The sequence below is a fragment of the Buteo buteo genome, chromosome 16 (genome assembly GCF_964188355.1).
Source record: "Buteo buteo chromosome 16, bButBut1.hap1.1, whole genome shotgun sequence".
Taxonomy (NCBI): Eukaryota; Metazoa; Chordata; class Aves; order Accipitriformes; family Accipitridae; genus Buteo; species Buteo buteo.
Window position 1 is genome coordinate 30,658,408 of NC_134186.1, and position 122,294 is coordinate 30,780,701.

The 122,294-nt window shown below is 46.0% G+C and overlaps 6 protein-coding genes, 1 long non-coding RNA gene and 1 other non-coding gene across 16 annotated transcripts; 4 read left to right on the forward strand and 4 right to left on the reverse strand.

The window, feature by feature from the left end:
* Window positions 1–8,421: 8,421 nt before the first annotated feature.
* Window positions 8,422–14,145, reverse strand: LOC142039996 (uncharacterized). The gene is made up of 3 exons (XR_012653098.1): window positions 13,927–14,145; window positions 11,991–12,186; window positions 8,422–8,692 (listed from the first exon to the last, which is right to left on the reverse strand). It is a non-coding gene; the product is annotated as an uncharacterized LOC142039996 (long non-coding RNA).
* A 79-nt stretch (window positions 14,146–14,224) lies between these two features.
* On the forward strand, window positions 14,225–16,595 carry CHST14 (carbohydrate sulfotransferase 14). Its single transcript, XM_075048516.1, has one exon. It carries the CDS (start codon window positions 14,353–14,355, stop codon window positions 15,451–15,453), a length of 1,101 nt encoding a protein of 366 aa, XP_074904617.1. The 5' UTR covers window positions 14,225–14,352; the 3' UTR covers window positions 15,454–16,595.
* Window positions 16,596–53,750: 37,155 nt separating this feature from the next.
* LOC142039997 (prolactin-releasing peptide receptor-like) lies at window positions 53,751–54,842 on the reverse strand. Its single transcript, XM_075047163.1, has one exon. It carries the CDS (start codon window positions 54,840–54,842, stop codon window positions 53,751–53,753), a length of 1,092 nt encoding a protein of 363 aa, XP_074903264.1.
* A 10,325-nt stretch (window positions 54,843–65,167) lies between these two features.
* On the reverse strand, window positions 65,168–71,516 carry CCDC32 (coiled-coil domain containing 32). 3 transcript variants are annotated; one of them, XM_075048527.1, is made up of 4 exons: window positions 71,435–71,516; window positions 70,770–71,019; window positions 68,341–68,497; window positions 65,168–66,481 (listed from the first exon to the last, which is right to left on the reverse strand). In XM_075048527.1, the coding sequence occupies exons 2-4, from the start codon at window positions 71,008–71,010 to the stop codon at window positions 66,343–66,345; spliced, it is 537 nt and encodes a 178-aa protein (XP_074904628.1). In that variant the 5' UTR covers window positions 71,011–71,019; window positions 71,435–71,516; the 3' UTR covers window positions 65,168–66,342. The 3 variants fall into 3 exon arrangements, with proteins under 3 accessions (XP_074904628.1, XP_074904626.1, XP_074904629.1); XM_075048525.1 differs by having other exon boundaries at window positions 71,408–71,480; XM_075048528.1 differs by lacking the exon at window positions 71,435–71,516 and adding an exon at window positions 71,313–71,332.
* A 43-nt stretch (window positions 71,517–71,559) lies between these two features.
* LOC142040514 (protein-L-isoaspartate(D-aspartate) O-methyltransferase-like) lies at window positions 71,560–77,158 on the forward strand. Of its 6 annotated transcripts, none has more exons than XM_075048519.1 (9): window positions 71,560–71,697; window positions 72,271–72,410; window positions 73,318–73,422; window positions 73,962–73,993; window positions 74,487–74,591; window positions 75,269–75,389; window positions 76,018–76,103; window positions 76,315–76,484; window positions 76,811–77,158. In XM_075048519.1, exons 2-9 carry the CDS (start codon window positions 72,296–72,298, stop codon window positions 76,821–76,823), a joined length of 747 nt encoding a protein of 248 aa, XP_074904620.1. In that variant the 5' UTR covers window positions 71,560–71,697; window positions 72,271–72,295; the 3' UTR covers window positions 76,824–77,158. The 6 variants fall into 6 exon arrangements, with proteins under 6 accessions (XP_074904620.1, XP_074904623.1, XP_074904624.1 ...); XM_075048522.1 differs by having other exon boundaries at window positions 71,581–71,697; window positions 72,275–72,410; XM_075048523.1 differs by lacking the exon at window positions 71,560–71,697 and adding an exon at window positions 71,722–71,737.
* A 224-nt stretch (window positions 77,159–77,382) lies between these two features.
* RPUSD2 (RNA pseudouridine synthase domain containing 2) lies at window positions 77,383–83,938 on the forward strand. The gene is made up of 3 exons (XM_075048518.1): window positions 77,383–78,118; window positions 79,187–79,483; window positions 80,219–83,938. The coding sequence occupies exons 1-3, from the start codon at window positions 77,501–77,503 to the stop codon at window positions 81,029–81,031; spliced, it is 1,728 nt and encodes a 575-aa protein (XP_074904619.1). The 5' UTR covers window positions 77,383–77,500; the 3' UTR covers window positions 81,032–83,938.
* A 1,118-nt stretch (window positions 83,939–85,056) lies between these two features.
* Window positions 85,057–85,138, reverse strand: TRNAS-GCU (transfer RNA serine (anticodon GCU)). The gene has a single exon. It is a non-coding gene; the product is annotated as a tRNA-Ser (tRNA).
* A 370-nt stretch (window positions 85,139–85,508) lies between these two features.
* KNL1 (kinetochore scaffold 1) lies at window positions 85,509–117,739 on the forward strand. Of its 2 annotated transcripts, none has more exons than XM_075048529.1 (26): window positions 85,509–85,647; window positions 88,483–88,558; window positions 88,977–89,016; window positions 89,261–89,320; window positions 90,916–90,977; window positions 91,497–91,552; window positions 92,022–92,061; window positions 93,201–93,238; window positions 93,586–93,638; window positions 95,151–100,400; window positions 101,160–101,304; window positions 102,302–102,369; window positions 102,493–102,591; window positions 107,071–107,186; window positions 108,697–108,787; window positions 110,311–110,427; window positions 111,067–111,154; window positions 111,897–111,965; window positions 112,387–112,426; window positions 112,544–112,645; window positions 113,102–113,202; window positions 113,495–113,563; window positions 113,710–113,819; window positions 114,409–114,527; window positions 115,853–115,975; window positions 116,087–117,739. In XM_075048529.1, exons 2-26 carry the CDS (start codon window positions 88,518–88,520, stop codon window positions 116,190–116,192), a joined length of 7,203 nt encoding a protein of 2,400 aa, XP_074904630.1. In that variant the 5' UTR covers window positions 85,509–85,647; window positions 88,483–88,517; the 3' UTR covers window positions 116,193–117,739. The 2 variants fall into 2 exon arrangements, with proteins under 2 accessions (XP_074904630.1, XP_074904631.1); XM_075048530.1 differs by lacking the exon at window positions 85,509–85,647 and adding an exon at window positions 85,798–86,759.
* The last annotated feature ends 4,555 nt before the right edge of the window (window positions 117,740–122,294 follow it).

A 122,294-nucleotide genomic window follows, 5' to 3' on the forward strand; every position in this document is an offset into this window, starting at 1 on the left:
CACACTCGTCCTCGGTGAGAACAGCTTCTGTGGTCCCTGGATGGTGGCACAGCTGTTTCCCAGGCAGTCCCTAGCAGTTGCTCCTCTGGAGCTGTCTCGTGGGCTGTGCGCTACTGCTTGATAAGCAAAATGGCTTTTTCAAGGTTTCCTTAGTGGCCCTGAGTGAACCCGGGGAGTTCACCACCCACAAGGGAATCTCTCCTAACAAAACAAGTTCTGTAAGGCTCCCTGCGTATCTGGGAACTGTCTGGTCCAGCCTTGCTCGCTTGGCTGTAGTTAACTTTGTGTTTTGACTGCCTTATCTGTTTTCTGCAGCCCTAACTGAACACTTAATTTCTAGCTGCCTCCCAGTTTCCCGGAAAGGCTCCTCTTGGGCTTTCATGATTTTTCACTCCCTGCTGAGACGGTGTTTGCAGCTTCCTGGGGCTGTGGCCCCTCTCCTGGTGTTGCCTGTGCTTGCGCTGGGAACGCTCGGCACGGGCAGGGAAGGGTCCCGTTGCAGGCGTTGGGGAATTCACCCTGAAACCGCAGTGACCTCGGTAAGGGCTCGGTGCCCTTCCTACGACCAGGCTGTGCTGAACATCCGCACGCGGGTGGGCGCCGAGGGGTGGGGAGGCGACGTGGTTTCGTGCTTGGCTGGGCGGCTGGCCCTTGGAATCGGCTATTTCTATAAATAATCCTGCGTATTAATTAGAGCTGGACCCTTGCACGCCTGGGGAGGGAGAGAATGAGTTCTGGGAACAAAACGAGCAGGAAGAAAAAGTAATGTCTGTTAACAACACTGAATTAGCTCCTAATTATAGAGAGGGGAGCGAGTGGCAAGTGTGGCTTGTGGGATGAATGCAGATGGGCTGGGCACGGTCACCGCATCCTTAACACAGGCCTCGGATCCCAGGCTGCTGTCTCACCGACCCGGGGAGCGGTGCGGCAGCAGAACTGGGTTTTGCAGCGTCTTTCAGTCCTGGGTTGTCTTGAACAGGAGATTTTGAGATTGTCCCGTCAGGGGTGCAGGGAGCTGGGCCTGCTGCTCCCAAGCTGCTTTAGTCGCTGTCCCCTTACAGCCCTGCCAGCATCGTAGCCTGTTTTTATTAAGTTCCCGGTTGGACTTCATGGGATTAGGGTTTTTGCTAGAGGATCCCTGCCTTTTGCTTGTGATGTGCCCATCACATTTAATGAGGAGCCTTGTTAGAGCACAGCTCCTCTCAGGGAACTGCGGGCAGGTTAGGCGCAAACCTGGAGAAGCGGATAAAAATGAGAAACTTCAGGCTGAAAAAGGAAACTGTCTTGGTAATGAAGTGTATTAAGCTGTGAATTACCTTCCCAAAGAGAGCAAGGAGCTCATCCTCTGACATTTAAATTTGCAAGCCGGTGTGGGGTCAGCAGGCATGATATTCCTGACCCTGCGGCCTTGGATTTTTGCTGAAGAACCAATTTGAGATTTTCCAGTTGTATTTAATGTGACTGGGCTGCCCAGAGGCATCAGTAATGTGGGTGCCAGAAATGGAGCGGAAACCTCCGCCCCACGCGTGCCCCACGCCTCTGGCCAGCTCCGGCGCTTTGCCAGGCAGGGACAGTCTCTCGTAGGGGTCAATTAAAAAGAGAACCGAGAAAAAGCTTTTCTGTCCCAGCTCTTCCCGCGTGGCAAGCCGTCGTCAAAAGGATAATCTGTGGCGGACTGAAAAGTTGGGATTAATGTCAAACAAAATTGGATTTACTGTTGAAATCTGCTACCCGAGGGAGCCACGCTGAGTTGTATCCAGCTCTCCTCTATCTGACGTTCAGCAAACTGCTGCTCTTGTACCGTGTCTGATGCTGCCAGGGACTTTTCTGCTGCCACCTCGGCAGAGTCCCGCTGGCCGCAGGGTCATCCTTGGAGGCGATGCTGTGCGTCGGCAGAGGTGGGCTGTGAAGTAGAGAGGTGTATTGCCACCCGAATCCTGCCCTGCTTTGGCCAGCTAAGGATCTTGTGGTGTGGCTCCATGTCTGGTTTTGATGACCCAACAGTAATTAAGGTAACTAACTGGTAGAGCCAGCCTGCTGCGTTGCACCTCCCCTCATTTCCACATGCAATGTCTGGAGGTGAGGGAGCATCGCCGGAATTGTGGGGGGAAGGTGGCACTTGGGGTGCTGGGAAGGAGCAGATGGGGCTGCAGGCACCTGCAGAGGCTTCGGGTAAGGTTTGGGCACTGGGACAAGCACGCTGGATGGGTGGGAGATGTTCAGAAGTGCACCCTGAGCTTTGGGAATTCAGTCCTTTGAGAAGCACGGGACGGTTGGTCTGCATTATTGCTGTGGTTTCCCGCAGCCTCGGAGATGCTGGTGCGGCTCTTCGCTCCGTGGCTTGGCGCTTTGTTTTGGAGGAGCTCCTTTTGCCAGGGAAGATGTCAGCTGGGCTCCTGGCACGTACTGCTGGGGAGGGCTTTCCCGGGGACTTTACCACCATGCGCCTCGCTCCCCACATCTCCCAGCCAAGCAAACACGAAGCAGCGTTCAGGACTTGCTCCGGTTGCCAAAGTGTCTTCCCACCCGGAGCAAAAGCCACGAGCTCCTGGTTACATTTAACTGCTGCTTTAATGCCGCTAATTATAATTGACTGTAATTGTGCCAAAATTCATCTCAGCCAAGAGACGGGAGCAATTTGGACCGTCATATTAACGTGACGGAGCACTCAGTCACTCTCCCAGCTCGGTCCCTTTAAAGCGGCTGCTGATAAATGAGCTGTGCCGGAGCAGCAGCGCGCGTGTCTGCGTGAGGTTTGCCACATCGCCGGCGGCAGGATCAGCCCCTGGCAGAGTTGGTGCCACCCGGGGAGAAGGGATGCACATCCCCACATTAACCTGGTGTCCCCAGGGACCTGAAGCCTGGGCGATTCCCCAATTCTACTGCGCCCTTCTCACCCCATTGATACAGGAAAAAAGCTCAGCTGACTGAGTTGGGGGTTTTGGGGGAAGATAGCAGACCAAACGCTCTCTAATCCCTACGTGCTGATGTTGGCTCTGCCCACTGCCAGGTAAGTGCTGCTATGAATACTTCAGCTGTGTACCAGCAGCAAAAGCGAGACGCCAGCTCCGCTTGGTGCAGGCTCCATGGGAAAGCATTCGTAGCCTCTCAAAGCCACTTCTTGTATTGCTCCTGGACTGGCTGTTTCATTTGAAGCTGAATAAAAATGAGGTTAGGCTTTTAATGTTCATCTCTAGCTGCTGCTTCTGCAAGTTGCTACATCCCTGTGCGCTGCTGGGACCAGAGGCTGAAACGTTTCCTTGCTGCGGCCTCGGGGTCTGGGAGGAGCAGAAAGCCGCAGGTCACCCTGCACAGCACCATTTTTCCAGAAACATCAAGATATAAGTTCCTGGAGGCTGTCTCCTGGGATAAAAGCCATCAGCAGAAAGGTAATTCCCATCCAGCCCCAGGGAAGGGAGCTGTGCTGGGAGCAGCCTGCGTGGTGGGGACCGGCCGGGACCACACCACTCCAGTCTCCTGCAAACCCCAGAAATTCAGCTCAATCAGCCTTTTATACGTGAATTCTCCCTATGATGTTACGAGGGTGTTTAACCGCAGGGTTGAAGGTACATTCTTCCAAATGCCAGCCTGAAACGTGGGTCGAGAGCTCTGCAGGGCCCCTTGCTTTAAACTCCCCCAGCGCAAAGCTTTGGGGACGGCCACCGCATCGCTTGCCAAGGCGAGCGGCTGCTGGGCAGCATGAAAAAATTGAGGATAGTTGTTGAGAAAAAGGAAAGCAATGAGCCTAAAATCAGGGGAATGGAGGAGAAATCAGGCTAGCGCTGCCTGCCTCTCTGGGAAACGCGTACATCCGCTATTCGTGTGTTCAATACGGGACGGGATCCGCAAGCCTTTGCAAAGGAACCACCGGTGCAATGTGAAGTCACGGTGCTGCGCTCAGGACTGGCCTCAGGGAGGTAATTAATAACGGGAAATGCTGTAATGGTGATATTTGAAATGGGACGATGTACCGGCTCCTACGAAGGCAAGTAACTGGTGTGGAAGCGAGAGGTGCGTTTGTGTGACTTGTTGCTATAGAGATGAGATGGCTTTTCTGACAGAGCCTCCAGTGAGAGCGGTTAATCCATTTTTAAGAGGAAAGGATATTTAATAAAGGAAACAATTTAAACTGGATTTACAAGATACGCTGAATGGAAGCACCATTTATTCTGTGGCTTTGTATTTAATTTTAATATCTCTATAAACCTCTCCAGAGTGTTCTGCAAAAACAAGCTGGAGTTGGAGCAGGTTCGACCGCCCAGTAATTCTTAAAAGCAAATCAATTTAACAATGCTGAAAAAAAAGCCTGCATCTCGATGAATATTCTTCCGCTCTCCATAGCGGCAGGAGCACTGGAATATGTGTATTAGAAAACAGACAAACAAGCTGCTCTAATGGAGAGGTATTTTTGAAAGGATATTGAGCAAAAGCTCAGCAAAACAGGGTTGGGAGTGCCCGGTTTCAGCGGCAGCCGGTGCCTGCATGCCTGCAAACTTCGTCCTCTGTTAGATGTGCAAGATTTCGGAGGAGGTTTATGATGAAGGAAGAATGAGAGAGATGATGCTTTGCACGCCACAGCCAGGATAGCTGCCGGGCCGTGCCTTCCCCAGGGTCTCTGCAAATCCCCGTGCGACTGCATCCCCCGGCAAAGGGCTGCCGGCATCTCCCGGCACCTGCCTGGTTTCTGGCATAGCGCTGAGGACGCAGCATGCTCCCATCAAAAAGCGTCCGAGTGCCAGGCGGGGAGGGATTTTTTTCATGCTCTTCGTTTGTTAATTTGCATTTACCCAACAGGGGAAGCATGTGCATACAGTACTTAATAAGTGAGCCAGGAACACCAGGGTGAAATAGCTGTTATCTGGGTCCCAGTCAAATCTTGTGTGAAATTAATTCGGTCTCTCGGACGTCAGAGACGTGTGTCGCAAACCCCAGCACAGGTGATGCTGTGCTTTTCTGCATGGCTGGTAGAGCAAAGCTGAAAAGAAATTGGCCCCTCTGCAAACATCTCTTAAACACCAGCCAGTCTATTAGAAGGAGTTTTCTTCGTTGCTCCGAGTTTTCTCTGCACCCATAAATAATATGGTTCATAATATAATAATTTCATCAATAATCCAGCTTTTCTTCATAGCTGTGCTTACTGCTATTCCCATGCTGCTGTTTGAGCAGGGATGTGGGGATCGTGCTGGTTCTCTGCCAGGATGAGGGCAGGCACCTGCATGGAGAAGCCCCTAGGAAAGCCAGAACGGGAACATTTAGCACTTGATAAATGAGAAGGTTACAGAAACTCAGCAGGATTTCCCGCTGGGAAGCAGTTTGTGACTCTTCCCCCGGTGTTATTGCTTCACGTGCTGGGAATGTCGTGGTTCTGAAAGCATTAAGTGCTCCGGGAAGAGCTCTAAGAAACCTTTCCTCCCTTCCTCTCCAGAAGGTAAATTCTCCCTACTCCTTAATGCCATGGCTCAGGGCACAAGAGCAAAGTCTCTGGGTTTTCCCCTGTCCCTTGCACACACTGATTTTTATTTCTTTTTTAATATGTAGAGGTTAAACTGCACAAAGCCAGCTGCAGTTTCTCTCTGTAAGCAGCACTAGGCATCTTTTCGGCAAACCTTGAACCCTGATTTAAAAAGCAGAGCGCGGTCTCCTTTGCAACCTCGTGCTGGCCAGCAAGAGCAGCGGCGAGAGGGTGAGGGAGCAGCGGTTTGCGCTTTCCCATGTCCCCTTGCCTTAAGAACTCCTCTTTTTTTCCTATTTTTCCCTCGTATGTAGGCATATGACACACACGCTCCCACCCCCGGCAGGGGAGCCAGCCATCCTCTGCTATCAGTGGGGCTGAGGATATTAATTTCTGGAGGTGGGGAGCTCGAAATTGCTCGAGAGTGAGGGTGATGTGGCAATTAAATGTTTTTGCTCTGTCCCGGGCTGGGAGACGTTTCTCCGTTACCAAGCGCAGCCCCCTTCTGTATTGCAGCCGAAGTGCAGGGAGTAAGTAGGGCTGGATTCATACCACGTTGTATAATTACAGCCTATAAAAAGGGAATTATATGGCATATTAGTGCCATTTATTTTACCGTATTAGCCGTTTTCATGCACGCAAACCAGCATGGTTGGGTTTTGTTCTCGCCTCCCTGCAAGATGAAAGCTGGGATACCCCGTGGGAATTGATTTCCCAAAGGGATCTCCCTGCCTCAGGAATACCAGGAATCGCTTTAACGCCCAGTGAGAGCAACGCCGCAGATGTGTGTGGGTCTGGAAAACCGGGATCCAGAAAAGCAATAGGGCTTGCCTGCATGCCCACCCCATTTCTAGGGACTTCATCCAGCTACAAGAGGAGACCGCTTCCTCCCAACTGATTTTTTTTTTTTCCCCCCTAATATTTGAGAAAGTTTACTTGTAATCTTACTTTCTTTCTTCGTGAGGGGTTTCATTAGAAATTGTGATCTAAGGGGGATGATTGTGGGCCTGGCTGGAGAATAAACCACTTTTCCGCTACCTTAAGATGCTAGTGAAGGTGGTGCTGAGGATTACTGCACACCGACGGAACCGCTGGGGCTGGCTCTGCCCCGGCTGTCCTGGGCAAGACGTCCCCGCCGGGCGCAGTCCCTGGGAGGACCGTTGCCGCTGGGAAGGTAGGCATGGCTATAATGGCATAACAAACTGGGGGGGGAGAGGATTTCTTTGTTAAAGGGTCAAAACCGCAGTCCTGAATCATCTAGTGTGAGAATTGCAACACCTGGGGCAGATTCCTGATTGGTTTTCTTCTAAAATTTGGAAAGAATGTGACATTACTTATAGATGGGGGTGGGGGGGAACCTTTTCCAGTGGTTTTCTGCAGAAAGACCCATTCCTCCAATAAGTGATGACTTGCCTATCTTGTTGTTCTTGACGTTTATTTTAAATTGATCCTTTTGGGACAGATGTCAGTCTGGAATTCTTGCTTGAGTCACTTCCATTCCTTGATCTAATTAACAATGGCTCATGTTTTATACGAATGCATTTTTCATGAGGGATGGAATTTGCTTACTCTTTTCTGTTTCCCTTTACCAAGATCCTGAGTTTCCTCCCCAATTTCCTTCTCTTTAATGCTCATTTTCAAAACCACCTTTACGCTGATACGTTTAAGGCTTGAAAACATTGGAAACATCTTTCCAAATATGCTGTACTTATAGAAACATTAAGATTAATCATACATGTTTATTCATTTTAAAAAAAACAAAACAACAAAACCAAAACCCACCAAAAACCACAACAATCAACCTTTGCTCGCAGCATCTCGGTTTTGGATCGAGACTTGCCCACTGTCTCTTCCCAGGGCAGCGGTTTGTGTTTGACCCTGTGTGGTGTGGCTCTTCCCAGCACACCGAGGACGTAACCGCGATGCCGCAGCCCCTGGACGGCCCAGGGCTTACTCGGTCCTCCGGGTCCGGCGGTAGGGATCGCTGCGGTGGAGACGGGGATCCGCACTGCGAATATCCAGCTGTGGCTGCCATCTGGTGCTGGTTTTCTTCCTCACTTCAACTGCAACCCTCCCCATCACCCCAAATAATACCCGTAACGCACCCATCACGTGTAAAATCTCGGGCTTTATTTTAGCAAGCGCAATTCTGGCCTCGCTGACGCTGGTCGTTATCCAAGCGCTCGGTAGAAGCGCCGATTAATCAGCAGCGTGAGGCTGTTAAGGAGATAACCCTGCGTCTGCAAGGCGCGCAGAGACCCGCACGGCGCAGGAGGAGCGCAGCGTGCCCGTCGCCAGCCTTCACCGCACAAGGACCTCCCGCCTGTTCGGTGGCGGGTACCTATGGAGACCTGCCCACCTCGCTCCATCCCTGCCCGTCCCCGGCGATCTCCTGGGGTGCAATGGGGGAAAGGATGTGTTTATTCCCTTACCCGAATCCAGCCCTTTCCCCCCATGTCTAAAGGCCAGGTCTGAAAAGAAACACGTCCGAGAGGTGAACAAGGTGCCGTGTTCGCCATCGCGGCCTGTGACCTTTGTGAGTTAACAGCATTAGGAAATACTGCATTTAATGGAAACGAGTCTTGGTGAAACAGGTGGGCTGGGGGCTCGTTTTGTTTTTCCCTTTGTTTTTCAGGCAGGTGAGTGGGCTCCTGCACGGGCAGCGTGCCTCCCGCTGCGCGCGGGGATCATTCGCACGGTGTCCGGGGGGGCTGCGCTCTTCCCCATCAGCTAATGATTAGCTCCTCTTCGAAGGCTCGGTTGGGGCCATGAAAGGTTGCAAGGGGACGGTTGAATAACGCTTGTGATGTGATGCCCTGCCAAGGTGACACTATTATTTTGGAGTTTGCCAGCCTAGACTCCACGCAGATGGCACTGCTTCTCCAGGGAAGCCCCTCTGATGCCTGACTGTCCTCTCGAGGACAAGTTCCTCCTTATTTCCAGTCGGAGCCTTTCTCTTTCAGCTTAGACCCATAATCTTCCAGCAGCCGTCCTCTGCCAGTCTCCAACCTCCCCCTCAAACAAATTTCCTGGGACAAAGCATGCAGTTTGCAGGCTATTTATTGCTCCTGACACATGGAAGGATATTGCAAATCTTAAACAGGGCTGAGTCAAATGGTTAATTATCAGTCCCTTTCCACACACCATTTTTTTTTGCCTTGTGACGATGAATTCTGGTGCAGAGACAAGATGCTGCAGGTTTTGGAGGCGTTGGAGCAGATTCAGTCCTCATTCTACTGCCTGTGAAATTAAGTGGGTCACAAAAATGTTAGTCAGACAAATTCAAGGAGGAAACAGCAAAAAACTTGTTGGTGCTGCGGAGAGGTCACACTGGCAACCCACCCAGGGCATGGTACAGTGACCTGGGCTTTGACTTGGTCCATTTTGCTGGGAAAAAGTTGCTGTTTATTACCCTGATGTTTGATTTTGTTTTATTAAGGAATGTAAATAATTTATTTCTGCTCAGAGACATCAGACACAGCAAAGCATTATTAGGAGACGTGCAGTATTGCCCTTCCTTAACAGATATTTCTGCTGCTTAGTTGAGGCTTGGGAGGAATACTCGTAATGAAGGAGGAGTATTTCTAACCACGCACCACACCTGCATCAGTGAGAACAGCATGTCTTCATGAGTCTGTCAACCCTTCTGAAATTATTTTCTTACGGGAAACAATGTCTTGTCCAGCACACTTATACTGGATCGCTAATCCAGCCCACTCAACTATTTAGGATGTGGCAAAGCATAAACCCTGCAGCAATTTCCATTTTCATGGATCAGCCCTGGCACTGCAGCATCCCTGCCATGCATGGGAAGTCGGTTACTGCTGCTGCTCCCGCAGATCACTGTGACTGCCCTGAACTTTCTGCGTTATTTAAACGTGCGAGGAGGTAATGAGGCTGGTGAGGATTCCTGGAAAGGACCTGCGGGACTCGCAACTTCATTAAAGCCCTGCAAGAGCTGTTTGGGAGCCTCGGGCGACTGCTTGTTGTAAAAAGCAGCAGATATACCTCGAATGTGTTAAGAGACTTTGAGACTCTCTTGCAACAGAGGTTTCATAGCGGCGTTGGATTTAACATGTGTTCGTGTTGAAAACTGATGGCAAAACCACAGCTGGCTGCTGACACCCACGATGTTTGATGTCTGCGAATCCAGTAGCCAGAGGTAGCCCTGGTCTGAAAGGGTTGAGAGGGATTAGAGACTGGTCAGTGGGTTTGTGGAGGGTAAAGGGTAGAAAAACGGAGTTGTGCTTGTTACTGACTTTTAAAATTGAATATGCTCAGCCTGGGCATGGTTTCTGCGCGTTGACCTGGTCTTTTTGGGAAGACCTGGGAGCAGCTGCCCGTGGCAGCACCAGGAAAGCTCTGACTCACGGAGACAGAGTTGCCGAAACGCCGTCCCGGTTGTGCTGGCGCCTGTGGGATTTCTGAACTTTCTCTGACCTCCTGCCCAGCTGGAGCATATTTCAGTGTGCAACGCTGGCTCCTATATGGTGTGTGTGTACCCCCTGGGGGGGGAATGTATAGCCGTGCAGCTTCTGGCTGCCTTCCCCGCAGGCTCCTGGCAGCCTCCGCGTCTTGTCCCACAGACTCGTTGTCCTTGCGATCCCCAGGGACCCGGACACGCTCCTTTCTCCCTCCGTGCATCAGCATCCTGCCCCTGTGCCGGGAAGCCGGGTAAAGCTAAGGTGGGATGAGCTCTTATGGCTTCTACTGACCGTGTAGGTGCATGGCAGTTTTCTTTGCATGGAGGGACTAAAACTCCTGAAATGGCTCAGTTCAAAAGCAATTTCATAGTTATGCACAACGGAGCAGGGAAAAATGGAACTAAGCACAGCGTAAGGTCTTTGCAAGTTCAGCCAGCGGCACATCAATTAATTTGCGGTTGCAAGATAAGCAAATCCTTCAGCACTACATTTTCCTTGAAAGTAGTGATTTTTGTTATGAGGGAGATGGACCGAGCCTATCATAACAATCTCCTCTGAATTATTTAGCATATTCATCCAGCACGTTTGACTGCTTAAAAGGACTTTTTTCCTAGAGATAAGAAACTCTGCCTTACATAGTGAGCTGATTGTGAAATGGCTTCTAAGCTTATCCACTTGGCTAAGAGGCTTTATTATACTAAATTACTGGATAATCTCTGGACACGCAGCCACAACATCAGATCTCTTCTTCCTTTGTTTGTTTTACTTTTTGATCTGGAGCTGCTCAGATCCATCCAAGGGGTCTCGTTTGCCTACGTTAGGAGTCACTGTCCCGTGGCTCATTTGGAAAGTTGGCATCAGCTCAGAGTGTTGTTCTTTAAAGAAACCTCCTTTCTCTTGCTAAGCTTTTCAAGGGGCCTCATGCATTCTTCCCTTGTGCAGTTTCTCAGACCAAAATAAATATCTGATCTTACCCAAATGGCCAGCAGAGCCTTGGCAGGGCACGTGGCAGTGCTTGTGATGACAATCAGTGTCCAACCTCACTCCGAGCTGGAAGGACAGGGGTGCCCCGCACTCTTTCTCTCCATGCCCTCTAGGAATTGACACTTTCCTTCTTAGACCACCATTTCTGATAGCCAAGGCTGAGTTCTGCAGCCTGCTTTAAACCTGAGTGTGCCCCACATAAATGATGCTGGGAGGCTAGGCCAGTGTAATGCATATAATATTTTAATGCACATAATAATAATGCGTTTTAATGTTGCTTTTCTGCTCATGTGAGTTAGGAGGGAGAAAAAGGCCTAGGGGATTATTTGACACCAGCTGGCAGTTACCTGGGGGTGGAGGTCTGCTGCCACTGTGGTGCTCTTAAGGCAAAGGCAAATGTTGGGGTTTGAAAGCATCTTGAAAAGTGCTGGGAGTTACAAAAAATCCTCCTTACATCCCTGTAAGTAGTAACTGTGGGGAAGAGGCTGCTGCTACAGCCCCAGGGAGATGAGGATCGCTCCGAGATCTGGCAGAGCATCTGCACGGGCAGAGCTCCGCAGGTTTCCCTTGTCCCATGGAGCTGTGGATGCCCATGGGACATGAACAATTTACTGGGACTTGGGGTTGGTGAATGGGTCTCTCTTCTGCACCATTTATAGGGACTTTAGGATTCCTATGGATGAAAGGCGCGCAGGCCACGATTTACCCATATATAGTAATGACAGCTGGCTTTGGTTAATCTATTGGGCATGCTGCAAAGCCTGCCTGTTTTCCCAGGCACTCGCAGTGGGGGTGGACCGAGAAGGCTGCTCCGTGCAGTTACAAGTGCTGCTGGTGTGGGGGGCAAACAGCAATGTGCAACACATGCACTGTCCAAGTGACAGGAGGCACGGATTTTTTGCAGCTGCTGTGGATGTCTTTAAATGTGGAAAAGCAAAGGGACAGACACTTAAATTTTACATTTGTGTAAGCTGGTACACTTTATTTTAGACCATGTCAAAGGTAGTTTTTTAGCACAATGCTCTGCATGCTCTGTCAAGCTCCAGTGATAACATCAGTTTGCTGTGGCTAGTCATTACGTGCCAGTCTGGGCTAGGCAGCCGGATGATGACTACTGCAGAAATACTTACCTGCAGTAGAGAAACAAGCATCAAAGTTTGTCCAGAGTGCACCAGCACCATGCGTCAGCAAATCAGTTAGATGAAACAGCACATCTGCGAGCCTCTTCCTTCCCAGGCTCACAGTTTCTCATTAGGATCAATGAGACTCTCGCAGATGCTGTCATCGCCGGGCCTTCTGTTTCCACGTGCATCTCCTATGCGGTTCCTGCAATTGGGCAGAGCCAGAATACATATTTACTCAGCCAAAACAAGGGGATTTTGCCTCTAGCTATTTGGAATAAAGCGACAAAGGTAAATGGTGGGGTTTGAAAGCACCTTGAAAGGGGCTGTGAATTATAAAAATCCTCCTTGTGTATCTGTAAGAAAGAACTAAGCGCTTCCACCACTTGTGGTTTGTAGTACAAACTTGTAGGCAAACCACAGTAGCCTAAAGTTGGGTTTCCTCAGTGACATTTTATTTTCTAAATGTACCTTTTCTGAAGAAATGGATCTGCTTGTGAAATATATTCCCATAGTTTTGCACACTTTGAATACTGAGGCTTCTTTTAACTGCTTTGAAAATCAAATTAATTAACATCCAGAGTGAGCAATACCCACGTTCAGTATAACCACAGTTAATTTTCTTCAGTGACGTGGGGTTTAGCCTTGCAAATGAACGAAACAGCTCCCTGACCCCGTGTATTTGCTTGGCTGTGTTGTTTCTGTAGAGACTTTGCATACTACCAGATACCTGTGCTATTCAGACCCAGTCCTTAAATCAAAGTTCCCTTGAGTACCTAGGAGAAAAATAAACCTGCTGACATCGTGCAGTCTTCTATTTCTAGCAGTCTGGAGTATATTTTCAGAACCACTCTGTTATGATCTGTAACTACTCTAGACCTATAGATGTTAGGAGTGAATAGAAACAGAAGAGGACAAACGATGCCAGACTAATGTGCCTTCTAAGAAATGAAAATTTCCCTTGGCTGCTTTGGCACTAGTATTAGTGCCTGTACTGTAGTTTACTGTAATCAGACTCTTTTTCTCTGGGATGAGGGCTTTCCAAGGAGGCCTGGTTCTTGTCTCAGTGCCACAGGTTTATGCTGCTGTCGAGATCAAGATCAGATCCTTGGACCTGCCCTCTGAAATCAGAGCAGAAACCTGGTAATGCTACAGAGTGTGCGGATTTACGGCTGTGCTGCTGGTGGCAGGGTAGAAAATACCATCTCTTCCTAGAGCTAATGCTGTATTGCCATCAAAATAAAACTGTAAAATAATCTAGCTTCAGGCTCTCGCACTTCACTACAACTGCTTTATCTGCCTTGGCTGACAAAATGCTCTTGGCTTTTGATCAAAGAAAACTAAGTGGAAGCTCTTTCTCTCTTGATGTTAAGAAAGCTTTTGACAGAGAGAGTCCCTGCAAGACTAGTTAAGATGCAGAAGCCCCGTGGTACTCTCTGAAAACGCACTGAAGAAAAATATGCAGAACAATGCCAGTATGAAACGATTTCTGCTCTGGAAAGGGCTGTATGCAGTCGACGGCATCCGTAGGGCTGGCTTGACGCTACAGGCTGCCCCGTCTGCCGACCCGGCTCTAACGACAAGCTGCCGGCTACAGCTCGCGGCTGTTTTGGGGGAAATACCTACAAACTTTTCGAACTCTCGCCCTTTGGCTTTCGGGTGGCGGCACAGCCGCCCTCGGCCCGTCCGCCGCTGCGCGGCTCGGCCGGGAACCTGCGTCTCCTCCTCCCCCGGGCTGCTGAAACCGCGCGGGAACGAAGCACGGCCCAACTGCTCGGTAGGGCTAGTTGGGCCGAGCCTCGCAGAAAACCCGGCAGCCCTTTAATTAAAGCCGGTACCACGGCCCACAGCCCCCGCCGGGCTCCACGGCAGCTGGGGAAGCGCAGCGGGCTCGTAAACCGCGCTCCCCCGCACAACTCGGAGCCGACCCCGGCGGGACGTTTACCCTCAGTTCCATTCCGAGCGCCTTTCGGGGAGAGGGGAGCGCGGGCCGCCCGCCCCTCAGCCCCCCTGCCGAAGGCCGCCGTGCCCGACGGCGGGCGGCTCGACGTCCCTCCGGCTGCCGGAGCGCTGCCTGCAAAGCCGGCGGCGGGCGGCCGCGGCCCCGCTCCCCCCCCTCCTCGGCCCTCCGCCGCCCTCGGCCCTTCCCCGTCAGCGACGCGAGCGGCGGGGGCGGAACCGCCGCGAAATGGCCGCCGCCCCCCCCGGCCCGCGGCCCGCCCTCCGCGGCCGTCACTGCCGGCCGCCGCCCCGCCTCGCTCGGGCCGCCGGCAGCCGGGCGAGCCGCCCTCCTTCTGCCCCGTCTCCCCTCCGTCCCCGGCATGCGGCGCGGCGGCTGAGAGGCGGCGGCCGGCTCCCCCCCTGCGAGGCCATGTTCCCCCGTCCCGCCTTCCCCGGGGAGGTGAGGCGGGCGGCCGCCTCGGGCCGCAGCCGGTCCCGGCCTCGGGTGGTCGGCGGCGGCACGGTGCTGCTGCCCTCCATGCTGATGTTCGGCGTGATCCTGGCCTCCAGCGGGCTGCTCCTCATGATCGAGAAGGGCATCCTGGCCGAGGTGAAGCCGCCGCCGCTGCACCCGGCGGCGGGGGAGCTCTCCCGGCGAGGCGGCGTGGCGGGCGGCGAGGAGGAGGAGGCCGGCGGCGAGCTGGAGCGCGAGGTGCTGCGGGACATCCGCAACCGCACCATCCGCGCCGTCTGCGGGCAGCGGGCCATGCCCCGCAGCGTCTGGGAGCTGCCGGCCGGTCAGCGCCGGACGGTCCTCCGGCACCTCCTGGTCAGCGACAAGTACCGCTTCTTGTACTGCTACGTGCCCAAGGTGGCCTGCTCCAACTGGAAGCGCATCCTGAAGGTGCTGGACGGGGCGCTGGAGAGCGTCGACGTCAAGCTGAAGATGGACCACAAGAGCGACCTGGTGTTCCTGGGCGACATGAAGCCGGACGAGATCAGCTACCGCCTGAAGAACTACTACAAGTTCGTCTTCGTGCGCAACCCCATGGAGAGGCTGCTGTCGGCCTACAGGAATAAATTTGGGGAGATCAAGGAGTACCAGCAGAAGTACGGGGTGGAGATCGTCAGGCGGTACCGGAAGAACGGGGGGAACTCGGCGGGCGACGACGTGACCTTCTCCGAGTTTCTCCGGTACCTGCTGGACGAGGAGGCGGAGCGGATGAACGAGCACTGGATGCCCATCTACAACCTGTGCCAGCCCTGCGCCGTCAGGTACGACTTCATCGGCTCCTACGAGCGGCTGAACGCGGACGCCAACTACGTCCTCGAGCGAGTCCGGTCGCCCTCCTTCGTCCGCTTCCCCGAGCGGCAGTCGTGGTACAAGCCCGTGACGGCGGAAACGCTCCATTACTACCTGTGCAACACCCAACGCCGCCTGATAAAAGAGCTGTTGCCAAAATACATCCTGGATTTCTCCCTCTTTGCCTACCCCCTTCCCAACGTAACCAGCGAATTCTGCAGGCAGTGAGTTGTTCATTCCGGGATCCGGTGTAAATCCTGCCTTCGCTGCACGGATTTGCTAACGCAGCCGTCGCTGCGAATAACACGTTGCCGCAGGGCCTGTGAAACACGCTCTTCTATGCATTATTTCCTAATTTTATACTTTTCAAACACTGTTTATATAAAATATTACACATTGCCTTTGCTACTAGAATACTTTTTGTATTGTTCTGATTTTAACGTGTACATACGCCGCTGACTTGAGCACAATAGCTTTTGTATATCTCTTTCGCTTTAAATTCTTTTTTATGACAGGACATGAAAAACGCCTGTAAGGAAGTTGAGAAATGGATATATTTTAAGTATTTTTTCCTCCTTTTTTGTGTTTTGTACTAAATAGCGTGCGGCTGAATTGCAATCATAACGTAGTGGTTGATGCGCTAATAAAAATATAGTGGTTGATGCGCTAAAAATTAGCGCTGTTAAAGCTGGTCCTGGATTAGATGGGAGATGATAGTTCTTTGGGTATGAGTAGAAGAAAAGGCTTTTATAAACTAGGCCCTATTTATCCTTTATTTTCTTATCTGTAGATGGTGGTTAAATGAGGCTGGTCTTTTTTTCTGTGACAGTAGTACCTCTGGTTTTTTATTATCATTATTATTATTATCATTATTATTATTAATTATTTACCATTGAAATAAAACTAGTGATAGGATAATAGTCACTTTTGTGCGATTTTAAGATTTGAAAGTACCAACTATTTACCCAGCATAACACATGAGGTGCAATATCAAGCCATAACAATTTTCTCTTCTCTCCTTCTCTTTGAATTAAAGCAATACAGACTTCTGATAACATCAAACCCCATCCTGGTTCCTAGGACAAAAAGCAACAAAAACCCCCACCCACAGCGTGCCAGCTCACAGCCTCGGTGGGTGTCTGCATGCCCACGTGCGTGCAAACCACCGTGGAAAAACACTTTCTCTGGCCATGTTTGAAACAATGGCGATTTGAGGATTAGTTCTCCCTTCTTTTATAGAGGTGCGCACCATTTTTGTAGCTACTTGTATTTAATTATGGCTGTTAAACTGTAAAAGTTTGGGAGATAATGTAGAGTGTTGTTCCTGGGAGGCTGTGTCCTCATTTCTAATAAAGTTTTTATATGAATTAGTCTGTTGCTTAGTGCTTTTCCTTAGAGGTGTTTATTTGCATTCTTGGAGAGGCCTTCTGCCCCTCGTGCTAAGCCACGGCGTGCAAGTATGATGAATAGGCGGTTCTTGCCTTGATGAATTTGTGCCAGAGCAGCGGTAACAAGTGGAGAAAGAAACGCATCCGAGCCAAACGACGAGATGATTATGCGACACGGGCAATTGGATGAAAAGCAGCAGTCGGCAGCAAAATAGGTGCCTAATTGCTGTGGAGTTGATACAAAGCAGTAGGGGTGGATTATAGATACTGCGGGGAGCTGGTGGTTTCCTGGGATTAATCTCTCAAAAAGGGGGAAGGAAAATTAAGGTGTTTTCTTTAGGATTTGTGAAATTGTCAGTAAGAAGGGCAGGGAGCCACATCCACGCAAACTCAAAGCGGTAGGTTGAAAAATCCTGCCTAGGGCACAACTTAATAGTAACTTAATGGATTCACTGTATCTATGAACTCCCGGCAAAATCCCTGTCTCCCTCTGTTGAAGTGGGTAGCCAAGCACAGTTAGAGTCGAGTAATTTTTACCGTTGATAATGGGATCGTGGCTGAGCGTGAGAGCAACGACTGGCGCGCTCATGGGCTTCAGCTCCTGGCTGCGTCCTTGCCTCTGCAGCCACCTGCCCTGTACAAAAAAATGGGTTAGGAATTGGCTATGATCTGCTCGTGCCCGATCTGAAGCCTGCAAAAATTTGTGTCCTCAGTGATTTTGGTGACAAGGCAGGAATATTTGGTGCCCCGTGCTGGAAGAGCTGGAGATCTGTCTTTTTCTCCAGCCAAAGGCACCAGATACCAGCTGGGAATCTGATTTTATTTTGTAAAACAGATGCCAATGGCGGGGTGGTCTGAGTTTTAATTAAGCCTGACCTTCAGGTCTCTCTAACTAGGAGTAAGCTGGTTAGGCTTTACTATCTTTGTCTGCTCCTGTGAAGCTGAGGGACCGTTTCCTGCTTGCTTAGCGATTGGCTTTTTAATTAAATGTTTATTTCTCAGTAGTCTTAAAGGTTTGTGCCGCTTGTTTGTTTGTCTGCTGCAGCTTCTGTTCTCTATATTACATTTTTTGTCTTTTGTCCCCTTAATCCAATTTACTGCACACAGAAGGATTTTGCTTTTCTTTGACTGTCTCTTAGTCCTTCACTGGATATCATTGATCACCTTTTTCTCTTTAAATAAAAGCAAAAGGCCTCCCACGTCCTGGTACCCTCCCACCAGGAGGGGTTTAATGCAGGCAAAACCTGCAGAACCTCGTAGCTTGGGCAGAAGTTTGTCCTATAGCTGGCAAAAATGTTTGGAGTGTGGAAAAGTCTCCCAAAAGCTGAAGCGGGGGGCATTTTGTCATCTACCTCTAAACCTCATTTCTCTTACTTGATCAAGGTTACGGACTATCTCTGACTTTCTAATGTCTTTGTTGCAAGTCAGCAAATATGAAAAATCAATTAGGTTTCCATTAGCGGTACTTCATTTTATCCATGGCCGATAATACAATTTCCTGAGAAAGCTTTTGGCCAAGTAGGAAGAAAAAGAAGTACTTTCCCTCAAGAGCTGTATCATTTCTTTCTTTTGTCAGGTGCTTCTCCGGTGTGGAATAAATCAGGAGCAAATTCCACAGCTGACAGCAACTGCTGGAGGTGAGAGACGCCGAGCAGGATCCAGCCCTCCTCTGCGGGAACCTGGAGAGCAGGGAGAGGGGTAACATCTGCGACAGGAGGGAGGAGGGGGTTTCACAGCAGCTCAAGTACAAATGAAGAGGAAACCATAAAGTTATAAACTGTTTAACATTTCTGCTTTCTGATCTGTTCCAGTCTGGCAGCTCCTTTTTCCACCTTTCCATCTCCACACTTGCCGTCACCCAGCAGAATAAAAAGGTGATCTTTTCTCTTTTGAATTATTATATTTTATTAAGCCTCAACGCTGTACTGAATGCCCCAAACTTCCCCAAGTGAACAACTTGAGGGTTTGGGCATTGGGGTTTTGTCACTGCATTTCCCTCACTTGCTTTTTCTAATTTTGTGTTGGTAAATCCTGGCCCTGACCCTATCGTTCTCATGTTTTCTCCCTAGAAGCATGCGTGGATATGTGGAGACGCTCCAGCAGTTTAATTCCACCTTGTTATATGAAGAACTTCTGACTCCCTCTAAATTACCACGGTGTTATTTTATTTTAATTTGTCATTAGTCCCTCCTTAGCCTGCTTACCTAAAAAGAAACAAACAAAAAAGAAGCGGTTTACGTGCCCATGAATTTTGCCATTTATGTGCATGCGTTTATTCCTCCTTTCCTGGTAGCTTTTGGACCTGCTAACCCATTTCCACCCAAGTTGAGAGGAGAATTTATTTTACTGCATCCTTTCATTGCTCGCAGCTCTCGTGGTTTTAACGCGGTGTTGCAGAAAGGAATCGAGTGCTTTACTCTTGTTGTGTGAGTGCTGGTGATGAATGGGGACCTAATGATTTCTCTTTCCCTTGAATCAGCACCTGCACAACCTCCAGAGCCGTGTGCCCTTCCCTGCTGTGATACGGAGCAATGCTTTTTGCACAGAAGTCCCTTTAGTCCCGCAGATGCAGAGGCTGTCTTCTGTCTTCTGCCAGAAGAAATCAGCCCTTTCCACCTCATGGCCATTTGTATCACCCTAAGGTGACTAAGGCACTTTAACGGTTGTTTTTGTCCTAGCGCTTGGCTGCTAATTGCAGGGAAACTTCCGAGGTGTTTTACAGATGCTTTAATCCCTTGTTTAGGAAATGCTATGATTGGAGAAGGCAACGGATGAAGAGTCCGGCAGGGAAAAATCTCTCTCATAAGGTCAAGTTCCCCAAGTTCACGTAGCCAAATACCTCGCCCATGACGTGGTTATTTTGCAGGTGGAGAGTCACGCTTGGTGCCCGTTCAGTCCTGGGCTACTTGTTGCCAACTGTTGTGCTTAACTCCAGGCAGGAATATGTTTCTATATTTTATTATATTATTATATATATTATGAGGAATACATAGATTTAACAATGTGAGGTTTTGTGCTAGAGAGAGGACAGGGGCATAAAATTGTTTTTCTCAGGGATTTAATGATTAAAGATAACCGTCCATCACCGCTCGGTGTAGTCTTCCACCCTGTCTTGTGTATCCGTGTCTGTCCAGTTCACTGACATTTCTTTTTGCTGAAAGGAAAAAAGACCCAACAGCAAGCAAGCAACATTTCCCAAAGCCAATTGCCAGCTTCCTACATTGTTGTAACTCACTGTTACAGGATGCAAACGCAAAGAATTCCCCGTTTATACAGGTATGCATTTATGCCGTGCTAATTTCTGTGATGTCTCTTTGCTTTAGAAGTTCATTACAGTCAGGTGCTTTATCTACATACAAACATAAACCAGCATATTCTTGCCTCGCACAAAGAACTAAAAACAGGCAATTGTAACCTGTCATGATTATTTTTCTTAATTCATTTCCTGGGTTATTTCCCATAGTTCACCTGTTGTACCTGATATTGATTTACTTGCTCATGGAAAAGTCTGGCTAAGGTAATCCTCCTGTGAAATGAGACCCATGGATTCAGTTGCTTAATGATCTCAATTTCTGCAGTGCTGGGAGAACTGTAGCTCTGAGCAATTCCATCAGGAATGATCACTGGCATGCGGGAAAACCTCTGCATGCGGGAGGGAAGGTCCCTGTTTCCCAGTGATTAACCAGCGTGTAGGGTGTTTTCTGAGAGGCGTGCAAAATTGATCCCTTTCTGTCCTTATGTTGTTTAAATAATTGCAGTGAACATGTTTAATACCTTCAGCATTGTGCTTGGACTACAACGGTGGAGAAGAAGAGAGCCATTTGATTTTTGGCATTCGGAGCTGCTGGTTTGGTATTCCCCTTTGGATGAGGGAGCGGGACAGGTTAGGATCCTTTGCTGTTCCAAAAATCTCGTTTTATGTGTCATCTTTTTTACCGATTCCTGTGTTATGCCTGCAAAGCCTCATTTCAATGTACCTAAAACCCAGGCAGGTGGCTGTTTGCAGTGCAACGTCAGGAATGGGTATTGAAGCTCAGTCGTTTCACAGCACACAGGAGAAATTACTTTAACCTGGATGATTCGGGAGGGTGCATCAGCCACCAGCAGCAGAGACAGCTCTGGTGACGAGGAGCACTCGCTGAGCTAAAATTTGGCATCCACAACCTGGTATCTTTGAATTTCTAAACCAGGGTCATTGCAGTCAGCCACTCGCAGAAAGAGAAGGGTTTTAAACATGTTCCCTCTGCTCTCCACACCGAGTTCCAGGGCGTATGTCAGATTTTTCCTCTTTCCTCTGGGGCTTTTCCTATTGCTTTTGCAGAAATAACTAACATCCTTGCCAGGCACTGGTGCTGAAGTAAATGCATTAACGCTGCCAGTCGCCTTGCTGGCTGGTAGCCACGACCCTGTATCTAACGGGAATAAAGCCTTCCGAAACTGGGCAGGAGTAAGCAGTGCCATGGACGGCTGCTTTAATGTCAGCACAAGGCATAAAACCAGCTTTGCTTCCGCTCCTCTTTGTTTTCAGCCTTCTCTATGATGGAGGAGAATCACTGCAGACTGTTCTTTTGCTTTTAGCTGCATTTCTTTTTCATGCAGAAGCATGAGCGTCCTTGGGACGTTTCTTTCATCACAGGCAGGATTTTGAAAGAGCCAAAAGAAAATGTCTCCAATGGATCTGTTGCGTATAACAAGGCTGAGATATTTTGGTGGAGTCGGTATTCCACACATACCTGCTCAGGACTTATCAATAGTGTCATCTTATTGAGGCCCTGAGCTGTACTGAAAAAACACCTTATAATCAGAGACTCCCACGTTGTTTTTGAGGACTCACACCTATACTCTCTTGGTGGGGGCTGCTTGTGGTTTTAGAGGTGCTTACTCCGTTGCACACACTGTTTGGGAGCAGGGACTGGAGCCCAGGTCAAACTGAGCAGGGTGGTTTTCCCAAGATTTTGGTGCCAGGTGGAAGAAACTTCATGAGGTGGGTCCTTCAATGGGTTTTCTTGCCTTTGGGGTGCTTCTGAGTGGACCACAGAAACAGTTCTTGGATCAAAACCTAGCCAAAACCCCATGGCCAAGGACTGAGAGGTAAATAGAGTGAGTTTGTAAAATCTTTTGAAAGCCTTGAACTATAAAAATGCAACGAGCTATTAAAACAAAACAGTAGCTTCCCCCTTACCTGTTTCCCACAGTTAAAATGCTCAGCCCTCTGCATAACAGGGTGTGCGTGAGCAGTGTGCTTTTTTTTTATCCTGCAGTGGCAAGAAAGTTTATCTTGGTTTTTTTGGGCAGAGTTTATTTGTGGATGAAGCCAAATCAATACCAGCTTGCTTTCCTAAGAACTTTTTATTAAAAGACCAAAAGAAATAAGGGCATGAACCTCTCAGCTGTAATGTTAATCAGTGATGGAGCTCAGCGGTACAGCAAGGAGTAGTCTCCTGGGATGGATGGGATGAAGGTCCCAGATGTCCTCAAGGTAGGACAGATCCCGCTGCAGACACGTTTAGGTCTGGACTCCCCTCCTGTAGCTCCCAGGTAGAGGCTGAGTGGTCCTGGATCCCTCTGCCTAGTGCAGGATTAGGGGTCTCCAAGGGCTGCATTGCACCCGGGGGTGCCCCATCAGACCAGATGAGGATGTAGGATGGGGCAGTGTCTGCGTTCCCTCTCCTTGCTCACAGCCTGGCTCAGTTCTTCAACATCTTTTGCAGATCAACCCAAGACTGTGAACTCCCTGGCATCAAACAAGGCTTTCCCCAATGAATCTGGTGGGGCAGGATTTTGGTGTGAATCCTGTCAGCGCATTTGGTTTGTCTGGAGCGTGTCTACCCTTTCTACTGTTTTCTTTCTGCAGGTGGATGTAAAACTTTTAGCTTTTATGTGCAAGGCTTAGATAGTGTCTGCGTGCAACAGCAAGATGAAAATCTGGAGAAAACCACAGTGGTTTTTTGTTTGTGTGCTTCAGGCATGACGTTGCCTTTTAACAGAGCTGCCTCCTGTGCTTTCTGTTGGAGAAAATGCACCCCAAAAGGCTGGTCCCGTGTCCAGGAGATGTCTGCCCTGCAAATGAGGTAAACACCCCTGCCTAGTTTTTTGGTTAACTCATGCAGAGCATGCCCTGCCTTGCCTTCTTGCAATGCAGGACCAAAGGGTAGCAAAGCAGGTAAAGATAAAAACGTTGAGTTAAAAAGGGGCTGGGATAGCACTCTGACGTCAGACTGCTATCGTCTCAAAGACCAGGCATCTTTCCTCTTTTGCTTTTGCTGAGATTGGGGTGCTTAGGAGAAAAAGAGAGCAAGCTGGAGATGGATTTGAAAAATCAGCTGGAGCTGACCCAAGTGCCCGGCGGGGCAGCCTGCGAAAGCCTCCGGGCTGGAGCTGGGGTTTCCTCGCGGCTCAGTGTACACACACACACCCCAGCAACCCCGTGAGTCCTGGAAGGGTTTATTCAGGGAAGGGAAAAAAAATACATTCATCGACTGAAAACATCACAGAAGCTTTTAGAGCCCTTTTGTGGGTAATGATATCAGCAAAGATTTGCCAAGACGGCGGGGCTCCGACATCACCGTCAGGCCCACAAAGGTCCCAGAAAAGCACAGCGAAGCCATTGTCGAAGGCATTATGAAAGGTTGCGGGGAAGGGTGGGATTATTCAAAGCTCTCCTTTTGGGAGTCTGCATTTCCCAGGTCTTTTTTTTTTTTTCTTTGCAGGATTACAATTTAAAAGATGCTTCACCTAATTGCCCAGGCAGGCAGCGAGGCGGGTAACACGGACCTGAGCCCGCTGCACCAGAGCCTGCTGCTGCTGGAGCTGGGGAAGCCAGGCCATGCTCAGAGCAGAACTGGTTTTCATGGTTGCCCTCAGGTTTTCAATGAGATTTTACGAAAGAGATTGAAGTTTCTCTGGCCACCAGGAGACAGCTTCCTTTTGGGGAGCCCCTGGAAAGGCTGCTTTTCCAGCTGGCAGCCCTGCTTCCTTGCCCCCTCATTGCCGTCGAGGTTGTCTCCAGTCCCAGTTCTGTACTGGTTTGTGTTGGGAGATGACAGGAGAAGGGCTTCAATGAAAAGAGGTCGGCTCAAAGGGCTGCTGCTGGCCCTAGGCCACTGCAAAAGTAAGCGGTAACAAAAAAAGTGAATGCACAAGCACGAAATGCTTCTTACTTAGTTTGCTACTTTTTCTAATGAACAGCCAAATTATTTGGCAGGAGGCTGACTTCGATGAAGTTAGTTGTCTTCTGGGAGAAGCAATACCCTAGGAAGCAGGGCAAAGCTGTTTTGGGTGAGACCTCTGGGGCAAAAATTAGGGATGAGGCCAATGGATCCTCCAGGCTGAGATTTTGGAGGGGCTTGTAAGACTTCCATGACCCCGATTTGCAAATGAGCCAGGTATGAGCTGGTGTCCCTATATCCCAGCAAGGAGCTAGGGAAGGCAGGACGGCAGACTTGCACAAAATATTTATCATTTCACAGCAGTGACAGCCCCGTGCGCTGGTAGGTGGGAAGAAGCGATGAGCCCCGTCCCCTCGGGCCGGGGTTTTGCTCAGCAGCAGCACTGGCATCTCAGGCGTCTTCTCCTGGTGTGATGACACACAAGCCCATGCATAGCACAATTCAGACATTAATTTTAGGCTTGTCAAGAGCTGAGATGCAATGTGATGGAAGCTGATGCTTCTTGCAAGAAGTGGACAGAGGGCAGAGGACCTCTTTGGCCTAGGAAGGGGCTGGGGGCTAGGAGGCCTCAAGCGCATTCCCAAGAGACCCCAGGGTGGTTTTGACAGAACCAGATCAAAGCTCCCATTGAAGAAAAGAAATAACTTTTCATTGAGGAGAGGGAAATCTCATTCAGGCCCATGCCAGCTGGGCTTGGCATTGTCTGAGTGCCCCAACGCACGTCGTGGCTTCCAGTGTCAGAAGTGTCGCTGGATGAGGCTCTTTCACACTGCGTAAACCAAGCAAAGAAGGAACAGTTGGATGAAAAGCAACGTGCCCAAGCGATGGGCCCCCCCGCACCCCTCAGCTATTATTGCAGCTATTTTGCATTTGAATGAGAACTTTCTCCTTTTGCAGCCCACTTCCTTCTGGGGCTTGAATTGGCAAATGGAGTTGTTAAAAATCTCCAGTCTTGAGACCTGACAAAAGATGGTTGCTATGGAAATAATGGAAGTTGCATCGTGAGCAAAATATCTTCAGGCCCAGAGCCAGTGGGAAGGAGGAGGGGACACCTTGTCGGTCACGCAACTTCTGCGGGAGCCCACGTGCCTCCATGCGGTTTTCCTCAGATACCCTTATTCTTGGCAGTTTGTTCTTTGGCTTAAAGGAGCCACAAATGGAGAAATCAGAAACGTCATAACTGCATGGAAAAGGCTTGTACAATCCTCATCTGCTCTTCCTCCAGTGCTAGCACCACCAAATTAAGCAGAGTTGCCCTACATGCAGATTTATTCCTCTGCACAGGGTTTGAATCAGCTGAGTTACTGAAAAGCAGCCTTCTTCAGGTTAATGAAAAATCTGTCCAGCAATACTCCCATTCTTTGAGAAATTATATGAAGAAATTGGAAAATGAGCACAAATTCACGGCTAGAACTCTTGCCTGCTGTTGTATGGTGTCTACCCGTTGAGCTTGGCAGTAGACCAAGCCACGAGGTGTTGACCTTGCTTTCTCTTTGCATCAGTGCAATGCTTAAAAATAGGCAATGAGCTCAAAAGAAGAATATATAGCTTGTCTCTGGGAGTGACTATCCAAGAAAATCACACTTGCTAAAATCAGTATAAATGCTAGGATTTCCAAGAGCAACCACTGGATGGTTGGAAAACTGGATGACAGGCTGCGGGTCCAAGGGTGACAGACGCGGGCTTCGCACTCACAGTAGCATTTACCTGTATATTTTTGGGGATTTGGAGTCAGGGTGAAAGAATTCTGGATTTTAGGATTGTGTATCTTAGAGGGAGCTTGGTCTTCCCCAGGTTGGCACTGGGAAAGAAATTAGAATCCTGGTTTCAAGTGAGGTGTAAATTTGGAATCAAACAGTGATGTGCAGCTCCTAAACCAGATCTCAGAGTCTGAGCATTTTACTCTGAAGAATTTCATCATTCAGAACCAGCACATTTGCATCGAGGCTGAATTAACTGCAAGCATCAGGTTATAGCAGCTTGGAAACCTGGGAATGTGCCATTGCCAACATGCAAAGAAAGGGGTTGGGTGGCTCTGGGATTAGTAGTGTGCTTATGGATCATTTTACTACATCAGCTCCCAAATGTGTGACACTAGGGGGGAAAAAGTTACTATCTGGTGCCCCTGATCCCTTGTAATCCCCCGCAAAAGGAATTAGAGGGTTTGGCTTTGCCGCAGGTATTTGCAAGGCAGCCCAAAAACATATCCGTGGGGATGTGGCTTTAAGGGACATGGCTCTAACTGTGATGTTTAGTTGGAGGGGTCACATCTTTCCATGGCCGCCTGGGGGTCAAGGATGGAGAAAGGCTCTTTTATCGCCTAGGATGTATTTCATGAAGGCGGAGGGAGAACAGGAATCAGGGCTCCGGCTATGATGGAAAACGCAAGGTGGCACAAAGCCATGTCTTGCCTTGATGCCAGAAGGAAGAGATCAACAAAGTACCCATGAAGATGCTAAAGGAAAGGAGAGGTCTTGAGGTCTGGAGAGAGAAACCTCCCCCAGTAAGGTTGTACAGAGGAGAGGGAATTCGCATTGCATGCACGCTTCCTACACACCCCAAGGTAGCTGCGTTAAACTGTGCTTTTTTGGCCATCTGCTAGAGGAATAGCCAACTCGCAGCAAGAAAGGGAGGGTGGTTTTGTTTTAAAAAAAAAAAAAAAATCCCACTGGTTAAAATCATGCCTGCTGTTCCTTGCAGCTGGTTTTGAATGGCTTGCTGACCATCAGCAATTAGCACTTGGGTATCAATGGCCAAATGAGGCAATTAGGAGAGAGCAGGGGTATTAAAGCTTCAGCTTTCTCCCAGCTGAGTGACAGAAGCAGAGCTGGAGCTTTTAATGGGGGTGGGTGGCTGGGTCCCTGCATGAGTGCTGCAGGGAGAGCCGGCGACCGACCACGATCAGCCACGAGCAATACCAGCCAGCTGACAGAGACCCTGGTAAGTGGTGCCTGAAGAGGTTGCCCTTAATTATCTTCTCGCTCCCAGCAGGAGAGATCAATGCAGCCCCATGGGAGATGCTTGTTGCACTGACTCCTGCATGTCCCTTGGCGAAGGGCTTTTAATCAGTGCTGGGAAGGGACCTTGGAGAACTTGGCATCGGGCAGGTCAGGCTTGATGCATCCTGGGGATCCGGGTCTGATCCAGCTCTTCAGATCAAATGAGGGTTTTTCAAATGCTGCAGATAAATTAGTAAGCCACAGAAGTGGCTTTTAAGCAATGAAACTTCTGCTTGGACTCTGGAAATGAAGGTGGACTAAAGGAGCTTCTGCAGGACAGACACCGTCTTGGCTGTCCACCGTCTGGTTGCTTCACCAGCAGCATCTGCTGGTTGTCCTCGCTGGGGACCTGCTCCCTCGGACAGCTTGTCCGTGAGGCTTCAGGGCAGATTTTGGCCAAAAGCTCAGCTGATGGCTGAGCCAAGAGGGCCACAGCTGGCTCGCTCCCAGTCAAGGCGGTTTGTTGGATTTGCTTGTGGAAAAGACCAACTTTTTCTCATTTCAGCAGATACGACCCCAGCACACACATGGAAGAGATTTTAGAGTAAAGATGTCATTTTTACGACTTGAATGGAGTCCCAGTTTTGCAGAATGAAATGATAGTCGTTTCGGGGTCTCTGGGCATGGCTCCAACCCAAAGCATGGTCTGCTTTCCCTCGATGGGAATTACCCATCACCCTGCACTTCCCAGCAGGAGTTATCATCAGCTACAGTGAAGTAGGACATGTTGCTACAGCTTCCTCCCCAAGACAGACTGATAAAGCAGTTAAAGAAAAAAAATATCCCTATATAACTGGAGAGAGGAGAGGGAGAACAGCATCCTGTTGAAAATCTGCTTTCCTGTGCTTTTCTATTAGCATCCCACAGCTGGCTGGCTGCTCCCAGCTTTTCTCCAAGTTGTGCACGAAAAAAACAAACGGGTCCCTTGGGGGACTCTGGCGTTGTGTCCCCAGCACCTGCCCGGGGTATTTAATAGTGGTCCGGGAAGCATTTTGTAGGGGTAGTCCTCTGCAAAGGGTGAGAGAGGCTCTGCCGACCTCCTTAACTGCTGGGGTTTCTCATCTCCTCAGTGCGCCTTAGAAGAATAGGCAGGAAGGTGATTTTTTCCATCCCTCCAAACTTCCTCAGCGCTGCCAGTGCATGCTTTATATTAAAGCCCCATTCAGCAAATGACTTCAGTATGCACCGATGGCGTCACAGCCTGTTAAGAAGAATAATAGAGAAGCAACCGTGGGAAAAGAGCTGTAATACTTTTGAGGCTCCCGGTGAGATTGCGGCACAGATGAGTGCCCTCAGCCGGGGGGGGTTGCTGCACCAAACAGCTCTTTTTTTTTTTTTCTTTTTTTTTTTCTTTTTTTTTTTTTTTTTTTTCCTCTCCTCCTTTCTCATTGCAACATGGGCAGGACTGCAGAGCGCCCAAGGCGCTTGGCTGTAGCTCTGCTCAGTGAAGATGCTTTGCATGCTTCAATGCTGTGGCCCAGGGTTGCAACACTGAGACATCCCTCGCTGGTGTGAATGGCCACGCGGCTCAGCACAGGGTAACTCCTGCCAAGAGCTTGGCTGAACCAGCCCGAGACCTCCCTGTGGGCTCCCAGACCCTGCCTTTCTCCCCAGAATAAAGCCCATAAATCATTGCAGATCGAGCCCAGCATCCAGCATGTCTGCCTGTTGCTGTTGGATTTTTATGCTTCATCATCGGCCGCTGGCAAGTGCTGCCTGCACCATCGCTTTGGTGATGCATGAGCCAAAAAATCTCTATTTGCCCTTAAACTGCAAGCCGGGACTGCAGAGCTTATAGGTTGGCTGTCTCTGACGGGAGCTGAAAGGGCAGCTCTGCGAAGCTGGAGTGGCACTCAAAGTTTTCACACATAGTTTTGCCAGAGCATTAGCAGAAATTTAAGGCGGCCTGGGTTATTTCAGCTGTAAATCAGATCTGCTCCAGCAAGGTCGCAGGAAGCCACGGCATTATGACACCCAGCGTTTATGTGTGTGTTTTGGTTGCAGTCTAATCGGGAAAACAAAAAAGTTGACGTAGATACCAGAAAAAATGTTTGGCAAATAAAGTAAACCAGCGCTCGGAGCTATTTGCCTCTGATTAAACGCGTGCTTCAAGCACACGAGAGCGAACCCTGCTCTCCTACGGCCTCACAGCTTTTTCTGGGGGGTCCCCGAGGGTCCCCCTTGCCAGAGGCTGGGTGCAACCTTGGTGCAGCGTTACGGGTGCGGGCGGACGGTGCTCTATAGCCCTGGAGGTGCTGTATGGGACGTAAAAACCTCCCTGCTGTGGCAGAGGTATATGGACCGGTGGACGTCAGCTTGCCGGGGATGAGGAGCTTGTTTCAGACCCCAAGAGCAGAACGATGGTTTCTGTCCTGCCTCAGCAGTGCCCATCAGGAAAATCGAGGGATTTGCACGCAAAAGGGTGATGCCTGCCCAGGCATTAGAGGTGGCTGTTCGTTAATGGCGCTCTGTGAGAAATTCAGGGTGTAGAAGATGGAAATAAGAGCAGGCTGCTTTTATGTTGTGCCATTGTATCGCATCTGTGCAGAACCTCTGGTTAAAAGCATCGTTAAGATTCTCCCAAATGGCATTTTTAACTCCAAGTTGGTGCCAATGGCTGTAGCATTTCAAGGGACATGTCAGGGGCCGGCGGGACGAGGCTCCCCAGGGGCTGTGTTGATGCCAACCCTGTTTGGGTACATACTCTTTCGTACAAATTTGTGTATTTTGTGTCATCTGCGTATTTTGCACAAATTTGTGTATTTGTGCACTTTTGCAGCCAACAGTGCAGCCCGCACCAAACGTCAGTTGGGGAATAAGCCCTGGAGCAATTTTTGCCTCGCTTCTGCAGCAGTTGAACCCCTTGTGCACACAAGTCCTGCGCGCCTTGTGATGGTCAGAGGGACCGCGGTGGGTGTTTGGGGTCTCAATGGATGTCATTAGCGGGATTGGGAACCACAACTGAAATCCCATCTCACATAATAGGCAGGAGCCTCCTCCCTCAGTTATATCCAACCTCCTCTTGGTGTCAGGGAATTTTCTAGGTCTGTTTTACACTTGCCTATAAAGACATATGAGGTGGCTTCCTTTTCTTCTGGAAAAAAAACACCTTTGGTTTTTAAAACTTACCAAACCCCTTTTCCTTTACAGATCCAAACCACAGAATTATAAATTGCATCTTCTGTTTGCTTTTAGCGCAGCTTGGCGTGGTTTTGAGCCAAGCAGCTAGATGAATTTGCTTTATACCTCTCCAAAGTGCTAACGGGAGCCACAGAAACCTTGCTGTGCTACAAGAGAGACTAAAAGTAAAGCACCAGTGGGGTTTATCCGCGAGCTGCAGAGCTCTTTGGCGAGGACTGACAACCAGCGTGGGGAACTGCACCTTTCAGCGGCTCTCGGGAGCTGTGCAGTGTCGCAGCCACGCTGGACCACTTTGGTAAGTGGGGTTTGCTGATGGGAGCTTGGGCAATGAAAGAAATGGGAAACAACAGGACATTTGGGGGCTTAAATGCATCATTCTGCTCTCCTAAAAGCACTGGGGGTGTATTCTGCCCACCCCCATCTGACACATTGGTGTCGGTGGCTTGGAAATAAGCTCACAGCAACCAGCAAAATCATATTTATTGCTGTATCTCTGTAGGGAAGCGTCAGGTGAGGAGGAAAATAAGGATGCTAAAACCAGCAACAACACACGGGTGCCTGAGGAAATCCCTGCTGAAGCTGTGACTGTCTGACAGACTTTTAAGATGCCTGAATAATAGTGAGGAGTAAAGGATAAATAGCGTGGCTGGGTACGGGCTCAGCTTTTCTGACGGCAGCGGAGCAGGATTGAGGCAATTCAGGCTCATTTGCAAAACAGCAGCTAAGCCTGGGAAAGGGCCGGGCAGGGGGAAAACAGCAAAAGCTTGAAACTTAAAACTTGAAAACATAATAAATGCACTCAAATATCTGGATCCCCACGCTCCTCGCTTATCCCACTGCCTCAGTCCTGCTTCCCGCTGCTCATTAGCAAGTCCAAGTGGGTCTTAAGCTGATTAGAGCCCCGCTAGCAGTAAGCCTGACCTTTGGGGAGAATAAAGCTGTTCTGTGTGATCGCAGGGGCTGAGAGGCGTTCGGGGTCCGCCAGGCTTTTAACGAAGCTCACGCCGTACCGAGCGGCAACCGTTGATGGCGAGGAGGTGGGGACGTTCGGGGCAGCAGAGAAAACATCTGGTTTATTGAAAAAGCCCCCTCCTCGCCAGGCAGGAGGGCATATTTTTGTTGCTCTTCCCTGCTGCGTGTTCACAAAGAGTGGCGGTGCTGCCGGGCGGCTGCCCTTGCTGCTCAATGGAGCCAGGCGGGAGCCGGGACCGGGTTTGGCAGCAAATTCCTGGTGCCGCTGGGACGATGCTGCAAAGGCACAAAGTCTCTGGAAAGCACCGCGTCCGCCCCGGGCACTCAGCATCACGCTGGATGCTTCCCCGAAGCAGCTCTACAGGAATCCACCCTGATCTTGGAAACTTCAGACAATTCCTTAAAATAATTTAAAAAAAAAAAAAGTCTTGCAATAGCAAGAACGAGCCCTGCATCTTATTTTAATGGATCTTTGAATAGTTGCAAGCAGCTTTTGGAGTGGTTTTTTGGCACCCACTAGCAGCTGCCTTCGTGGAGATGCAGCGTGGTCCCCGCGGCCCCATCCAGTGTTTTCCCATCTCTCCTGTCCCTGCGCTGGGCTGGGATGCTCCTACGACAGTCCCCGTTTGAGCCACCCAGTGAGAAGCTCTTCTCAGTCTGGAAAGTTGGCACCGAGCAGCTTTCTGGTGGGCTTTGTGCCGGTGTAACTCCTGCAGCCGAGCTGTTGCAGCAGCTCTTGGAGAGTAGAGCAGCCTCCCGGACTTTGACGTTACAGTCAAACTTTCCTTCTTTTCTCCCTTCTTTCCTTCTTTTCTCCCTTCTTTCCTTCTTTTCTCCCTTCTTTCCTTCTTTTCTCCCTTCTTTCCTTCTTTTCTCCCTTCTTTCCTTCTTTTCTCCCTTCTTTCCTTCTTTTCTCCCTTCTTTCCTTCTTTTCTCCCTTCTTTCCTTCTTTTCTCCCTTCTTTCCTTCTTTTCTCCCTTCTTTCCTTCTTTTCTCCCTTCTTTCCTTCTTTTCTCCCTTCTTTCCTTCTTTTCTCCCTTCTTTCCTTCTTTTCTCCCTTCTTTCCTTCTTTTCTCCCTTCTTTCCTTCTTTTCTCCCTTCTTTCCTTCTTTTCTCCCTTCTTTCCTTCTTTTCTCCCTTCTTTCCTTCTTTTCTCCCTTCTTTCCTTCTTTTCTCCCTTCTCCTTTTTTTTTTTTTTTTTTTTTAACCAGCAACAATCATGTCACTCCCTGCCAAACCTCCCCTCCTGCTTCACAATACAATGCCCTTCACCCTGAATCCATTTTGCAACCCGCTTTATGTGAATTAGAGAGCTGCCCAGCTCAGGGGTTGCTTTTTGCCCTATTTAAGCTCACCCCCACCATTTCCCAGCGACAGTACACCCTTGGCAGGTCCCTGTCGCGCTGCAGCATTTGAGCTGCCTCTCTCCCCTCCCGCCTCCTCGCCCCTCTGCCAGGGCCGGGGGTTAGTGGTGCTGGGATGGGGGTTAAGGGCGGTGGGAGGTTGGGACGCGGAGATGGTGAGCCGGAGCCTCACCCGACGTCGGGAGGAGCAGCAGCAGGGACAGCCCCCCAAATACAGTTTGCACGGGAAGCGAGGGAGGAAATTTGGGATATTTTAAGGCCGCTGTCTGCTTGGGAACACCCTGCTGCCGTCCCTCCTGGCGATGCTGTGGGTGATGAGTGCCTCCCCAAGCCCGCTGTTTTATGATTTGTTTATCTCAGGTTTTTTTGAGGTGATGGTGGAGGCATGAAGGGCCGTGTTGCTGGTCGCATAAACAACTTAGGTGCGATGGGTCCTGCTACCGAAAACGCCCTGCATCCAGCCCTGGCTGCTGCAAGCCTCACATGGTCATGGAATGTCGTACCAGGGTCGCCGCCTATTTTACCAGGTCATTGCAAGCGCCGCTGCATGTTTTGCCAGATCATTGCATGTTTTGCCAGGTCACTGCATGCTTCACCAGGGTCCCGGCATGTTTTTCTGGGGATGCTGTATGTTTTAGCAGGGCTATTTCATGTTTTGACAGAGTTGCTGCATGTTTTATCAAAAGTATTGCATGTTTTGCCAAGGCTGCTGTGTGTTTTACCAGGTTGCTGCATATTTTCCTGGGGCTGCTGCATGTCTTATCAGGGTTATTGCATGTCTTGCCAGAGTGGCTGCATGTTTTTCCAGGTCGGTGCATGTTTCCCTACGGCTGCTGCCTGTTTTACTTGGGGTTCCTTTGTGCTTTACCAGGTCACTGCATGTTTTACCAGGCTGCTGCATATTTTACTGGGATCCATGCATATTTTGCTGGGGCTGCTGCATGTTTTATCAGGGTTATTGTGTGTCTTGCCAGAGCTGCTACATGCTTTACCAGGGCTCTTGCATGTTTTACTGGGATTGCTTTGTGTTTTACCAGATTGCTGCATGTTTTACTGGGATCTCTGCATCTTTTGATGGGGCTGTCGTGTATTTTATCAGAGTTATTGCATGTTTTGCAAAAGCCGCAGCATGTTTTACCAAGCTGCTGCATATTTTACTGGGATCCATGCATATTTTGCTGGGGCTGCTGCATGTTTTACCAGGGTTATTGCATGTCTTGCCAGAGCCACTGTGTGTTTACTGCATGTCTTACTGGGCTTGCTTCATGTTTTACCGGCCCACTGCATGCTTTGCCAGGTTTGCTGCAGGTTTTAGCAGGACCACTGCAGATTTTTCTAGGGTCCCAGCACATTTTACCAGATCGCCGCAATTTTTTTTTACCTTCCACTGCAAGTTTTGCCAAATTGGTGCATGTTTTCCCAGGTCGGTGCATTTTTCCCATGGACGCTGTGCCCACCATCCCTGCAACCTCTCTGATCTCCCAGGGCTCGGATCTGCCTGGCCACAACTGTGTTTAAAGCAAACACGATCCCTTCCCGTTGGCTCCAAATTGCCGAACGTGAGGCTGTGTTATAGCATTAATTTCTTCCGAGTGAGAGCGGAGCGCGGCAGCCTCAGCGGGGGGGGTTCTGCCAGCTGCTCCCTCCCATACATGCGCAGCCCCGGAGGCCTCGGCAAAATTTCCCAGCCCACAGGGACTGCTGGCAGGAAGCAATCTGGCAGACAACATGTTTAGAGGAGACTAATGTCTCAGAGCCACTGAACCATTTAATTGCCAATAAATACAGCCCACGTGTAAATAATTATGGAGACCCAGAAACTGTGTCGTCTTTGGTGAAAGGAAGGAGCTGGCAGGCTGAAAACTCCCCGTGGCAAGTGTATAAATTAAGATTTCTTGTTAATACAGGAGGAATGAGCATCAATAAACCTGCCCAGATATCTCCCGGCATTGCTTCAGGCTCAGGAGGGTGACGGTCCCCACCGGGGTAAGAAGGGCCAGGCTGTGCCCTTGGCTGAGTTTGAGGGTAAATCTTAAAAATTCATCCGTTCGCCAGATCAAGCTTTGTCCAGGCTCTTGTTGCAACCCAGCGTGATTATTGCAATACCATTTTTTGCCGTGTTTTGGGGGATAAAGAGCTGCAAGGATCTTAGTTCAAAACTCTGGACCTTTATCAGCATCATGTACGCGCTGGCAGCAAATACAAACTTTCCCTTCAGAGCCCTGATGAAACTTGCAGTGACCCTTTGTCCCCCTGCCAAAATATTGATGTCTCTGTCACCCGGTTCTCTCATGCTGCAATCACATTTCTCTTTCAAATCCTCCTTTTTCAGAACATTTAAGAAAACGTTGCCAGCGCTGGGCTTGCTGGTGAGCTGACCCCACTGCCTGTCACGTCCATGCTGCTCTTGCATCCATCTTATTCATCTTCTAGTTGAAATTTGGCCTGCTTGGGGCCAGGTGCCAGCAAATAAGCTGAATTTTGGCAAGTTTGGGGGCTAGATGTTTTTTTCCCTTGTTTGTGTGTGTCAGGACAGGACTGTAAGCATTGCCTCTGGTCTGTGCCAGGACCTCTGCGTGTGTTACCAGCCTTGTGCACCCCGTGGGTATCTCCGGCCACTACCGTCCGTCTGGAGCGTGGTTTCATTAGACCTTCAGACCCCAAAAAACACACCAGGATTATGGGCTGTGTCCAGGCACTTCATCCAGTTTGTGGCATCTCATGTGCTCGAGTCCACATGCCCAGATTTCCATCATTTTTATTGCGCATCCCTCCAGCCCACTGATTTCCTAATTACAGTCACACCAGAGGTTAGGAGGGATATTTGCAGCTGGATTATATTTTTGGGGGATCAGCCATGGGAATTGGGAGAGCTGCCAAATTCTCATCCAGATTTTAGTCTCGGATCTGAGGTTCATGTAGCAGCAGGGCTCCACACCCCAAGTTTTGACCTGATCTTGTCTCTCCCCAACCTATTACAATTAACCAAACACTTCAATGCGTGGGGTTGGAGGTTTTTCCAACCTGTGCACTGCGGTAAGGCAGGATGTTGCATCCATCGCTGAGCAAAACCTTCACAAATGTTAGCACTCTCAGGGGCTTCTCAGGGCTCCTGGTCCCTGGGGTGTTTGCAGGATCAGGCTCAGTATCAGCGAGCGATGTGTGTGGGGTGGGGATGGTGCCACGTTTGCAGCTGCAAAGCTCTCACCCACGTGAAAACATCCCATGAGTGGGACCAGAGCTTTGTACACACAAAGGCTTTGTATTTTCTGGAACATCAGGTTTTCTGTAAAGGTTTTCCTTTAAAGCAGCTTTATGTTTTGTGAATTTAATTTCAGTTGAATATGTGATGATGCAGAGCTTTTTCTCTGTGAGCCCCTTTATCCTTATCTTTTCCATTAGGCTTTGACCTCGTTTATCGCGCAGCTCCAGTTTCCTTTTATTCTGGCACTGGAGCTCACAGGAAAACGCTGGCATGTTGCCAGCTGAAAAGCAGCTGGTGAGGAGTCACCATCCACCACCTAAAATTCACCCTTGGACCTATTTGTGTTCAGTAGATAAGCGTTGTATTGTACATCTGCTAAGACACATACCCCAAAACCCACATCGGCTTATTCATGCTGCAACTTTGCATGCAAGGAGTGAGGCTTAAAAGCACTTTGCAGCCAGTTGGTGGGATAACTGGGAAGGCTGGGGCTGATGCTGGGAGGTGACACAGCTCTCTGCATCCACCTGAGTGAAGGGATGGAAATCAGAGACCTGGGACAGAGAAATGGTGGATTTTTGGAGAGCTGAGCTTCACCCTGGCTCTGCCCCTCGTGTGTCTCTACCCGTGGGGATGTCTCTCTGTTTTAGATGCCTTCTCCACCCTTGGTCATCCTCACTGCTCTGTCTGGAGGTTTGCAGGGGAATGGGGACTATGCCTCCCAGAATGGGAACGGATTTTGCCAAATTTTAGGTGGTTACAAGAGACAGGTACCGCTGAATGGGCCCTCCACAGTCTTTTTATGGCCAACAGAAGAAGTGGGCACCTCCAGAGCACATCATCTGTCTGGACACGTTTAGACACCCAGAGCTGGGGCTATTTCCAATCAGGTATATGAGAGCTCAGAGCCAGGCACCTTGCCAGAGAGGCCGAATTTTGGCGAGGGATATCTCAGGCTGTGTAAGTACAAGGTCTGCAGTGTAGTTATTGCCGTGTAACGGCCGCAGGGCTCGGAGCAGCACTGGAAGACCTCCCCACTGCTGTGTTTTGCCTCCCGAAGTTGCCCTGGTTCCGTTCTTGGACAAGGAGGGGTGTCACCAGAAAGAAGCCCCCCCACCCTGCTGCCACCTCCGAAGGAGCCGCGGCAGTCCAGCAATTTGGCTTTTCCCCCGGGTTGATGGGTTCCTATAGCAACAGAGAGCCGCTCGCCGCAGCTTTTACCTTTATGACAATAAAAGAGCGCTCACCCTCATTTTCTGAAATTAGTGCCAGTCACCCTGCACGCTGCGGTGCCACTTGCGTGTCGTCAACATGATTATATTAATCAGCAGCTGATACATTGGCCGAAGCAATCCAGAGGCTGAAGCAATTACCCCCTGCCTGGCACCCCGCCTCTGTGGGACCCCATGGAGGAGTGTCTGCCCCACTGCTGCAGTGTCACCCCAAGTTCATTGCTGCCGGAGACAGCAAACCAGGGGCTGCAAGACAACCCCCTCCCTGCTGCAGCAAATGCTTGGGTCTTTCTTACACCCCCCCCCCCCCCCCCCAAAAAAAGGTGGATATTAAAATGCAGTAGAAGTGATGCTTTGGTTGTGGGAATTTTACTGGGGGGGGAGTCTCCCAGTGCAGCTCCATCCTTGGCTGGTGGTACCCAGCCGGGAGTGCTTTGGGTGATGTGGCTGTAGGTTTTTGGGGACTGGCACAAGGCACCCCACCTCTCATCACCAGCTTGGGGAAAAAAGTAGGACAAAGTATGGCAAATGCCAGTTTTTTCTCTGAGAGAGGACGTGGTGACCATGGAGTATAATTAAGGAGCGTCTTGACACCTGCTACAGGAGCTGAATAAAGGGTAAACTAACTGAATGAAAAGTAAACTGGGTTTTAAGGAATATTCATTAATTTGCTGCAGCAAGACCTTGCTATGCTTAAAGAAATTAAAATGTGAGCTTTCAAAATCATCTTGCAGCAAGCTAAGGAGGAGGAGATACCGGGGGAATACATAATGAGACAGAAACAGGTACATTCATAAATCAGCTGCATCACTTTCAATAATTCACCACTGCTAAAGTATCCAGCAGCTCGTGGAGAGGTAACATCCACGTGGAGATCTTCGGTTTGCCTGATCCAACGAGATCCAGGGCACTTCCCCACTGCCCTTTCTGTGTTGTGGAAGGAAAGTGGGATTCAGGTGGTCTGAGCTGAGCAGTAAAACAAGTGATAATGTCTGGTACCGCGTATGGACCACGTGCCCACTGGAAATTGCCACCTGCCGAGTTACCAGCAGTGATTTCAGTTTCAGCCCTCAGAGGGTTTGTCATCACAGGCTCATAGCTTTGAGTTAAACAAAACAATTTGTTCGAGTTAAGTGAAATAATTATCCTAGCTCTTTGGAAATCAGGCTTTTAAGCGCTGGTAGAGGCAGCAGGGGTGGGGAGGACAATGGGCTGGAAAAAGTCCACTTTGCAAGGCAGCAGCAGAAGTTCAAGGAATAAAAATAGGCTATTCTATATATTATTTCATATGTTATAAAACCAAGGTGAGTATTTAGAAGCTGTGATGCTGGATAGGTGTTTTGCCTGCAAATGATAGCTTGGGTTTCAAAGAGGATTATCCACAAGCCCCACGTGAGCCCTGCCAAGGGCTGAGCCTCCAGGGCTGTGACGGTGCCCAAGGTGGTTCCCAAGCCCTAAATTCACGAGGCAAAATAACGAGGAAAGAGAAGGTGGTGTGTAAAACTGCTCATTGTCAGAAGGCTGCTCTGTGTTACCTTTTGCATGTTGCGGTTTGCATTCTCTTGAAGGTGTAAGAGATGTTGAGCACGTTTCACAGAAGCTGCATTTTTAACGTTGGTATGGCAAGTCTCTCCACGTAGCATCAGCTCTCTCCTTCTGCCATCCAGCTTGCTGCTGTCAGAAAAAACAATAGTTCATCTTTACCAGCTCTTTAACCCCATTTCTTTAAAAAAAAAAAAAAGAATATCTATGGTGTGGGGTCGGGCACCGCTGGCTCAACTGTGTCCTTTGCGAGAGGTGGGGGAAAGAGATGGGGGCTGAAGGGATGTGGAGGTGAGCAGAGGGTCGTGTGGTAGTAGCAAGAAAAGCAATTGCAGTTTTAATGAGGCTGGGGAAAAGGCTTTGCTTTGAGCCAACTCTTCTTCTAGGGAGAGATTTTCTTTTTATCGCTTCTGAGTTTGTTCGAGCGCAGCTTTTAATGTTTCATGAAGCAGCAACGAGGAGGACTTCTGTATAAGGTGGTGGGAAGCTGACCTCAGGCACTGCATAAGCAGCGTTAATGGTTGGTAGAAGAAAATCCGTTTATCTGAAATGGCTGAGCTCTCTCTGGAGAAGAGGCTCCCCTTCCCCGGATCGCGGCTCGCTGGGAGAAACCCCCATGCTTTCAGGAGATGGACGCCCGAGGACTTTGGAGGATGCCAAGAGCGCTTTGCACTATGTGAGTGCTACAAAGCACATCTTTGCTCTAACTCCCTTTTTGTGGAAATGCCAAGATTGTAATTATAAGCTGTCACTGAACTATTTGGTAATATTGTACCGGCAGGTCAGCGTTACGGGGCGCAGTTAAGGCTGTCTTCGTGCATTTAGTGCAGTAACTTCAATGGGTTGAGCTGAATGTTAAGGTTTCATCTACTTGGGAAAGCCAAACTGCCTTTGGTAGATTCAATGTGCTGTATGTGCACACACTGCTTATGAAAACTGTTATTAGTTTGTTTGTTTGTTTTTCCTGGGAGATGCTTCTTGCAATAGAGCTGCACTAAGCTAAGCATTGCTGGAGCTCGTAGGACCTCTTCTTTTAAGAGGAGGTATCTCTGTACCACTAGACATCTTTCATACCTAAAAAATGTCTCTGTAGCAATTAAACCTCCTAATCTAGTCTGAATAATACCAGAGGAACAGCTTCAAAAGGGGTCTGCTACTTGACAAAGATGCATGAAAGGATGAGTTTGAAAAGAAGGAGTGGGTAAGAGCGGCTCAGACTAGGACCCCCCCAAAAAAACCCCAGCAAGAGTGAAGAGGGATCAGGGCTTGGGATCAGCCACCTGACAAGCTGGAAGCATTCCTGCTCACGTCCTGATGGATATCCTTATGGTGCTAAAACCCCTTGCGATGGCAGCCTGACCGGTGCAGCCCCAGCCCTCCCCCGTCTGGGGATGCCCGAGCAGTTTTACAAACCAGCGCTGCCTCCTGCCACCAGCCCCGGCCAGCAGCTCCTCCGAGGCCGCTGCCAACCCCACAGCGACTCAGCTGCCTTAGGTAATAAAGAATGAAATAAGGAGCCCATAATAACTGTTTGTTTTGCTCGGTCCTCAGAGTGCAATGCAAAACTCTTAGCGATAAATGAAAATAGCGGTGCTTAATGAGCGGAGCACTTCATTCTTGCTTCTCCGCCATTGAACCGCATGCTGTTGCTGCAGCCTGTGCTTTCAGGGTTGTTACCTTTTGCCAAAAATAGACTTGCCAATGGTTTCCATTAGGTCCCCTGGACAAAAGAAGGCAAGAGGTGGTGTCATTAAAGTGAAAACGTTTCCCTGCTGCTCTGTCCCATTATCTGTTCAACTTCCATATGGTATGGGGGAAAGAAAATCCCCTAAATTCCTATCTTGAGGTTGCCTGGATAAGAAATGGGAGATTTCTTGCCTGTGTCAGGTTGGCTTCAGATTCATAAATCGAGGCTAACCAGAAGGAAAAAAAACTAATTCTTTTCCTCTGTCTCTGGTGGGTGCTTTGGCTAAACTCTTCTTCCTTCAGTGGCTTCATGCTGCAGAGCCCTGTGCACCGCCTCTCCCAGCTCCAGCCGAGCCGCTCTGTCTCTGCAGGAAGATAAAGCAGGTAATAACTGCTTCTCTGAAGTACAAATATTTAAAGTTTGTCTTTCTGATTCCTCACTAAGGCAATTGCTCTCTAACTCTTCCTGCAGCAACCTCTTGGCCAAAGCTTGTCCTTCTCCCCAGTGCCGCCACCTCTCTCACCAGGCTTCACCCAAGCACCCTAAGTCACCCCCCGTCCCCACCCCCAGCCTCTCCGTCCATCACCAAGAGTACCTGGAGCACCCAGGAAGACACCGGCTCTTGTTGCCCAGAAATAGGCACCTTATAAAGCCATTGGAATAGTTTAAATTCTTATTTTCGCACCCCCAGGCCATGTGGGATGGTCTTTCCACTACAGGGAGATGCACTGTTGCCTTTTGGCTGTCCTGGAGCCAGGCTTTTTGCAGACCTCCTCCTGGTTTTTTGGAGCTGAGCAATGATGTAGTCAAATTTCCCCTTTCTTAGGTGTATCTATATTTAACTTATTCTGGAGGCAGTTTGACTTTCTCTTCCTGAGCTCTTGGAAATCTAAGATCCCTTCTTAGCAGGTCTCTTCTCTGGAGCTGAGCCATTAGCACATTATTAACCCAGTGAGGGACAAAACACTTACTCCATGTAGTTTCAGCGTGAAGCCTTTTTGTCTGTTGAATGGTACAAACCACAGTACAAACTTTAACATGAGATTAATAAATCCAGTTCCTTGCTGGCTCTTGACAGAGTTGGGATTAGTCAGTTATGAGCCATCCTGGGTGATGCTGGATTTGGTGCACCTGGTTTCTGAGCATCTCTTGGAGGTCCCTCTGGGTTAGAAAAGCAGAAATAGCTGGGCATTGAGATTTGTATGTGATGGCAACTGGTCATTCCTGAATCGCTCCACATGCTTATATGGAAGGTGTTGCCTACCCCGGGTTTTCCTGAGTCCCCTTCCCTGCCCAGCATTTAGCTCTGTCTGAAATCCCAATTGCTTCTGAAGATTTGCTGGATTACAGGGTACCAGCGGGAGATGCTATTATGTTTTAGTTTATCTGGATTTCAGAAGCAGCGCTGGCCCTTTCACAGCTCGCCCTGTCAGGGCAAGATATTGGCTTGCTGCCGAAAAGATGACACTGATAATATTGATGGGGGAAAATGAGGTTTGAGATAGGGAACAAAGATGTGTTAGCATCGATTTGCCGAGTGCGTTGCTTGGTGTGCAAGTTGTTTCTTGTCATCCTGCAGTGACCTAGGAAGTAAGGAGCTGGATTGTGCTGTGATAGCTCTGATATTTAACAGACATTTCAAGAGTACCTACATCGGTGGTTCCCAAAGGAAAAGCAATGACTCCATGGAGCACCAGGGCAGCTGCAGACGATGGGGGCAATCGCTGATCTAGTGCCTGTTGAGCACGTTCAACCCTCTGCATCCCTATTCTGCAGCCGTACACTGCATAACAGCATCCTCTCAAAGGCTTTATAATTCAATTAACCGAGAGCTCGTGCCTGGAGGGGATGAACCAGAGGACCAGGCCAGGTGGGTGAGGAACACCAACCCAACCGTGCGTGTTGTGGGGCTGGCAGCAAGCTCAGCAGCTTGCCCAGCAGCTTTTTCCAGGCAGGAGATGCGTGGTGCTGAGCAGTTGGAAGGCAGCTGGAGCTGGCAGTGGTGGGTAAGGCAGTCTGCATGCAGCCTGGCCCAGCCAGCATCCTCCACCAAAAAGAATGACTCATTTTTCCCTGGAGTAAATTACTTTTTATTTCTGTAGAAAGGGGAGCACTCCAGTTTGCCAAGTCCCACAGGGTCTGGCAGGGAACAAATTGCTGGAAGAGGAGCTTGACAGTGTGAGATGGTTCAAAGCCAATTTGGCTGATGATGTCAGCCAAGCAGAAATGGGGCCAACTGGCTTCTTTAGGGGTGATCTCCTGGAAACTACAGCCCTTTTACCGCCTGACCCTCCTGCTTAGGACCCTCACAACCCTTAGAAACTGGGGACTGTAAAGAGAAGCAAAGAGTAATTGTTTATATACGACTCTTCCCTCTTTACGAGTACTAGATGAGGAGCAATGACTCCAAGAAGCAAGTGCCAGTGGCCAAGGAGCAAGTGTCCTGGATGGCATTGCTGGTGGAGCAAAGGCAGGACCTGAGGCTGTGACCTCCCTAGGTCAGGGTAAAGACGTGCAAGGCCACAGAGACTAATTTCTGGCAGAGCAAAATGACACGTTTAAGCCTAAACGACGAGGGAACAGCCCTTCTCGTCTGGTGGAGCCCCAGTGAGAAGTCATCATTGCCATGATGGACCCTTTCCTGCACCTCTCCGACCTGCGGGCCCCTCGAGGCTCGCCGTGGCCCTGCTGCTATCCCGAAGGGGATACTATCCCAAAATCAACGTGTGGGGGACCGATGACGTCCTGCCAAAGCAGTCTGTGACTCCCAGAAAAGCGGGAGGAGGGGCCGTCGCTGAACCTGCTGGCTGTACTGGGGAGCACCAACGGGTTGCTAGGACCAGACCACTGCTAATTAAGGTCAACCACATGCATCCTTGACTATCCAGCATGCTCAGAAGGTGATTCATCTTTAGAAAGAAGACATTACTCCTTATTTCTGCAGAAATTGCTCATCGCAGCTACTGCCAGGAGCTCCGGGAGCGAGCAAACCTCTGGGAGCCTGACAGCACCATGCTCATCTGAGTGACGATTTGTGCCAGGACAAACTGGGGTCAGCTCGTGTCTGTGATGGGGCTCTTGTGGAAGCTCTTCACTTCTATTGCGTGACCGCCTTGCAACAATTCCAGTCTCTGCAACAACTTAATGGAGCAGGGATGGGTTTTATTTCTCTGCTATCGGTGTAATAGAAGCAAAAATGATGGGGCACCTCTTTAGCCCTCCCATCTCTTCCCCGTCGCTAACTGCTTCTCCTTCAAGCTGAACCTTGTCCCCAAGGGATTTTGGCCATCGGACTTTTCCACGGACTTCTGCTGAGCCCTGGGTACGTTAGCATTACTGGCAAATATTTGGCATTTGCTTCTGGGGTTGGCTGGGGCTTTGAGCTTCAGCCCAAGCTGAAGAGATGGGGGAAAAAGGGGAATTGTATTTGTCTGCATGTGGGTGGCTCTTCATCAGCACCAGCCACCGAAGGACGCTGCTAGGGCAACTCCATCACTCAAAAAAGTGCACCCCCCTGCTTCAGCTGATCCTTCACTTCACCTTTTCGGCATCCATGGGAGCATCGCAGCCCTACTCTGTGTCTTTGGACACAGCTGGCTGTGCGTCCCGCTGCCGTAATGGACAACGGGCCAAGGCAAATAGCATTTCCACCAGGAAAAGCATCATCAAAGAGCTCGACATCAAAGAAGCATTTAAATCTGCTGCCTGGCGTAGAGCTGGGGAAGCCTGGGTGTCTGCCCCGGACCTCCGCAGGGGCTCAGCTGGGTGAGGAGCCTTTGCCTCTCCCCTCACAGCGCGGAGGAGAGCACAGGAGTTATTTATTCTGCGGCGCTCGGCGCTTATGGTTAATAAGAAAGTCAAACTGGAGCGCAGAGCTAGACAGTCTTTAATGTAAGACAGCAGCTAAGCAAACAGACATCAGTGGAGAAAGCTCAGGCAGGAGGGAGAAGGATCAGCGTGTCTAACTGCTAACACTCTTGGGCAACCACCGGTTTTGTACCAAACTTCTCGGGAAGGAGAGGGCAGATATTTCAAGTCAGGCTTCAAAACGCCCAAATACCCCCAGCCGCTCTCCAGACTTGCTTCCATGTTTCTTAATTCCCATGTTATTTACTACCTCCAGCTGCAGCCAGGAGCCCTCCATAGAGGTATATATGTATTTCCCTTCTGCTGCTGCTGGTCTTAGCTATCCTTTTTAATTTCCAAATAGTTAAGCTTGTGAATAGAGACCCCTTGGAAAGGTGAATGGGGAGAAGAGCTGCCTTTCTGTCAGGAAAAAAAAATCATTACTGGAGGCCTGAGCTGTAGTAACTGTGGGTTTAGCCAAAAGAAGTGAAAATAAGCCTATTTTACTCATGTACATGTTGCAAACCTACCTCTTTAGCTTGAACCAAGACCTGAGAAGAAAGAGATGGGCACGGTTTGTACGGTCCATGAAATCTCTGCTTACAGAGAAATGTGAAAGCTATTTTGCAAGACCTGTCCAGGAAACCAGAAATGAAGGGGTCCCTGGCTAGAGTCATAATATTGCTCTTAATAAACCAGGACACAATAATAAAATAAAATAAATCAACATTTCCTAAGCATTTTTCAGCTAAGTTCCTCCACGAAAAAAATTTGTCTAATGATCCCGGTTCGGCAGAGGAGGTTCTCTTTTATTGGCTGTTTTGTCAACTGCAATCGCATTCATCACCGATGACATCAAGACAGAACAGACATAGCAAGCGGGGGGGGCTAAAACCAGTGGAAAATTACCAGGCTAATTTTGTTTGCTGTGCTTGATTGGAAGACAAAGGAGGAAATTTCCAAGAGGTGATTCAGTACACATGAAAAAAATCTGATCCTTCATGTGCATTTATAGCTAATGCTACATCTCAATTTATTCTGAAAAGCAGGACAAAGGATTTCATCATTTGCAGCTGTGGGAGAAACCTGAAGGGTAATCAAATAATGGTAATAATACCTCGCATGTATGTAAGCTCTTTCAAATGATAATCTCTCGAGTGCTTTCTAAAGAACGGCACTGTAATAAATAATACCATCTTCCTCTCAGAGCTGTAGACATCTAAACAGGCTAAGGCTGAATAGCCTGGGCCCTTGCTGTTGTTAAATCCCTCTGTAGGTTTGTCGCTAATATTTTCCCTTTTGAAATATTTTTGTCTCTGACAAGAAGAACCCTGTTGGCTGTACCCTTCCTCTTCAGAAAACTTGCCAACTTTCTTAACAGCCCAAGGCAGAGAGAGAGGAGAAACAGGCGGGTTTGGGGACGCTGCGGGGGACATGTGGTTGCTCTTCCATGCCAGACGCTAAGACGTCCCTGCCCAAAGCTGACGCTGGGGGCTGCGCTGGAGAAAAAGGGTTGCGATTCGGAGGGTGGTCCTTGGAGGTGCCCTCAAACAACTCAGTCTGGGAAGTGTCAGCATCCTGGGTACCGGGGGGTGAGGGAGAAGCCACCGAGTCACCAGAGGTGGGGGGGAGGTTGGAGGGTGGGCATGGAGGACAAAACCAGACTAGCTCGAAACAGGCAGGCTAAAGTCACATGCCTGAACTATTAAAATCACTAACTATAATCAATTTAAGGAGGATCATGTGAGCAAAAAGAAGATGGCGATCCACCAAAGTGCAGTATTACCAGCTTCCAAGTCAATGACAACTCAAACCAGATGATCTTGAATGCTCCTGGGCCATGTTCTAGCAGATGGGAGAGCTACAGGCCACCAAATCTCTTTAGAGAAGAGGATCGTGAGGTCTTTAAATACCTGTCTATAATAGAAATTAACTGTAGCTGAGACACATGCAATTGAGAATCGATTGAGCATTTGCAACGTGCAAAGACCCCCAACCCGGAGGTCTTTATCAGTTTTACCAAATCAACTGATAACAGGTTTAAGCAGGATGCGAACTGCAGAGCAAGCTGCGTACAAAGGTCATACCCTGCGTTCAAGACTCTCATGCTAATTAAAAAACCCTTTAGCTGTCTAACTTTGGGCTAATTTAGTACCTCTTCAGCTCCTGGCAACAGGCTGTCAGAAGGCTCTTTGTGGTTTGTTGCTGAGCCAAAGAGCAGGACCAAGCTGGGAAGAACCATATTTCAGCTGACAAGAGAGTTTGCAAGGAGGAAACGTGCTTAGGCAGAATATTCGGCAAAAGTCTTACTAACAGAGGATGGTTCAACAAAATTATCCCTTTTAGACCCGCTAGTTTCTGGCAGCAGAAGCTAACAGTATCTTTCTGAAGAAAGCTCTGCGGAATCAGCCTTCAAGCATGTTTTCATCACCCGTTTATCTAATTTACTTTCATTAAGTAAACAAATGATGTTCTTCTTTATATATCCGGTTTCTTTGAATCACAGACTGTGGCTAGTGGATTTCTGGAGTGGTTCTGCATTTATTCTCAGAAGACGCTCGGGTTTTAGCTCACCCTTGCAAAACAGTATTTTCCCATTTTCTGCACATAATTTGGGGAGATGAGCAAAACATCTCAACGGGGAACCTGGGCGTGGGGATTTGTTCTCCTGCTGCTCAATAATGGCAAATTCCAGTCTAGTCTGGAAACATGGAAGAGGAAACCTCGTCCTCTTTGTAGATCAGTTCTCCAGGATTGATATATGTATTTTTTTAAACAGTCCTGCAGACGCGTAAATTGTTTCAGATTATGGGAATGAACGGGTGGTGAGTCTTCTCTTTCAGAACCACCCACCTCATCGCATTAGTGCCTCTGAGCCAGAGCAGGGGGAAAATAAAGGCCAAGAAGAGCTATTTAGGGCAGTTTAAGGGGTTTTTATTAAGAGCGAAGTAATAGAGCTTGTGATGGGAGGAAATGAAGAGAGAAAGAATCGACACTGGGTAACAGTCCGTGATTTCCTCCGGTGCCGTTGGAGGACTAATAGCCTAAGGCAAGTAGTAAAACCGCCATCCCTTTAGCTCAATTATCACTAAGTGTGAGAAAATAGTAGGTAGTGTGGACAAGCCCTGTGCGAGGGAAGTGCCAGGATCCTGCCCCTATTCCTTCCATTTTCTAGACTTGGAGATATAAACCTGTATCTGCTGTCTATTCAGAGCTATAAAATTTTTATAAAACACAGAATCTGTGAACTCTGCCCATTCAGTAAATGTCTCTCATATGACATTCAATTCTCATTGAATTTAGAAGAGGCTTGATTTGACTTTGAAACTACAGGGATTTTTATCGGTGAAATTAATAAGAAAAGAAAAGGAACTTGCCGAAGAGGGACCTTTCCTTTTCATTTTATTTGTCTGATATTGAACAAACAGTGGAATATATTTTCCTGTAAGAAACTTGCAGGGAATTGGCCTGCATTTCTCAGCAGCCTTTGGGAAGAAATGGGTTTGCACCTCTGGCCACATCCTTATTCCCTGAAGATGAAGGTGAACAGTGCGTAGAATGGCAAACTTTGCATGAGTTCCAAAAAACACAAGAAAAGTTGACCCTTCATTACTCGCAAGATTCACAGGCGTGGCCATGGCTATCACACAAACCCATTCCTGGGTGAAAGAACATGACCGAGCAGGTTTTGCGCTCCAATTCTTTTCCTTTCTCGCAGTGGTTGAATCTGTCACGCTCATGGGGGACAAGACGGCGTGAGGACGGATGTCACCCCTTTGGGAAACACCACGGACACGGGGATGAGCTTCGCGCTGCAGCAGCCACCTGCGACCCCATGAACCACGACGGCTTCGTTAACGCCCCAGATCTTAAATGAGACCGTGAGCAGATCGAGTTTGGTCCGTAGACCTGCACATGGCTAAAAAAGCGTCATTCCCAGCTCCCCGCTCCCACAAACCCCACTCCATCTGAAATCCCCCTTCCTCCCGGGATTTTGCAGGTCTTTCCCCACCACAACTAGAATCTGCATCTTCTGTCGCTGCTGCTCCTGTCCCTTCTTGTGCTTCTTTTGTTTTGTGTTCAAGGAAAAAATAATTGAAACTCTTGGGGACAGCAGCAGCCCCAGCCTGTCCCAGCTGCATCTATCCCTGTTTCTTTCCAGCTGCATCCTTGTTAAACAGTAACAGTTAAATAAGGGCTGACGCTGGATTTAATTCCTTATTTAAGACTTTACATCACAAATGCTCAGACTCTTTGGTTTGTCTTCTCTGCATCTTTAGCCAAAGGTCAAAAAGATTTTGTTTTGGCTCTTGTTTGCCATGAGACTAAGCTAGAGGAGAGCCTGGCTCATGAAGCCCCAAGCGGCATTAAATACTGCGCACTGATGATGTTCTCCAGACCACTTCATCCCACGGGGGGAAGCAATCCATATAAAGTCCGGAAAAGCTTTTTCCTGCCTCGAAACTACAGCAAGGGCAGGGAAGCTTCCATCTGGCGATGGATGCTCCAACCTCATTCACCCAAGGTGACTCTGACTTGGAGGGTATGTTAGTGTTTTGGGGTGCAGCTCCCACGGCCCCAGCAGGACCCGAAACTTGTCCCCAGTGTCTTCATTTGCTTATCTTGAAAGCATAAAAATAAAAATCCCCTATCAGCAGGCATGCCCAGGCTTTGTTAGCAAGATCTTGGCATTGGGAGAAGGGGGTGGCAGGCAGAGCGTGCTGCAAGCCCAGGCTGGGCACGAAGGAGAAGATCCTCCCCCACCATTCCCACAGCGGAAAGGTTGCCAAAAGGTTTAGCTCCACTCATAGGATAAGTAAAATGGGGATTTGGGGATTTCTGTGTGGCGAGGAAAGCTTCCTCCCGGCAGCTCTGCAACCCAAAGCAGCCCAGCCAGGTGGAGTGAGTTTTGGTGGGGAGAGGAGAGCCCTGTCCTGCCCTTCCCTCTCTCCTGGGGATGGTCACCTGGCACGGAAAATTGTTCCTACTGAGGACAAGTCTCTGTTTATTATTTTTTTTAAGCTGAGCTGCTGCCGAAGACAATCTCCTGGAGATGTGTGTGGTATGTGGATGCTTTGATTTCCCTCTGGGGCAGGTCGAGGTGGGGACGGGCTTGTCTAGGTGGGAGGGGAGGTCCCAGAAGACCTGTAGGCATCAGGAGGGGATCAGGAGTGCTCCAACCTTGCGATTTGAAAGGAAAGAGGCAGGAAAAAGCTGAATTGGGGAAGGGCAAGGGAAAAGACCCCCTGGTCCTCTACCCAGGGGAATTTCCCAGGGCACCCAAGCCCCCGCGGAGCCCCTGGAGCACCCACTCACGCCGGAAACCCCGCTCTGATCACCCCACCGGTGTCCCACACCATCTTGATATTGAACCATTGGGATATTTCAAATCCAAACCACGCGCAAGCCACATAATACACTATTATAAGGTTGGATCAATATACCCCTGGCCGCTTTAGCTCCCATTTGCAGCAGCACTGTCTTTTTTTTATAGTTATTTACTTTACCACATTTTTAAGGATTTGTGTGGTTTTTCCTCGCAGGCTTTGAGCCTGATTTTTCCTTGTGTAGCAGAAAACTTTCAAGTCATGTGGCAAAATAAAGTAAACCACACAGTTGAAGAATAGAGATGCAAGGAGCTCCACGTTTATGTTTAAAACAGGAGTCAGAAAATAGAAGATGAAAAGACACGGCTGCATTCTTATTTGTGCTGTTTGAGGTTGGCTACAGAAGACAACTGGAACAAGCAATGTTTGAAGTAATCTAGAAAAAATTCTCATATATTTGGCCTTTATTTTTGCTATTGATTCATAGGCAGCAGTTGCACTTGGCAGAGAAACTGCGATTGCCACGTCCCTAAAAGCTCAACTTTGCGAAGGAGTGGAAACTGCCCAGAGAACATGAGCTTGGCAGATAATCCATCTGTCTGTCCTCTTCCCGGTGCTGGCTCTGTGCTCTCTCTCTCGCAAAGAAACGCTACCCACAGGTCTGAAATCAGAGCTGCCGGCAAGCAGGCAGCCTCGTCTCGGCCACGTGGCTTGAGAGAGTCGAAATCCCAGAGAAGAAACCTGTTCAGTTTGAAATACATTGATTTAAAAAAGCAATCATGAGCACTTTGCTGATTCCTACCCAATTCAGCCTCGTTAGAGGCTTGCTCTGTGTTTAACAGCGCAATTGCAGCTCGGTTGGGAAACACAAGCCCCGCATGATTGAAAGGGACTGGGCGACTTAATCACTTCTGCTTATCATTTTTCCAAGCTAATTAAAGGTAGAAATTATCATATCAAGCAAGAGCTGTTTGGTGCCAGCCATCGGCAGCTTGTGCTGGCTGTGTCCAGCCCTCGCTTGAGAAATTCCCGCTGGGTTTTGGCAGGCAGAGTGTCTTTGCCAGCACTTAGTCCCAGATTAGGGGGGACTTACCACCCAGGTCCATTTTCCTGCTGAAGCTGCAAGAAGCAGAAATGCTTTTAGCACCTCCAGGCAATTTTGTGCCTTCCCAGTGCCTCTATCAAAATGCTAAATGGAGAAAAAGCTCTGTTTTGCCCAGGCTGGGGGAAGATAGGATGATAGTTCCCGTCCTTTGACACTCAGAGCTCCCCTTGATGCCACAGAGCACCGGAGATTTTAAAGTGATGCCGGCTGTGGAGAAATCATCTGGAATTTGCCCTATTGAATAGGAAGCCCGCATAGTTCCACCCTGAAAATATCCAGCTTATATATACCAGCATTAAAGAATGGCTTTTAAACTTCATTACCAGTTTCTTTGCTGGGTTTTTGTGTTGCCTGCTGACATTCTGGTATCGGTTTGGGTTTTATGTCACTAATGGGCAAGTTTATTGCATGAGAATATGCCCCGAGATCTGGGTTTGTGCCTTTTCCTGTAACGCTGGCACTTCCCACGTTATAATTTGCTCTGGCTCGCTGCTGCTGCTGGCAACACCCCCACCTCGTCGCTTTTCTGGTGGGGAAGGTGGACCTTGGTATCGTCCGTCCCATTTTTTGCAAGCCAAGGCTGCGAGGTTAAAACAGCTGTTAAACAAGCCTAAGCAGGGGGGTGACCTTAAAACCCAGAGGAGAATCAGGATATCCCAATTTTCCCTTCCATCTGCAGGCGGCTTGGGGAGCTCACTCATTGAGGAGTGCTACCCCAAGTGTAGTGGAGCAATATCCGAGGCCAAAATAAGGCTAAAAAAAGATGCCATCACGGTTCAACCGGCCGTGCCCACTTGGTGAATGCCCTTCAGCTCCATCCTGAGCTTCACCTAAAGAAGAAACAATTTGGTTTGGGGGTGTACTGGTTCAGGTGAGGGTGCAACGGCCTTGCAGAAGTGAGAAGCAGATTTGCTAGCAAATATTAGGACCGAGAGGCACGTGGCTGGAGGGGAAGCTGTGGGGCCGTGAAGCCGGACTTGCCCGAGCACGGACAGTGCTGCCGGCGGCCGAGGCCCCTAACGCTGCGTGGTAGCCCCTCGCGATATCCTGGTCGTGTGCTCTCACACCAAAGCCTTCGGCCGGGCAGAGAGAAGGCAGCCAGCGGCTCCGAGGCTGCCCTCGCCCTCGAGACCAATTATTTGCTATTGCAGATTTCCGATAGACAGGTACAGGGTATTTGTAGCCTTGTGGAGAGAAGTGAAAGGGAATGAAAGCACGTCGAGTCATTACCACATTAAAAAAAAAAAAAAAAGCAAGCATGTCCAACCTTTTCTCTCCAGCCAGAGCTGCTGCTTTGCAGAGCTCTCCCAAAACCTCAGCCAGCCTCATTTCTCCAGCCCTGATCTCAGACTGACCCCAAGGGTCTGCCACTGCCAGTGACAGCGACAAACATGTCCAAGTTGGCTGTCTTCCTGGGATGTGACTAAGCTGCAGTCCAGGATAGCTTATTTTTGTTGGATTCGAATCAATACAAACACACACGCTGAGCTTTTTAAGCTTTTATTAGAAGGAAGGACAAGCAGTGCACCTCCTGGTTCGCTTTGCTCCTCCAGGACGAGCGATCCAGCCTCTGCCCCGAGCACAGCCCTGCGCGGCCACGAGAAAGCTGCGAGAAGCGAACAGAGCGAGTGCTTTGCAGGCACACAGCGGGGGTCACAAGCATCCACATCACTTTTTGCGCTTGATGGGTCCCCGTCTCTGCCGGTTGCACCACGGATGTTAACACGGTCCTTCTGGGACCACCGTAAAGGTCTTTCAGCGGGAAGGCGAGCGGGCAGCAGCTCATGCCTGGGCATCACGAGAGCGCATTAGGGATCCTCTTAGGGTCCGACCAGCTGCGTCTGCTCCGGAGGATGCCAAGCTGCTCTCTGAAAGCATGAGCCGAGTTAAAACCCGGTTGGGCATCTGGGTGCAAGGAGACGCTGCCTTCTCCGTGTGCTGCTTGCACAGACCCAGCCGACGGGCCACAGACGCACGAGGCATCTGGAGACACCAAGCAGCGTCCGACAAGCCCACGCACCCTTTATCCAGCAGTTTCTGGGTTAGAGCAGCCCATCACCAGGATTCCCACCTCCACCCAAGGAGCTTGAACATGGACGTATACAACCTTAAACGACCCTGGGACCAGAGATTGAGACATCTTCCCCAGCAAACACATCACCCGAGATTTTTCTGGGTGCCCCAACCTCTTGAGTCCTACTCAGCTACGGAGAACAGCGATAATTTCACTGATGTGCTCAGCTACATCTGCCTTGTTTGGTGGCACGCCATCAGCTGGAGAAATTGGGACCCACCGGTCTGGTTACAGAGGTGGCTTCTTTAGAAAGTCAAGCAGGTTATGAAAGTCGCCTCCATTCAAAACAAGCTGTCTGCTTTCGGTGGCCGTGTGCTCCCACACGGTCTCCGACTGAAGAGTGCACATTTCTGAATGTATGTTGTTCTTTCAACAATGAACCACGGTTTAAAAAAAAAATGCACAGCAATTTAACTGCTACCTGTGAGACCCGGTGTTCTTCCAGAGGCAGAAAGTGCTATCTGTTGCTTAGGAACAATCTTCATCCTACAAAATGAAGACGTACACTCTCCAAAGAGTTTTTTAAAGGCATGCAATGTGTGTTCGTCTTGCCCAGAAGCTGACCCAACTCCTAAATAAACTGTAGGGAGAAGTCTTCGTGCTCCAAATACAGTGCCAGCCGCCTACTATACCCAGCCATGATTTGAGATATAGTGTATATGCCCCATGCCCAGCCATGATGTGAGATACAGGGTATATACTCCATACCCAGCCATGGTGTGAGATAAGGTCTGTCAAAGCCCGATGGGGAACTTGCTCATCCCAGGCAGCCCCTGCTTTCCTGCCCCACCGCCCCGGCACTGGCTGCGGCACTGGCTGCACGACCCGGCCCTTGCAGGGCTATGGCTCAGGCATTGCTGCTCAGCATGTAGAGCGAGCACAAAACAGAGGCAGACTTTGGCCATGCCGATGCAGAGGCGTTTCTGAAAACTGAGGCTTGTAGAGAACTGCAGCAGGCTAGTTGCGTGTCCAGTCATTAATCTGGATACTCATCTGTTGTCCTGTTTCAACGAGCCAAGCAACTGTTGTTTCACTGACAGGTCTTTCCAGCTGTCTGTTGAATTGGGGAACCCAAAACATAACACTACCAACTGCTAGGAAGAAAATTAACTCTATCCTAGCTGAAACCAGGACAGGTGGAAACACCTACTGCTGCTCCAGCGTGTCTGTACGTGGACTAGCCGGTACGTCCTGCTCCGAATTACTCTGCCTTTGCCTGTCTGCGGTGTTTGTTGTTGCACTGGTTTGTTTTCCCCAAAGGACAAAAAGTCCTTGAGCTGCTCAGAAGAGCCGCTCCTCGAGGACACAAAGCCCATGGGTTTGTTCCCTGGTGCTCGCTCTCCTTGCCAGGCACGAGGGACCTTTTCTGGGAACAGCAACAAACCACCGCGACCGGCCACCAGCTCCCGCGTCCGGTCTAAAGCAAAGCGCACGCTAGGTCCAAAAGCAATACCCGTCTCTTGGGGTCCTTCAGTTAAGAGACTCTCGTTTGCAAAGCTATCTTATCCGAGACCCCGGTAGGAGCATCTGCCAGGGTGGAGCAGGTATTGAATCGAGAAGCCTTGCAGGACATAATGCTGGAGCTCTTCTTCTTACGGTAGAAATAGCTGCTGAGGTGGAACCAGAACTTGTTGTGGAGGGAGGCATAGATGAATGGGTTGTAGCAGGCAGAGCTCATGGCAATCAGGTGACACGAGACCTGGATGACGTTGACGTACCTCTTGTCCAGGATAGCGAACTCCTCGTCGATGTCTCTGATGAAGTTCACCACCTGGAGGGGCAGCCAGCAGATAGCAAAGCACACGACCGAGACGGTGAGCACCCGGAAGGTCTTCTGCTTCGTTTTGGTCCATTTGTCTTGGCAGGGATAGGCAGCGCCCGGGACATTCCTCCTCCGCAGGTGGTAGGTGATGGCACAGAAGGAGACCGATACCGCCAAAAGCGGGAGCACGTAGGACAAGAGGAGCATCAAGCACGAGTACAGCAGCCGCTCTCTCTCTTCGTGCTTCCAAAACTCTTCACAGATGATCATGTCGTGGCCGATGGTGTTGAGATCCAAGTAGTGGGTGTGCAGTGACGTGGGAACAGAGGCCATGATGGAGAGTAACCAAATGGAGGCCACGAGGCAGACGCAGGACCTGCGGCTTATCCTCCTGCGAATAGGGTACGCCACCACCACGTACCGGTCGATGGCGATGGCAGTGAGGGACAGCACCGAGACGAAGACGGTGGCGGCCTGCATCAAGGTGACGAAGTAGCACATGAACATCCCGAAGAGCCAGCCCCGCACCTCGAAGGCGTAGGAGACGGTGAGGGGGACGCAGGCGAGGCACATGATGAAGTCGGCCGCCGCCAGGTTCCCGATCAGGAAATTGGTGGTGCAGTGCAGCTTCTTGGTGAGAGCGATGAGGAGGATGAGGAAGAGGTTCCCCGTGCATGCCACCGCCACCAGCGTGGCGTAGAGCGGGATGAAGAGGGGCTTCAGCTCCAGGAGGAGGTCCAGGCCGGTGAAGAGAGGGGCTGAGTCGTTCTGCCAGGAGTTGTTGGGCAGCTGACCGTGAGCCATGCTACCGGTGCCGCTTCTCCACACCTTGAAGTCAAACTGAGAGGAGACCGTCAGCCCTGAAGGGGAAAGAAATGCGCTTTGGTTGTACTTCTGGGCAGAAGAACCCGTCCCCAGCGTCCAGGTTCCCTGGCAGAGCCCTGCCGTGGCGCGCCCGCTGACTTAAAAGATGCTGTGACTTTTTAAGAGGGAACGTGCCCCGTGGCAGCCACTGCGGAGCGTCGGTACACAGAAAATGGGGAACCTGGGTACAAAATGGTTAACCAGCCGGGCGCAGATCTGCCAGTTTGGAGCAGGGAGGACAGGGAAAGCAGCTCGGGATGCCCCATGGATGGTAACCCGGGAGCTGTGCTGACATAAAGCAGGAATCAAAGGCACTCCTGCATTTTTTGCTTTTCATCGTTCCCCCCCCAACTCCATCCCGCCCCGCCAGCCCTGCCGCTGCCCTCCAGCCCCCCGGCTCACCAGAAGGGTCTTCTCCACCTCCCTGCCCTCTGCGTCCCAGCCCACCCCACCATTCCCCTGTCCCATGGGGTTATTTTACCCCCTTGGTTATTCGTCCCCCACCCACGGAGCTGGGCTTCCCCGGGCCCGGGTGGATTTCTCCAGCCATCCCTCGCAGCGACCGCGATGGGAGGGAGCGTGTGGGTCCCCGGGCACGTCCCCAAAACTACTTACGGCAGCACAAGGAGGGGGGTGTCAAATATATTCTAGCAGAAAGTGGAAGGAAACGAAGGATTACGCTCCAGGACCCTCCTCTTGGACCCCACGCTGTCCAATTTATTGCTTCATCCCCCTCGGCAGGACCTGGACGTTCTTCTCCCGCCCAGCAGAGAGTCAAAGCAGCGGTAATTAAGTAGCCCCCGTAATTAAGTGAGAGCTATTACCGTTTTCTACTTCCGAGCTGCACAGGCAGAGCGCCCGCTGCGAGGAACGCAGCGCCGGGGTCCTGCCCGGGCCGGGAATACGAAATCCGGACCGGAGAAGCCAACGCGGTCCTTGATGGGAGGAAGAAATGTTCAGCTTCGTGCCCTCGGGGGGGTCGAGCCGCCCCCTCTGCGCATCGCGGGGGTCCTGCCGCCAGCCCCGGCTCCGGCCTGGGGGTCCGGCTGGGACCGAGCCCGGGCACTCGCTGGGACCGGGGGTCCCGGAGCGGACTTACCTGCCCGGGGGGGCCCGGGGGGGGGCCGGGGGGCTCCCGGCCTCGCCGGTGTTCCCGGGAAGATGACGAAGAGCGTTTCGTTGGCAGGGTGTTTTTCACCACCGGCGGCCGCGGTGCTCGCTTACATCTGCCTTCGCTCGGGGGGGTGTTGCTTTGTTGTTTGTTTGGGGGGGCTTGCGGGGGTTGATTTTTTTTTTTTTTTTTTTTTCCCCCGATGCCTGAGCTCTTCAGCCCGGGAGGAACAGGACGTTCCCACCCGCGGTGCTGGCTATTCCAGGTATTGCCGGGACGCGCACATCCCACCCCATCATTTCGCAGCCGCGGCCCCCCCCCCGGCCCCCCCCGCCTCCAGCCCGGCGGGAGCCCCGGTGCCTTCGGGGGAGGGCAGCGCTGCGCCAGGCGGGGGGGGTCCTGGAGGGAGGGGGGGGGGGCTCCAGGGAGCACCCGCCCGCCCTCGGGGCCAGCTCCAAGGGGACACACACACACCCCCCCCCCGGCAGGGAGGGGAGGGGAAGGGAACGGACCGGGGCGGGCGGGCGCAGGGACCGCGCGGAGCTCCCGGGCGCCGGCAGCGGCCGCCCCGTCGGGGGGTCCCGGCCCGGGGGAGGGGGCGGGGGGGGGGGAGCGGGGGGCGAGGGAATGAACGGGGGGCGAGGGAACGGGGGGCGAGGGCAACCCCGCCATGGGGGGGGGGCAGCCGTGGGGTACGGGCAGCCGTGGGGGTGCAGGCAGCCGTGGGGCGAGGGTGGTCCGGCCGTCGGGGGCCACCAGCCAGCTGCGGTGTGGGGCACGGGCGTGGGGCAGAGCGTGGGACCCACGGAGCTGAACCCCGTGTCCGCACCGGCACCGGCCTCTCTCTTTTATTCCTGGCTGGGGGAATAAAAATGCCATTTTGCATTTTATTTCCTGGGGGAGAAGAAAAAAAAAACCCACCAAGCCAGGCCAGGGTCCCAGCCTGCCGGGAGCAGAGCTGGCACCGCCAACCCGAAAGGTGCTGGGTGCTGCCCGTGTCCATCCGACCCCCCGGCCCCGCTTTCCACCGATGGGAAATTAAGCAGAATTGCCCCAAATGGAAACGGGAGCCAGGGCCAGCCATCATGTGTCTGTTTTTCTCTCCACCAAACCACCGGCTTTTCCCATTTTCCCGGGAATACCTCGGGCCATCTTTTATCACAGATGCACTCAAGAACCTCAGTGCTTGCAGGATCAGCACGGAGGCACACCAGAAATAAGTGACCTTTTCAATCAACAGGCATTTATCTTCAAGGTAACATCAATATTGACAGTTTCAAGAGCTTGGGAAAAAAGCTTCGGCACTAAAATGCTCTTTGCACAGACGCTTGAAAAAGCTTCTGCAACGCATGTTGAGTGTTTAGGGACACACAAGAATCGGGATTAGATTTTTATTTCTTGACTATTCCCTCCTCTGTGTGTTTACAAATAACGTAAGTGTCTTTAAAACCAAATAAAACCAATCTCTCCATATGCTGTTTGCTCTCAGAATGAAGCTGTTAAGATTTCAAACGGCAGGAGTAGGTTTCTTCTATTGATTTCCACCCAAGTTCACTCCCTTTGGGTTGCAAGTCTCAGTTCTGAAAAGAGCTGGCTGTACGGGCTCAGGACATCATCGAGCCATGATCAAAGGGGTTTTTCACACAAAAAAAAGTATTTTTGGATTTAGGGCAAGCATGATCCATATGGCTGAAGTCACTAAAATTATTCCTCTCTTAAATTCAGCGTATGTCTGAGTGATGTGTTATACCCATTTGAGCCCAGGTCAGCCGTATGGGCAGAGCCTCAGGAGGTGGTTGGACTTATTTTAACAAGTTTTCTCCTTTTTATCAGAGATGTTACATCCAGTCGGGGCTGTAGGAGCAGGTCTTTAAACCAGGTTTAAGGTCAGGCAGCTCCGACAATGCCCATGCAGAGCCTGGGCTATTGCTCTGCTAAAATAGTACAATTAAACCCAGTGGAGCAGCTGGGGCAGCGTGGCAGGCTTCAGCTGTGCCTAAAGCAGGCAAAGGTGCTTCAGGAGGTGAAACTAATTCCCCAATTAGATATAAAAGGTCATGGCAAGCCTTTTCTGAAAGGGATTGTTGGTGTTCAGTAGTTCTTTTTGCTCTGTTCTCTTGCTGGTGGAGCTGAAGCAATTTGCTAAACTTAGTGATTTAAGTGCTTCACAGAACTTGGGGGAAAAAAAAAATTATAGTAGGGGAAAAAAACCAAGCCAGGTTTGCTCTGCTAGTTGCAAGAGGGAAGAGCTGCCTTTGGTGGTGAGGGAGCTTCCGTCTCCTCGGTGTTATGGTATAAAGGTGCTTTTGTCCCCGTGGAAGAGCTCGATTATGCCAGTCCTGCATCTCCTGCCCCTGCACGGGGCAGAGGAGTGAGAAGGGGTTACCCAAAAATGTAAGTACCAAACAGCGGAGCTGCCGATCTGCCTGTCCTCCTGGGAGTGCCTGCCTAAAGGTGAGCTGGGGAGCATGGAGGGGAAAAAAACCCCATGAACCTTTTCCTCCCAGCCTCCTCAGTGGCTTTGCAGCTACGTAAGCATGCTGGTGGCATCGCCCACCCTCGGGCTTTTGCTCAGGATTTTTCCCTGTGGGTACGTTCCCGAGCTGTCGTATGATGGCAGAGGTGGGGTGCCCCGTGGGGTGGCTGCAGCAGAGCAGGTGGGAGGGGGTGGCTGGACCAGTGGGTCTGTCTTTTGTAAGGCTGAAAGCTTGAAATAAGAGGGGGAATAAAATAAAAGCGTGCCTGGAGTCACCCTCATGCCGGACAGCAATAAGCACAAAGCTCTTGGTAACTGTGAGCTGTTAAGGCTTCGCTGGAGAGGTATCAGGTCGCTGCCCGGGTACCCAGCTGATGCCCAACGAGTTCAGGTAATTAAATGAGCAGGAAAAGAGCGATGGCCAAGTGGAATGAGTGAGCTGGGGCTGGAGGGCGAGAAGGCAGTGTAACCAAGAGCCAGGCGTGAGCACCTACCAGCCCTTCTACCTGCTCTCTTCTTCACCTTACAAAGACCCAGGGCAGTGCGTTGGAAATCTGTTTATTTTCTGCCAAAATTGCATGTTTATAGGGGAGATGTCGTTGCATAAAGGGATTTCAGGGAATGCCTTTTTTTTGCCTGAAGTTGCTCAGGGCCCTTCCCTGTCACCCTTAAATGCGTGTCTGTGAGCTGGGGCTTTGCTCTCCCGCGGTGCAGCTGGTTAAGGGCAGCCGTGGGCTTTTCTGCCAGAGCGGGGATGAGGGATGCAATTCATAAAACATACGGAGATCAAGGGAGCGAGCAGTGTCGCTCCCGCCAGCGTGATCGGCAGCGGTGCAGGGTCACAAATCGCTTTTCCTGTGCGGGAGGCTGATGTGTCAGGGTGACTTGTGACGGTGCTGCTGTTTGCAGGTCGCATCTTTCTTTCTGTAGGATCAGCTTGGAGCACGTGTGAGCTGCGGTTTCTCTCCGATCCTCTCTCCCACCCCTCTAGCCACCTTTTCTTGCAACCTCTGCCGCATCAGAGCTGCTTTTTCTTCTCCGTTTTTTTCCTTTCACAAATGATTTCCAGCTTATTTCAAGTTAGTGAACTGCCACATGATCAATTGATACGCAGATAAGGATTTTTAGAAGCAGGGGCTTGGGAGAAATTAGCCTTAATTGGGCATTTATTACTGTAACACAGTTGTGTTGTGTGATTAAGAAGAGGAACCGAGTTGTTGCTTCAATATTGATTTCAGCGGCAAGACAATGTTAATAATGTATGACTCCTAACAAGATTTGAGTGGCAAACAATAATATCAGTGTCCAGTGACTACAGTAATTACTTGGTTTCCATTACATCATGCAAGGGTGTTATGACAAGCTTGGTAGTAACGAGAACTGAAATCAACCCCGGGGATAATTACCCTGTTGACCTGAGCAATGGGCAGATCGGGACCAATTAAAGGCTTTGTGCCCCTTGGTTTGTTGTTCAGGGAGCCCACGGCAATCAAGCTATGGAAAAACCTTTTCTTTTCTGGGCCAAAAATGCTCTGCAGTCAGCGGAGGGGCTGTTCGTTAGGCAGGCGCGAACCTCCTCTCTCCCAGCTCCGTCAGGGCAGCGATTCTGGCTGTGCCCAGGTCCCGCACCGGATGGTTTGCATCGGCAGACTCAGCCCTAGCAGCAAACTTGGCATGTCGTTTTCTGGGTCGTAATGGAATTTTCGTGACTCCCCAGGTTCAAGCGCCTTCAATTTGCCTTAGGAATGGCAGGAAGAATTGGCTGGGGATTTGTGGTTGTGGCTTCTGCGTAGGACTTGGATCCTAGTCCCAGCTGGACAGGGAAAGGGTTGATCTTGGAGATATCCCAAAGCAGATAAGGACTAAAAACAAAGCTGAAAATGTTTGGAAGGGCAAGGGAGGGGGGAAAGGCTCCCTGGCCAGCCCCTGCAGCTGAATTCCTTGTGGACTCTCTAATGGTCTTGGGCCATTTACTGTAGGGCAGCGGATTGTGAAGGCACTGGGAGGGCAACAAGCATCCAGAAATCCACCCCAGGTTTGCTAAGTTTGTCCTGGAAAAAAAATAAGCAGCCGCTTTCTCCTGACCACAAACACCATCTTTCAGCTAAAATACTGTTATGAAGTTTTTATTAGAAGTGTCAGGACAACCATTGCAATTTTAAAGCTCTTGGCTCTTCAGAAATACGCTGTCATGAAACAGCTTTGGAGCACTTATTGCCCCTTGTGAAAAGATTGGGGCTTTGTAATTTTTATCTTTTTTCTTTCTCCTGTTGAAGGAAGAACAAATCTTTGCTTCTCCACAGGCATCACTTTGAAGTCAGATGTATTAATTACTGTATGCCCCATAATAAGGGAGTGTGTTGTAACAGGGTTGCTTGTTATTTAACGTGGCTGGGGTACTTGGCTGCCAGATCCAAAGCAGGTCATTGCCCATCTGCTCCATTTTCCCTAGAAGCCTCTGATTCCACGTGCAGGATCTTTTCCTTCATAGCCTACTTAAATAAGGGAAAATTAAAAATAATCATCAACTGGAATTTTTTTGGTAACAGGAATGGAAATCGTCAGACCAGTCCTGGAAGAAGTTTGGTGAAACTCTGACTTTTGGTGAGAGAAAGCTGTTAATTTGTCTCAATCTGATGAGAGTGGGTCAGTGTTATTAAAGCTGGCTGAGAGCTGACTTCAGGGGCGAACACTCATCCCTGCCAAATAATCAGCAGGAAGAAAATTGTCTTTGTCTCCTTATCACAGTCTGGCTGAGAGCCGCTGTTAATTTTAAACAGCAGAACAATCTGATAAGGAAAGCAAAAGGCTCTTAAAAGATCATTTGAGACGAGAGATGGGAGTTTGAACATGACAGCAGAATAATGAATCGCGGGGTGGCTGGGACAGGTTACGTCCAGCCCGAGGCTTCATCCAGCTCCAGACACACCAGGGCCAGGGCAGCCCGGCAGCAGTGCTGGGAGCTTTTCCCTCTGCGTGTGCTTATCCTGGAAAAAACTTTTCTGACCTTTCTTTAGTGCTTCCAGAGACCTGGTAGGGTAAGTCACTCTTATGCCAAAGCTCGTATTGCCCCGCACCAGAAGTTTCTGTCTCCGAATGGAAACAAGCGAGGGATTCGAAAGCTGCAGCCCGCCCTGCTGGTCCCCAATCCGGGAGCTGGCGATGCTTCTTGAAGCATCAGTGCTTGAGGCATCTGCTATGGCATCCTGGTGTCCGTCCTACCCCGTACAGATGATGACCAGGAGTCAGAGCCTGCTGCGATTTCATCCTTTTCTTTGTGTGTTGGTCACCAGGTTGGCTTTTAGAAATAACCGCAGGTTCCAGCACTTGCAATACATCTCCAGAGAGCAGCGGGCGCAGGACCCCCCCAAAGCTGCTCTTGAAAATGTCAGTCCTCATCACCTTTCCTGCAAAATGGCAGTCGCAGCGCAGACCTTCCTCCCACAGCAGGTTGCAGTTTTTCCTAACCTGAGATCCTAGAGAGCCTGTCAATTAAAAAGCAGGACGGAATATTCTCAGCATCATTATCCGGTGCTGCCAGCTCACGCTTCAATCGGATTGATTTTGTCGGTTCAAGTACATGGCAAGCAATCTTTTTGTGCCCTGTATGGGCGCGGGGAGGATCAGACTGCCATGAGCGCGTTTATCAGCGTCTGTCAAGTGTGGATAAACGGAGCCGACCCTGATGCGTGCGGTCGTGTCACTGGAGGCAGCTGCCCGTGCCCATTTTCCCACGGATACATGTGAATCCTAGCAATGGGCTAAATTTGTGCACCGGCTTGTGCTTGATGGGTATGGTTAATGAATGTTTATGGCCAATTATATTCCACAGAGACACTAACCAGCCTCAGCCATTGCCTGATTATTTTTTTTCTCTTAGTCCCTCACTGTTTTAGGTGCTGCTTTCAACAAAAAGGTGCTGTGAGGCACCTGTTCTCCAGCTCCCTTTCCCTCCTCCCATGCCTTTCCTTGCTGCCCGACGTGCTCCGTTAGCCCAGCCGTTGTTTTGGCTGGCAATATCCGCAGCAATGGCCCTCACGTTGCTCTGATGAGGCAGCAGTCGGATTGTCTTAGATTTCACTTTATTCTGCCTTATCTTGAAAACAAATTGCTGGCAGCTTAATGGTGGTGATGTGTTACAATACCACTGTGATCCATCTCTCTGTTTAAGGGGTAGAGAAATGCTGTTTCATGCAGAGAAAAGGCTAGTGTTTTCTTTAAAAGGTACAAACCAGAGGGGGGCTAACACTTCCTTTGTGATTACTAGTTTCTCACACCTGAAAAATCATCTTCCGTATTTGATAGCAGGTCTTTGCTTGTGCATAACAATCTAGACACGATGCTTTCAGACACGGCTACTGTGGACCCATCTGCACCTACTGATAGTTTGCGTTTTCTGTATTGCTATGCTGCTATCAAGGGCTCATCTTTTTGTTTGGATTGGCGCAACTCCTGGCATGTGAATTAGTTCCACCTATAGGAAGGCTGGTGTTGCTGTATAAGCGGGAAAAAAAAAAATCCCTAGTGAAAATGCTGCTTGTACCAGCAAGAGTTTGTTTGATTGATAGGAGCTAAACAGTTTGCTTTTCCTAGAATAAACCTTAATAGCTTAAAGTCCTTGCGCAACACCACTGCCCAGACGCATCATGCTTTTTCACGTATTCACGGTTTAGGCGATCTTGTAAAGGAGTTTGTAAGGTCTCAACAGAGGAGTTCTTGCTGTCCTTAAGGTGATTTAAGTATAGGCCCATCCCAAGTCTGCTTTTTTCTGGGTCAGTGTCCAAAGGATGGACCACGTGAAAGCTCCCAGCTTGTTCTTCTGAACCGCCTCTGTACTGCAGTGCCTTCACTAGATGGTGTCCCTTTCCTTGAGCAACGGAGGGTTAGACTACTCAAGTGTAAGTGTTTCTATATGGTAAAAGTGTGGTTAGGTTAAAACTAGATAAAAAATAGCATGTGTGTTTATAAAATAGCTTTTTTTTTTAATCTTTTCCTTGTTCTTATGCGGATAGATCAGGTCTTTGAGTCCTACTGTTTACATCCCAGCCAAGTCAGACAGCCTTTGGAGCAAGCCTGCAAATTGATAGGGCGGGATCTATTGCTTGATCTGAAGGCAGTCTCCAATTAAATGCCAATCTATAAGCGCTTTGGCAGGTTTAATTCTCTGCTGAAAAGATGATGCTGCAGTGCTTCAGGACCTAATTTACTGTCTTGTGCTGACATTACCAATCAACAGCCACAAACAGAGGAAACTGGTATTTCTTCCCAACTTGTGTCCAGCATGACAACTGAGCAAAACCATGCTATTCTGTCCTGCGCTCCTTCAGCTTTCTTGGCCATACCAGAGCCGGTAGAGCTGACGTTACACCACTGGAAGCCAACCGACCCTTTGACAACACAAGGTGTTGCTTGGAGCAGGAGCTGGTATGCCTGGCGGGGACGGAGACTCCCTGACGGAACTGGATGTGGCTGCTTGCCAGGGTCGCTTCAATTACCCCTTGAAGTGACCAGCACTAGTTCTTTTCTCCTCCTCCCTCACAAAGCATTTGACCTTCTGGTCTCCATCCTGCTTGGTATTGATTTGTTCTGGTCTTTTTAATTTTATTTTTTTTACTGAGAGTCCCTGGGTCCGATGAAAATGATCAGTGCCTGCTCTCCATGCGTGGTCATAGGACTTAGTCCCTGCCATCCCGGCAGAGCATGCTTTACAAATGCAAAGGGGTGAAAGAGCTGGTCTTCCCTGCTGGGTTTGAACAGCTCCTCCCGCACAAAAAGCTACTCAGAATAGCTGCTATTTTGGAGAAATCGAGGCAGATGACCTTCCTGTTCTTCAGTCATCTGTACAGAAAAATACACGTAACTACCCAGCAAAGGACTTGTGTATGTCTTGTCAGAGTATCAATGCAAATTCAAAGACCTTGGCTAATTCTTTATTTGGACAACAGTTCTGCCCCAGGCCCTTTCCTTGGGCTTCTGAGCTATTTTTAAAAATGAAATAGTGAAAGCTACTCTCTCTAAGGTCCCTTCTCTAGAGGAAATGCTAGGTTATGTGGTCCTGGAACCATAAGTGGTTTACTACAGTTATTCTGAATACATTTCTTTCTCAGATTGCTTTAATAGGAATAGACAAAATAACATAAAGCATTTTCACAGTCATTGCCGATCACAAGAAGGAAATGTTTTGACTACAAAATAGCCTAGGTACAGACAGAGAAATTGCATCTTTCTCTCTTTGTACATACCATTCTGGTAAATACTCAGAAGCATCTTTGTTATAGTTTGACATCACACGTGAGAGATACTTACAGCACTGTATCTGTACAGGAAAGCAGACTTATTTTTGGAGATAAATAAAAGGGACATTTAAAAGATGACAAAAACCACCCTCCAACAAGGCACAAGACTTGCAAGTCTTGTATCACTGACATTCAGGTGATTCACCATATTTCTCAAGTCTTAAAAAAAAAAAAAGTGTTTGTTCTAATGGAGAATTGAGTGTGACTTTTCTGTGAACAGTGAGTCTGGGGTGGGGGGTTATGCTGATAATGCTAATTGTGGCAACAACCACTGAGTCATGACACTGAAGGAGAAGCACCAACAGAGTAACAGCTGTCAGTGAGTGAGATAATAGCACCATTTATAATTGTAGAGACAGGAAACAAGGATGGTCTAAGAAGCTTCTTTTAAAAATGTATTTTTTTACAGATACATAATGAACATGGTATGAATCTCGTGTGCATAAACAACTAGAACTGCCCGTACAATTTCAAGTCTTAACAAGCTTTATCTGACAGAAGATGTATGCTGCTTCCCTCTATCGACCTTTAGTGTCAATGCCAAGACAGAAAGCACAGGCTAAAGAAGAATCTCTCACAAGTACATGATTACAGGTTTTTTTGATTAGTAATGGGAAATTAACCAGGAAATTAACCCTCTGCAGAGTTAAACAGGATGAAAAACATTTAAGTACTAGAACACATTTAAAGTCAGATAATTCTATGCAAGTCTGTGATGAAAACAAAGTTATTTGTAGCCTCCCTGGTTATTGCTCTTGGATTCCCAATACAGGATCTCATCTGGCCCTCTTTTGGAGAGGCTGAAGGAGATAAAGAACAGGTACAAAATGACCAACAAGCGGAAAAAAAAATACTCCCCCTCCAGTCACATCTATAATAGAGAGTTTGGTCAATAAAGTGGGATATTGTAGGAGGGTATGTTACATAGGAATGTCAAATAGTAACAATGTCAACAATACCATCAATGTAATGATTGCAATGTAGCTTCCTTTAAGTTTCCAAATTCATGTAGGTGAAAAATATGTCTTCCTCCAGGCACACCTCAGGGCCAACTCAGGCTGAAATAGTGAAGATCTATAGAAAACACCACAGTGGACTTTGCAGGAAAGAAAAATAAATGCCCAATTGAGTAATAAAAAAGGTATAAGACAAGAAGAAAAACCTGATTCAGTAGTTTTATCTGTTCTATTCTACACCGTTTTCTGATGCTTCTGAAGAACTGCTTTTTTTTGCTTAATATGTCTCCTGATGAATTACAAACAATTCACATTCAGACTGGAATGATTAGGATTCTACAGGCTGGGAGAAGATCAAAGTAAGATTTCAGTTCAGCATACACTGTGTCACAGGTGCTTTGCTCTTGTCCATAACAAATGCCAGTCACTATCTCTGGAGGTCCAGAGCTGGGTTTTTTTGTGTGTTGGGGTTGGTTCTGGTTTTTAAATGACTGATAATTAGCACTTTTATCCCCCCCTGCCCCCCAATATTACTGTTGTTGGGTACAACTTCATCAGGGCTCAGACAAGAGGCAGCTCTGTGGCACGGCTGGCATGTATCTCACTGCTCTGCAGCTGGAGGTTCTTCCTCAGTCTCCTGCTTCTCTGGCTGAGATTCTGGAGGGATGAGGTACTGTACCTCCTCAGTATTGATTGCCACTTTATCAGGTTGCAGCCATCGCTTTAGATGTTCTAGCGTGCTGAGGGAAAGCAAAGACACAAAGTGAAACAAGAGAGCAACAAAGCCTCACAGGAATGTATGAAATAATGTGTCAGGAAAATCCTCCATATATACTTCTTGCACCTCTGTAGGCATTCCTGTTGCCACAGATAAGGTCCACCATGAGACTGATCGGTGTGCCAGAGGAGCAAGCAGAATCTTTCATTCTACAAAGACATTCTGCTGTAGCTGGGCTTTTTAAACTACGGTTAGAAAGGTTTTATGCTCCAATTTTTCTTGATGAAAAGAATCCTTAGCAGGTAGATCAACCTTTACACTCTTGAAGTACTGGTCTGTCTGTAGCCAAAGACTACAATTTAATTTCCAGCTTTCTGGGCTAGAAGTAAAATACCTAGTGTTAAACCAACACACACAACCCACAACTGCCTATTTGTGATGAAGATTAGGAAATATAGGGGGGGAAGGGAGGGGGACAAAATGAAAACAGGAAGCACATATAAAAACGTGTGACTGTTAAAAACACCAGAAGATTAAAGAAGAAAAAGGCAGTATGTGTAAATTCTAGAATGCTAACCATACTATGGATCCTATAGATTTTTATAAAAATATACTAGCATAATTACAGCCTATCTCACAATAACTGGTCTGACCAGACAGATCTACCTTGTCTTTGTTTAAATGCTGGCTATAATCCTAAATGTTTAATATTATAATTCTTAAATGTATGTGTGTGTGCGTATGCTCATCTTCTAGAAGTGTCATTCAAGTTATTCAATACTGCCACAACAAAATTAACTTGCTCTTGCTCTTTTACAAGAGCAGAATTTCACTTAGTAATGTCCTTGAAATTATCTGTATGCTTAAAAGTTAAGGCTTGTTTAATTACATTGATGGGTGAGAATCAAATACTTCAGCACCATTTGGGAGTGACTTCTAAGTTCTTAGTCAAATTCTAGGGAGGAAAATTCTTTCATGGGTAACATCCTCAGCCTTTAAAAAACAGTAGAGAGCACATATGTCTACAAAAGCTTGGTTTTAAATAGAAATCACACTAAAGTTAACTGGTCAAAGAAAGAGTCTAAAAACTCCTTGTAAACATGGATTATTTTTCATACTTAAACTCCCAAACTAGTTTAAGTAGATTTTCTTCAAGGGAGAAAAATAATCTTCTTTCCAGCTAGGAGCAATCATGGAAAATGTCAGCTCAGAAAGGAGAAATATGGAGAGCATTATAAGTGATTGGGATGTGAGATTACTAAAGAAAAGGACTCTCATCTTAATTCATACATCATCTGTAAAAGGGTAACGGGTGAGAGAGCAGAAGCATAGTAAGAGTGGCATGGAAGGGAGAGCCGCTCGGGAAATCTAATCTCAGGACTGGTACCAACCCTGTGAAGAACATCAAATCCCACTTGTGTCTGAAGCAGTGCTTAAGTGGGCCCTTACAAGGATGTAGGAAATGGCCTAGGGTTCACTTTTAATGCTAAGCCTTAAAAAAAAACCAGTCTGAGACACATTAGACATCCCCTCCTCCACTCCATTCCTTCCCTACCCCAAATGTGACAAAGGAAATTATCAACTACATTCCAGTTGTTTCCATGCTGGATCGCTCCAGTCTGAGGGATGCAACAATCGGTGAACAGCATTGAAAGTTCAAACCCTACATGCCCCATGTGTTCCCCTCTAGTACGATGTAAATGGTCATTATCAAACTGTTTCATCAAGGCTGTGACAGCCTTACCAAGTTGCAATGAGATGCTATTTTTGTCCTAATGCCATATCACAAGTCCTGACAAAACCTTATTTTAGTTTTTAAGAAATATAGTCTGTCTGCCAACACAGTAAGTGGTAATCCCTTCTCATTGACTTGCTTATTACCTCTCATCAGAGTCATGTCCCTCTACATAAAATTCTGAGTCAAACTTCTCCTGCAGGAACCTGTCCCAGCATTCCTTCTTAGCCTGGGAGAGAGTGCGCAGCATATCCTTGGAGGTCACCTCTTGAGACAAGCCTTTAATTCTTCTCAGTCTTCTCTCTGTGAAGAGACAAAGGAGGGGTCTTCATTACCTTTACTATGTTTGTCTGAAAGGAAAATAAAACAAACCAAAATGTACCTGGACTCCTATATCAAAAAACTTAATTTAAGTTTTCAAGACAGTCATATTTTAAGTCATTTTCCCCCTGTATTTCAAGTCTGCATGACTGTATTTCTTGTATGTATACAAGATGATATTTTTTAGGTGATGCTTCTGAAGGAAATAAGGTTTATGCAATCGGTCAACTCTGCCCATTTTTTAGTTTTAATAACTTTCACGTTTACTGTTCAGTTTCCATGAAATCACGCAGGAGAGTTCAGATCTCACAGGCATTAAGTTCCCACAATTTCCATGCAAATTGGCAGGGAATATAAATCACACTAATTGTAGCATGAATCCAAATAATGCCCAAGCTGAGGAAAAAAACGAATGTGAGTGCAACAGTACTATTAGTTGGGTATCTCATAACAGAATGTGATATTGTGAGTTTCTCAGCCACCAGGGATGATGAAAAGCACTTCCTTACCAGGCGCAGGGTAATCGAACTACAATACACAAAGCTACAAGAAAGCAAATTTCATTAATTCCTCTGGTCACAAAATCTCATTATAATTGTTTCCCACTTAAATTGGGGCAGGTATTGACTTGTAATCACATTTTTTTACTGAAAAGCGTATCATCATTAGTCAAAGTGGGCTAGTTCATAAGACTGTGGCCCATCTGTTAAGTTTCCTGGAGGTTGTCTTGTGTCACAGAATTGAGCTGTCACCAAAAGTCTCTATACCTAGCAATTCAGAAGATTTGAATTATTGTATCTGTCCAAACATCCAGCCAGGCTGATGCTATGATTTTGCAATCACTAATCCTGGCCAGGTACAAACATAGAACAGGTTTATTTCTGTTGACTTAGCCAGAATATACAAGAGAAACTTTGTGCTGGTGTTATGCTTTCATCCTAGCTATGAAAAACCAGACCAGATCTAGTCTGAAGCCTGCTTGTAAAAGTTAATCCACTGGCATTTTCTGAACAAGCTGGAACTGCAGCAGGAATTAATACCAGAAGAGCAATTTATGTTCTGCTGCTGTGGCACCCCTGATCTGACGCTAAGAACTCTACTTCGTGTACTGTGAAATAATACTTTAAAACAGCAACTAAGGCAAGACAGAAGCTCTAGCAGAAACAAAAGCTTATAAAGCTGCTTTTGCCACCCATTCCTCCTGGCCTGTTTCTGTATGTGGCCTCCTACACAAGCCAAGACAACCATGTGTGTGGCTGCACTGCAAACCAGGTTACAAACTGACCCAAGATAAAAATAACTCCACAGGAGGGAAAGAAGTGGAAAAGCCATAAAGATGGAATATTTTGCTACAAGTGGAGGGAGTAGCGGTCCAACTGCTGGAGAGCAGGGGAACCGCAAAGCTTCCTCCTAACAGGCAACAGGAGCATCCGTCCTGGGGTTGAATGCTGTTGTACAATGAGGCCTCTGAAGGGAGTAGGAAATATGCAAAACAGGGTGACAAATTCCATGGCCTTAGAGCTAAAGACTGCAGCGCTTAGCTGTGCTAGGATGTTAACTCCGCTACCGGCAACCTCATCATCCCTCGTATCAAGTGTTTCTATCAGCTGTTACGCTGTTCACAATCAATTTATGGCTTTGTAGATTATGCAGGAATTAAGAGAAGCAATTGCACAAAGATGATCTGCATGATCTGTCATCTTAAAATACAGATTCTAGCAGGCATGATCTGGGAAAGCATCACAGCTTTCTTTCCCATACCTGTCCCCCTCCTCTCCAACCAGAAAACAGGTCACAAAAAAAATTCACTTTTCTCTTTCCACTCAGAAGTGTCTCCAAAGGACAGACTCCATAAAAAGAATGAGACAAATACTGGTAACACAAAAATACATAGGCTCTGTAATGATTTCAGAATGCATTTTCCCTCCCCAGGTCAACTAGAGTGGAATTACATGCTCTTCAGAGAAGAAACAGCAGAGTCCCCACCCTGCTTATCTGGAGGGAGAACCCCAAATTCTTTGGTTTGTACTGGATAAAAAGTTACTTTCTGTGGTATAGCTGAAGAAGCTATGACTGTGCCTCTCAGTTCCACTGATGCCCTTGCAGTAAATGAGTCCGATGTCCTATTAAATAGTTGCAAGACACTTTTCCAACCAGAGCTGTGAGCACCATCACCTCAGCTGCATAAACAGAGCCATAGCTGTCATCAGGCACCTAAGTAAATGGAGAAATTGAAGCCTTACCAGACACTCACCTAGGGATGCTAAATACACCTCTGAATCATTCAGGGGTGCCCAGGGCTTCAGCTGTGTTTGGGAAGAGCCATCTGATCCACTGCCCTGGCTTCCTCCATCGGCATAGGAATCCATGAAGGAGTCTGTAAAAGCATCGCTAGCGTCCTTCTGGTCAGGATGTGGCAGACACGAACAGATCTCAGCCCAGAGGTCTTCACTGGACCTGGTGACCACGGAGTCAACGCTCTCAATCATTCTCATCGTGAAGTCCTGAGGCGGAGAGAATAAATGATGAACACCGAGCGGAAAACCCTCTCTCCCAGGCCTCCCCCTGCCTACCCCCCTCTGCCCAAGTCACATCGCCAGACGTTTTAGGGGCCTCTCATCCCACCGGGGAAGCGAGGTCTCCCTCCAGAGAGCGATGATAAACTCTGGGGTGTCGCATTTACACCCAAGGGCCCGGCGAGCCCCTCAGGGCCTGAGGGACCCCGCAGGGAGGCAGGCCGCCATCCCCCTGCCGGCACGGCGCTCCCTCCGCCCCTTCCCCCGCAGGCCCCTGTCACCACCGCTCCCCGGGGCCGCCCCAGCCTCTTCCCCGGGGATACGGAGGGGACGCCCCGGTCCCGGTCCCGATCCCGATCCCGGTCCCCACACCCGCCTGTGCCACAGCTGCCGCCGCCCGCACCGTAAACACGGGAAGCCGCTACGGCTTCTCATCGCGCGTCGACTGGCGTCCGGGTCTGACCAATCGCCGCGCTCCCCCGGCGGCGAGAGGTCGCCCATTAGCCCGCCGCCCGGCGGAGGGCGGGGAATCGGTAGGATGCGTTAGGGCGACCGACTCCCCTGCGGCGCCATCTTGGTAAAGGGCGGAAGTTTTCCTGCGCGGAGGAGGCGAGCGAGCCGTTACACCTGGCAACGGGCCGTGGGGGGCTTTAGTGCGGCTGCGCGGTGAGGACCGGCACCGGGGACCGGCACCGGGACCGGCTCGGTGGGGCTGGTGTTGGCCGCTGGCGGGGGAGCGGGGCGGCCTGGGGCCCACTCCGGACCGGGGGCCGTGCCCTCTCGGCCCCAACCTTCCCCAGCAAGGCGGCGGCCGCCCGGTGCCGGCCGAGCCGGGGAGGAAGCCGCTCCACCGGGGCCGGTGGCTCCGGTGTCACCCTGACCCCCACCGTAGCGTTGCCAGCTGGGTTTAGCCGGTGACAAAACGGCTTCTTTCCCCGCCCTGCGCCCGCCGACCGGCCCCGTCATCGGGTTCGGCGTGAAGCGGCTGCTTTGGGTCGGATCCGTCGTTTTAAACGTGGAGAGCTGCAGCCGGCTGGTAACGATTTCCTAACGGGTCTTGCCCGGCACCGAGGTAGCGGCATTGATTCCGTGGGGCCGACGGTCTGCCCGGCGTACCCTGCCAACGCCGGCCGTCGCGCTCCCAATAGCCTGCGAAGCGCGGGGTTGGGTTAGGGTGAGGAGAGGTGAAAAGTTTTTGGGGCACCCGTCAAACAGCTGGTTTGAATTCCCTCTCTCCAGGCAGGCAGCTGCCCGTCTGCGTGGGATGAGCTGCCCGCTGCCCTGCGTCCTGCTTGCACTCATGGGACTGCTCTTTGCCAGAACGATGGCCTGGACTTCGAGCGGGAAAACCCACCCGGAGCTAGTCAACAACCTCTACAGTGAGTACCGGCGCGGGCTCCTGTTCGGAGCAGGTCCTAAAACTGCTGATAGAATCTGCTGGCGTTCCGGTGTAAGGCTGTTTAGTGTTATACAGCCGTACATTGCGGTGCTGTTCATTCTGAAGCACAGGAGTTGTTATTGCCTGAATTTCAGGATTTGTCCCCATCTGAACTTGTTCTATTTATAATTGGAAACAAGACGTTATGCCAGAAGTGGAAGGACTATCCACAGCCTTCCTTCTGCTTCTCTGGAGCAGTAAACGGATGACACCTTTTAAAATGCTGCACAACGTGGCATCGCTCTGAGCCTGTAGAGGCCGAGCCTCCCGGCAGTCTGTGCTTCCCCTCCAGTGAGATGCCCTGGGGTTGGGTAGTGCTTGGTGCTACCGCTCCGCTCAGGACAGCGGGCCAGAACGCACTTAAAAATAGCTTTGCATTTCATCTGCTGCTAAAGGTGATCTTTCCCCCCTGAGAGTTCCCTCAGAGATGAGGTGTGAAGGGACGTTGAATGTTTCTGCAGTCATCGCTCTTAACTTTAGTTTCGCCGTGCCAGTGCTCCTGAAACCTGAACCGGAGTCTCCCCTTTCAGGAGTGAAAGCGTGACTCTTATTTATCTTTCATTACGTTTGGCAGTCCCAGAAACATTGTGGGTGTAAGTCACAGTTCTCTGAGAGAGACTGGGCTGATGGTTAGGACCATAACGTGATTTCATTCAGTGTAGCAGAAACTGAAAAGGATATCCTTCCATCTGTGGTTTTATTTTCTGTCCTTTCTCAGGTCACTTATACAGGTTGAATTCTCCCAGTTCCACTAACTCCCTGAACTGTGCTCCCCCCTTCCAAATCTCTTCTTCCTACAGTACTGAGGATTTAAGTCCTTTCTGTCTCTGTTTTCCTCCTTCTCCCAGAAAAAGGGATAATTAAATCCCAGCGAGTCTTTGATGTGCTCTTGGCTACTGACAGAGGTCACTATATCAAATATTTCCCGTACATGGATTCCCCTCAGTCTATCGGTGAGTAACTTAAGGCAAAGTATCACCCTTTTACGGTCTGCACGCTGACTATGCTGCTCATGCTGACGGAGGGGCATGAAGTGGCTCAGCAGGTCCCACTTCTCCATGCTAGGCGCTCTCTTCCCAGAACAGCGGCCAAGTTTGACAATAGGTCAGGTAGAGCAAACCCCATCCGTATTTCAACTGTGGGATGCAGAGGAAAGAACAAGACAGCTTTTCCATGTTCAAAATGTTCGTTGACTGCCCCGAGTCCCGCTGAGGGAGCAGAAGCGAGCGCAGGCTGCGAGATCTGCAGGGCGTTTTAATGAGTGAGCTGGGGCCTGGAATGCTTGGGAACTGTGGCACTGTGCAGCCATCTTGTGCTCGTTAGTAATCCCACAGGAGGAGATTTTAAGTCAGTGAAGTGCTTTAGTGCGACAAAAGAGAAGAGCGTTTTCGTATTTTTAGGGGAAAGTGGGGGAGAATAAAGAACTGTTCACACTGGTAATTTTAATTGTCATTTCTTTATCACATAACTTTTGTCACCGGTTTCCTTTTAGGATACAAGGCTACAATCAGTGCACCGCATATGGTAAGATGAAACTTTTCACTTTTAACAGAAATGAAGGAAATTGTTTGCCATTTTTTATTTTATCTTTTTCTTAAATACTAAAGTAGAAAAGTAAAACAGATCCCAGGGACACAATTATCATGCTTGTTTCTTTAGGCACTGTATATGTGAAGCTTCTTTCTTTTTAAGATGAGTTTGCCCTATGCTCTTTCAGTTGCTTTAAAAGTATGCTTAGATAGGAATTCTGTGCAGCGGAGGCTAACCGTTAATGTTGTCCATTTTTTGCATGAGACCTTTTTTCCTGCTGCTTCACATCTTATTTCTGAACCTCTTCCTATATGCTGTTCTGCAAAAAGATGTCGCAGATCAAACACTTGAATTCAACTCTGAGTGTGTCAGACAAAATGCCGGGTGTGCTGTGTTTAAATCGGAGAAGATAATGCTTAGAACAAGAAAAAGTTTTAGGAGAGGAAACTAAAATGGGATGTTTCACACCTTCTTCTTGTCCACACAGCATGCCCATGCACTGGAATTGCTAAAGGATCAGCTTGTGGAAGGTGCAAAAGCACTGGATGTTGGATCTGGAAGTGGATATCTTACAGCTTGCTTTGCCAGGATGGTAAGCTCACAGGACTCTGTTTCTAGCTTGTAAGGTGTATCAGGATGGGTTGCTTGCCATAGCTGGCATGTGCTTTTTGTGGGGAGAGGAGGAGGAGGAGGTGGGAGGAAGGGGTAAATTCTTCCCAGACCAGCTTGTAGTAAAAACAAATACAGTCATTTTTGGAATCTAAATGGGTGCTGTATCTGCCGTGAGATGTTTTGTATGTTAACCCAGTTCAGATCAAGTGTGTTAATCTACTGTGCAAGTCCATTGTAGGTTCTTTTTTAGTTTGCTTCTTCAGCAGTCATAGTCTGTTTCTTTGTTTACTAAACTGAAATTATTTTCTGTGAAGTGCTAGAAAGCTGGTCAAGTTACTCTTCTCAGGAGGTTAGTTAGTCAAGAACTGGCCCTGCCATGGAAGTTGTTAATTCTACCAAATAATTATTTCTTTGGAAATGAAGGATTACTAGGAATCCCTGTAGGTAGCGTCTGTGTATCCCTCAAGTAGCTAATATAACTGGGACTATTCAGCCTTAAAACCAAGGGGGCAGAGTATTTGCCCCTCCTGTTCAGAAACTCTGCTCTTAAGTTTCTTCCTGGAAATTCTCCAATCCCTATAGAAACTTGCCCTATAAGATACATCTCCCTACCATATAGGAGGTATATCAGTGTGTGTCTGCTGTTTTTCTTTTCAGATGGGCCCAACAGGGAAAGCGGTGGGTGTAGAGCACATTAAAGAGCTGGTACATGAATCCATCAGAAACGTCCAAGAAGATGATCCAACTTTGCTCAGCTCTGGACGTGTAAAGCTTGTGGGTGAGCTTACTGGGATCCTGATGCTTGTTCTCTCCTGTCAGTGCATTAGCTCTAGCTGCCTGCAGAGCTCTGCTTCTTGAAGCAGTTGTTCCAGTTTGCATTGATGCTTGCCACGGCGTTGCCAGAAACTACTGGCTAAGTAAGCACCGTGCCACGCTGACCTGAACACTGTGGTGTAAACAAGTAGTATGTAATGTTGCAGGCAGTCTTACCATACACCTTACTTCCCAGTGTGTAGTAACTATCTTAATTCAGTAAGAGATGCTCTTCGGAGGAGAGTGATTATACCACATCTGGCTTTTAGTTTATTTGAATGGGTCTGCACACACTCTTGCGGGTTTTTTGGGAGGATAGCTTGAGTCAGCTCTTCCTGTAACTGCAATCTCAAGCCTGCACAAAGCCACTGTGTTACTGAAAGGCCTTCCTGGCTTTGACTGTTCCTTCTTGTAGCATGGCTCAGTTCCAGAAATCTCTTCCCCCTTTTCAAAAAGTAAACCAACAAAATTCAAATTCCCATCACAATCTTGGTACAAAGTTTTCATCATCTAGATTTCCACTGAAATGATGTAGGAAGAATTATTTTTCTGTGGAGTTGTTATCAGAACAAAAGTCTCTTTTCGTCCTGTAGTTGGAGATGGCAGGCAGGGATACCCCGAAGAGGCTCCTTATGATGCCATTCATGTTGGAGCAGCAGCAGCAACTGTACCAAAGGAGGTAAGAGTGATCACGCTGGCTGTCTGTTGCTGTGGGCTGCCTGCATCAGTAGCTGTGGAAAAACTAATAATTAGGGAAATGCTGGAAGCTGCTGCTTCTGTCATATGGAGCTGGCAAGCTTGTGCTTTGCAAGGTGTCATGACCTTCAGTGTGGCTTATTTCTGTTGTCTCTTTTTTTGCCTCTGCTGATTCTGATTTCTCTGCTTGCCAGTTGCTGAATGAATTAAAGCCAGGAGGTCGGTTAATATTGCCTGTCGGTCCCGAAGGTGCAAACCAAGTTCTGATGCAGTACGACAAAACCAGTGACGGGCAGATCATCGAAACGCAACTGATGGGCGTGATCTATGTTCCTCTGACAGATAAGGAAAAGCAGTGGCCTCGGTAAAAATTTGCTCTCCTTTGAGGAATGTTTCTTCCTCACAGCTGTCTCTGTGAGCTTGCTCTCCTTGACTGCTGGCTTTACTGACAGAGTCCTGGATTCCTAGCAGATGCTGTTTGTAAAAGAGAGAAGAAAGAGACTTGGCTGTGGTAAGGCACAGCAGGAGAGCAGGATGTATTTTCTGTTAGATAGGGCTTGAAGACTGAGGACTCCAGCTTTTTTTCTTTTTTTTTGGAGCCTGCACACTTTCATAAACACCATAGCCTTGTTGATTCTGTTGCTGAACTGAAGGCCGTGAATAGTAACTGTTGGTTTTTCTTTGCCTCAGGGATGAATTCTGACAGATGGATGGATATCTCTAAAGTGACCTCAGAAAGCTCATGAATGGGACTTATAACTGTAGATGGTCTGTATGGTTTTGCTTTTTGAATGGAAGCTTTATCAGCAGATGCGCTTGCAGAGGCAAGTTCTGCTTTAGCAGAGCTCGCTACGGAGAGATGGAGAAAAGGGTGTTTCTCCAGGAGCAGGGGCAGGCTCTTGGAGGCCGTGTCTGGTTCCGGGCAGTGAATGGATCCAGCTGTCCTCTCTGATAAGCTGTAGATAACATCTATTCACAGAGAATTCCAAAAGCAGACGGGAATACTTAAACCTTCACTAAAAACACTCTTTAATATTGCTTACTCGTCTTGTTTTCTTGAAGCATTAAGCAGCGATTACTGTTTCAGAGCAGCGATCTACCCCGATGTGTCAAAGCTTAATTCCGAGAGCGCGTTCTCTCCCTGTCTTGCATCAACTAATTTAATCTCTGGTAACAACACTGAGAACTTGGGGGTTGAGAAGCATCCTGATCTCTCGGCTTTTCCCTGGCGTGCCCTTCCTTCTGGTGCTTGGCCGCCCCGGCGGCTGCAGCGGGAGGCCTTCAGAGCGGCGGGTGGGCCGCGGTGAGACTTAAGAGGCTTTTCTGGAACAGTTCTGGGGGAGGAACTGCCCTTTCGTGCCGGTGTCGCCCCGGTAAATAATGGCGTTCCCGCCGGGCCCTGCCGCCGCCTCCTTCCCTCACCTGAGGCGATGGGGGCGGGGAGAGGCGACAGCCGCACGAGCGCGGGGGGGCGTGGCCTCGCGGCGATTGGCCGCGCCCGCGCTCTGCCTCACGCCGCGCCCCGCCCAGCGGCGCGCCGGCGCGCTGTGGGCAGCGCGGGTGCGGTGGGTGGCGGGGATCGGGGCCCGGCCGCCGCGCCCGCCCTTTCGCCGCGGCCGTATGGCGGAACCGGGCCCCGGCCAGGGGGAACCGGGCCCCGGGGACAAGGAGGAAGCGGCGCCGGCCCCTAAGAAGCGACGGCTGGCGGCCGGCGAGCGCTACGTTCCGCCACCGCGGAAGTTGAACGCGGGGGTGAGCTTCGGCGCCGAGCACTTCGCCGAGACCTCCTACTACTTCGAGGGAGGGTTGCGCAAGGTGCGGCCCTACTACTTCGATTTCCGTACCTACTGCAAGGGCCGCTGGGTGGGCCGCAGCCTCCTGCACGTCTTCAGCACCGAGTTCTGCGCCCAGCCCCTCAACTACTACCGCGCCGCCGCCCGCGCCGGCCGCCTCCGCCTCAACGAGGAGCCCGTTCGCGATCTGGAGATCGTGCTGAAGGTGGGCACCCCACCCCGGGCTTGGGGAGGGCTCCCGGTGAGGAGCGTGGCATGTCCAGCCCGGTAACCCAACGTGGGAGAGCCCAGGTGGGCTCTGGCGGTGAGCGTCGTCCCGAGCGGTGCGGTGGGATAACCCCGTGGTGGTGGTGGTAACGTCAGCGGTGTGCCAGGGGAGATCGGGTGGCCCAGGGGTTATCAATTAATACACATAATGTGATCAAAATAACCAGGGAACTGCTAAAGTTCTGTATACCCCCCCCCCATCAGTTAATATTTAAAACAGGGAAACAATAACTAGACATGATTTTGGGTTTAGGAATAAACTGTTAGACAACAGGGCTTTGTAGATAGGTGGAATGCTTGTTGCAGAAAAGGTAACGGATCGTGGTCTGATCAATAAACTGTGAAGAACCACTTGGAATTGCCAAGACAGAGTAAGAAGTAGGTAGAAGGTAATTCCTATGGGGGGAGATCGTGACCACCTACTCAAATGATACCATCTACTCAAAAGAAGGCAGTGAAGGAAGAAGACAGAGTCTGCGCACTAATTTACGTGAGAGGCGAAGAAGAAAGAACCAATCCTTAAGGGAAATAATAATGAATATGTATTACTTAAATATATAAATGTGGGAATTTTTGAGATAAAGGTGTGCTGTCTTGAGACAGGCACCCATTTATGTGCATCAATGAAATTAATTTGAAAATACCTCAGCTCTGTGTGTTATTAGCTTGCACACCAGGTAAATGAATCCGCTTTTAGGACAACACAGGGAATCCTGACCCTGGTGGGGTTGGGAGTATGTGGATCCCGCAGCCCCACACAGAGCCAGCGTACCCCACAGCTTCCTGCTCAGCATGCCAAGAGCTGGCAAGGCACAGAGATACCGCTTAAGACACGTTATCGAAATTGAATGTCAATAAGCAGAGTTGTTGTGCTAAAATACCACGTTCCAGGACAAAGGGGCTTTCATTCTGCCCCCTTCCCCTCAGTATCACAGGCCCCTGTTGTGTGTGGGCAGATGGGGTGGTTACCCAGGCTGGATTCATGCTAATTGCCTCTGTCTTGCAGAATAATGATTTTCTCAGGAATACGGTGCATCGCCATGAGCCACCGGTCACTGCCCAGCCTATCCAGATCTTGGTGGAGGACGATGAGGTGGTGGTTGTGGACAAACCCTCCTCTTTGCCGGTACATCCCTGTGGCAGGTTTCGTCACAACACAGTCATTTTCATCCTGGGCAAAGAGCATGATCTGAAGGAGTTGCATACCATTCACCGACTTGATCGCATGACCTCGGGAGTACTTATGTTTGCCAAGACCGCAGAGGTATCCAAGAGAATCGATGAGCAGGTTCGGGAGAGACAGGTGAGAGCTAAGGGCTGCAGTAGTTTTCAGAGTCTCTTGCACGGTATTTTCTTGAAACGGGTTAGGTTCAAAGTTGGCCAAATCTTTGGTATAAACGACCACAAGTTGCCAAAACAGCCTGTGGTCACCTGTACTGTTCTTATTGTATTAAGCATGAGAGGCATCGAGAGACAAAGACTGTCTAAAAATTGAACTGATTTTGGTAATATTAGATGGAAAGGGATCTCCTTCCTTAAGGGATTGCGCAAACTGACTGGGATTGTGCAGAACGGTTAGAGAGCAGTTTTATTTGTAAGTGGAAATGTGTCAGTCATCTAATACTTTTTTTCAATTTTAAAGGTTTTAGAAGTTTTTCTCATTTTTCCAGTGGCTCTGGACCCAAACAGAACTGTAGCTGTAGGGTATTAGCTTCCAGGATTTGCTTCAAGGCTGTAAACTGAAAGTGACCGAGAGATGGCTCTTGAATTTAATATGAGGAAAATAGTCCTTGCGTTCTTGATTTCCTGACTAGTTGGGGAAAGCGTGAGAGAAATTTGGCTGTAAATAGCTGATTTTAGGTTTGTTTTTTTTTTCCCTTCTCTGTTCAGTTGTAATAAAATTTTGGCAGTATGTTCCCTAAAAATGTATTTCATTGAAGAGAAAAAGAGGAGTAGCTAGGGTGGGACTTGGGTGTAATCAGGACAGAGACAGTTTTCTGTTCCGTTTTCTGAGAGTTACTCTTGTATCTCCCCATAGCTGGAAAAGGAGTATGTCTGTCGTGTGGTGGGGGAGTTTCCAGAACACGAAGTGGTCTGTGAAGAGCCCATACTGGTTGTTTCTTACAAAGTGGGAGTGTGCCGTGTGGACCCCAAAGGGAAATTCTGCAAAACCATCTTCCAGAGACTCAGTTACAATGGTAAGACCAGCGTAGTCAAGTGTCTTCCGCGTACTGGCCGCACGCACCAGATCCGAGTCCATTTGCAGTATTTGGGGCATCCTATTGTCAACGACCCCATCTATAATATGGAAGCCTGGGGCCCTGACAGGGGGAAAGGTGGCAAGATCGATAAAACGGATGAAGAACTCCTTAAGGCACTGGTAGAGGAGCATCGTTCCAAGCAAAGCCTGGATATCTTGGGTCTTTTGGAGGAGGACTTGAACTCCAGCGCTGAAAATAAAGACTCTGGTAATTCGGGTGACTGCACAAAGTCTGCGCAGGCTGATCCGATAAATGAGAACTCCTGCTCTGCCAAGGACACTAAGGATCCCGAGAGGGATGCTAAGGATCATGAGAGAAATGACATAGCAGCTTGTCCACTGAACTCTGTTGCCAGCCTGGAAACACTTGAAAAAAATAAAGAACTTGGTTCCTGTGAGAATCAGGACGGGCAAACAGGAGAAAAGCATTCAGATGAGAAGGACCCTTTGTGTGTGGAGTGTAAAATTACAAGGCGGGACCCATCTCCCAAGGAGCTGGTGATGTACCTGCATGCCTTGCGCTATAAGGGAGCAGAGTTTGAGTATTGCTCCAAGATGCCTGAGTGGGCAATGGAAGACTGGGAGGAATGACCGAGGACACCTGACACCTGCGGACATCGTTGGTCAGGAAAGCATCTTTTAAAGACCCAAGATTTGCTTTTTCAACGTGGTTGAGGTGAACAAACTGCCTGTGACTTGAGATGGGGTGGGAAGGATTGCTGGAGCTGGAGAACTGTCCTGACTGCCAATAGGCACTGTAAAAGATGAGCAGGAAGACGGGGCTACAACACTAGGTTTATGTTGCCCTTTAGTGAACTAGCACTTCAGGGCAGCAAATGGCACTCGGCACGGGCAGCTTTGCCTTTTACCTCAACATATTCTGGGTCTGCTGTTGATTATCCACACAGATAATTAAGTGCATGCACTTAAAAGTCCGCAACTGGTTTTTCTTCTGGCCTTCTGCATTCTTGTATCTGACAATAATAGCTGCTGGAATGTTGTTCAATATGCTGGATGTCATGTCATACACAAAACTCCTTTTACTGTATTTTATTGTCAGACTGATTTTAAAACTCAAACGTTATCACTGAGAATACCATGAGGTAAAGCCAGAGCACTGTGAAGTAGATCCATTTTGTGCTTACTGTTTGTCAGCAAGGTAGACTTTGCTTTGAAATTGCTCTTTCAGTATTTGTTCAACTAATTACTTAGTAACTCTAGGGACTGATCTCTTTATATTGGGCCTATTTTTGGAGGTACTGGTCCCCAGGCTTTGTCTTTATCAGATTTATAAGGAGACTGATTTAGTAGATTTTTTTTCTTGCCTTTCTGTTCTGCTACCTGCCCTGTGACCTGTCTCCTGACTTCTCTTCTGAGAGCCCATCGATCTCTATCCCTTACACCTTATTGAAAACATCTTCATACTTGAGCAAAAATCCGAAGTAGAGGCCAGTCTGCCATTTATTTGGTTTGTTTTTGTTTTTTTTTTACTAAACTGCACTATAGACAGGTAATTTCTGAGTGGTGTGGAATTGTTTTTAATATCACTTCAGTGTGACAATCAGCTTCAAAGAAAAACAAAAGCTGTTTTATGAACTAGAAGACTTTTTAAAAATATATTTTATATTAATACATTTCCAAGATGATAAATACCACTATAGTTCTTCATCAGTGTTTATATGGTTGCTTCTTGGCCTCTGGGAGGGTAATTATAATAACTCTGCTGTCTCAGGTTCTTTGTCTCCTCCCCTCCACCACCTCTTTTCTGTATGTGTTGCCAGTAGTAATGACCAGCTCCAGTGACTGCTGCAGACAATCAAAACCTTCACCTGGGCAGAGCCGTGTTGTTTCAGGACTGTTTGCAGACAGTGGTTTCTAGCCCCGTCGCTCCATGTCCACCTCTCTCCATGCCTATTCCTACATAGGGCACTTGCATAGCCTTGTACACTTCTAAATATTAAAGAAGCCTTTTTTTAAAGGTGAAGAAAGGAACCCAGAGGAGCTGATACTATTCAGCAAGTACGGCAACAGCCTTGCTGGAGTGTGGTCCACTCTCAGATGATCTCTCCTTGTCTTGCTGTGCTCTAGGGATCTCTAGCTGTTTCTCAGCCCCCCCCCCCCCCCCAAGACGTGGTTTTCATGCAGATCTTTTATTACCGGTTTGCCTGTTTCACAGAGGTTACTGGAGAACTCCCTGCTTCGCAGGTGTCTGCTGGGGACCTAAGGTTGGCCAGGCCTGCAGGAACAACTACCTTCCTCCTTGGCAAGGCTCCTAGAATTGCTTGTTGATGATGTTACCAGGATCAGGACTTGTGTACCAAAACAGAATAAACCAGTGCTTACTTCTTCCAATAGCTCAAAGTAGCAAGTGATTTCTTTCTCTCCTGGGTCATCCAGCTGCTGTGTTGAATGTCTCCATTAAAGTTCACTCAGGCTTGAGCTTTGCTCTTCTACATCCTACCAAGGGTCTCATGGTTCTAATTTAACCACAGATAATATTTTACTTTTTTCCTGCCATCATATATTAAGGCCAGGTCTAGTACTTAGCTACAGGCAGCTTGTTAAACAAAGGAGAGAAAAGGTCCCCTGTGTTTGAGAGATGACACTAAAATCTGGCATCATCCACATCTTTCATGCACCAAAATACATATTTCATGTAACTGTAAATGGAACTTGGGCACTCACAGTGTATAAATAAGGGTGTCTGCAGCTGTTACTAGCTTTAGATGCAAGGGGAAGGTAGTAGATTTAGGGGCAACAGTTTTAAATTAGACTTTTAGGTGTCCCAAGTTATATTGTCTAGGGGAGATGGGGATTGGTGTTTTGGTTTTTTTCTCTTTTCCCTCTCTGTAAGAAATAAGCATCTGAAGGGGATTTTACTGACTTGTGCCAGTAGATGGAGACTGGGCGGCTGAAGGGCCTGATGTGGAACCGGAGCTCAGTGCTGTGTTTTTCATTTTTCTGGCTATGCGTGACTGCAGTTTGCATCCTTTAATTATCACACCTTGCTGGTCAAGAAACCCCAGGGCTTCTGTTTTCAAGATACTTTGAACACTGAAAATTTAAGGTTGATTTCACAAGGAGCCTGCCACCAACTGCACCATGTTTAATTTTAGTTCAGTTCAGAGGTGGTGTCCTGCTGATACGTGCCCTACACATGCACAAGAAGTCGGTGTTTGCCATTTTGCTAATGGGGAAAGTGTTACTCTTAAGAGATCTCTTGTGATAAATTCCCATCTAAGATTAGGTCTGCGGTAAATACTGCATCCTGGTTGGGGGGGTGATTGCGGGCATAAAGTTACCTGTACAAAGTGTAGGTCCTAGAAGAAGTCCTTTCTCTAGTACAGTTTTATTTTGATACATCTTTTTATGCTACAGCAAAGGACCGGGAGAATGTGCATCTCACCAGCAGCTAAAGCACTTACCTATAAAAATAAACTCCCAGCAAACCCTGGTGGGAACTTTGCTGTGCCTTACCCACTCATTGTGTAGGATTGACTCTGAATTAACCCCAAGAACATTGCCAAGATGCCCATCTTCCACATGATAACGCTTTTGCAGCTGTGTTTTAGGTGGTCCGTTATGGGTGCCGTTTGTGAGGCTGTAGAGTCACGATCTGGCCCTTCTCTGCACAGGATTTAGTACTTTAAGTGTAGTTAAAACTGCCGCAGTGTATGCCTGCGAGCTGTTAACAGCAAATTGCGTGCGAGAGGCCCCTTCCCCAGCTGCCATGATGTGTTCAGTGGGAGCTCTGTATTCCCTTAACTTCTGCTTCCAGACTTTTAAAAAAAGTTAACTATTGATGGATTAAGCAGAGAGTAAAAGCTTTCCAGTATCTCTTCAATACAATCATTCATGCTTTTTAAATCGTCACAGCTTCATGAAAAGCAAGGCTGACGGCGGTAATTGTTTTTCTAAAGCAGACCTTGACGTATTTTCCAATGAGGCGCCCGGATCGGTTTGGCTGGAGCTCCCTCAACCCCTGATCTCGCAAATATTTACCCAAAGCTCCCGCTAAGGACCAGGCCGGTCCGAACGTGACCGCGCGTTGGGATTTGCAAGAAGGGCGTCGGAAGCGGCTTGTTCCCAGCGGCCTCACGGCTTGTGGCTCCGCAGCAGGGCTGGCTCCTGAGGAGAAGAGAGGGAATGCGGCCTAGCCGGTGGGCAGGCAGGGACCTGGCAGCTCTGCCGGCCCCACGGGGATCCAGGCACCTGGGGCCATGACACCGAAACCCCGCGGGACTTCATCCTGGCACCGCCACAGCCATGGTGGCTGCCCCGGGCAGCGGCTTTGCTCCCTCTTCTTTCTCAAAAATACCAACCCGGGGAGGTGGGAGCCGGAGGGGGTGTCCCCGCGGGACGCCGGCCCTGCGTGGAGTCTGTCCCTGAGGAGCGGCCCTGCCCGCACCCCCCCCATCCTCCGCCTCCCCTCGCGACCTTGCCCGCGCCACGGGACGCGGCCCGCGGGCTGCCGCGGGAGGGCGGGCGGGAGCTCGCCGGGGCTGAACGGGCCGCGCCCTGGGCGGGCAGCAGAGCCAGCGGCAGCCAGCGCGAAGGTCCCCTGAGAGGTGGAGGGGGGGGAAAAAAAAAAATTGGGGAGAAAAAAAGTCACTTTCCGACGAGGATGGGATTCGAACCCACGCGTGCAGAGCACAATGGATTAGCAGTCCATCGCCTTAACCACTCGGCCACCTCGTCACGACAGCTCCCTTTCTTGCCCAGCCTATAACAACGCACGGCGGCCGCTCCTGGCCTCTTCTCCCGCCCGCCGCTCCCTCTGCGAGATGGCGCCGGCTGCTCGGCCCTTCCTTGGTACAACGCAGAGCGAGGCCACCGCGCGGGGACCGAGCAACCCTGCGCGGGCCGGGCGCCACCGCGCCAGCCTCATCGCTGCCGGCTGCGGGGCGTGCCGGTGAGGGCGAATACCGAAATGGCAGGCGCCGGGCTGAGGCCGCTGAGGCCGCCATGTTGTACGGAACGGCTTGTGTATGGGGGGCGCCATTGCTGTACGGCGGCCGCCGTAGAGCGCCACTCCGCTGTCGTCACCGACGGGGATTTGGCGCGGGGCGCAGGCGCGCCAGGCGGCGGTTGGGTTTGAATAGCGAAGCGGCGGCGGTCCGGCCGCTAAAGGAGCCGGGGGGGCAACGGCGGAGACCAGCGGGGAGCGCCCCGCCGGGGGCTAGGTGTGAGGGTCCTGTCTGAGAGCGGTAGGCGAGACCGGCCGCGGATGGGTCCCGGCGGGGAGAAAGGCGAGAAGCCCGGCCGGGGGAGCGAGCGCGGGAACGCCTGAGGCGACAGCCGTTGCCTGTCGCTGGGGCGGATCCTGTGCGGTAACGACGGGTGAGGAGAGGGCGGATAAAAGGCGGGAGGAGAAGGTCGGTCCGGCTGGGAGGAGAGGTCCCCCCCCACACACCCCTGGCGCCTTTAGAGGCGAGGCGGACAGAGCGTTGCGGGGCCGGGGCCTGAGGAGATTTCACCTGGGGTGGTTGGGGTCGGGGGTGGCCTCGAAGCGTGAGAGGAATTGCCCCATAAACTGACCGATGAATGCAGTCTTGATCAATGCGAAGTAATTAACGTTTGGGAAAACACCGATATAAGCGATAAGGAGGTGTAAACTAGCGTTTGGCGGTCGTTCTGGACTGTGCTCCCAGATTGTCAGCCCTGTCAGGGCGGTAAAGCGAATAACATGGGGGATCGTGAGGGAAACAGCCTGAGAACAAAAAGGAATCGTAAAGAGAGACTAAACAGATCCTTACTCTTCAAGGGGGGAAGATCGAGGAGGGCTTGGGTGGGCATCTGTAAGATCATGAATGAACTGAAAAAAATGATGGAGTGATTCTTTGTGTTCACAGTGTGGAACTGGGATGTACTTAATTATGAAGAATAAGAATTAAAATAGATGCTTTTTCAATTTTTTTTACGTCCAATAACAAAGAATTTCAAATCGGTGCCAGATGCTTGTAGGTCAACTATATGTAAATAAGCTCAAAGAAGGATTAGAGAATGACTACTGAGCATGTTGATTGGGATATGAATTCCAGATTAATAGACCTGCTAACAGCAGGCTCCTAGCAGGCTAAACGGGGCTTTCTGTAGCCATGCACTGTTCTTCTAGACACCTGTATGCACGGCCACCTTTTATGTCACTTCTTTATTGTGTTTAGTCTGATGCAGTGCAGCAGTTTTTACGTCCAAAGCATTCAGGCTGCTGGCCAGGGAGCCACGGTGAGGATGCCTGCCTGAAAACAGCGCCTTGGTTTTGTTGCCTCAGAGCTGCAGGCCCTGAAAGCCAAAGCCTTTCCAGCTACCTTTTTGACTGGTACTAACATAAACCTGCTACATCTTTGGTGAGGGGAATTATTCTGCAGAAATAAAACAAAAATAAATTAATAAAGTCTTCTTCAGCAAATCAGCTTCTGTGTACAAGTACAATGTCATTCTGGAAAACTTTTCTGGCTCTTATTTGTTATACCTTCGCATGCAATGGGTATCTTCAAAATAATACCTTTTTTCTGTTTAAGCAAACAAATTTACTGGGGGAAAAAAATAATCTGTCAGCTAAGTTTTCTCATCATGCTTTCTTGGCCTGCCTAAACATCATCTTTGAGCAAACTGATATTTCTGAAAGGATTGTTCCTTTTCCCTTCCCCTGTAACTCAAACTCTGCTCTGCCTTGTGAGCAATATCCCAATAATATGCAATAGCATTTTATATGATTTAGCATTTTGCTAAATCTGGAGATTCCTTTTCCTACATTAGTTTTAGCTTGGAAAAATAAGACTCAATTTGTGGTTTAAAACACCAACAATGAGGTAACTGGTTTGGTGGACAAGGGAGAGCAGTGGATGTTGCTTATTGGCGGGAAGTCATCAGTATGTATGAATACCTGATGGGAGGGTTTAAAGAAGGTGAAGCCAAGCTCTTCTCAGTTGTATCTAGCGAAGGAACAAGAAACAATGGGCACAAATTGAAATACAAGAAATTCCATTTAAAAGTAAGGGCGCAAACAAATGCAGCAAAGATGGAACAGGTTGTCCAGAGAGCCTGTGCGGTTTCCTCTTTAGAGATATTCAAAACTGGAATGGACGATGTCCTGAGCAATCTGCTGCAGCTTTGAGTAGGGGTGTGGACTACATGATCTCCAGAGATCCCTGCGTACCTGAGAGCCTGTGATTCTGTGAAATGCAAAAGCTGAGCAGTTCTGCGCAGATATCTCTATTCTAATTGTAAAACTTAATTGTCAGTCTTACAAATCACTTAATCCTTGCTTAGGCAAGGGTTTCTCTTACAGTATTGCTTGCTGAGGTTTAGTTAGCAAGGGGAGAATAAAATAACGTGATAAATGCTGTCAGATTGCTTATAGCTCTCCTGTAAGTATACTTTGCGTAGCTATTGAGGGAAGGATGCATGTAGATAAAGATAATCACTGAAATCTAGGAAATAGCATGGAACATTGCATGTATTGATCTTATAGTGTTGATTCTGTGGTACATTTTTTTGGTGGTCTTTGTCAGGTCCATGGGAGACTGAAGTTATGAGGAATATTAACCTGGTATTCAAAGCCCTGAATTTTGATACAGTGTACAATAAATGTTAGGCAATATTAAGTCTGTGTTAGCACTGGCATCCTGTCAGGGTGGGTTAATTCATTCTTTCCCCTTATACAACTTTTGATAAGTTTTGTAGTTTTCTGTGCTAGTGGGAGTTATTTGCATTGACATATGATATTCTTGGGGTGAGGAAAGTATTAACTGAAAAATTTTGTATTGTATAAGGTTTGATCACATTTATCTCCCAACAGTTACCAGAATCTTAACTTTAAATAAAAGGACACCTAACCAGTAAGACTTAAACTGTTAGTACAGTTATTTTATAACATCATATATAACAGGAAAATGTGGACTTGAGAGGCCTATTGTACTTCAGTGCATTTCTGTGACTAGAGAAAGACGGAGAGAAAAATGATAGCATTTAAGGCTAGTATCTGGTTGTGGTTGTATGCAATATTATTACTGAGGTTCATTAATATTTTTGGATTTCAGTACTGTGTTTTATAAGAAAAGCACATCCTTCAGAAATGGACAAGATTTATGCAGACCCTAACGTGAATATGGAAAAGTAAGTTGAAACTTTCTAAGAATTTTATTGTGGTATAAATATTATCATTTAGAGGCAAAAGTTTTCTTAATCCCTGCAGCATCTCTTGAATGAAATGTATTTTCCATTGTGAAGAACAACAGGGAGTTTCTTTGAGTGTAGAAAAGCTCTGAGGAAATTTCACAGCAGTGGGCTGTCTGGAGACTAACTGACCATGGGGTTTGGAGGGCAATCTGCTGAATTTTCCAAAGATTATTTTGGGGAACTAGTGCTGGAATGAATGATCTATTCCAAGCAAGCTTGTTTATTTAATTTCACGCTTATAAAAATAATGGAGAAATCAATTTATTAACTTTAAAAATGTGGCAATACTGTTCAAAAAATACATCTTGTTTCAAGTTTATGTCCTAATACCTGTTTCCTTTTTTTCCCCCTCCAGTGATAATACAGAGCACATCAGAGGGAAGCAACTGTCCTCTGTGAGTAACTTAAGGCATTTGTCAAAAGAAAATCATTTGAGTGAGTGAAGGAAAGAAAGGGAAGCTGTAAAGAGGAACTCATTTTCTCATCACAGTTGAAGAAAAGCATTCCAAAAGCAGAGGAAGAGCCTGTTAGATTGATATGATTGACTAGGGCACGGGTGACTCTTATAAAGTCAGTCCAGCCAAGTAATAAGTTCTTGTAGTTGGAACTGATCTTCTCAACTATTATATTTTCTTCTAGATTTTAAAGGCTCCACGAAATCCTTTTGATGATCTGGGAAATGGGAATGAATTGACACAGGTAGGTCTATTAAGTCCTTTCTTGCCAATGCTCTTAACATCTTCAGTTTGCTCTTCAACTTGTCACTGATTAAGCTATGTCACTAGAATAACGTGGGCGTAAAAACTCTTGTAATAACTCCTTAGAAGGTTAATGTTTGGAGCACCAAATATTGTAAGAAATCCATCTAATTTTTCCTCATACTTCTATATTACATCAGAATATTTCTTCTGTCAAGAGGAATGAAGAGACATTAATAGGCATAACTTGCTCCTGCTGTAGTCCATTTGACTTGATGCTTGATCCACCAGTGTATAAGCTGCTATAGTCAGTAAGAAGGTTTTACATCTGATAAAAAAAAAAAAAACACCAAACCAAAACAAACCCCAGCCTGCCAATTTACTTAAAGTAAAAGCTCAAAATAAACATTTTCTTCTAGAAATAAATACAGAATATATTTCATGTTTATAGTGTCTGTTGTTTCTTAGACATTGTAACTATAGGCCTGTTCAGTTTCAGGATTTCTTTTTAAATGCCATTTCTACCTAGGGTGTGTTCTATGGACTAATGTGCTAGTTGCATCATATATTTGTATGATTCATCTGTTGCTGATTACAGAACTTGAAAACTCATTTTTAGCATATAAGGCTTTCAGTGAAAAAGTCTCTAACAATTTATTTAGAATATGAAACATGAGCCCGAAATATTTATGCACAACACATCTATTTCAAAACTGGGTTGAGTGTCAAGAGCAGCTCATAGTCTTCATTTAAACTTTAATGCCTGTTAACAATGATGGACAGTGCTGCTAATGAGCAATGTAAGACTTATCATATACAGTAGTGTGACATCATTCATAACTGCTTGTGTTGCTGACATGATTTTAAAAAAAATTTGAGTATATTACAGGCTTTGTTAGTCATATGCACACGATGGGTAGTGCCTGGTATGTTAATATGTATTTTCTTAAACAACGTTCCACTGTCCTGAGACTGAGCTATTTAGTTAGGGAAGCTTATTGTAGACAACTTCACAGCAGTGGTATGATGAATTAGCTTTCCAGTATGTGTAATGTTGCATTGTTACATACCTTGTAACATTGCATTAGTATGACCATGTAGTCAGTGACACCATTTAACCAATTCAATAGGAAAATGGTGACTTTGATTCTTCAATGAATCCTTCCCTTTCTCCCATGAAGAGAAACCACTATTGTTTTTTTTCAGCTCTTGTAAGGGAAAACTAAAGAAAAAAAAACTTGTGACTCTCTTGCTAAGCAACTACATATATTTGCCCTAGTATGCCAGACAATATGCCAGACAAAAATCCTTATAACTGGTATTCTGCTTCTTGTGTTTGAAACCAGGCAGTTCTCACAAAGTGATCTTTAGGTCCTACTTGTGAGATGGGTGTCTATATCTGGAGAAGTTGGAGAATTATAAAGTAGTTTAAGGATGTTGGTAAATATCTGTTGTACTTGCTAGGCTCATAGATTATTATTTTGAGGGGGGTTTGGTTTTTTTGTTTGGCTTTGTTTCATGAAAAGCTATGCTTATTGTGGCTTATGGGTAAGAACAGTTCTCTGTATATCAGAGTGTTGTGTTCTTTATTGTCAGGATATCAATACAGAAAAACGTAGGAAAACCTCTCGCCGTGTCAGCTTTGCGAACACCATAAAGTAAGTTTGATCCGAAGGATGCAGATCTACGTCCTTTATTTAAGTATGAAATGCAGACTATATATAGGTAATAATCTGGTACCCCCCCTAAAATGCAGGCTATATATAGGTAATAATGTGGTGTCCCCTAAAACTGCTGTTTGCATGCATTTGTGAGTATTCAGTGAAGGCAGACTGGTGGGTCCTGTTATATTAAGTTGATTTTGAGCCCTAAGAGAGCCATTATTCATTTTCTTTTCTTAGCTAGAAAAAAAGGGTTCAGTGAATTTAATACAATTAAGAATTTTCGTTTCCTATTAAATTTTTTTGTGATTTCCATCTTAAGTATGATAATGACATCTTTATGCTGGAAAATATGATTGGGTTCAGTAAGCTTCTGGCTTTTGATATCTCATTTCAGAACATACTATATGGAAAAGATTGAAAGTAGGGCTGATTTCTTTTACTTTTTTTTTTTTTCTTCAAAACAGATGGTCTTGTGGTTTTCAAAAACTGGGTTGTTTTGTTTTGTTTTCTTAGCTGCAGAGTTTTCCAGCGAGATCTTAAGAATAACACAGCAGAGAGAGAAAGTACAGGTAAAATTTCTTTCTCTTCTCCTGGTAGGATTTGCAGACTATTAGCAGCAAGATTTTAGCCTGAATTTAAGAAGTCAGGCCTGTCAGTCACAGGTAAGGAACAATATGGTCAGCTGTTTATCATGGACTGGCTGAAAACCCATTAGTTACTGGTATTGTGGACCTTGTCGCTCAGAAAAAGAATTATTTTCTTAGACAAAATGCACCTAGAACAAAATCTGCCTTGGAGATTTAGATCAAAAGAAGGCTGAGCAGAATATCATATTCACTCTGTCAAAGACTACCTAGGAAGAAACTGAAAAGCTAATGCATTTTCAAGTACTTGGCTTCTCTGAGTTTTTACCATGTTAAGAAGGCATATCAAGAGTGAGAACTTCAGAACATTATTTTCTGTGTAGTTTACTCTTGTCACTGAATGGTTTGAGCATGCTTCTCGCATTGTAATGTCTAATTTCCTTACTATTTTTAGAATGTGCAGCAGATACAAGGAATGATGTCCTGCTTAATCAGTAAGTTTGAAAAAAAATTCCCATGACTATAGAGTTCTGTCCTGCAAATACATTTCTTCACATGACATGCAACCATCAAAATATTACTCCTCAAAAAAATCCAGCATACATATTTATTTAGATATAAAATTGCTCTGTGCTTTTGATTGATGAAAGAAAGGATACAGCAGAAAAAGCATATAACTTTTGGTCACTCACAAAAATATAGCAATTTCTGAAAAATTGAACAATTATGGCTTGAAACTGCTTCCTTCCAAAGCTGATTGCTTGGCAATGTTTTCCAGAAAAAAACTAGCAGTATCCATACCTGATAGACGTTGTCTTCAATATTTATTACAATAACTTTTTCCCTCAGAGGTAGATAAACTGTTAGTCTGGCCTTAAAGTTCTTGTCTAGATAAAACACAATGATGGGATTTTTAAAATTAAAATGACCTGGAAAGTAAAATAACAGATTTAGACAATTTCTATGTATGAAGGGGAATTTCTTACATTTAAAATATATAGCAAGGAAACGGCTTATGTACAGCTGTAGTTTACTCATGTTTTTAAAGGTATCAACCCAATATAGTAACATATGTATGTGTGTGTGTGTGTTCACATGTGCATATATATATACACACACACATATAAAAAATAAAATTCAGTACTCTAGCTAAGGTTTCTTGGTCTTGAAAGGGCAATCAATAAAACAGTGGAGAGCAGAAGGCATTAGAAGTTAGACAGAAAACCACACAAGTTGGACATTGTATCTGGCTTTTTGTTTTACAGAGAAATTATTTGAGGCTTTAGGAACACAGCTTCAGTTTCCCAAAGAGGAAGGAATAACTAAAAGTGGAAGGCTTGAGTTAAAAATAATGAATTAATCTTTTCTCTTTTTTCACTTGTCACTGAGGAATTAAAATGCCATCTGTATCTCGAACAATGGCTTTTGGCATGCTAAGATGAGAGAATCTCATGGGGAAAATAAGATTGCAACTCAAATTAGAATATACTGAAGACATATAAATAGTGTCTGGTATCTGCTGCCCCGTCCCATATGAGCTATGCAACAGAATTCTCTGCCTTTTCAGTATACTGCTGAAGCTTTCTGTTTTGAAATCTTTTAACAAACTGTTTACCTAACCCACCTTTTGTAGAAATGAAGAACCTGAAGCTGTTCCATGCGAGATCACTGGTGAGTTTGGAAATAGATTTAGTAACAAAATTACTATCATTATCCAAAACTATTGGTTCTGTGTGAATAATTTTAACATGCCTAGAACAATCTCCCTGACTGAGATGACTATTGCATGAACAGGCTTTGTCCCATGAGGCTGTTTACAAGCATTGCATTGTAAAAGTATGGGTAGCTCTTCCACATGCTGAAGGGAGTACTGAAAATATTTTTCAGGATATATTTGGTTTTAATTGTACTTACTTACTCAGTGGTATTTGTAAAGCAAGCACATAGATCTTCAGCTCAGTGGATAAAATAATACAAAAATAGTGCAACAAATAGAGTATTTCCTTTTCTTTCAACAGGGATGAACACTTTGCTTCATGCCCCTATCCAGGCACTGGTGCAGCAGACTGAGGTATATGAAGGCTTTTATTTTTTTGGTGCTGAAAATATCAGTGTCCAAAATATATTCCAATAATTTGTGTGGTAAAGATGAAAAATGTAACTCAACTGCCTAAAAAATAAATCCTCGTATTCACATAAAATTCTTCTGAAAGCTAGTCTTCTATATTTTGAAGTATTTTGCTAATCTGATAGGCATTATACTGCAGTATTGATAACTCTTGCTTCTAAAATTGCTTGCTAACTTTTCAGTACCTGAGCTAGTTCCTCCATTCTTTTCAGTTCTTATCTAAGAATATGCAAAGGAGCTTATGTTTCAGATAGGTATGGTTATGTATTTTTGTCTCATGTATTACTCTCTGCTTGTGTATTTTTTTCTTCTATGGGTAGAATGGATATGCACAAATGTACTCTGTTCCTGCTGCTAAAAAGCTTTAGACAAATGGCAATGATTAGCATGAAAAAGTAACTGAATTTCTTCAGCTGAATCAAGTAATAACACCCAAAATTCTTAGCTAAGACCTTCACAGGCACAATTGTACAGAAATCCTGAACTGTGTTACATGTCAGTGATGATGTTACGGCACTGTGTTGTTAAACAAAGCAATTGTCAAAACAGTCTCCCTTACTGCAATGGCTTCCGACTTTATGTTGAGTTTAAAGATATGGCTTAAAAACATGTGTTAGCTCTTGTTAATGAATGTTAAAAACTAAACCAAAACGAAACAAAATAGCCATACGGTTAAAATCCTAGTGTGGATGAGATGTATACCATGAGGCTATAAAGGTCAGATTGAAACTCTGTGTCTCCTTGTTTTGGGTAATGTATATGGTTGTGCTTCTAGTATATTTCATTCTTGCATTTATAAAATAGCACATGTAATTTGAAGCAAATGTGAAGCTGTTCGTAATCAATATATTCATTATATTTGATAAAATACAGTATTATATCTTGTTACTGGCCAATTTTTTCCCACAGTTTTAAAATGGTAAATCCTCTCTATTAAAGACACTAAAATCTCCCTACTCAGTGGTGGAAAAAGTAATTTAAAACATCCAACTTGGTGTTGCTGCTTTGGGGCACATGCATAATACCTTTGGGGCAAGGTTTTTGCCTGCAGTTGGGGTGGGGGAAAGGCAGAAACCACACTGCAGAGATATAGAAAATACTGATCCATAATACTCAGTAATTGTTCCATGCTTACCAAGATACGTCTACATATGAAGACTTTGTCCAACACTAAAACTGAGACACATTCTTTCAAAAAAAGCCATTTAAATATTATATGCTCTAATAATTAAGTTGTCATCCTTTCCTTGAATGTGTTATTGGTTATCAAGGAGGACTGAAATCAGTAGTACTACTTTTTTTCTTCCCGCCCCCCCCCCCCCCAAAAAAAAAGATGTAAAGATAGAGCTATAACCTTAGGAGTGCATTAGTTGACTTTTGTTTTAAATAGAATAAACCATAATATCATTTGGTTTAAGTGTCAGTAACTGTAATTTCTTTCTCTTTTTATTTTAGTGGCATGATGCGGACAGTGCCATTCAAAGAACAAATAGGCATGACACCACCCTCATCTTTTCAGATGAAAATGAAATGGATATGACAGCTAGTCACACTGCAGTGATTACACGTAACCTGAAAAACAATCAAGCTGACGAAACTGAGAAAATAGATATCACATCATTTCTGGCTGGGTTAAACTCTAGCAAAGGAAAGGCAGAAATGAGCAAAGAATTTCATTTTTTTTCAGACCCTACAGACCATTCATGCCTATCTTTTGAACAGAAGGAAGATGCTACTACTGTAAAAAAAATAAATTTCAATGAATTTTTGATGAGCTTGAAGTCAAATGAAAAGGCACTCAATCCTACTGAGGGACCTGAAAAAGAGAATGTTTTTTTTGTCCCTTCACAAGTCTCAGAAGACATGGCACAATTGTCGATGGAATTTGTATATTCTTGTGAACAACTGGACACCTGCAATGCAACAAAAGTCTTTACAGGGCAAGATGATGGAATGGAAATGACAAAATGCCAGGCATCTGATGTTAAAGCTATGTTTCCTGGTATTTGTGAAGCTCCACCAGAGCAATTACTGTGTGCGGATGTTACTGAGGCATTCGTAGATGATGGAATGGATATGACAACTAGTCACACTGCAAAAATGTCTTTTCCCTTCTCCAGTGTCGGGAATCAAAATCTAAGCTTCAAAAAGGATTTCCCATCTGCAGAGGTAGATAATGCTATATTAAAGAGAGCACTTAATCAGCACTTAATTGTTCAGCACCACCCTCAACTTTGTACAGACAAAAAACCAGTAAATGTTGAGGACAGACGAACTCCTACAGTGCTGCAAACTGTTAAACAAGAGGCCAGAACAATGTCTGCCATCCCAGGATCCGTTTCTTCTGAGACTGTCTTCCGAGGTGATAAAACTGTTGTTTTTTCTAAATGTGATGACATGGAAATTACTGGGAATTACACAGATGTAATCTATAATGACAGTACCAAAGAAATGAACAGTTCATGTCATAAAACTTTTGAAAATCCAATTAATACAAACTCTTCACTAGCAGAAAACAGATGTCCAGCACATGGTGATAGGGATGTTACAAAGAGTCTAATGTCTTTAGATAATCGAGCTTCTCTGTCATATAAAAATAGCACACTTGAACCATCTTTGGGCTCAGATGAACAAATCAAAAAAGTGACCCGAGATCATGGGACTGCTTCAGTGAATGTTGGTTTTGATTCATGTACAAATTCAGTGTCTACTGGTGTTTCTAAGAGTAGACTTCAGCACAGACTAGCAAACTCTGAACTCGTTTCTCTGCCAGGTGAGAAGACAGTAATATTCTCAGGAGAAGATATGGACTTGACTAAAACATGTGTTGTCAAGGATGATGGAAAGAATATTGAAAATGAACCTCCTGCTGGAATGTTCACCTCTGTCACCTGCAAACCTCACTTTCTTGAAAACAGATCTACAGCTCCCAATTTAAATGAACAGGAAGAAATGGAAATAACTAAATGCCATGCTGTTGTCATTGATAATCAAAGCAATGGGATAACTGCAGAAGCAAAACAAATTCATTGTAAAATAATTCCAAGAAAGAACCAGAACAAAAATGTCAGTGAAGGTGCAAATTCTTTAGATATGGATAAGGAAAATCTTGAGCTGATCGGTATCAATGGGAATATTAAAAGAAGCCAGGCTATAGAAAGGAATACTAAAGATCTTGAGGTGATAATGGTTGATAAGAAGCTTGGAAAAACAAACTTTCAGGCAAGTGGTCCGAGTTCCCGTGCAAAGAGTGCATGTTCATTGCAAGAGCAAAAGAGAGAAGTCCGTGAGAATATTGTCAACACCTGTGCATTCATGTCTTTGCAAAATCAAAAAGTTGATTTATCTCAACCTTTGGAAAAAAACCTAAACACTTCAGTTTCCTGCACATATGACAAAATGGGCGTGTTTTCCGATGGTGAAAACATGGACATATCCAAAACTCATCCTGCTGCCTTTGTTGCTCCTCTTAATACAGTACAAGAATACGAGAATAATTGTAATCAAAATAATGTAATATCCAAGCAGCTGCAAAACCAGACCTTCCAGTTTTCTGGTAGTTTTGGTGTAGATATCACAAGTCAGACTGCAGCAATAGAATGTGGGAATTTGAAAATGAAGACAAATAAGCAAACTGTTACTCCTTTGGCTCCAAATGGTTCATTTCTTTTCAGTGATGAGTTTGCTCCCTCTGGAATGAAAGAAAATGAACAACTTGGAACAATACTAGGAATAGACGCAGATTGCCAAAACTCAGACAGGCAAGAGAAAACCCATCCTATGAAGGTAGTAAACAAAGTATTGCCAACTCAAGTAGATTCTGAGAGAGATTTTTCAATTGGTAAAACAGTTTCTCCAGAAGAGGATTTTAAAAATCCTCACTCAGTTGATAGCCTGCACTTGAGGGGTTCTGAAGAGCCGTTACTAGCCAATGCGTCTGAACCACATAAGGGAAATTCCCAATTGCCTTTGTTTTTAGAAAAGTCAGTTGTGTTTCCCTCTGGTGAAAAAATGGACTTGACTGGAAACTGTGCAGTAATGGTTCCTGATTACAACATCAATGCTGTTTTATCAGAAAGAAAAGCAGTACCTGGATACCTTGTTCAAGATGAAAATAAAATAATGGCCTTAAAAAAGGGGGTCATGATGACAATAAATAGTCAGGAGCAGCCTGCATGCAATGTGCATTCCTTGGTATCTGGCAAGAAAATGTTAACCGTGAGTGGTTTAAAACATTTGCCTTTTGCAGATGAGAAAACTACCATATTTTCAGAAGATGCTTATATGGACATCACCAGAAGTCATACAGTTTCAACAGACAAAATAATTTTGCAGTGTAAAAGTTCAAATGATTACACATCCTTAATTTCTGGAGATAAAACTTGTGTTTTCACCTACAATGATGACATGGAAATAAGTAGACTCGAAACTGTTGCAATTGATAAATCTATGGAAGAAGCTGCATCTCAAGGAATGCTTAACACAGCTAAAAGGACTGGAAGGAAAAGCTTGAAGGGAACAACAGGGGAAAAGACTGTTTTATTTTCACTGAGTGATGAGAATAATGACATGGAGATCACGGAAAGCCATACGGCTGCAATAGGCCATGAAATTGTCTCGCAAAATAAGGGAGGGCTTCATTCTGTCTCTTCAGCTTATCCTGTTAAAACTGTTATGTTCACAAGTAGCCAGGCTGACATGGATATTACCGAGCCTTGTTCTGCTGATAAAATTACCGTAGAAGTTGTATGTGATGATAAACTGAACTTGGATAAGGAGGTTGGACAGCAAGCACTTTCAAATAGTGAAGCTACTATGTTTGCTATGGATGATATGGAAATCACTAAAACCCATAATGTAGCTTTGGAAGAAAACTCTCTGCAAGGCAGGCAACCCAATCAGTCTGTTCCTTTAACTTCCACAATTATGTTTACAAGTTACCAGGCTGACATGGAAATGACTGAGTCTCACTCTGTTGATGAAAGTATTGAAAGAGTCTTTTGTGAAGATAGATTAAACCTGGCTAAGCAGGTTGGACAGGAGGCTGTTTCAGATAGCAAAACTGGCATTTTTACTTTGGCTGAGGATATGGAGATCACTAAAATTCATACAGCTGTATTAAGTGGTGAAATTGATATACAGGATGGAGAGTACATTCCAGCCATTTCTGCAGTTCCTGCTGATAAAACCATTGTGTTTACCCACAACCAAGATGATATGGAAATAACTGCATCCCATACTACTGCTGTTAATAACAATATTAATGGATTTGAGAACCAAGAAATGTCACATAAAAGCACTCAGCAACCAGACTTGCATAGTGTGTTGTCGTCTTGCAGAGATGAAATAGATTCCCCGCATACACAGGACCTGAATGGTGAATATCATACAAAATCTAAGGATAAGTCCAGCCTTCCCTCTTCTGCTTCATCAGCCTCAGCATTTCCTAGTGAGAAAGGAGCTATTAAAGTCCCCAGTGGCACAACATCACATTCTGTTTATTCTGTCTCGCTTCCAGAAGAGACTGTGGGTTTGCAGACACCACAGGATCTTGACCTTCCCACGGATAATTCTGTCCCTGTAAGCAGTGAACAGGATCTCATACCGCCAGAAAACCTGAAATCAAAGAGAGTTTCTTTTAAGCTTCCAAGTAATGGGCCCATGGATTGCAGTGAAGAAAGTAGCGATTTGGTATCCAGTGTTTCGCATCCCATCCAGCAATCAGCTTCTTTGAAGGGTTCTCCAGATGCATGTAATACTCAGAGAAACCAAGTATTGAAAGATGATTCATCTAGACATGAAGATTTAGCTACAGATTTAGGCTTGGCTGGAGCAAGCCTTGTTCCTGTTTCTGACAAGGAATCAAAGGAAAATGAGGGGCTGTCAGCTGAAGGGGAAACACCTCCAGAAGATTTTCAAATAAACTCTGAACAAACTAAGCAACTTTTGGTCGGTGACAGTCCAAGAGATCAAATAGATGCTGCTCTTGCACCTGAATTATCAGGTATTTTAAATGTTTGTTCAAAACTGAAAAATATTAGATGGAAATCTGCAGGTCCCTCCATTTCTGAAACTGCTTTTTCTGACCAGTTGCCCAAATCACCAATTCAGCCAGAGGATACCTTCAGGTTAGGAAAAAATACTCTAAATGAACTAAATAATTTATTTTATACCAAAGAGCAGGAGAACACATGTCTTGAACCTGGAGCTGCTCCCAGAGATGCAAATTTAGGGATGGCACTTAAGGATAAGTATCAAGGAATAAATGTCCCTCTAGGTATCTTCCAGCCTAAATTACCAAACAGAAGAAATTCTTCTGTTTCTAGTGTACAAGATGTAAATGCAAAATCTTCAGACAAAGGAGAAGCAGCAGTTTCAGAAGTAAGCATAAACACTGGTGAAACCCCAGGTAACAAGAAGTCTAGTAGGCAGAACTTCAGCCCTTCTCAGTTTATAGCGGAAGAATTTCTTCCTGTCTGCCTCGAAGAAATGGATTCAAATGAATCTGTAAGCTCTGAACTCATGGAAAATGCTTGCAATGAGATAAGCAAAAACCAAATCTCCCACAATGAAAAGAATCAATTTGAAGAGACAAGAACTTGCAACACAAAAAGAGCTTTGGAACAAGGTGAGGAGGATCCTCAAAGTCCAAAGAAGGTCAAGAGAGATGAAAACTTGGATGGTGAGGCCTCTCAAGACTTGCAGGTGAGCCTAATCACTCATTATAAGGATACAAGGAACACTAACAGGACCTATGTTTAAATTTTGGGGTGGAAGCAGATCTGTTGGTAGGTTTTCTTGTTTCTCTTAACCACCAGTTTGCTGTCATTTTGCTATGTCATCCCCAGTATTTTTCATTGTTTTGCCAAAATAGAAGAATCAGGTTGATGCATGCAACTTTCCCGAACCATGAAAAACAGATAGAATAAGGGATATGCCAATTTTAAATCATTCTTTCCAGAGTATCCTTTTAATCCTTTCTCAACTGGATACTCTTAGTCCTCTGAACTAAACTATTTGCTAGTTGTTGCTTAGGTACAATGATAGCATAAGGCCTAAGGCAATTATTTAAAATCCAAACATGGTAGTTTAAATTAGCTTTTTTATAGGCAGCACAAATTGCAGTTGAATCAAGAAAATCTGTGCAAATATGGAACATTATTCTGACCATAAAAATAAGTTTGTAATCATCAGTATAAACTTTCTAGTTCCAAAAGCTGGAAGAGTGTGCTGTGGTGGCTACTGCTTTGACTGAGAAATGACTGAAGGCTTTTGCTGCTCTACTTCCTATATGTCATGGTAGAAAATGGCTTAACTAGCCATACACTGGTTTGTCATGCTGATTAGATATAAAATGTGTTGATACTAAAAATGAAACAATTCTGAATGTCAATAAAATACTGATCAACTTAACTCTTTTATTGTTTAATATAACTTTTTTTTTTTTTAACTTGCTAATGTTAGGTTACTTTTGGCACTGTGTCTCAAAGCCAAGTAGAAGTTCATGAAAGTGAAGATCCTCCAAATCTATCAGCTAAAAGCCCTGATTGTACTCATGCCAGCACCAGCAGCTCTCTGGATTCTGTTAAGGCTGACACAGAATTGACAAGTAAGACTTTCTATGTGGACATGGTCTGAAACACCTGTGTTTTTTATGCTTAATCAAGGAAGAGACCTATCCATAGCATATATTTCATTTGGGAAAGGCCTCGAATGCCTGTGTCACAGCTTCCCACCAGCCAGTGCACATGCTTTTATGTTCTGGCTAAGTCCAAGCTGTTCAAGGAAAACTGAGATGGGAAGAAAAAGGAGAATTTTAAGTACAGCTTTGTTTTCAAGGGCAAGTTGGGCTGATGAGGCAGTTTAGTTACCTTAGCACAGAGCAAAGCCCCAACTCAAACTCTGCTGGCCCAAAGATGATTTTAAGCTGGTTCCATGCAGAATGAGTCTGCATGTCTCAGCACTGCACTCTTGGAAAAAGACTCCTCGGAGTGCATTACAGGGACAGGCTCTAAGCACATTCAGCCCCCAGGTTTAATTAGCTCTTGCTTATTAGCTGATACCTAATAATGAGGCAGAAATTGCCAATCATCTGATAAGTGATATCTTGCCTCTACAAAACCAATTCTGATTTTGGCCGCCTGCAACCATGAAAGCATATTTAACCCATAGAAGTTGGGCTCTTTCCTTTCAGTGAGAAGCTAGCCCTTTTTGACTCAGAACTTGAATGCCATGTTTTTACCTTGAAAGCTTGGTCTCTGTCTACATAGGATGCCCTCTGTGAACTGGTTGGAGTCTCTCAGTTTTATTACTTTTTTGTATGTTACATATGGCTTTCTTCCCATAGAAAAGTGAATTCTGTCATTTCATTACCACTCTGACACAGATTTTATTTTATATTAGATTCTTAATCTAGTCCTCCTTATTTGTCCCAAGTAGTTGTTTCCTCAGTTATTCCATTCAGCACTGGAAACACACATAAAGGTCAAACTCTACATTAAAATTGCTTTTTTTTTCTAGAGCTAATAAGCTCAGGTTCATATTTCCTCAAGAATATTGTTAACCCCACCAATATCCACCCTTTTCTTTGTTGCTTTTTTGGCTAGTTCAGCGAAGCAGTCAGATGGAGTCTCAGCTTCTCACAGACAGCATTTGTGAAGATAACTTACGGGAGGTATGTTACTAGCTGAAAGATGTTAACTTCTTGTAACAGGAAAAATACTTGTGCGCATATATGCAAGTAAGCATTCTTGCTTGAAAAATGTACTTATCTGTACGTTTTTCATAATCTTTACAGAAATTTCAGAATGGTGTTATCACAGTTGGGGAGTTTTTTACGCTTCTTCAAGTCCATGTTCCAATTCAGAAGCCCCGGCATAGCCATCTTCCAGCCAATGTGAGTGTCTCTCCTTTGATATTCATAATACAATTGACCTTAAATTATATTCCCTTGTCTTTTTTTTTTTTTTTTTTTTTTAATTTTTATCAACTAGCCAGTCTGTATTAAAGCCTTTAGATGAGTTAAGCCAGATGTCAGTTCCACTTTGACAAGTGTGTTAGACGCTTCATGCTTCCTCTTGTCTCTTCGCTCTTTCACCTCTGATAAGTGTGATGCTTTTTTCCCCTCAGTACTGAGAAATAGATTTCAATCTCTTCACAAAATACCATATATTCAGGATTATCTGTTCTTGGATAAATATAGTAATTCTTGCTTTTTTAACTTGTTTTAAGGATGACAAGTTTGAGAGTAAGAATTAGAAGCTCAGTCTGACCTTTTCGCTTCATCTTACTATGTCCATCATCCACTGAAATCAGAATCCTGAAATGCTACTCTGCACTCCTACTACTTGTTCTGTTCTCTTCTTTGTAAGTGCTTCACCATGACATTACTATTCTTTATTTCTTCCCCTTAAGTCTGTTCTGCCTGAACCCAGTTTCAGTATCCTCATCCTGAAAGGTTTCTGCTGAATTCTTGCAGACATGGGAACAACTTTTCTTTTTGCATGCAGACAAGTACCACTCATTGGTAGTAACTTGATGCTGAACAAGTCAGTAATCTTACTTTGCAATCATCCTGAAAACAGGGCTTTGTAATCTGATTTCAGTAAAGGCACCTTATTTTCATATATAAGCTTTCTTAGCACTAGTGTTTCAGACTTGCTTATTTGTACACATTTGTGTAGCCAACTGAACTTCTAACTGGATGCTGGGGCTGATCTCTGTTATCTGTCCGGATTTTGCAAATAATCTTTATAAGGAATGGTACTTATCTAATGAAGTAGTGTGAATGAGCTGCTTAGTTTTCTGTACCTAGGTATTATACTGACATTGAAAAGTTTCAAGTTTCATAAACAGAAAGTCTGTAAGATTGCAATGCTTAGTATTTATTTAATAAAGTATATGGGGATTTAGTTCAAATACTTCCATTTCCTGCCACTTACAACAGTTTCTACTGGCACAGTGAACGATGCACTGGGGCAATGGAAAAGCCACCGTGGAAAGCAGAAAACCTTAGTAGTGTCTGCATAATTTTGACACTGGTTTGGGAGTTTCTTCTATGCCAGTACTTAATCTAGCGTGCTGGAGAACTTTCTAGTAGTCTGTTCAATGTTAAATAAATTCTAATGAGATTTGATCTTCCTTCTTTCAAATGGGTGGCGTGACATCTGTTTTAGTAGGAATTTTTAATGTGTCTTTATGATAGTAAGAGTGAGGTAGTTACTATGTATGAAAAGGTGTGGTCAAGATCATATTCTTCACATGGAAAGTGGTATATTTGTGAAAATTCTTTACTTGTGAAATTCATTCCAGTACTTCAGATCAGTTGAAAACTGACTCCTGTATAACGAAGTTTTACTGCTGTAAGAGGTCACGTTGTCAGGGCAAATATATCAGTAGAATATTCACATTAGAAATGTCAATATCTTCTAGGAAATGAGTGCAACTGGGGACTTTGTTGTGTTAGTCTGCAGAAAGCCAATGCATACAGCTGGTTTGATATGTTTGTGGGGCACGTGGTGGTGTGGTGTTCTGCCTTTCTTCACTGCCTCATTGCTGACAGAATAAAATTTGTGTGTCAACTTAGTGAGTGCACATAAAAAGCCTGCCTGTTTTAAAGTTCTTTAAAACTGTTACGACAAAAGAATGAAAACTGATTAAAAAGAATCACAACTAAATTAGTATAATTCGTGTTGATTAAATTGCTTCCTTTATGACTTTTAAAGCTCTTCAGTTTTTATTTAAAATGCTGATTATCTTAGTTACAGTTTAGTTTACACTTTCAGTTTGCAAATGTATTCATACTGAGCTGTCTAAATATCCATCAGGCTTACAAAACTCTGATACTATTTATTAGTGACTGACCTCTGATAAAAAACAAACACCACCACCACGCCACCACTCAAAAGCCCCTGAAAGCTTTCTCTGAAGGGATGGAATTAATGTCAATTATTTATGTGCTTCAACATAGAGGTAGCTTGCTGAAATACCCCCATGGTACTTATTTGATGTGCCTAAGAATTGTTGAAAATTGGGAACTTTGGTTCTTAATCAAGCATAGCTATCTTGTTTTATTCTAGAGCACTCTTGTTAACTGGATAATCATAGAATCATTTAGGTTGGAAAAGACCTTTAACATAGAGTCCAACCGTCAACGATGCCCACTAAACCATGCCCTGAAGTGCCTTGTCTACATGCTTTTTTAATACCTCCAGGGATGGTGACTCAACCACTTCCCTGGACAGCCTGTTCCAATGCCTGACAACCCTTTCAGTAAAGAAATTTTTCCTAATATCCAACCTAAACCTACCCTGGTGCAACTTGAGGCCATTTCCTCTTGTCCTATCGCTTGTTACTTGGGAGAAGAGACCAACCCCCACCTCACTACAACCTCCTTTCAGGTAGTTGTAGAGAGCGATAAGGTCTCCCCTCAGCCTCCTTTTCTCTAGACTGAACAGCCCCAGTTCCCTCAGCCGCTCCTCACAAGACTTGTGCTCCAGGCCCCTCACCAACTTGGTTGCCCTTCTCTGGACACGCTCCAGCACCTCCATGTCTTCCCTGTAGTGAGGGGCCAAAAACTGAACACAGTACTCGAGGTGCGGCCTCACCAGTGCTGAGTACAGGGGAACAACCACCTCCCTGTTCCTGCTGGCCACACTATTTCTGATGCAGGCCAGGATGCCGTTGGTCTTCCTGGCCACCTGGGCACACTGCTGGCTCATATTCAGCCGGCTGTCAACCAGCACCCCCAGGTCTTTCTCTGCCGGGCAGCTTTCCAGCCGCTCTTCCCCAAGCCTGTAGCGCTGCATGGGGTTGCTGTGACTGAAGTGCAGGACCCAGCACTTGGCCTTGTTGAACTTCATACAATTGGCCTCGGCCCATTGATCCAGCCTGTCCAGATCCCTCTGTGGAGCCTTCCTACCCTCCAGCAGATCAACGCTCCTGCCCAACTTGGTGTCATCTGCAAACTTACTGAGGGTGCACTCAATCCCCTCGTCCAGATCATTAGTAAAGATATTAAACAGAACTGGCTCCAGTACTGAGCCCTGGGGAACACCACTTGTGACCCACTGCCAACTGGATTTAATTCCATTCACCACAACCCTCTGGGCTCATCCAGCCAGCCAGTTTTTTACCCAGTAAAAAGTATACTTGTCTAAGCCATGAGCCACCAGCTTCTCAAGGAGTATGCCATGAGAGACAGTGTCAAAGGCCTTGCTGAAGTCCAGGTAGACAACATCCATAGCCTTACCCTCATCTACTAGGCAGGTCACCTGGTCATAGAAGCAGATCAGGTTGGTCAAGCAGGACCTGCCTTTCATGAACCCACGCTGGCTGGGCCTGATCCCCTGTTTGTCCTGCACATGCCATGTGAGAGCACTCAAGATGAACCGCTCCATAATCTTCCCTGGTACCGAGGTCAGGCTGACAGGCCTGTAGTTCCCCGGATCCTCCCTCCGACCCTTCTTATAAATGGGTGTTGCATTGGCAAGTCTCCAGTCGTGTGGGACCTTCCCTGTTGACCAGGATTGCTGATAAATGATGGAGTGTGGCTTGGCAAGATCCTCCGCCAGCTCCCTCAATACTTTTGGATGGATCCCATCTGGTCCCATAGACTTGTGAGTGTCCAGACAGGTCACTATTTATTTCCTCCGGGATTATGGGAGGGTATATTCTGCTCTCCATCCTTGCCTTCCAGCTCAGGGGGCAGAGTACCCTGAGGATAACTGGTCTCACTATTAAAGACTGAGGCACAGAAGGCATTAAGTACCTCAGCTTTTTCCTCATCTCTGATGGCAATGTTCCCCTCTGTATCCAATAAAGAATAGATCTTCTCCTTGGCTCTCTTTTTATTGTTAACATATTTGTAAAAACATTTTTTGTTGTCTCTTACAATAGTGGCCAGATTGAGTTCTAGCTGAGCTTTTGCCTTTCTAATTTCCTCTCTGCATGACCTAACAAGATCCCTGTACTCTTCCTGAGTTGCCTGCCCTTATAATGTACGCATGTTTCTCAAGTCTTTGTCTAAAAGGAGGTTAACCTCTTTCAATTTTTTTTTTTTTTTTGAGCTTTAGCGATGAGGCATATGTCTCAAAAGTGAGGAAACATGGGGCATTAAACTGGAATGAGCTATCTAAGGTTATATGACTAACTTGTCTCAGAAAGAAATTGGACAAATCCAGAATGAAAACAAGCATTTAAGTATGTCAGGCTGCCTCCATTACGGTGTGTTTGGGGTTTTTTTCCTGTTCTGCAAAAATAAAGCTTCTGGCCTTTTGCTGGTTTCTGTACAGAAGTTGATTGGAAGTCACTGTTTCTGAAAAATATGCATCTTTTTTTCTTTTTCTTCACAATTTTTCCCTCTGTTTTTCCCCAGTGTGCGGTCAGTGCACCACCTACTCCAGAAGACCTCCTTTACAGCCAATATGTTTATCGCCCCAAGCTGCGTATTTATGAAGAAGATTGCCAGGCCCTTTCCCAGATGATAGATGAGTAAGTGTTTTTTCAGTCACAGGGTATATCAGTAATTTTATTTTTTCAGCTCTGGTTGCATGCGAAGTGGCCTGAAGGAAGTTAATGTATTACATCTGGGAAAAATAAGAAAACAATAGTTAACCTACTTCATGCTGGCAGCCAGTCTATTACAGATTTAGACAGTAGAGAGCTAACTCTTGGGGAGGAGCTGTGGTTATGGAGATAATTAAAGTTTGGTTTTCCTCAAGTAATTTATCTTTTACTAATAGAGCGTTTCAGTTGCACATTGGAAGAGTTAAACTTTTAAAATTGTATCAAAAATGATCAAACATAGAAAGCAGAATCGTAATGTTGTCCGAAAAGCGGATTTGTTTCCTGGTGTGCAACGAGCCAATAATTACACACTCAGGAGAGACATTATTTATTTCATATTTGTGCAAAGATGGGTGCTAGGTGGTAATTCCACAAAACTAGCACATGACACCAAAGAAAAACAATGCATTTATTCCGTTACATGATTAGTAAAAACCTGCCTAAATTTACATTCATTGGTTAGTAGTCACCATCTCATCTACTATCAGCCAGTTATATTTAAATTAGCCTCGCTTGCTATGTAGATTAGCACGTATGTGCCTTGCAGGTGTGGGAGGGCAAGTTCTTCCAGCCTGGAATTGAGTCAGTGGTCCTGATCTCCCGCTGCCACCTTTACCTTTCCCCCAGTTCATGCTTCTTTGGCAATTATCCGGCCTTCAGCACCTTCTGGAGCAGGATGTTTCTTTTTATCAGTCACATCCTACATTTCTTAGGTCCAATTATCCTTCTTGTTATCTCAAGAACGTTTCTTTTCTCTCTGATGGACCTTGAGTATTCTTGCCAAGTTGGCAATGCACACGAAGCATCCTCAAACCATCAAGGCCTAATTGGTCCAGGGTGTCCTTATTCTATGAATGCCAACTGTGTGCCTTTCTGATTACAGCCTTACGTGTTAATTCAATATATACAAAATAGATCTTGCACAAAATAGACCACTCTAAATCTCCGAGTTGCTCTTCAACAGGAAGAGGTTACAATCTGTTGTTTGTTCTTCCAGTGTTTATAAGATTGAAATACAGCTATCATTATTTGTTTTCTTATCTGAAGGACACTTCTGGTCTGATTCATTATACCTTTTTACAATTTATGTGTAAAATCAGGTTTTATGATAAAATTCAAAATCAGTTGTAAGATTTTTCACAGCCTCGTTAGCACCACTTCCTGATTCTTTGGCTCTCTAGCTCTCCACCTCCTTGCCCTCAACAAAAAGATAATAGGAAATTAACTTTGTATTATGTGCTAGAGTTTAACAAACATGGCCCCCAAGGCTTTAGAGGGACTCTCTAAGATGTAAGACCCAACTAAATGAAAATATTTACACTTCCATGTTTTAATTAGAAAAGGGGAATGAACTGTATAAATGCCAATGTGCTGCTTTATGTGCTCACTGCAGTTGCAACAAGATATTATTTCAATATTTTTTCCCACATTTCAGGTTAAAACTGTATGCAAATGTCCAGGATCAACTCCTGGTGAATGTGAATAAGAGTTTGTGGGAAGTAATGAGAACCTGCTCTGATGAAGAGGTAATACTGTATGAAGAGATAATACTGTATGAAGAGATAATGCTGTTTCTTGCATAATGAAGAAGTAAGGTTAATTTATGTATTCAGATAAATTAAGAACCAGAATGGTCACAGAGTAACAAGAGGCAGGTAGGTGACACAAGGCAAAATATTTTCTAAGTGCAAAACTGCTAAGAGAACTTACAATCTGTCAAAAGAATGCAAGGATATGTGCCCTTTAAAATATATTAAAGGGAATATGTTGCTATAAAGCAGAAAAACTTGATAATTCAAGTTGATAATTCAGGTTAGTTGAGGACAGAAAAGAGAAGAGAAACTTTAGATGGGCCTAAGCAAACAGTGCAATTTTGGAAGGAAAAAACGAACTGCTTTTACTGTAGAGACTCTGTTCCTTCATTGGTGGAGCAGAATTGTCCATTAAGTTAAATGCTTATTTAGTTCATAAAGACACGTGATGTTGCAAGACATATAATGAACAGAAAATATGGGTTATTACACAAAAACATACAGGATTTGGAGTGCAACAGTGGTGTCATAACGCCAAAATAAAAGATGAGGCCAGAGTGCATTTAAAGGAGAATGCTAATGATAATAGGCACAAAAAAGCACACCAAAGACATTTGCATTTAAAAACCAGAAGCATTATAAAAGTATCCCAGCCAGAATTGAGAAGGTAGATCAAGAGATTCTGTTTTCTGTGGTTCTAATGCCAAGAATAAAGATCTATTCAATGAAAATCAAGAGTCAAAATTGATAAAAGACAGTATTTTTCATAGTTCATCATTAGATTGATATAGGATGTCGCTGAGGCTAGGTTATTAACTAGATTCAGGAAGAATTACACTTGCGAACAATGTGAAAGCAGCTAGAACCCTTAGCTAACAGTAACACATTTGAAAGCTTATTAAGCAAATCTCTACACACTGCAATTAGAATGATACCACCTAGTAGAAATGGGCAGATGGCAAACATTGTAGAAAAAAGCTTTTTGTACATTCCTGTGCAGCTTCTGGATTGACAGCTGTCAGAGAAAACATTGAACAGCATGATCTGTAGCTATGTTCTGTTAAAACAGGTTTTAAGTTTACTACTTGTGGTTTGGGTTCTGCCTGGACTTCTGTGAGCATTTCAGTTAGCCTCCTTAACTGTAATGGGGCAAGTGTTCTAAATACATGTCTCAAACAACTGGGATGAGAGACATCTGATGTACTTAATGAAGGTGCTCTGATTTTTGGTAAAAGCATCTCTTTAGGTATTTGTGCAGCTCCCTATCTGAGTAAAGATCTTGTTGATCTTTGCAAAGAAAATCAGTTACTTTAGTAGGTGGCTGTACTTGAATTAACAGGGATTGTCCAGTCTTAAATTTGATTTAATTTGTAAGAAGTCTTATGTAATAACTGCTACTAGAGAAATGGGATATTAGGAGGAGCAGAGAAGGAAGAAAGAGTCTAAAGGGTCAGTTGAACAATCTTTTGTTGCACATTCCCACTCACTTTCTCTTCTGTATTTTCCATGCATTGCAGCTGAAGAGCTTTGGAGCAGAATTGAACAAAATGAAATCCTATTTCACCAAGGAGAGTAAAATCTTGGCTCACAATGAGAAAGTGACATTGTACAGCAAATTGCTGCAGAGCGCGCAGGTAATGTGGTACAAGGCTGCAGAGGTTTAGCTTTAAAAAAAGGAACTTCCACCATATTTCGTCTGTCTTTGACTGTCAAGTTTAGGAGCCTAATTATTGTATGCAAGTGTGCGTTCTCTTGAAAGTTACATTCTTATTAAACGTACTTCCGTTTTATTTATATGCAAATGTAAAACACATTGGGACAGTGACTTTCTTGCACTTATACTACATGAACCTTCTGCCTAAGGGTTTTGGCAATTAAAGTAACAGAGTGAAAAATGGGAGTATTAAAGGAAATGCCATCAGAAATTAGCTCTTTATACTGTAGTAATGTCAGTAACTAACAAGGAAATGCAGAAGTAATGCATTGTGATAGGCATCAGAAATTTGTATGTGTTAAAAGCTCTAGGAATTTATTTATTTCCATGTCTTATCCCTTCATAAGAAAAGTCATTAGGAAAATACATTGTTAAGTATCTAGTACTTTCTTACACATGGCTACTGCCTTAATGTTTGTCAGTCTGCCTCTTCCTTCTAATGACAGATTATATCAGCTTTTTTAGTTTCTTAGCAAGCAAAGATCCACATGGTGGTCCCAGAAGACAATTCAGCTTTTGAAGAAATGTCATTGACTTGAGTACAATTTTCCCATCTTAGGAACAACATGGAAAGCTACAGTCAAGAATGGAAAAGGTGGATGAATTGCTCAAGGAGGCAGAGAGTTGTCTTGTTGCTCTGGAAGCAGGTATGTGTTTCTAAACTGGTGACCAATATGCTGATTTCTCTCTTTTTTTTCAGAGCTGCTGTTTAAATGGTCAGTTCAAGATTCTGTGTTTGGTGGTTGCTTGGAATTTTACAATTCCTTTGTTACAAGTATTTGCTAGGCATAAATGCCTTCATTTGTGTCTCCAAACTTGTCTTGTGGGAATCACTTACACATTATATGAAGACCAGGAGTATATGTGCGCTGAAATACAGAATTATAATTGTAGCCTATGAACATGTAACCAAGCTGGCTAAATCTGCTAGCGGTAACAGTACAGCTGCTGGCAGCCCACAGTTTAAAATGGGTGTGAACTTGCCAGCGATCCTGCAGGTAGGCAAGACTAAGCTTTGCACTCCAGGACTGTACTGTTTTCAGCATCATAGCCACATGGTTTAAAACTTGTTCAGCTATGTTCACACAAGCTGCATTCAGTACTTGGCATTGCTGCATAACAATGCTCTGTGTATTTGCACTGAATTTTCTTCCAATGCCTTAAGTAGAAATCAAATTGCAGAGTAGCAGCTTTGAAACTGCAATAAAAGTAGTTTTCCTTGTTATCTGTTACTTTTTGAGGTTTTTGGTAGAAACCTTTCTGGCTTTTTGTACATTTTGCTTAGTTAGCTTTGAAATACTAAAATTTATAGAACCCACGGACAAATAAAATAGAATCTAAGTATTGAATCTGGGAGTTCTGCAGAGACCTGATACTTCTTTCCCATAGATTCTGGCTGGGAAGAATGGGAAGCAGACTGTAGTGATGAAATGGCAGAAGGGAAAAACCTAGAGAAAGGTAATGGTATCAGCTGAATGGCACTTTTTGTTTTGTTTTTTAAATTCTGGAGAGGGTGATACTCAATCCCCACCCTGATATATTAATTCTGGTATGGATGCAAACACTACTGCTTTCTTTTCCGCATTGGCTATAGCTAATCACACAGATGGTAAAGTACAAAAAGGACTGTTTGTCCCCTGGAAAAATGGAGTTTAGAACTTGGTACAGTGTGACTTGAAGAGTGTGTGCCTGGCTATCGTATTCAGCACTTTAATTCTTCAATAATTACTAACCTTTGTTGACCACATATCTGTATCTAGGTAGGACTAACAGCCATCAAGTTGAGATCTTTCGTATTGTTAAGAACAGTGACTGCAGAGCAAGTTAGGGCTTTCTTTACTGCTCTTTTCTTTCAAAGCTTTTTTTCCCTTTCTCTTAGAATTGGAAAGCCTCAAAGCCCAAGAAGAGGAACTTCAAAGGTAAGATGTCAAAGGGGATCTAAAGACCTTAAATAACATGTGCACACTCAGGTTTTAGAAGGTTGGTGGTTTTTTAACCAGTGTGCTACATCTCACGTGGTTGGTTTGTCTTTGCAGAGAACTGTCAGATCTGGAGACTCAGAATGAGCAAATGCTTGCTCAGATGAACCAGCTAAAGGAAAAAGAAAAAAGCTGCCAGGAGCTCCTGGAGAGATACAAGTAAGGAAAAGACCTTCAGGTTTTATTTTTATCAGCTATTTCTGGGGCCTCACATTTGTATATAAATGGTTTTGGTTTTGGTTTTCCTTGTTATCTGATTTGGGAAATCTTTGGATGTCCATCTCGCAGCCTAGGATAAGCAATAAAACCTCGCTGAACTTCTGTGTGTGATGCACTGTTTTTCTATTAACAACTTTGCAGTGATACTCTACATTTAGTCTTTCTATATCCAACTCACCTCCAATTCCAAAATGAAAATTTATGTAAAATGAATAGTATTGTGCTTGCGTTCCCAACAGATTCTTACATTCTGTAGGAAAGTGAAAATTTCATTGGTATATTATGTGGTAATAGCTGCAAGTGCACTTAATACTCTGATCTTTGTCCTTCAGATAATTGTTTTGGTTGGTTGGTTGAAACTTAGGGTGATGGTGGTTTTTTCCCTCCCTTTTTTAGCTTTACTGAGTGGGAGATTACTGAATGGAGTGAACAGCAGGCGGTCTTTAATTTTCTTTATGATTCTGTTGAACTCACAGTTGTGTTTGGACCCCCAATCGGTAAGTCGCAAAATTGGTAGGTTTCAGTTTTATGAATCTGAAAGGTTAAATAGTTACATAATAGAAACCTAAAGTTTATATATTCATGAAGATCTGCTAAAAGGAAATAGAAAACATACTACAGCAGGAGCATGTAAGCTGAGAGAGGTGGCTTTGAATATGTTTATAAGTGCTTTCTATGAAAATTGAGAAAAGTATGTAATGAATGGCTGTTTCTGAAGAGGAAGAGCTGTAACTCCAGAGCTAAGGATGAAAATAACTACTGTTGGGGTGTTTTTCCTTTTCTTCTCAGATGGTGATGTTTTCAGTGAAGATCCTTCCAGAAAGATAGTTAGCCTGAACTTTGAATCTCTCTTGGATGGTAAGATTTTTTCGAATAGCTTGAAAGTAGCTGCCCTGATAATCTGTTCTTGGGAAGACATCTGTAAATTTGTGGTTTATCTGCTAATGCATTATTATAGGGCTTTTAAAAGATTTCTGGCAAGGTGTTTTTCTCTTGTGTTACAGAGGAAAAAGCTCCACCCTCATCACGTTTAGTCCAAAGACTCATCTTCCAGTTTATTGAAAGTCAGGGATGCTGGCAGGAAAAGTGTCCCACACTGTACTACTTGCCCCAGGTAATGTTCCAGGAAAGCCTGTAAGACTCTGGAAAAAACATTACATCTTTTCTGTCACAGAGAATAGGGCTGATACTAAGAACAAAAGCATCTTAATGAAGGCTTCATCAATGCAAATCATAATCTGCTTCATGAATATTCTGAGGTACAAGGGGAAGTACCTGTCCCTGAAAAGTCCTAAAAGCTGTGGTTTCTTCCTTGTTTGCTGCATTAATGTCTGCCTGTCTTAGTGATTTCTTAAAATCCTTTTTTTTTCTGCTAGTAGAAATTAAAGAATTTAGCTGAATGCCATTCACTTCCTAAACAATTAATGGTTTAAATTGCCATGCTAAATTTGGTGTTCCTGCATGTCTGTGTACCCCTGTTGACAAAGCTGAAGGGAGAAACTTAGGGCAAGGAATGTATATTTGTTGTTATGCTTGTACAATTTCATTTTCACATCCAAACTGAGATAGCAGTTAAACTGCTCTTTTTTTTTTTTTTTTTTTCCTTTTAATTTGTATCATTTCTAGGACAACTGCGTTTTCAAGTGTCACAGAGTTTACCAGCCTGAGTACCAATGTGATTGCTTTTCTGATTGCCCACTTAGGTTCTTCATGATGTCTCTTTGGTGGTGAGTCGTTGCAAGATCTTAGGAGAGGAGATTGAATTTCTGGAGAGATGGGGTGGAAAATTTAATCTTCTGAAGACAGATATCAATGACACAAAGTGAGTAAGTTCAGATGGAGTTTACACCAGTCCTTCAGAGAGTATTTCTAGATAATCAGAAACAAAACAATGAAATATTTTCCATTTGGTTTTCTTGAAATTGAGATTTTATGCAACTATTTTTAACAACAATCTAATTTATTTTAATACAATTGCACTATAATATCCAAAGGTATGGAAATTTAGCTGTTCTTGGATTCAGCCACTTACTTATTACCATATAACCTCTCCTTCCTTGCTGCTTTCCTGTTTGACTTGACTCTCTCACTTAAAAATTTAGGCCAGAGTGTAGTAATGCAAAGGAAACAGCCAAGAGTTTACTTGTAGCTTAGTGCTTTGTTTCTTTTAATCTTCTATTTGCTTCAGCCAAGCAGAATCAGTTGTTGAAGGACAGATGGAGTTAAACTAAAGTTTATTTTCTTTAGTTTTCATTTTCTCATACTACTTCCCAATTTTGTGGCAAGTCCCAGTGGAACAAGATAAATACTACTTCACTTTATCCTTCTATTATTGATGTATACCCTTAAGTAAGAAGCACCCAGTTAACCTTGCTCTGCATGTCTTGATGCTGTTCCCATAGGTTATTCTAATTTTGTAGTACCCTTTGCAAGAGTGGTCTTCTACTGCATGCCAAAAATCCCATAAAAGCTATATTTAGTTAAGTCAGCAAAACAGATGCAAGGGCAGCCTGTGCCAGGAAGTTGCAAATTGTGGGAGATTTACCTGGAAAAGACCTGTATTATGCTTGTTCTAGTTTACACTATCCCAAAGCATATCTGCTTCTTGGGTATTGTGTCCTTGGTGATGGTCTTACCCATATTCATAATAAAATTCAACTCTGGCCTTCCTGCACATTGTCACAGACAAGAGTACTGTGCTAGACAGAAATCTGGCCTGATTTAAATAGGGTTGGATTTGTGAAACAATCTTAGAATTATGGAATTGGAGGTAAATCAGTCCTACTTAAAACTTCAGAAAATTTGAGCTACCTAGGAATATTTTAACTAGAAAACATATTTTTTATTATTACTCTATATTCTCCCACAATTTTTGAAAGGTTCTGTAAATTATGTATTAACTTTTTCTGTGAGGAAAGTTGGGGTTTTGTATTCTAACTCAGTGTTAGAGTGCTGATAGTATTAGAGCGGAAAGGTTCTTTTAACCTTGTTTATGAACTTACTGTTAGCCTATGTTGGAACTCTTTAGAAGTTAAGAGTTTTTTGCATCAATTACAACATTTGTTTCCACTTCTGGAACCTAATTCAAAGGTGATAGCAGTAGATTTGAGTATTTTGTATTGAACTTTGTGTTTATTTCCCATACAGAGTGAAGCTTTTGTTCTCAGCTTCCACAGCTTTTGCAAAGTTTGAGTTGACCTTGTCTCTATCTGCCAACTACCCATCTGCTTCACTGCCTTTTACCATCCAAAAACAAATTGGGAATATTGGGTGAGTTGAACAGAAAGAACCACTCCATATGACTTAAGTTTCAAAGGTAGGGATGGGGAATTAAATGCTCTGTATTTTCTCAAACATGTGTGATAATTTTATCTTTCCCAGGGAGGAGGAAATTTCTGCTGTTCTCTCCAATGTACCAGTTGGTTACCACTATCTGCGGAGAATAGTCAGCTTGATTCATCAAAATTTGCTCCAGGTTCCCAGATGATTCACTACATCCATGTGCAAGATGGAAGAGGCCAGACTGGATATTCTTTGATTTTAGTCTTGTAAGAATTCGAGCTCACCAGAATGGGAGTGCTGTTAGCTACTCAGCTCTCTAGTATTCTTGTCTAATAATTGGTTCATATCCAGGATGCTTGGTGTAGGCCACAAGTTTTATAAAAGCAGAGGCCTCTAAAGAGGAGAAGGAAGAATTTCTCGTGTCTTTTATAAATCCAATCTGCCTTTTATCTTCTTTCAGTCACCAGTGGTCTTGGCCCCCTTCTATAATCTTTCCCAGTATGGATATTCTTCTGACATAGCATGTCAATTTTCTTCTGGGTTGATTTACAGAGCTCTTGTATAAAACAATGACGAGTATTTTCTAAATTAACATGACTGGAATTTACTTTCACTATCATTACTTCACTACTGCGTAGCATTTTAACATACCATATCACGTTTGATTTTTATCAGTTTCCTGGAACCCCTCCCAAAACACAGAAACTACAGTCCTGCCTGTGATTAACCAAATAACCTGTAATAATTAACCAGGTGGCCAAAGTCAGAAACACTTTTGTCTAAGTGAAGACTAAAGATCCCTGTGCTTGACCATGGACTTTGCGGTGCAACAGACTCAAAACCATCAGGTTCCCTCTGCATGATCCTCTCCCGCTAGAAGTTTGTTCTGATATTCAGTGTCTTTGTCCAGGACAATCTGTCTCTTGTTCTGGTACACTGTCTGGTTTGTAATGCGTTAGAATTTTAGTGAGGAGACCGAGACATTTAAATTTAGGAGGTGTCTCTAATATCGTTGGTGCAGTCTAGATTGCTTTTGTATATATTTTTTTATATTACGTAAGTTGAGCTGTTGGAACTCATCTAACCTTGATTGAGTTTATCATGTAGAAGTGCCTACCATTTCTCAGCTGTCCATTCTGTAGGCAGATGCAAATTTTTGCATCTCTGTAAAATATGTTGAATTTAAAAATGTTTTCATGTGTTTAAGTGTTTATATATTTTTGTCTTTTTATAAATTTTCCTTCTGTTTGGAAGGTGGAAGTTCATTAAACATTGGAATTATTGCTCTTCCTTCTTCAAGTTGTGATTATTGGCTGCTCTATTTAAACTTGTGACTGAAAATTTGCCTACTACTATTGAAATAACTTTGTTAGCTATTTGGGAGGACTTTTCTTACTATGAACTTGGTTTTGGTTTTTGGTTTTTTTTTCCCTTGTGTTTCCTAGTGTTAACTTTCTATGGCATGGCTTTGGCAGAAGAAATTTTTTATATTTTTTTAATGTTAGGAAAATAGTGCCTAAGTTGGAAGTGACTTGGGTATTATACCTGGCATTACTTTTAAATTTCCTGCGGTCATTATATCGGCGTTATTAACCAGTAGAGGGTGCTGCAGCAATACTTCATGAGCATTATCCAGCTCGGGCTTTTTGGTTTGTCTGGTTTAGTTTTCGTTCAGCATATTTCCAAGCTGAAGAGTCTGATAACTATGAAGACTGAAGTGAGTTTTTGGTAGAGTTTATTATATTGCTCTGGATGTTGAATCAAAGTAGCAGATGAAACAAAGCAAAACAAAGCCACACATTTGCAGTAGAAAAAGGGGATTAGGCAGAAATTAAGCAGTCCCTTTTTCATATTTAATTTATATTTGTACTTGACACTCTTATTTAAACTCCTCCCATGGAATTAGGACTTAAAGATCATAACATCTGTCATCTATAGGACTTGATGTATTACTGTTAAAATCTTCACAGAGAGAATACATTTACAAAAACTATATTATTTTGCAAGTCAAATTTTGATGAGAATGCCATTACTAAAGCTTTTCACACACAGTGCTTATTGTAACCCTTGCTCAATCATAAAGCTGGATATATAATATTAGAGAACTCTTATTTCCTTCAACAGTCCACTGTGATTTATGGAGTAAAGCTCAGATTAGATCTCAAGTTATGGCTGTACCACTTTTAAGGATGGGGGAAAAGGTAAGGGAGAAGAAATTATTTCTGTTTCGAGAATTAATTTACTTTTCTAGGAAAAAAAAAGTCTATAGATGATTATTCTTATTCCATATTTGGTAATATAATACTAGCTGTGAAAGAATGAGCACTATCGTGTTTTCATACTAATACAGTTGGAATGTTGTTTTGACTGTGGCTTTCTTTAATGATTAATTCATGGATATCAGTAATAGCGCACATTGTTTTATTGCATTTAATTTAAAGCACTTGTTGTAAATTTGGAGATCATCCATGAGCACTTATGCCCCGGCATAAGTGTGAATTCCAAGAGAATGTCAACCACATCCAAGTTCTAGTATGTTACAGGAAAGGAATCTTTTATGGTCCTTCAACATTGCTAACTTAAGACTGACATCTTTCTGTATATATAAATGCAAAAGCCTCTTGTGACCTCTGTTTTGTTGTCTTAAATGCATAGTAAATTCTTCAGCTCATTGGCAAAAGGTTAAATAATGAGGATGCAAATTATTGTGCATTATTAGTAATACTCTGCTTTCATGTTCCAAACCTTAGTTTTCATGGGAAACATTCCAAAACCTGGACAGAAGATAGAAACACTAGTGGAGAACGTATCCATTTAAACATATGGCAATGCTTTGAGGAATGTCCAAAAGTAAAATGAGCAATTGATCACGTTTGCAATTTAGAGTGAGATGAAAGGACAGCCTAGCACTGAAGCGAGTGTTTGGCTAGCTCAGGAACTGATGTAAAATTCTGGTATTGAATCAACTTGCTGTACCTCTCTATCTCCAAGTCGGGGCATCTACCATTTGCAAACCAGGTTCTTTAAAGGGCATTATTGCTTCACATTGTTGAAACAGCTTAATGTTTCTAAACCTGAATTCTGCAAAATGCCTAGTAATTTCTCTCCTTGCAGCACTAGCGCTACTTCAGTTGCAGCAATGGAAGTTACTAACACCAATGTTTGATATCCCAGTGTTTCCAAGAAATATGGAGGAAAAAGACTTCTTAGTGGAAAATGATTTCTAAATAGGATATTTATACAAGATATGCCACTCTGAAGATGTAGCAGGTAAATTCAAATTAACTATTAGATATGGAAGATTTAATTATATTTAATAGCTTAGACTTGTACACAAGCTCATCTGCTTTAATTCTAATATCTTTTGTTTGTGAAGTTTTAAAATACATGATGATTGGATTTAAGTCAGTAGAGGGACCATGAAAAGTATTTCCTTGGGTATGAGATTCTGAAGTGTTCCGTGTATTTCAGTTTATACAGTGCACTTGGATACCTGAATATACTTAGAGTTCTACAGAGACTGGTAAAATTTCCTTTTGATATTCTTTTAGTGAAAGTTGGTTCTGCTGTCCTGTTAAGTCACTTGAAGTTCTCTTCAGGTTGATATGGGATCTTTAGAATTAAAAAAGCCATCTTCTGCCATCGGTTGTAAACTGCTTTTAACATTGCCTGACCTTGTAATGCAAGTGGTTACAGGATTTCAGTTATGAATGCCAATAGCATGCTGTTCTGTCAGCTTCTGCTGCTGGGTTAGCAAAGGTCAGTTATGAGCATCACATACACAATATTCCAGTGGCATATTCACATCTTGCACTGGGCTTGCTTGTTTTATAAGGAGAAAATTAGGATTATTTTCTGAATGCTTCCTCTTTCTAAGAATTTTTCCTCATTCCCCGCTCTATGGTCCGTGACTGCAACTAATGGTCCATTTTTCTCTGAACTTGAAAACTAGTTTTGGGAAAAGAGATTTCTGTAAAGAGGCTCATGCCTTTCACACTGCTTGTTCTGAAAACACCCAGTGTGGCTTTGTGGTGATAAAATGTACTGTGCAAATAGAGCTTACATTCACAACTCCATAATCTAAATATCTGTGTGTTTTGAGTGTTTATTGACGTGTGTTGTCATGTTATAGACACACATGCCCTGTCGCTTAAGGCCAGGCAACCTATTTTGACTTGTGTGGTACCTGTTATGGGTAAGATGGTTTCTGCCTGCATGCAAGTATCAACATTGGAGCACATCTAAGAGCTGCAGTCCTCCACTGCTGGACTCAATTATTGCTGCAAGCTTCTCTTCAGCTGTGTCCTAAGTCTGATTACCCTTCTACCCTCCAGGATGGCTTATGGAGCTTGTCAGTGGATTCTTGTAGAATTACTTTTCATCCTCATACAACCCGTAAATACCAAATCTCTTGGTTCCAGCCCACATGATCTTGTAAACATGGATCCACGGAAGACTGGGAGATGGAACTGCAGAACTTGCTGCTCAGCAGCTGCGATGATCTCCTTTGATTTGGAAACATTCAGTTATCACAGGCTGATACCACCTACGCTAACCCGAAAAGCTCTGGATTTATCAGCCACGCTGTTACAATACTAAGGGAGTGAGTAAAAACAATCTTTACCAGTAGAAACAAACACCTTTCGCTTACCTACCTGCGTACGACAGGGAGACTTCCCAACTTCACAGCTTCGTATCTTCTTACAGGTAGGCAGGAGAGCGCTCCTGTATACAATAATCAATAATCTTCAATGATCTAATAAAAGTCCTGAGCCAAAGAAGGCTTTTCTAATCATTTTCTTCAGTGATGGGGCAGCACTGCATCAGAGCCTGCTGCGTGTCCTTGACCAGTTATTCACCATAACAGAGAAGCTACTGATAAGTCAGTCGACCTCCTCTCAAAAATCCTGTGCTCGTTTAATACTTGAGCTCTAAGGAGCAACAGGAAAGCCAAACAGTTTACACCCTTGGACCCTGTGGGGTAGTGAGCTCTCAAGTAAATGACGTATTTTGTGCGATTACAGGGTCAGGCACTCAAGGACAGGCAGGAAACAGGCTCTTGTCACCTGTGAACAATTCATGTCCAGATCTCCATCTCTTTTCACTTGGTCTTGCCCATGTGATGGAGGACAATTAATATAATTATGTGCACTATGATGTGCATTGCCATATATCCTCCAGGGTACAAATGGACAAGAGGCCTTTACCTTAATTTTCTTTCCTAACTAGTCGGGATACAGCGCGCATGAGGTATGACGGTATGTACAAAGTGAACCTCAGGTGTGTATCCTTTCCTCCTCCTTCTGTGCTGTTAGATTCCCATTTGAGTTGTTAATAGGCCTTTTTAAAGCTGGCTGTGTAAATATTCTCATATTTAATGCTAGGCTGATACCTCTTTAAAACCTCATGTCCTTTAGCTCCTTATAGCTTGCCTGCCAGCACTAAAATGGGTTTAATAAACATTTTAATGAAAAGCATAAAAACTCTGCAGATATTTCTAATGTGCCTGGCCCGCAGCTGTTTTGATTATGATGCTTTGTCTAGTGTCAGAATAGTTTCTTGTCAGGGTCCATGATAACATGATACTGCTATGTTTTGTCCTAATAAACTGGTACTTATTTGGTACTAATAAACAAAGCTGGGGGCAGGAGGAATTCCTTGTCAATCTGAAGAAATGAAAAGCATTGGTGTAGTGCAGATTTTCCTATTTAGCATTACCTTTGTTTGTCACACAGAAGTCCATCTCGCCCAGTATTTTACTTCCAAGGGTGACCAGAGTGGAAAGGCTGGAAGAAACTTTTCTTCCATGCAGAAAGGTCCCTAGGCTCCCCCCCACTGCCGGCTTCCACTCCTCAGCTAACTCATCAGTGAAATTGCTACATATAAAATGCTTCTGCTATTTTAACAGCTGCTTTTGTATAGGGGAAGAGCTTTCACCGCTCAAACGGGATTTATTTTTATGGAAATGGAGGGGAAATAATGCAGACACAGCTTCTTACCCATGAAAGCAGTGGAAGAGAGCAAAACATCCTTCTTCCAGCAGCCTCGGCGCCTTGCTGGTCTCCCTGTAGCTCAATCAGCGTTCTTCCCCAGCTGTCCCCCCACAATTCATTATCCTTCATCTTTAAAAGCTAATGGAAAACTTTACTTGTATGCGCTGAGGAGGCTTCCATCCTTGCCCAGCAAGGCTTCGAGGCAAATGGCTTTCCTCAAATTCATTAGACTGAGACTTAATTTGGACAAATACCCCGAGGGAAGGGGCTTCCACCCTGGGACTCCAACCTCTGCTCCAGACGTGTCTTAATCT

What these genes read in the sequence shown, in the direction of transcription:
- CHST14 (XM_075048516.1), top strand. Translation starts at nt 14,353, where the DNA reads ATGTTCCCCCGTCCCGCCTTCCCCGGGGAGGTGAGGCGGGCGGCCGCC.
- LOC142039997 (XM_075047163.1), bottom strand. Translation starts at nt 54,842, where the DNA reads ATGGCTCACGGTCAGCTGCCCAACAACTCCTGGCAGAACGACTCAGCC.
- CCDC32 (XM_075048527.1), bottom strand. Translation starts at nt 71,010, where the DNA reads ATGAGAATGATTGAGAGCGTTGACTCCGTGGTCACCAGGTCCAGTGAA. An exon ending in GGTGTATTTAGCATCCCTAG is followed by an intron (nt 68,498 to 70,769) that starts GTGAGTGTCTGG and finishes GTCTCTTCACAG; the next exon opens with AGAGAAGACTGAGAAGAATT. An exon ending in GGACATGACTCTGATGAGAG is followed by an intron (nt 66,482 to 68,340) that starts GTAATAAGCAAG and finishes GCTTTCCCTCAG; the next exon opens with CACGCTAGAACATCTAAAGC.
- LOC142040514 (XM_075048519.1), top strand. Translation starts at nt 72,296, where the DNA reads ATGAGCTGCCCGCTGCCCTGCGTCCTGCTTGCACTCATGGGACTGCTC. An exon ending in GCTAGTCAACAACCTCTACA is followed by an intron (nt 72,411 to 73,317) that starts GTGAGTACCGGC and finishes TCCTTCTCCCAG; the next exon opens with AAAAAGGGATAATTAAATCC. An exon ending in CAGCTTGCTTTGCCAGGATG is followed by an intron (nt 74,592 to 75,268) that starts GTAAGCTCACAG and finishes TTTTCTTTTCAG; the next exon opens with ATGGGCCCAACAGGGAAAGC.
- RPUSD2 (XM_075048518.1), top strand. Translation starts at nt 77,501, where the DNA reads ATGGCGTTCCCGCCGGGCCCTGCCGCCGCCTCCTTCCCTCACCTGAGG. An exon ending in ATCTGGAGATCGTGCTGAAG is followed by an intron (nt 78,119 to 79,186) that starts GTGGGCACCCCA and finishes TCTGTCTTGCAG; the next exon opens with AATAATGATTTTCTCAGGAA. An exon ending in AGCAGGTTCGGGAGAGACAG is followed by an intron (nt 79,484 to 80,218) that starts GTGAGAGCTAAG and finishes ATCTCCCCATAG; the next exon opens with CTGGAAAAGGAGTATGTCTG.
- KNL1 (XM_075048529.1), top strand. Translation starts at nt 88,518, where the DNA reads ATGGACAAGATTTATGCAGACCCTAACGTGAATATGGAAAA. An exon ending in ATAGCCATCTTCCAGCCAAT is followed by an intron (nt 102,592 to 107,070) that starts GTGAGTGTCTCT and finishes GTTTTTCCCCAG; the next exon opens with TGTGCGGTCAGTGCACCACC. An exon ending in CTTTCCCAGATGATAGATGA is followed by an intron (nt 107,187 to 108,696) that starts GTAAGTGTTTTT and finishes CCCACATTTCAG; the next exon opens with GTTAAAACTGTATGCAAATG.